At 51.5% G+C, this 140,546-nt stretch overlaps 5 protein-coding genes across 8 annotated transcripts; 3 read left to right on the top strand and 2 right to left on the bottom strand.

Annotated features, from left to right (window-relative positions):
• Positions 1-18,539: 18,539 nt before the first annotated feature.
• On the top strand, positions 18,540-44,855 carry CDHR2 (cadherin related family member 2). The gene is made up of 31 exons (XM_019943332.2): positions 18,540-18,591; positions 18,868-18,939; positions 22,394-22,533; positions 22,645-22,682; positions 24,679-24,781; positions 26,626-26,715; positions 27,341-27,466; positions 27,543-27,689; positions 27,770-27,845; positions 27,945-28,060; positions 28,182-28,415; positions 29,349-29,504; positions 29,588-29,749; positions 30,036-30,097; positions 30,600-30,843; positions 33,238-33,477; positions 35,208-35,277; positions 35,402-36,007; positions 36,842-36,913; positions 37,341-37,390; positions 38,760-38,911; positions 39,061-39,169; positions 39,261-39,349; positions 39,981-40,049; positions 40,161-40,238; positions 40,333-40,393; positions 40,483-40,607; positions 41,143-41,256; positions 41,338-41,418; positions 41,863-41,921; positions 44,584-44,855. The coding sequence occupies exons 1-31, from the start codon at positions 18,540-18,542 to the stop codon at positions 44,724-44,726; spliced, it is 3,936 nt and encodes a 1,311-aa protein (XP_019798891.2). The 3' UTR covers positions 44,727-44,855.
• Positions 44,856-44,894: 39 nt separating this feature from the next.
• Positions 44,895-65,119, bottom strand: GPRIN1 (G protein regulated inducer of neurite outgrowth 1). The gene is made up of 2 exons (XM_019943333.3): positions 64,577-65,119; positions 44,895-48,817 (listed from the first exon to the last, which is right to left on the bottom strand). Exon 2 carries the CDS (start codon positions 48,338-48,340, stop codon positions 45,845-45,847), a length of 2,496 nt encoding a protein of 831 aa, XP_019798892.2. The 5' UTR covers positions 48,341-48,817; positions 64,577-65,119; the 3' UTR covers positions 44,895-45,844.
• A 131-nt stretch (positions 65,120-65,250) lies between these two features.
• SNCB (synuclein beta) lies at positions 65,251-74,415 on the bottom strand. Its single transcript, XM_033853599.2, has 6 exons — positions 74,162-74,415; positions 73,411-73,540; positions 70,540-70,581; positions 70,211-70,329; positions 66,238-66,327; positions 65,251-65,888 (listed from the first exon to the last, which is right to left on the bottom strand). Exons 2-6 carry the CDS (start codon positions 73,529-73,531, stop codon positions 65,856-65,858), a joined length of 405 nt encoding a protein of 134 aa, XP_033709490.1. The 5' UTR covers positions 73,532-73,540; positions 74,162-74,415; the 3' UTR covers positions 65,251-65,855.
• Positions 74,416-84,570: 10,155 nt separating this feature from the next.
• EIF4E1B (eukaryotic translation initiation factor 4E family member 1B) lies at positions 84,571-88,539 on the top strand. The gene is given in 7 exon segments (XM_033855080.1): positions 84,571-84,633; positions 85,467-85,636; positions 85,934-86,035; positions 86,644-86,695; positions 87,661-87,786; positions 87,921-88,060; positions 88,425-88,539. Coding segments are annotated over 7 exon segments (768 nt in total).
• A 2,122-nt stretch (positions 88,540-90,661) lies between these two features.
• Positions 90,662-100,071, top strand: TSPAN17 (tetraspanin 17). 4 transcript variants are annotated; one of them, XM_073802821.1, is made up of 10 exons: positions 90,794-90,887; positions 92,928-93,081; positions 95,090-95,140; positions 95,231-95,377; positions 96,171-96,341; positions 98,047-98,172; positions 98,744-98,791; positions 99,268-99,384; positions 99,471-99,532; positions 100,017-100,071. In XM_073802821.1, the coding sequence occupies exons 2-10, from the start codon at positions 92,995-92,997 to the stop codon at positions 100,051-100,053; spliced, it is 846 nt and encodes a 281-aa protein (XP_073658922.1). In that variant the 5' UTR covers positions 90,794-90,887; positions 92,928-92,994; the 3' UTR covers positions 100,054-100,071. The 4 variants fall into 4 exon arrangements, with proteins under 4 accessions (XP_033709493.1, XP_073658923.1, XP_033709492.1 ...); XM_033853601.2 differs by lacking the exon at positions 92,928-93,081 and having other exon boundaries at positions 90,664-90,887; XM_033853602.2 differs by lacking the exons at positions 92,928-93,081; positions 95,231-95,377 and having other exon boundaries at positions 90,662-90,887.
• The last annotated feature ends 40,475 nt before the right edge of the window (positions 100,072-140,546 follow it).

The following is a 140,546-nucleotide window of genomic DNA, read 5'->3' on the forward strand; positions in this document are numbered from 1 at the left end:
GGTATAATTAGCCGGCAAGGACTACAACTTCCAGCGCGCCCCGCTCCGGCTGGGTCTTTCCGGGAGTTGTAGTCCCCGAAGTCCTCACCTCTCAGAGGCTGCCCTCAGGAGGCCCCCTTTTCTCAGCCCAGGACTTGGCACCTCTGCAGAGGACTGTTTTAGACCCGCTACCTCGAGGCCGATTTATTTATTTATTTATTTATTTATTTATTTTTATTTTTATTTTTTTTTGCGGTGCGTGGGCCTCTCAGTGTTGTGGCCTCTCCCGTTGTGGAGCACAGGCTCTGGACACACAGGCTCAGCAGCCATGGCTCACGGGTCCAGCCGCTCTGCGGCATGTGGGATCTTCCTGGACCAGGACACGAACCCGTGTCCCCTGCAGCGGCAGGCAGACTCTCAACCACTGTGCCACCAGGGAAGCCCTGATTTATTTTTTAAAGCTTGCATTTGTTGAGCTCTTCCCACGTGCCAAACAATATTCTAAGTGATTAAAATGAATTAACTTAGTTGGTCCATAAAATCCAGCAATCCAGTGAGGGAATATTATTATTGTCCCTGTTTTATAGATTTGAAACCGAGACATAGCCAGCTAAGGGATTTTGCTAGGAAGCAACAGGGCTCAGGATTTCTGCTCAGGCGGGACATTCAGAGCCTGTTTTCTACCCCACTCTGGTTCATCCTTTAAACAAACAAGTTTATTTGTTTTTTGGGTTTTTTTTGTTTGTGTTTGTGTTTTTTTCTTTTTAAATCAGAACTACATTAAAGCCTAAATTAGGGTATACTTTGTAACTCTACAGTAAAATAAACAAATCTTACGTGTATAGCTTAGTGCATTCTTCATAAATGTATACCTCTGTATAAGTAAAGTCCAATCAAGATCTAGAAAATTTCCATCACTCCAGAAAGTTTCCTCTCACCCCCTTCGAGTCAATTTACTCTGGTCATAACTATCGATCTGTTTCCTATCACTATAGATTTGTTTTTCATGTTTAGAACTTCATGTCAATGGAATGGCTGACTGTATAAATACTGCCTTCTTTCATTCTGCATCATGTTTTTTGAGATCCAACCTGTGGTGCGTATCAATAGTCTGTCCTTTTTTTACCCCCAGCTTTATTGAGATCTAAGTGACATATAACATTGTGTAAGTTTAAGGTGTACAATATTATTCGATACATGTATATATTGCAAAATGTTTCCCAAGATAAGGTTAGTTAACACATCCTTCACCTACACAGTTCCCATTTTGTTGTTTTGGTGAGAACATTAAAGGTCTACTCTCATAGCAACTTTCAAGTATAAGATAGATCCAGGGTTTCCCCGGTGGCAGAGAGGTTGAGAATCCACCTGACAATGCAGGGGATACGGGTTTGAGCCCTGGTCCATAAAGATCCCACATGCCGTGGAGCAACTAAGCCCACGTGCCACAACTACTGAAGCTCGTGTGCCTAGAGCTGGTGCTCCACAACAAGAGAGACCACTGCAATGAGAAGCCCGCGCACCATGGCGAAGAGTGCCCCCCGCTTGCCACAACTAGAGAAAGCCCGCGCGCAGAAACGAAGACCCAACACAGCCAAAAATAAATAAATAAAAATAAATAAATTTATTTAAGAAAAAAGATAGATACAGTACTGTTAACTATAGTCACCTTGCTGTACATTAGATCCCCAGAACTTACTCATCTTATAACTGAAAGTTTGTATCTTTTGAGCAACACCTCCCAGTTTCCCACAGCCCACAGCTCCTGGCAAACACCATTCTACAACCTGTTTCTATGTATTTGACTTTAAAAAAAAAAAAAGGTCTACACATAAGTGAGATCATCCAGTGCTTGTCTTTCTTTATCTGGCTTATTTCACTCAGCAAGGTGCCCTCCAGGACCATCCATATGGTCACAAATGGCAAGATTTCTTTATTTTTTATGGCTGAATAATATTCCATTGTATGTGTGTGTGTGTGTGTATGTGTATGTGTATATATATATATATATACATATCACAGTTTCTTTATCCATTCATCCATTGCTGGACACTTAGGTTGTTTTCAAGTCTTGGCTATTGTGAATAATACTGCAATGAGCACAGGTAAGTTTTTTGTTTTAGTTGTGTTGTGTTTGTTTTTTAACTTGCTGGCTAGTAATTCATTGTATGAATGTACAGTAGTTTTTGAAACCCAATCCTTTGAACAAATGACCCCTGAGTTCCAGCCACCTTGGTCTTTCAGTTCCCCCGAGGGCCCGGTTCTTTCCACAGTGGGGTTTGGACACACTGTTCCCTCTGTCTGGGCTTCCCTTTCCTTCCTCTTGGCCTGGACTACTCTGCTCTCATACAGAGTGTCCCTCAGTGGGGGCAGGGATGCTGGTCCCCACCCCACCAGTGCCCACCGCCAAGCACAGTGCCTGGCTAAGGTAAGCAGTAAGCCTCTGTCTGTTGAATGGACACAGAAGTGGCAGGGGACCCCAGGAGGGCCGTGTGACACCAGGTTGCATTCCTAGAGGGCTCAGAGGCCTGTTCAATCTCAGAGCTCCACGAACTGGACTGACAGAAAAAAAGCACATGTTATTTCACTTCCCCCTATTTTCCTGATGTGGAAACTAAGGCTCAGAAATGGAGAGTGGTTTGCCCTAGGGCACAGGAAGGGACAGAGCTGGAATGGGAACCCAGGTCTGCCTGGCTGCAATGCGGGCTTGGGATGGTGGTGGTGGGGAGTGATGGGAAGAGCCCGAGGGAAGGCCCTGGGAGAGTTGTTCCAGAGCAGAGTGGGGAAGTGGGGCCTGGTGCTCCCGAAAGTCCAGCCCCGTGGAAGTGGCCAGGCAGCTCTCAACTCAATAAAACAAATACAGTTGTGGCCATGGAGTGGAGGTCATGGGATGAGGTGAGCTCCCCATCACTGGAGGTGTGCAAGCCATGGCAGAACAGCCCCTTGGAAATGGTCCTTTAGAGGGACTGTGTGCCCTGGGAAGGGGCTCAGTGGTCTGGGGGGAGGTGAGGAGTTGGTCTTATGGGTCTCCAGGTTCTTTCTAAGGTGGGAGGTTATGAGTCTCTGACACCAAGGGGCTCCTCTTGGGCTGGCCCCTCAGCTGTAAGACAGAGCGATGAAAGAAACTTTTACTTTGCAAAGCTGTGTGCAACAGGGAGGGATGACTGGAAGGTTGAGGAAGGATCAGACACATGCACAGAAAAGAGCCACACTCAGCGCAGGCTCTCCAGGTCACCTCTGAAGCTGCACGCTGTGGGGGAGGGGTGGCGCCTCCATGTTGCTGATGAAGAAGTGGCAGCTGAGGTGAGTGAATTGTTGGACATCGTACAACTGGTCAGAGGGCAAGTGAGGACTTGATTTCAGCTTGATTAATTTCTGAGCACATAGTGAGTGCACACAATAGGTTGCCAGCAAAGACAAGCAATGAGAAGTTTTTCTGATCAAAACTTTTAAAAACCACACCCCTGAGATAGTGGCTATGAAGGATCCCTGATCTGTGTCTGAATTGCTACCTCAGGTGCACACCTCTTTATCACTTGCCCTGTGCTGGTGCTTTACCACGTTACCTGCTTCATCTTTTTTTTTTTTTTTTTTTTTGCGATACGCAGGCCTCTCACTGTTGTGGCCTCTCCCGTTGCGGAGCACAGGCTCCGGACGCGCAGGCTCAGCGGCCATGGCTCACGGGCCCAGCCGCTCCGCGGCATGTGGGATCCTCCCAGACCGGGGCACGAATCCATGTCCCCTGCATCAGCAGGCAGACTCTCAACTGCTGCGCCACCAGGGAAGCCCCAGCTTCATCTTTATAACAAACCTATGAGTTGGTTTCTGCTGTTGTGCCCATTTTACAGATGAGGATTTTGAGGGTCAGGGAGATGAACTCCCTTGCCCAAGTCCCCAGCTGGTAAGCAGTAAGGAGATGATTAGGACCCAGGTCATCTGAGTCCACATTCTGGCCTCTTAGCCCTACTGTGTGCCTGGCTGTCTACCAGTACCCAAAACTGACTCTGGGTCTGGATCTGTGACTCAGACCTGGATCATCACAGCCCAGAGCCCAGTGAGCTTTTCAGGCCACCTTGTGGCAGGCAGACAGGTGCCCCTTGAGATGGTTATGGCACCATCTGGCCATACCCGGCTCATCCACACACTGGCCAAAGGTCTGGGCAGGCCAGGACATGCCCTGTGGGGGTCGGAGCAGTGATCCAGAGCTGTTGGCCCCAGCGGTCAGAGCAGGGAGGGATAGCAGGGCCTTAGGTTGGGATCTGCCCTACTTGGTCCTGGGCAGAGAGACTAGGCTAGCTCCCTTGGTCTGCGGTGGGCCTGGAGCCTGGAGCTTTGGGCAGTGTTGCCTACCTCTCCGCCTACCAATTAAGCCACCAATGATCCCACCACACCACTACAAAGCTAATATTCCATGAGCCTTCACTCTGTTAGTCACTGTGCTCGGGACTTTAAGTGCATGAATTCATTTCTTCCTTACCACCACCTTCTGAGGTAGGTTTCATACATAACCCATAATTTACAGATGAGGAAATTGAGGCTTAGAGAGATTCTGTAACTTGCCTCACTACAATTGAACCCAGCCCTGACTCTGAACCTGATCTCTTGACAGCTACGTTATAATAGCCGTGTCAAGTGCCATCCAACCTCCTGCAGCATCCTTTCCTTGGAGACACACAAGAGGAAACACATCTTAGGTATTAGGAATTGCACCATAGCTCCCAGATCCTGGTTCACGATTCCTCTCTCTCTCTCCCACCCCCAGTCTCTGTTGCATGGATGCTGAACTTAATGGATCCCAGATCCTGTTTCCCTCTTTGCCTTGCCTGCTGGGAAGCTCAGAACCCAATTCATGGCCTATCTCTGACATTTATCCAGAACTTCAAGGTAAATATTTAAATATTTCATGGACTCTACTCAGGCCTAAATTTTCCTCATTTTTCTCATTTGTTTTCCTTTCATCCAGGTTTCTTCACTTTTTAAGCTTGTTGTAGCACATAATTTTTCCAATTTTTAAAAATTGTGGTAAAATATATAACATAAAGTTTACCATCTTAACCATTTTCAAATGTACAGTTCAGTGGTATTAAGTACACTCATATTGCTGTGGAAACATCTCTGCCACCTGTCTCCAGAACTTATTTCATCTTGCAAAACTGAAAGCCTGTATCCATTAAACAATTACTCCCCATTCCTCCCTCCCCCAGCCCCTGGTAACTACCATTTTCCTTTCTATCTATAATTTTGACTACTCTAAGTAGCTCCCATAAGTGGAATCAATTTTTGTCTTTTTATGACTGGCTTGTTTCACTTAGCATAACGAGGTTCATTTATAGCATTTGTAGCATGTGTCAAAATTCCCTTCCTTTTTAAGGTTGACTAATATTCCATTGTGCGTATAGACCACATTTTGCTCATCCATCTGTCAGTGGACATTTGGGTTGCTTCCACATTTTAGCTATTGTGAATAACGCTGCTATGAACACGGGTATACATGCAGCATATATATTTTGATAATCTGTTTTAAAATTGGAGGTTTAGGAAACAAACATTCTTTTAAAGTGCCTGGCATATTGTGACTACCTGATACATATCTATTGAGTGTAAGTCAGATGTGGCACCTGCCATGAGGAGAGGGCCACCCAGGATGATGGAAAGACAGTGGGCATGTGTCCTGAGCAAGCCATGGATTCAATGCCCTGGGAGCTCAAACAATTGGTGGGTGGGGTCCTTGCTATGTGCCAGTCCCCATGCCAGGAACAGTATCTCAGTGATCTGGTTTTATCCTCACAAGAATCCTGTGAAGTAAGGAATATTATTTTCTCTAAGTTATGAATGAAGATGTCCAATATCATGCTACAGGGAGAAGTGGGGACTCCAGGAGGCTTAACAGGGAGATGGCCAAGCCAAGTTCAAACTCTGGCCTCTCTTACCCTAACTCTGTGCCCCATCCTTAGCATCTGGGTGGGGCGGTATAGGGATGGGGAACTTCCTGCCTGAGGGGCATTGTAGTCAGGACAGACTAATTCAACCAGACCTAGCAAAAAAAAAGAAAGTATTGTTTCAATAATGGAAGAGTCTGGTGGTGATGGCTTCAGGCATGGCTACATCTAGGGGCTCACACAAAGTCTTCAGAAGTCCACGTGTCTCCATTTCTCAGCTCTGCTTTACTCAGTCTTGGATTATTTCTCTGTAGATCTTTCCCTCATGGTAGTAAGACAGACAGCTGTTGGAAGTCGCTTTCTCACAGCTTGGACATCCCAGCGGGGAGCAACGAGGTTCTCATTCTCAGCAGTTCCAACAAAAGTCCTTTATTTGAGTCCCACTGGTTCTAACTGACCCAGCTTTGGTCACATGCCCAAACTCAAACCAACAGCTCTGGCCAGGGGGTTGCTGTGCCGGACTGGTCAGGCCTCATCACATGCACCCCATGGGGTAAGGAGAAGGAGGGGTGAAGAAGTTTCCCAAAGGAAAACTGGGTGTTGTTACCAGGGAAGCGAGGAGAGCTGCTAGGTGGCCAGAACGGGGGGTGGGCAGGGGTAAGTGTGGAGGAGGCCCCACTGGGTGAGGAGAAATGGGGAGGGCTGAGGTGAGCGAGGAGGACTCTTTCCTCATTGCAGGGCCTTGTTGCTGCGGTCAGAGTTGGTTCCTGGCTTACGGCCACTTCCCCTCTCTGAGCCCCATGACACTTCTCTGTAGCGTAGGCATGGTTAGAATGGAACCTGCCTCTCCTGGGCAATGTCAGACATCAGAGAGACCATGATGTAAAGCACACCGTAGGTGCTCAGTAAATGCTGATTCCAACTCCACTCAGGAGGCACAAGGACATCCTCCCCTAGGACTTCCCTGGAGCTGAGAGTGTATTTGCATCTCACAATCTCTTTTGGTTGTTCGAGGCCTCACTGAGTGCCCATCCTGGGCTGGGTGTCTCCCTGGCCACCCTCACTTGCCCCTGGTGTGGGAGGACCCAGCGCCCCATGGTCCAGACACAGACAGCATGGCTCAGAGAGGGGCGGTGACTTCCCCAGGCCTCCCAGCCCCAAGAACTTGAGATCCCCTTTCTCCTGTGTCAACATGGGGATGGTTGGGCCTGAGACTGGAGGAGGAGTTGGGGGTTCGGCCTCTGCTGGGAGGCCGTGGGTTCTGGGAAGATATTTAAAGCCAGTCTGAGGGTGGATGAGCTCCTGGTGTGGGGGGGTAGATACCCTCTGAGGGCCTCAAAGGAGGGGAACAATCAAGGTTGCCTTCACTCCTCAGTGAAGACCTCGTGTTTGATTATTACGCTATTTTACTAGTTCCCTTCCCTGACCTATTGCCTTTCTCACCTTCCACACAGGTCCTCTGCCACGGAAGACTCTTGTAGCAAGGAGGGGATGGAGGGCTCACCTTCCTCGCCTGCCGCCTGCCCCAGGGCTGGGCCTGGTTCCCACATTACCTGGGCTCAGTTCTGCCAGACCCTGGCTCCTGTGACCTAGGCCCCCAGGCCTGGGAGCACAGGGACTGTCACCTTGATCCTGCCCTCCTACCCTCTCCTCATCTGTGCTCCGGGCCTCCTGAGGAGTCCTTCCCATCCCAGGAGGTGTGGTCTCTCTCAGGGTTAATGATTGCTCAGGAGAGGCGGAGGTGGTGTCAAAGTCTGCTGGCCGCACCACCGCAGGCCCCAGAAGGTGCCCACCTGTGCTGCAGGGCCCATCATCTGCCTCCGGGGCCCCTTCCGGGGCACAGGTAGGGAGGGCACAGCTCCTCTGCAGCAGGGGCGCGGGGTCTCCTGGCCAGGGGTAGGGACCGAGTGGGATGGTTGGGGCCATGGCGTGCTCTGGGGGTCTCCCCCGCAGCTGGGTGGGAGCGCTGGGAGGAGGGAGCAAGCACTGAGCAGACCTGGAGTGGGTCCCAGCCTGGCCGCAAGGCCTCAGTGTCTCTTGCAGCGTGAGGCTAGTAATACCTATTCTCAAGGTTCTGATGGCTCCCTTCCTTCTAAGGCCTTGGGCGATTTGGATCCAATGAGGTTTCTTCTCAGGACAGAGGGAGGCAGGTGCCCTAGAAAAATGAATTCACATGCCCCAGCCCCTTTCACAGGAAGCCTGAAGTGGGGAAGAGAGGGCGGCTGAGCCAGGGGCTCCAGAGCTCAAAGAGAAAGGACTGGGCTCCAACTCCAGGTGCTTGGGTTCAGATCCCAGCTCCATCCTGACTTTGGGTGGGCTCCATAACTCTTCTGGGCCTCAGTTTCCTCATCTGTAGAATGGGGACGGTAATAGTGCAGGAAAGACGCTGGAGAGCCCCAGAGCAATTTGGCCCGTGGTCGGTAATGAAGTCTGGTGCCTCCTCGGCCCAGACTAGGAAGTGTCTAGCTGGGACTCACTACAGGTGGCCCCCAGCTCTGGCACATTCCCAGGCCCCGACACATCTCTTTGCCCTGGGGTACGAGGTGGAGACTTGGCTGAGAGCTGAGCCGGGCCTGGGCCTCTTCCCTGAGGCAGGGACTGCTGGATTGGGGCACCAGGCACAAAAGCAGGGGCCTGGGGACACTGAGATCCAACTTATGGAAACAGGCTGTGACCAGTGTGTGGACTCTGGTTCTTATCCACACCATATTCTCAGGCGGGGGGGGGGGGGGGGGGGCGGGGAAACTGAGGCCAGGAGGATAAGACCTTGCCTGGGGTAAGTGAAATGCGGCAATCCAAACTCCGGATCATTTGACTCCATGTCTGTTTACCAGGGAAGCAGCCTGGGGATGGGACTGGAGGGGCCCCAGGGCCCTGGTGGCATCAAGTGGAGCCCAGATGGAGGCTGGCCCAGGCGCTCCTGGCTTGGGAGCCAGTCTGGGTCTAACACTCTGCCCCTTCCTCTGGGCCATCCCTCTCTGAGCTTCTCTGAGCCTCAGTTTCTTCACCTGGACCCCAGAATAATAATTCCCACAGCTGGGAAACAACTGTGAAAAGTAAACAAGAAGGCAAGAAAGCGGAAGTGAGAGTTTGTAGTCAGTTGGAAGTGGTGGAGTGGCTGGTGGCTGAGCCTGCCTGCAGGGGCCCCATGGGTGAGGAGGGCCACCTCCCTCTCTGACCCTCCTGGAGGCCCTGAGCAGTCCTAGGGTCCACACTCCCAGTGCCTCCGAATTCTAGAAAGTCTTGGAGCCGTGGGCTGTTGAGAGCTGTGGCTGCCGCAGGGGGTGGGCAAGCCCCTCCCAAAGGGACAGGCCCAAGGGCCTGCATGTCTCATGGGGTGCGGGCCAGAGCCACTCTAATTCACCTCTGCATCCTTTTGTTTTGTTTTGTTTTGTTTTTGTTTTGCGGTACGTGGGCCTCTCACTGTTGTGGCCTCTCCCGTTGCGGAGCACGGGCTCTGGACACGCAGGCTCAGCGGCCATGGCTCACGGGTCCAGCCGCTCCGCGGCATGTGGGATCTTTCTGGACCGGGGCACGAACCCGTGTCCCCTGCATCGGCAGGCGGACTCTCAACCACTGTGCCACCAGGGAAGCCCTCTGCATCCTTTTTGACCCTTTCCCAAGCACTTTTTGAGGGCTGGGAAAGGGGAAGTGTAGAGAGAGCTTTGGGGACGGGGCTTGGGGGAAAAGAAGCTGTAATTTCTAGAATGTAGGTAGTCTCATTTTTCAGGAGACAAACTGAGAGTCAGAGAGGAGCAAAGCAGAGCCCCAGGGCTCAGCTGTGCAGGGACTGGGGCCTGGAGAAAGCCATGCCTCCTTCACTCCCATGCCTCTGCCTAGGGCTGCCTGGCACGAAGGAGCCCTGGGGAAGGGACTGGCCTGGGCCCTGTCAGGTCCCTTCCCCAGTATAATCCATGGGCAACTCCATTCACTTCTCCTCCCCCTCTCCCTCCCCCTCCCCTCCTCTTCTCTTCTCCTTCTCCTTCTGCTTCTCCTTCTCCTTCTTCTTCTTCTTCTTCTTCTATTTAATAGTATTTTCAATGTTGTTAGTTTCAGGTGTACAGCAAAGTAATTCAGTTATACATATATTCTTTTTTCAGATTTTTTTCCCTTATAGGTTATTACAAAATATTGAGTATAGTTCCCTGTGCTATACATTAGGTCCTTGCTGGTTATCTATTTTACTCCATTCACTTCTTGTTCATTGGTGCTCGCTCTGTCCCTTGCCCCTGCTGGCGTGCCACGAGCTTAGGGGCCAGTGGAGGGGCCACCAACGCCTGAATTCGGCTCCACACCTGACCTGGCCTTGGAGGATAGAGAGAATTTGCACATATGCAGAAGACTAGGGAAGGTGTTCTGGGCAGAGGGGAGGACATATGCAAATGTCTGGAGGCAGGAAAACAGGCTGTGTACTGAGAACAGGAGCATTCAATGCCCATGGGCCACAGGAGAAGAACGGCTTGTGTGGGAAGAGACCCAGCAGCTGTGAGGTCCTAGCTTGCCAAGCAGAGGGACAGGAAGTGGCTTCCGCAGCCAGTGGGAGCCATGGCGGAGGTTTGAGCTTGGGAGTGGCCGAGCCTGGTGACGTGGGCAGGCTCACTGGTGGGGCAGGTTCAGCCTGAGCCTTCCCCAGCTCACACAGACTCTGTGCATTTTTCTCAGGTGACCGAATCCAGAGGATGCTCTGACTGTAGAACTTTGGCCTCATTATGATCAAATTAGTGTGCATTTATAAAAGTTTTTGTGACAAGGAGGAGGCAAGATTGCGTGAAACCCAGGGCTGGGGCGAGGCAGTGAGAAAGAGCGCTGGACCGTGAGGCAGCAGGTTGGCGTCCAGGCTCTGCCCTGGGCGTGGCGTGTTGAACAGGAGCCTGAGCTTCCCTGGGACTCAGCCCTCTCTTCCTTCCCCGGGGGATGGTGAGGGCTTGACGCAGGTAAAAGACTCCGTGTGCCTCACACAGAACATCAAAGGTCATCATGCTGCTCTGAGTAAGGGTCACAGGCTTCTTGAGGCCCCATGAGAATGGGAGGGGGCAGTCAGAAGAAACTTTGATGAGTGATGGGTAGAGCTGGGTGGGGGAAGGGGGCCTGGAGGCGGAGGCCTCAGGGACCCTGCAGAATGAAGCCTGTGGTTAAGGCTGTTCTGCCCCCATCTCGACCCTGGGGGCTCTGCACGGCCTGTGGGAGAGTCTGGCCAAAGGGGAAGAGAAAACCAGAAGCCTGGCAGGAGAGAGCACAGACATCCTGCTCTGAGTTCTGATCCCATTACTCATTGGGTCGCGTCCCTTCCCATCCAGGGCCACAATGTGCTGAGGAATCAGTGGTAATGGGTGCAAAGTTCCAGCCACAGCACTTGGCCATCGAGCCTGCTCCCTTCCCCTGGGGACTGGATCCCTTCCCTACTGCACTTTGACTTGGTGAGGAGCACGGCTGGCATACCTGAAGCCGCACACTTAAGTGTCCAATAGTCCTATGGCTGCTGATTCACCTCTAAAGGAGGGGAAGCGAGGGAGCAAAAGAGGTGAGGGTGTTAGGTCCAAGATCACACCCCAAGGGGGTGCCAGGGCTAGCTGCCTCCCGCCAGTGTTAAGTGTCCTGGATTTTGCTCACACAGTGGATGCCAGCAGTCTATCAGCATCACCGGAGCCCAGCTCCATCGGCATCTCCACTATCAGCCCACCACCACCATCATCATCTCCGCCCCACAACCATCAGCACCACCAGCTCCATCTGCATCCCCACCCGCATCATCACGAACATCACTGTTGTGTCCACCCCCACCTCATCCCCACTGCCATCACCACTTCCATGCCCTCTGCCATCCCTACCCCTAACCAAACTGCTCTCTCTGAACCCCAACTCCATTGCGCCAGCACCTCTCATGGCATCGCCATCCCCACAGCACAGTCGTCATCTCACTGAGGACTGTGGCTCAGCACACGTGATTCTGAGGACTGAGGGCTTTTTTTTTTTTTTTTGCGGTACGTGGGTCTTTCACTGATGTGACCTCTCCCGTTGCGGAGCACAGGCTCCGGACGTGCAGGCCTAGCGGCTACGGCTCACAAGCCCAGACGCTCCGCAGCATGCGGGATCTTCCCGGACCGGGGCACAAACCCACGTCCCCTGCATCGGTAGGTGGACTCTCAACCACTGCGCCACCAGGGAAGCCCCTGAGGGCTTATTAATTCCTCCCAGGAAGCGGGTCCATCTGCACTTCCCAACCTGGCTGAGCATAGCCCTGCTGTCCAGCATGTGGGCTGTCCTCAGCTATCATCTTTGGAGACTTTGGCAAGCCAACAGTTTTCACAGCCGCTTCCCCAGGGGCACTCGCTAGAGTCCCACTGCAGGTGATGACCCAGAAATACAGTCCTTGGTGTCATCCACACACAGCCCTGCCCTGTTCTTGACCTCTACACTCAATCTCAGGGCATGGGCAGGATCATGGGCACAGGGGAGAGACGGCAGCGGTTTCTGTGGTGACCGCACTGGGAGTAACAGTCATAAAGTGAAGATGGCCCCACAAGATGCACAAGGAAGGGATTTGCATTTGCTGAGCACCTACTGTGTGCCAGGCACCGAGCTGGCACATTCTATTCTCATTCGCCGCCTCCCCCCCTCCGCCCCCAACTTATCACTTATTGGAGGTATCATTCCTATTCTACAGATGAGGAAATAGGCTCAGGGAAGGGCAGTGAATTGCCCGGCGCAGCTCTGCAGCTTCTCATCTCTGTAAACTCAAGCAAGGCTCTTCACCTCTCTGAGCTTTAGTTTCCCCATGTGTAAAGTGGGTATAATGGCTTTTACCCTTAAGTGCTCTTGTGAGTGTTACATAGCACCCGGGCCAGGGTCTGGTACATCGTAGCTGTTCCTTACGTGGCAGCTCTTACTGTTCATCACCACAGTGTTGAATGGCTGCCACACGTTCTGTCAAGGGCTCGGCCACATTTTTCTTAAGCATTTGCTTGTGTTTCATGTTTAGGTTACTTCCATTTTCCAAGGTCAGAAATAATCTCTTGTGATGAACAACCTTCTGCAAAAAGTTTCTTTATTTTAGGTTAGTTAGATTACTGGGTCAAAGGGGGCGCATGTTTTAAAGATTTTGAGTCCACAGCTGAACTGGGTTTTTCCTCTCCTGCTGGAGTCCTGGCAGAAGGTGGGGCTGCACCCTTCCCTCTGTGCATGGGAGAGACCAGGGCCTTGAGCTTGGAGAACTGTGTTTGAATCCCACTCATTTCTAGCTGTGAGATCCTTAGCGGATCAGTTTGAGCCCCAGTTTCCCTGTCTGCAAAAGGAGATTAAATTATGTGAATTCCAAATATCCGGCCTCCAAAATATATCTCTACTCTCGCCTCTTCTCTCCAGCCCTGCTGCCACCATTTCAGCCCACTGGCACACAGCAGCTGGAAAGATCTTTAAGAAAAGTAAATGAATCCCTGTCACTCCCCTGCTTAAAACCCTGAAAGGACATTCTGTTTTTCTTAGAATAAAACTAACTATCCTCACCATGTCTTACAGGGCCCAGCATGATCTGGCCCCAGCCTACTTCTCCAGGCTCATCTCCCACCCCTCTCCCCTCTGTCCCTGTGCTCCAGCCACACAGCCCCTCTTTCAATTCCTGGTTCTTACCTGACCCGGGGCCATCTCTTGTATTGTCCGTACAACCTGGAAGGACCCTATAACAGTGCTCGCTCACAGGGCCTGCCCAGATGTCTTAATTGTAAAACCTGTGGGATTTTTATTTACTTATTTTTATTGAGGTATGGTTGCTGTACAATATTATATAAGTTTCAGGTGTACAACATAGTGATTCACAATCTTTAAAGGTTACAATCCACTTCTAGTTATTATAAAATGTTGGCTATATTCCCTGTGTTGTACAATGTATCTTTTTAGCTTATTTATTTTATACCCAGTAGTTTGTACTTCATCCCCTACCCCTGTCTTGCCCCTTTCTTCCCTGTTCCCACTGGTAACCACTAGTTTGTTCTCTATATCTGTGTCTGTTTCTTTTTTGTGATATTCACTAGTTAGTTTTATTTTTTAGATTCTACATATAAATGATATGATACAGTATGACTTATTTCACTTAGTATAATACCCTCTAGGTCCACCCATGTTGTTGCAAGTGGCAAATTTTTATTCTTTTTTTATGGCTAAGTAGTATTCTACTGTATGTATGTGTGTGTGTGGTGGACACTTAGGTTGCTTCCATATCTAGGCAATTGTAAATGATGCTGCTATGAACATTGGGGTGCATTTATGTTTTTGAATTAGTGTTCATTTTTTTCCAGATACATACATGGGAGTGAAATTGCTGGGTCATATGGTAGTTCTATTTTTAATTTTTTGAGAAACCTCCATGTTGCTTTCATAGTGGCTGTACCAATTTACATTCTCACCAACAGTGTACAAGGGTTCCCTTTTCTCCACATCCTCATCAGTATTTGTTATTTCTGTTCTTTTTGATGATAGCCGTTCTGACAGGTGTGAGGTGATATCTCATTGTGGCTTTGATTTGCATTTCTCTGATGATGCTCAACATCGAGCATCTTTTCATGTGCCTGTTGGCCATCTGTATGTCTTCTTTGGAAAAATATCTATTCACATCTTCTGCCCATTTTTTAATCAGGTTGTTTGTTTTTATTGATGTTGAGTTATATGAACTGTTTATGTATTTTGGATATTGAGCCCTTGTCAGTTTCATCATTTGCAAATATTTTCTCCTACTTGGTAGGTTGTCTTTTCATTTTGTTGATGTTTTCCTTTGCTGTACAAAAGCTTTTAAGTTTAATTAGGTCCCTTTTTTTAGTTTTTGTTTTTATTTCCTTTGATTTAGGAGGCAGATCAAAAAAATATTGCTACAATTTTTGTCAAAAAGTGTTCTGCCTGTGTTTTCTACTAGGAGGTTTATGGTTTACCTGTCTTACATTTAGGTCTTTAATCCATTTTGAGTTTATTTTTGTATATGGTATGAGAAAATTTCCTAATTTAATATTTACATATAGTTGTCCAATTTTCCCAGCACCAGTTATTGAAGAGACCATCTTTTCTCCATTGTACATTTTTGTGGGTTTTTTTTTTTTGGCCACGTTGCACAGCTTGTGGGATCTTAGTTCCTCAACGAGGGATTGAATCCAGGGCCTTGGCAGTGAAAGTGCGGAGTCCTAACCACTGGACTGCCAGGGAATTCCCCAGGATTTTAAATTTATGCAGATGACGTAGTGATGACCTGGAGAGGCTAAAGCCATTTAAGGAAGATTTTATTACTCACAGTTCCCTAGAGGAGGGGGCATGCCACTCCATGCAGGGCCACATGGGGAAGCACCAGGTTTGGTCAGGAGGCAGAAGGAGCGAGGGGAAAGCAGGGCCCAGAGTCTTTACTGCATTTTCCATGGAAAGGAAGGTGGGAAGGAAGCCGCAGGTTAAGCAGCTGAGCAGGCTTAGGATTGGATAGTTTGACTAATTTTGGCAGGTTATAGGAGTCATGCTTAGTCATCCAGTACCTGGTGCTGGGGAGATTTGAGGCAGCAGGAATATTGGTTTGGTGTGTGAGAGTTGATAAAGGTGGCAGTTGGGAATACAGGCTTTGATTTGGTTGGTTTATACATGAGAGGAGTGTTTGCAGACAAATCACTTGTTATCTCTAAGAATTAGCTAGCCCTGATAGGGACAGCCTTTCCCAGACCAGCAAAGCCCCCAAAATGTCAAATCATCATAAAATACAGAAAATAAAAACATGATGAATGCACCAGATTGAAGGGGAGCAATTCTCACATCTTGCTGAGAGGAGTTTTAAAAAGTCTGCAGCCCACTTTATCTGCCAGACTGCCTAAAGTAGTGTCCCTTTACTGTACTCTCGCAATGCCCACATTCTCTTCCTTCATAGCACTTAATGCAGTAAACAATTAGACAGTACTTTCCTTGCTTGTTTAGGGTCTGTCTTATTCACTGAGCATAAATTTGGTGAAGGCAGCACCTTGACTGTTATACCTACTGTTGTATCTCCCCAGTGCTGGGAACAAGGTCTGGCACATAGTGGATCAAGGACACCCAATAAGTATGTGTTAGGGGAATGAATGGATAAATAAGGGTACTCAGCACAGAGTAGGTGCTCAGGAAATGTCAGCAGATATTTAAAATGACCAACCCTCTTGATACCCCAGTAGATCTGGGCAAAGTTGGGCAAAGACAACTCTGAGTTAGAGGGGGAAGACTAAAGCTGGAACTTCAGGACAGGTGGAGGAAAGCCAAGCCCAGAGGATGGTGGCCAGATTGGTGCCAGTGTCCCTCTGGCTATCTAGGGGACATTGACCAAGAGGGACCTGTGAGGTGACCAAGGCTGGCCAGAGCAGAATATGGGGCTCCCAATGATGAGAGGGGCAGAAGACAGACTTTTATCTCCTCCATAATAATAGTTGCTGACATTTTTTTGCTAACATACTTTGAGCCAGGCACTGTGTAAGCCTCACACAGACCCTGTAGTGTAGGTGCTGTTATTATTCCCAATTTACAGATGGCGGAACTGAGGCCTAGAGAGGTTAAGTTACTTGCCCAAGATTACATTGGATTGACACTCAGGCTCTCTAGCCCGTATGTTTACCCCTTGCACCCTGCCCCACCTCTCAGGCTTTCCACGTCAGGCCTCTGGGGTTACAGTGATTCACTGGCACACTCATTTATTCATTTCTGAAATGCCCCCTGAGCTTGCCCTGGGCTCAGCCCTGGGCTCTGTCCTGGGGTCACAGAGATGAATCAGACCTGGACCTTGCCTTCACATCTCTCCTGGTCTGGAGGGAGAGGCTGATCTGCAAAGAGATAATGGGTCCTGAGAGCTACAGAGGTTAGGCTAGGATCTGAGCAGCATCTGGTGAGGTCTCTAGGCCAGCGCAGGAGTCAACTCCTCCTGTGGGAACACTGAAGGAGTGTCTGGACAGAAGATGACCTTGGGGCTGCTCATCAGTTAGCAAGGCAGGGAAAGGCATTCCAGAAAGAGGGAACTGCATATGCAAAATGAGGGAAAACAGAGTGGGTCTGTGGATGTGGGAGGTGTGAGGGAGGGAAGCAGGGCCGGATGGTCTGTTCGAAGCCTTTGTATGCAGTTTGGCAATGGGGAGTCACTGAAAAGTTTGGAGCAGGGGAGAAAGGTGATTAGAGGGAGTGAGGAAGGATAATTTTGGTTGAGAGGACTTGATTAGAGACGGAAGGGAAGGAGACCGTGAGGAGGGCTGAGCCGGGGAGAGAGGAAGCCTGTTGCAGGATGGAGAGAAGTGTAAGAGGTTCAGGGACGGGATTGGATGTGGGACATTCGGGAGAGGGGGAGTCAAGGGTGATGGGGGAAATGGGCGATCCCTGAGGCAGGAACACAGGAGGAGGGGTAGGTGGTGGGAGGGAGAGGAGTTGTGGTTTCTGATGTGTTTCACGGTCAAGGTTCAGCTCTGGAAGCCATTCCGCATCCCCCTCGGAGGGCCTGTCATATGGAGTCTACCGTGGGTGAGGGTCCCTCCTTCTTGGTTCTCCCGTAGCTTTGGAGCCGGGCTCCTCTGGAAAACAGTGCTTGTCTCAGCCGCACTGGGGCAGGAGTGGGAGCTGCCCAGGACCCAGTGAGGGTGCTTAGCAGCAGCTGTGTTCCTTTGTGTGCTTTATAGCTTTAATTTATCTTTGGAAAAGTTAATATATTCACTTAGCACGAAATCCAAAAGGTACAAAAGAGTACGCAATAAAAATCCTGTCTTATGGAATGATTATGTACATGCAAGCACGCAACACATTTTCTTGACAGAGAACAAGAAGCATTTGCGAAATGTATCCTGCTCTCCCTCTTGCTTTGGTAACAATTGTCTTTTGGGATGAAAGAGTCTTGGGGGTTCAGGTATCTCTCGATGACAGTGAATCAAAGTCCCTCTTTTCCCAGATGAAGGATCGCTTGCAATGTAAGATGACCAAGAAGACTGGGCAGGGCAAGGTTTTCCAAGCGTTCCTGCCCAGCTGTCAATCAGCAAGAGGAGCACAAAGCCCTTCCCAAACTGACTTGACCAGGGAACCCTTCTGTTATGGGACATCTTACAGGGCTGGGGTTCCATGGAGTACACTTTGAGAAAGGATGCAAAGGCAGCTATTAATTGTGTCAGCAAGTGGGACAAAGGACCGAGCCCCCCCACAGAGGCTCTGGATGGTCCTGGACAAGTCATAGTCCCTCTCCAGGCCCCTGATTTTGAAGGATGCTATTAGCTTGGACTCTAAACAGGCAGGTTAGTGCAGTGGTTGAGGGAATGAATTCTGGAGTTCAAAAGACCTGTTTTCAGAGCATGGGCTTGCCATTGACTCTCTGTGTGGCCTCAGGCAAGCCCCTTAGCAGCCACCTAGTTGTAAGAATAAAGAGATTATGCACGTAATATACTTGGATCCGTGCCTGCTACAGAGTGGGCACTGAACCCTGGGGTCAAGTTCAGGGTCAGTCTCAGGCTGGGGCTCTAGATCAGGCTCAGCTACCCTGCCCCTCCCTGCCATGCCTCCCAACTCTCTATCCCCTGGAACATCTGGCAAATGGGCAGACTTTTTTTTGTGTGATGGAGGTGAGTTGGCCGGGTTCAGACCCGACTGATCAGGGTCCACCAGAGGAGGGAGGCCTGGGTTCATGTGCCCCTCCCCTGATGCCTCTTCCCCCAGGTCCCTCCAGACGTGATGGTGTGGCCGTGGCTGTCCTGCTTCTTGCTTCCTGCCCTCATGGTGTCTGGTGGGTACCTCCCCTCCCCCACCAGGGCATCACTAACCTGGGGATCCTCAGCAGAACCCTCCAGAAGGGTGGGATGCTGCTTCATCAGCAAGCACCCAACTCCTATGGCCCAGCCCTGGGCTTGGCTGCTCTGGGGAGGCCTGGAGAGGAATCCAGTCCTGGGCCGGTGAGCTGGACTGAAAATTGGCCAGTGGGACTGGTGTGGGCTCCCACAGGGGCAGATGGGGGTGTCTTTATGGAGGTGTCCAGATGTTCCAACACTCTGTGTCCCTACAGTGTCAGCCAACGCGGCCCCAACATTCCTGTCCAACATGTCATTAGTGACCCTGCCCGAGGACCTACCAGTGGGTGAGTAACTGTCCCTGTGCCCAGACTGCACCAAACGCTTACCCACAAGAGGGCCCCAGGGGCTCCCCTGTGGGCTTGCTTGCCATCCCTGCAGCTCCACGGCTTGTCATGGGGCAAAGGTGGCCTGAAGGAAGTTTTTTCCAGAAGTTTGTTTTCTCCTTTGCAGCTTTTGGGTCGAGGGCCCTCACACAGCACCAAATAATCAAGACTCACCCCAAGAGAACATTCCTCGCATTTCCCATCTCTTTCAGTCTTTCTGATTTCCCAAGAGAGAAAGTATCCATTTGGTACATTATTTCTCTTCTACCTCTCTCACTTGTTCATCTCTCTTCCTCCTCTGCTATTTTTTTTTTTCAGACAGAAAGAGAGCAGGCTTTAGGCTCAGAGCCTTTCATGCACACATCTCACCAGAAATTGATACTTTTGCTGTCTTCGTTTGTAGAGTTACCTTCCCTCTATGGCGAGTGAGATGAGTTTTCTACGTCCAGTAGCCATCTAGTTTGCTTTTAAAATAAATGTATTTACATGAAACAGTAAGTCAGTTAAAAGGAGGGTCATAAAGAACGAGACGTGGATGTGGTAATGATCTTGGCAGTGTACAGGAGTGAATGATGTTCATGAAACATTGTTTTGGATGAAGCCACAGGGACTGGATGCCAAATTCCCAGAAGGCAGGATGGGGGTTGAAGAAGCTGAAATGATAGATGACTGTATTCATTGGGATACAGGGTCAGCTGCACATAACAGACCCCAAATAACAGAGCTGTCAACAAGGTCAAAGTTTCCTATTCTCTTACATAGTCATCTAGAGCAGTGAGCCCAGGGCTGTCAGAGGATCTGTTCCATCAGGCTGTTCTGTGCCCTATGCTTCTGGCATCAGGCACCCTCCTTCCATTTCCAGGTTCTGCCTCCCCTAGGGCCTGGCCCTCATCCACATGGTCCTAGATGGCTCATGTCACGCCCTATTCCAGTGAGAGCTGGGGGCAAGGAAGGGCCAAGAGGGCCCATTTCTTTCTCCTAGGGACAGGGCTCCAGGTTTTACACATGTTACTTCTGCTCATATCTCATTAGCCAGAACGTAGCCACATGCCCTAGCTGCAAAGGAACTGGAGAAATGAGGTCTTTATTTTATTTAGCCATGTGCACAGCTCAAAATCTGGGGTTCTATTAGTCTGAGAGAAAGGGGGCTGTGAATACTGGGGGACAATTTACAGTCTTTGTTGCAGTGTCAGAATTGGGTCCCCAAATATCTAAATCTACTAGATGAAGCAAGAGACTGCATCAAAGGTGAAATCCAAAGTCTGCCTTGGAATCCAGAAACCCAGGTCTAGGTACATGAAGAAAGGGTGGGCGATGGGCTTCAGAGCCACGAAAGCCACATCCATTTGCATGTGGTTGCCAGGACAGCAAAATCTACTAAGGGTTATATTAATAAAGGTTTAGATCCCAGGATGAGGGAGGTGATAGTCTCATTACATTCTGAGTTGGCACAATCCTCCCTGGAGGACTGGGCTGAGGTCAAACTATTTGATATCTGTGAATACAACAGACAAGTAGTATATACACGTTAATGATATTTTATGTATATTTTCATAGCTGTTTGGTCGTGGATAAACACACACACACCTTCAAACAAATGTCACAAACATATGTAACCCAAATGTCCTCAAGATCTCCATTCTCTTGGGTGACCCTTTAATGTCAAGTCTGATCTCAGGCAGACCAAATGAGAGTCTTTTCTTCGATAACCACAGGGCCCCCCTCTGGGCTTTCTTAATCCGAAGAGCAATTTCTTCCTTTCTGAGATGAATTGTATGGCTCTCTTTGGATGAGAAAGCATTTTCAGTCAGGTTTTTAAAAAATGTTGTTTAGACCTTTTATTTTGAGGTATAATATATATACATGGAAGCACACCGACCCCCTCTCTGCCCTTCTAGTCACTCCCTGTCCTTTCTCTCCTGCAGAAGACCTGTTTACTTCACACTCACACTGTATAATAGTTTAGTTTTGTCAGGCAGACGTTTTAAAATACGTCAAATTTGAGTTTAAAGACAGACACCTAATATATGTCTTTTATTTCTGTAGCTCTTATTGATTTATTTGTTACAGTTAATTCTTTTTCAGACAGACTTTTAAAAAAGCTTTTTCTCCCTGATCCTTCTTTCTGTGTCCATGAACACATGTTTACAGAGAAGGATTTACACATCCCCACTCACTTCCCATGGGTGTGGGTATAAGGGCCATATCAGTTTACATTTTGACATTTTTGAATCAGGATGTGTCTTATATTTGAGATAGTCAGTTAACACAGAGTGACTCCCCACCCCAGCAGTCATTAAATTGACAGTGTGTCTCACAACAGAGGAAACATACTGTAGATACTAACAGCTTTCTAGCCCGATGGTCTTCCTGGAGGAGGGGGCCTGGGTGGGAAGGGACCAAGCTTTCTAAGGAGTTTCTGGAGGAGCCAGAACTATTTGGTCAAAGAAGAGCAGACTCCAGATGTGCTGCCCAGACTGTCCCTGCAAGGCTGTCGTGGGCAAGGGTGGGGGCACGCTGGTTCTCTGAGACTCTCAGGCTGGGTGCTGGGCCCCACCACCATGTCACTGTTCTGGCACTTTTGTTTTTGTAGGCCTCTCCCTCCAGAAAAATACATTCAAAATATACTTTAATATACTGCATTGGCATAAAGACAAATATCCTGAGGGCTAGATTATAATCATTTATTCCTTTTGATTTTTTTTTTTACCGTTTGAAAAAATGAGGTATAATTGACATACAATATTATATTAGTTTCAGGTGTACAACATAATGATATATTTGTATATATTTCAAAATGATCACCACAATAAGTCTAGTTAACATATGTTACCACACATAGTTACAGATGGCTTTTTTTTTTCCCTTGGGATGAGAGCTTTTAAGACCTCATCTCTTAATAATTTTCAAATACCCAATACAGTATTGTTAACTCTAGTCACCATGCTGTACATTACATCCCCAGGACTTATTTATTTTATAACTGGATATGTGTACCTTTTGACCCTCTTCACCCATTTCTCAGTCCTCCGCACCCCACCTCTGGCAACCACCAATCTTCTCTGTATCTATGATCTTGGTTTTTTGTTTTTAGATCCCACATGTAAGTGAGATCATACAGTATTTGTTTTCCTTTGACTTATTTCTCTTAGCAGAATTCCCTCTATGTCCATCCATGTTGTCACAAATGGAAAGATTTCATTCTTTTTTCAAGGCTGAAAATATTCCATTGTACATGTATACCACATCTTCTTTACCCATTCATCCATTGATAGACATTTAGGTTGTTTCCATGTCTTGGCCCTTCTAATTTTAAAAGAAGTTTGACATTCTTGTGGGCCTCGTGGGCAGCTTGGCCAGGCCAGCATTGAACTAGGTGGCCGTGGGCCCTGTGCATTCCCTGTCCCGTCTGCAGGTACTGAGGTCTTCTGGCTGATAGCTCAGGACCAGGAAAATGACCCTCTGACCTATAGGATTAGTGGCTCCTATGCCTACTTCTTTAATGTCACCCCGAATACTGGGGAAGTGAAGCTGGCCAACCTTCTGGACTATGAGGTAAAGGGAAGCAATCTGAGAAGGCCTCGTGCGGGATTGGGGAGGTAGGGAGGGCTCTGGTGGGCACCCGAACAGGGCTTACCTTGTTTCCCTTCTCTCTGCCCACTGCAGACACTCTACTTGTTTTCCATCGACATCTCTGTGAGCGACGGTCACAATAATCCAGTGAGTCAGAAGTGGGCCCGGAAGGGAGGTCCAGGGATTAGAGAGCAGGGGACTGAGGGCCCACCGCTAACTGCCCACCGCAAATAAGCAGAGAGAGCCCCAGCTAACAAAAAATGAATTGAATGTTTATTTTTATTGAAATTATACTTCTCCATTTTTCGTCATGCAATATTAGCCAAGATTTTAGTATTTATTATAATTTATATTAATTTATACAAATATATGGTTTATCTTTTGTGTACTTTGTATATCTATTGTATATCATTAATTACATTATTATTTTTTAAAAGATTTATGTACTATTTTTTATTTACTTTTGACTGCGTTGGGTGTTAGTTGCAGCACGCAGGATCTTCACTGAGGCACGCGAGCTATTCGTTGTGGCGTGTGGGCTTCTCTCTAGTTGTGGCGCATGGGTTACAGAACACATGTGCGCTGTAGTTTGCAGCAGGTGGGCTCTAGTTGAGGCGCGAGCTCAGTAGTTGTGGCGCATGGGCTTAGTAGCCCCGTGGCATGTGGGATCTTAGTTCCCTGACCAGGGATTGAACCCACGTCCCTTGCATTGTAAGGTGGATTCTTTACCACTGGACCACCAGGGAAGTCCCAATTACATTATTAACTTGTATTAATATACTTATTAATAAAAAAACAAGTGCCAAATACCTCCCTACCCTCTCTCCACTGAGGTCATCACTTTCAACCCCTTTGGCTGATGGGTTGGTCTCAGTGTTCATGTTTCTCAATAACACACTTATGCAGCTGTGTCTTGTGTCTGTGAAAGTTGGGGGTTTTGTCTTTATAACCTATTCCCCAAACCCTATCCGTTAAAAAAATCATTTTAATGACTTGGATATTCATAAATATTTTCTCTTTGTAAACAGTTTTAAAAGTGCAGATAGAGCTCAAGTCCCCTTGGGCAACACTTCCCAGCCCACTCCCACCTGAAGTGTCTGCCATCACCGTGTTCTTTTCTATCCATCGCTAAACACTGACATGGATATATGCATCCACGGAAGAGAGATGGTAGTTTTGGGTGCGTTTTCTGAAATCCAAGTGGGATCCTACTGCATATATGGTCTTGAACTGCCTTGATGACTTGACAATCAGCTTTGGAAGACTTCCCTGGTGGTCCAGTGGTTAAGACTCTGTGTTTCCGCTACAGGGAGCCCGGGTTCGATCCCTGGTCAGGGATGTTCTGCATGCCACAGGGTGCAGCCAGAAAACAACAATCGGCTTTGGGGTCCCTTCTGTGTCTGCACATGAGTCTCCTGTTTCCTGTATGTCTATAGCCCAGTGTGGGGACTATAAGCTCCATGGTGCTCAGCTGGTCTCCTCAACACTTAGGTTGTTCACAGCTTTACGCTATGGCTAACAAAGCTAAAAGGAACATTCTTGTAATAGGACATTTTAGATTTTTTTTTAATGACCTAATGATTTCCACAACATACTCTCCAAATGGTTCAGTAAATCTGTGGAGAGAAAAACTAAATAAGGGGTAAATCTGGATGAAGAGTATCAGGAATTCTTTGTACCGTACTTGCAACTTTTCTGGCCTTTGAAATGGTATCAGATAAACACAGACGGGAGAGGGGGAAGCTGGGGCAAAGTGAGAGTAGCATCAACATATATACATTACCAAATGTGACATAGATAACTAGTGGGAAGCTGCTGCATAGCACAGGGAGATCAGCTCGGTGCGTTGCGACGACCTAGAAGGGTGGGATAGGGAGGGTGGGAGGGAGGCTCAAGAGAGAGGGGATATGGGGGTATATATATGCATATGGCTGATTCACTTTGTTGTACAACAGAAACTAACACAGCATTGTGAAGCAATTATACTTCAATAAAGATGTATTAAAAAAAGTCACCCCAGACACCACCTGATTGTTCTCCTGAGAAGCTATACCAACTTGCACTCCCGTCCTGATACTCCTGAATTTGTTTTCTCAAGCTCCCACGTTTTCTGGGCTCACCTGGGCTTTCTCACTTGCAGGTGCGGAAGGAAATGGTGGTGATCGTGGAGGACAGAAATGACAACGCACCCGTTTTCCAGAACACAGACTACTCCACCAGAATCAATGAGGTAACATCTGCCTTAACGGGGTGTGTGTGTAGGATGCAGACATCCCACAGATCTGCTCAGAGTGGGAAGGACCAGAGATAGACAGCAGGGCATCCAAGATTGGGAAGTGCACCTCCTAGAAAGGGCAGCTTGATGAACCAAATTCAGGGGGTTGCATGTAACCCCACATACCATAGTTACAGCAACATTTTGCAATCTATCAGACTGGATTGGAATTCTTTAAGTTATGATAGTCAGGGGTGGTGGGGGGAAAGGAATTGATTTTCTCATGTTTCTGAAAAATTTAACAGTATATCTGACTTCAGGCATGGCTGGATCCAGGTACTCAAGCCATGTCATCAAGAAGAGATTTCTCTCTACCTAGAAGCTCTGCTTCTCGTGTTGCCATCATCCTGGGGTGGGGCGAGCAGTTCTCCCTTATGGTGATAAAAGTGTCCCCCAGCAGCTCCAGGCTCACATCCCACCGGCTTTGCAATTGCAACACAGACTGTCTCTTTCTCAATGGTCCCAGCCAAACCCCCAGGACTGACTCTCATTGGCCCATTTTGGGTCAGGTGCCCATCAGTTGAGGAGTATGGAATGCTCCAATTGTCTAGGTCTGCATCATGTGCTTTCCCCTCTAGCAAGAGGAGCAGCCCCACTTGAACTGCATAGGCAGGGAGGAGGTTTCCCAGTGGTTCCAGGGCAGCAAACACAACACCACTCCTGAATCTTCATTACTACGTGGCTTCAAAGTCCTGACAGGTGTGGGTCCCCCTCCCCCAGGCCAGACCTGAGGCTGGTGAGGTTCAGACAGCCCTTCAACAGGCTCTGATTGAGCGCCTACTGTGTGTCTGGCACTGTCCTTGGTGCTGAGGATATCCAGTGAAGACAGACTTGGTCGCCACCCTCGCTAGCTCACATTGTAATGAAGAGCACAGACAACAAAACATTTAATCAACAAAACATTAAATAAACAGGATTATTTCAGATGGTGATGAGCTCTATGAAGAGCATAAAACATGACTGGGGAGGGGCCTGCTTTAAGTTGAGCCAGTCAGGAAAATCTTCTCTGGGTAGGTGACATCTGAGCAGAACTAAATGTTGAGGAGCCAGCATGGGCTGCTCCAGGAAAAGGATATTCCAGGCAGGGAACAGCAGCTGCAAAGGCTCTGAGGTGGGAATCAGCCTGGAGTGCTGTAGGCATAGCCAGGAAGCTCATGTGTGTGGGGGGAGGAGGCTGAGGAGAAGGTAAAGTCAGAGAAGTGGGCAGTGGCCTGAACCTGGAGGGCCATGGAGGCAGTCTGGACCGTATTCTGGGCAGAATGCGGGAACCACTTGTTGGTTTTGAGCACGAGACTGATGTGGCCTGGTTCAGGATTTTCAAAGATCTTTTTGGCCACCGTGAAGAAACAGTGAGGGTGTGGACAGGTCCTAGAGGAAAAGCCTCCCAAAAGAACCTTCCAGCTCTGCGAGGTGCTGTGTGGAACCTACCGCTGGACGCTACAGAGAACACACAGGGCTGTTTAAGCAGGGGAGTGGCACAACCTGAGTTCTGGAATGGTCACTCATGGTGGTCCTGAGGGGCGCTGCAAATCAGAAGCCAGCTCAGGTTTCAGGGAGGCTGTGTGGGGAGAGGAGAAGGGGGAACTCTGCTCCCTGCCTCTATCCAGATGCCCCGAGAAGCCCAGCCCAGGTGGGAAGGAAAGGGGGACATCTGTGGAATGCTGGGTTTCAGGTTCTGGAAGGTCCATCGCTATCCCTGTGGTACAGCTGGGGGCACTGAAACTCCAGGAGGGGGCATGATGTGCTTGGGCATGGAGGAGATGTGTTGGAGCTCAGAGGTGACAAAACCCTTGTTACAGACCCTGCCGGTTGGCTCCCTGGTGTTCTCTGTGCTGGCCAAGGACAAAGACACGGGGGCCGGAGGCGCCGTGGTGTACTCCATAGAGAAGGTAAGTGTGTGCGGGTCCACGTGGGAGTGTGGGCGCCACCTCTCCTCATGGCCGCCAGGGGGCAGCATCTCCCACACAACCTGCAGGGACCTTGCGGAGCAGGGGCTCTGCGACGGCCCAGCCCTGGTCCCCACGCCTTCCTCTGGCCCCCCTCTGGACCTCATTTGGCCCAGCCGCCTAAGGAGGGTGCCTGCTGCAGACCGGACTCTCCTTCCCACCCTCTCGCCTGGGGCACTGTCTGTGTCTGCGCGCGGTTAGCGTCACACCACCTGGTGGCTGCGGCAATCCTGGCTTCAAAGAAGAGGAAATCAAGGCTCAGAGAGGTCCAGGGTCTTGTCCAAGGTCACACAGACAGTGGCGGGTGTGACCCCAGTTTCACGAAGACACATTGGCTAGCCACGGCCCCCATCACTGAGCGCCCACTACATGCCTGGAACCTACCTTAGCTCACTTGACCCTGTTTTCGTCCCACTGAGGCGATATCTAGCCCATTTCCCAGGCTCAGAGAGGTTAAGTGACCCGGTGAGGTCGAGAGCAGAGCCAGGATTCGACCCCAGGTCTCTCAGAGCAGGTCCTGGGGGCAGGGCTGTCCGGGGGAGCCTGGCCTGACTGTGCTCTGCCTCAGGTCATCCCTAGCACGGACAGCAGTGAGTACCTCTTTGGGATCCTGCCCAACGGCTCCATCATCCTCAACGGCAGCCTCAGCTACAACAACAAAAGTGCCTTCTATCAGCTGGAGCTGAAGGCCTGTGTGAGTGCAGGCGCAGGCGGGGTCAGGGGCATCGGCACCCGAAGCCCCGGCTTCATGGAGACCCATCTCCCGGCAGGACTCGGGCGGCGAGTACAACAACAGCATCGTCGTCCAGTGCTCCTCGCCTGTCTTCGTGTCCATCTCTGTAATCGATCAGCCAGACCTGGACCCCCAGTTTGTCAGGGAGTTTTACTCGGCCTCTGTGCCTGAGGATGCACCCCAGGTGTGCCAGGGAACTGGAGGGGTCTGGGTGGAGACAAGAGGTGGGGAAAGGGTCTGGCCACTGACCATGCCTTCTTGCAGGGAACCTCGGTGCTGAAGGTGGAGGCCATGGATGGCGACAGAGGCATCAATGACCCTGTGATCTACAGCATCTCCAGTGAGAATGGGGTGTCCCCAGGCTGGGGCTGAGGCAAGGGAAGGGGTGGGGGCTCCGTCAGAGCCACTGGAAGTAGCTGCTCCTGCTGCCTTTTCCCAGACTCCACAAGGCCTGGCTGGTTTGACATTGGGCCAGACGGGGTGATCAGGGTCAACGGTTCCCTGGACAGAGAGCAGCTGCTGGAGGAGGATGAGGAGGTGCAGGTGCAGGTCATGGTGAGTGAGAGGGCCACTGCCCACTTTGTACCCTGACTTTCTAAACTCTGACCTTTGATCTCAGCTCTCTCTGAATTCTGGTTTTCTGATCTCTGCCTCTCGGCCTCTGCTCTGCTCTCAGGCCACCGAGATACACCCCAACGTCTATGGGCAGGAGGCCAAGGTGAGCATATGGGTCAAGCTGAGAGTGACAGACGTCAATGACCACAAACCTGAGTTTTACAACTGCAGCCTCCCAACCTGCACCTTCACCCCCCAAGAGGCTCAAGTCAACTTCACTGGCTACGTGGACGAGCACGCCTCCACCCGCATCCCCATCGATGACCTAACCATGGTGGTCTACGACCCAGACAAGGCAGGGGCACCCAGACCATGCGCGGCATGGGTGGAAGTGATGGTTGGGAGATCGTTGGAGGAGGGAAGTGGCGAGTGACCAGCAGAGTGCAGCACCACAGTGCTCGGTGGGGCAGTGGGCAGTGGGCAACAGTGGTGCTGACCATGAGCGGTGGTCGGAGTTGTTGGGTGACACTTGGAACTGCTGAGTGATGTTGAGCTGGCTGGTAGTCTTGTGTTCAGGGTGGTGCTACGTGGCGGGGAACAGAAAGGCAGCACTGAGAGGAGGTTGGTCCTGGATGCTGGGTAATGTTGAGTGGAATGTAAGTTTTGGCGGTGTTGAGTAGAGGGGGTAGTGATGTGTGGATGGTGAAGTTGCGGGGTGCTGGGATAGTACTGGGTATTGGGGGATGTGGGCAGTTTTGAGCACAGTGTGGTCTGGGTGGCTGTCAAGTTGGACAGTATTCCTAGGTGGAGGTTGATACTGAGTGGTGGGTGATTTGGGTAGTATTGAATGCTGAATAACCATGGATGGTGTTTGGTAGTATTTGGTGATAATGAGTTGGTACAAAATGTCGACTGGAGGGTGATATTGGGTAGTGGTGGATGGGTGGGTGTGTTGAGATGGTGGTTGGCCTTGACTGGAGAGGGGTGTGGAGTAGAGGGGGTGTGGATAATGGACCGATGTTGGACATTGATGATATTTGGTGTTGGTATGGGTGGTGGAGGGTGGTGCATGGTGGCTGGTACGGAAGACTCAAAGGGAGTGAGGGGTGTGTCTCCAGGCTCTGAAGCCCAGGCTGGGGCCTCGGGGAGGTCTTCTTCTGATGAGCCCACATTGACAGGGACTAGTGACTAGCCTATCCTCCTGGGACCTGTGGCCAGGGATTGGGAGAAAGATGCAGGTGGGTACATTGCAGGAGTGGGGTCCCTAATATACAGCCCACGTCTACAGGGCAGCAACGGCACCTTCCTGCTATCCCTCCGGGGCCCTAATGTTGAAGCCTTCAGCGTCTCCCCGGAGCGGGCGGCGGGCTCAGTGGATGTGCAGGTGCTGGTGAGAGCACCGTCGCTGGTGGACTACGAGACACAAACGGTGATGCTGGTGCAGGTGAGGGGTATTCTGGGGCACCACGGAGAGCGGGCCATGGGGTGCTCCAGTCCCAATGTCGCTGCCTCTTCCCCTGTCCTCAGGTCGTGGCCACTGACTCGGTCAGCAGAAGCTCCTCGGTAGCCTTGGTGACCATCCACCTTAGAGACATTAATGATCACAGGCCCACATTCCCCCACAACCTGTACAACCTCAGTGTCTCCGAGCACAGTGCGGTCGGCTATGTGGTCACCGACAGCATCCAAGTGAGTGATGGCGGACAGGGCTGGGCAGGGCTGGGAGAGATGTGGAGATGGGCAGGCCTGGGGCTGTGGCCCTGCTGGAGTCCCTGTATCATCTGATGTCAGCGGGGGCCAGCAGGTGTGTATGCGCGTGCGCATGTATGTGATGTCTATGTGTCAGTCTGAGTGAGTCGGGGGCTTCTCCCTCTGGGTCAGGAAGCAGGACGGCCCTGTCCTCGTCAACTGCACGGTTGACAGAGCAGGTGTGGCTTCTGCTCAGTGTCCCATTATCTATCTCTCTGCCTCACAGGCCTCCGACCCAGACACGGGCGAGGGGGGCCGCATCACCTACAGCTTGCTTCCGGGGAATGGGTAAGTTACCCGGGTGGGCAGCGGGCAGGTGGGCGAGGGGGACCCAGGCTCACCTCTCTGCCTCACAGCAGGGCTAGAGGAGTCAGATAAAATATAGGGTACCCAGTTACATTTCAACTTCAGATAAACAATGAATGGGTTTTTTTTTTTTTTTTTTTTTTTTTTTTTTTGCGGTACGCGGGCCTCTCACCATTGTGGCCTCTCCCGCTGTGGAGCACAGGCTCCGGACGCGCAGGCCCAGCGGCCATGGCCCACGGGCCCAGCCGCTCCGCGGCACGCGGGATCCTCCCAGACCGGGGCACGAACCCGCATCCCCTGCATCGGCAGGCGGACTCTCAACCACTGCGCCACCAGGGAAGCCCTGAATGGGTTTTTTTTTTAGTATAAGTAGGTTGCAAATATTCCATGGGACGTCCTAAAATATTTTTCATTGTTTATCTGAAATGCAAATTGAAGTGGGCATCCTGTATCTTTATTTGCTCCATCTGGCCACCCTGCACAGGGTGGACATCTTTGCGGTGGATCCAGCCTCGGGGACAGTGACGGTGAGAAACAGTGAGCTGCTGGATCAGGAGAAGCAGGCCGTGTACTACCTCACGCTGCTGGCCACGGACGGCGGGAACCTGTCGTCCTCCACCATGCTGCAGATCGTTGTGCTGGACATCAATGACAACAAGCCCGTGGTCAGCGGTTCCTACAACATCTTTGTCCAGGAAGAGGAGGGCAATGTCTCCGTGACCATCCAGGTGTGAGCCGGCCTGTAGCTGATGGGTGGGAGGGGCACACGGCACCAGGCCTGCCTCTGTAGTCCTGCTGGTCCTGGGTTGGAATCTGGGCTCTGCTGTGTAGTCCTTAGAAAGTCACTCAGTCTCTCTGGGCCTCCGTTTCTTCTTTGGAAAATGAAGACAATCTCAGTACTTATTCCCAGGGTCATAACGGATGTAAAGTGCTCGGCACAAGGCCTAGCACAGAACAAGCCCTCAAAAACATATTGCTCTTTTAAATTCAGGCGCCTGCCTCATTCCAAAAAGGATTTGAGGTGGCTTAGATTTAAAAGTGTGATAAAAGAAATAAGGAAAAAGAGAAAATAAGGATGGTATTTTTTTAAAGTGCACAAAGGTAGAAGCCATACAGTTGCTAAGAGCGGGCTGAATACTCAGTTCTGAGCTTCCTAATGGCCAAAGCAAAAATGGAAATGAGATCAGTGGTCAGGTTCACAGACTCTGTGAGATAAAAACGCACTACTGGCTCCAGAGGAACACTGGAAAGAAGCTTCTCCTCTGATTCTGAGGCCTTCAGAAGCTTCTCCACTGAGTCACCTGTAAGGGGATCTTGTGAGAATTGAGAAACCAGGTCCTCGGAATGAAAATCACATGGCCGTGGAGCCCTCCCGTCTTTCTGGGGCTTGTAGTTTCCAGAGTACATTCCCATCTCTGATCTTTTGACAAACTTATAAAGTAGGTGCTCTAATGCTCCCCATTTCACGGAAGGAGAAAACTGAGGCTTAAAGAGGTTAAGTGACTTTTCTGTGGTTATACAGCCAGTCAGTGGCAGTGCTGAAACCTGGGCCTTCCTTCATGCACCTCAGTGCTCCTCACCCTGGTCTGTGAGCTCTTTGGGGCAGGAGCATTTCAGATCTGCTGCCAGAACCATGGTGCCCAGTGTGAGGCCTGAGAAGTGCTTGGTGAATTAACCGGCCTGAGTTCAGAGTGCCAAGGAATGAACAGACAGAGTTTTTCATTTCATAAACACGATCCCAACAGATCTGAAACAAAAACCTGAAGGTGGCAGTGGGCAGAGAGGAAGGGAAAGAATTGGATCCAAGTGGGACTAGCCTAGCTCTGTATTCAAAGCCATGTTTGCTGAGCACCTACTATGCACCAGGCCCTTTGCTGGGCCCTGGGTCCTCCGAGATGAACTCACCATAATTCCTGCCTTCAGGGAGGGTGGCGGACCATCATCCAAGGGTGTCACTTGTGCTGTACTGAAGGTAGCACAGGGGTTGTGGAGGACCAGGGGAGGCACCAGTCTGACCTGGAGTCAAGCAGACAAGGTGTAGAGGGCATTCATGTGCATGTGCAAAGGCCTGGTGGCAGGGAAGAGCATCTTGTGCTCTCCATGCTGGATCACCCCAAAAGCACACTAAGCATGTGTTCACAACCTTGGTAGGACAGAAACACACACACACACACACACACACACACACACACACAGATTGGATGAAGAATTTCAGCTATTTAAAAAAATATAGCACTGAAGTAGTCATCATGGGAAAGTCAGAATCTTGTTGGACTTCACACTTATTTATTTATTTGGCTGTGCCGCATGGCTTGTGGGATCTCAGTTCTCCAACCAGGGGTTGAACCCGGGCTACAGCAGTGTAAGCCCAGAATCCTAACCACTAGGCCACCAGGGAATTCCCCCCCCCCACTTTTTTTTTTTTTTATTAAATTTATGGCTGCGTTGGGTCTTCACTGCTGCGTGCAGTTTTTCTGTAATTGCGTTGAGCGGGGGCTACTCTTCGCTGCGATGAGCGAGTGGCTTCTCTTGCTGAGAAGCACAGGCTCTAGGTGCGCAGGCTTCAGTAGTGTGGCTCGCAGGTTCCAGAGCACAAGCTCAGTAGTTGTGGTGCACGGGCTTAGTTGCTCCGCGGCATGTGGGATCTTCCCGGACCGGGGCTCGTACCTGTGTCCCTTGCATTGGCAGGCGGATTCTTAACCACTGCGCCACCAGGGAAGTCCACACACATACACTTATTTTTGTTTATTTTAAACTTTGACTGTCTATATTATACTGCCCCCACTCCTCCCTCCCCACTAGAATATCAGCTCCATAAGGGAACTGTCTTGATCGTGGCTCTATTCCCAGTACCTAGAACAGGGCTGAGCATGTGGTAGGTAAACATTTGTGGGATGAATGAGTGACCTCAATGTTTCAGACCTCAGAAGCTCTTGAAAGCTGTTGGTCTGGCCCTCTCAGATGCAAGACTGAGACTGGGAGATTGGGGAGCATCCCTCTGGCTTCAGGCCCAGTTACTGCCCTCATGGGCCAGCGCTGGAGGGAGAGTCCAGACTGCAGGGCAGGGGCTGGGGCCGGGGAGCACCTGATGGCTGACGTCCCGACCCTGCTTACCTGCACAGGCTCACGACGATGACCAGCCAGGCACCAACCACAGCCTTCTGCGCTTCAGCCTGCTGAGCAGCCCCTACAGCCACAACTTCTCAGTGGACCCCGACAAAGGGATCCTCAGAAACCTGGGGCCCTTGGACCGAGAGGCCATCAACCCCACCCTGGGGGGCCGCATCGTGCTGACCGTGCGCGTATCTGATTGTGGCGAGCCTGCCCTCTGGACTGACGTTAATGTCACCATCACTGTGGAGGTAAGGTCTGGCTCAGCCGGGGACAGGGTCCAGGATGAGCCCTGTACTGGGGGGCTCCTGAGCAGATGGCCAGCTCCCCATCCTCCCAACTCAAGTTACATTTCTGCCCTTTGCAGTGCGGTGGGTAAAAGAGTTCTGGAGCCAAGCTGATGGGTCAGAATCCTGGCTCATTTGTTGTGTGGTCTTAGGCAATCGCTCAACTTCCCTGTGTTCTCAAGTTCCTCATCTGTAAAATGGGGATGAAAATAATATAAAACGAGTTAAAAAATGGAAAGTGTTTCAAAGAATGCCCAGCCCAGAGAATACACTCAGTGTATACCTGGTCCTGCAAGGGAGGGATTGTTCAGCACCATTTTATTGATCAAGGGACTAAGGCACACAGAGGTTCTGTAGCCTGCCTCGGGTCACAGAATGGGATTTTGAATCCAGTCTGTCTGGTTCTAAGGCCGCCACTGGGTCACAGGCACTTTCCTCTACGATGTCCACAATGTGGTTGGTGCCCCCTCGGGTTGTGCAGTGCACAGCCTGAACCACCCCACACAGCAGCCCTGTTTCCCACTGGGTTGGGATGTGCCGCTTTCCCACAAGGATCAGAATGAGACCTCAGGGAAAATAGAGAAACAGAAGTCGGATGAGGACTTGCCAGCTGTCCTTGGGGTGGAAGTAGGCCTCAGAGAAGGAAGAAAGCAAAATTGCATTTCCTGAGCGAGAAGAGTCCTTTCACACCCAGGAGCTCTGTGAGTAGGGAGGACCACTCCACCTTGCAGATGAAGATATTGAGGCCCAGAGAGGTCAAAGTCACATGTGAGGAAGAGGTGGAGCTGGACTGAACTCAGAGCTGTGCTCTTAGCCCCTCCTGTGAGTTAGGACGACCTTGAGAGCGCAGTTGGCCATGTGCACGGAGGCAGTAATGCCATTTCTGGGAAATTGCCATCAGAAATTACATCTGGTTAAGGGGGAGAGGGCTCAGTTTTCAAAGATGTTCTCTCTACCATTATTTAGAAAAAGCTGAAAGCAAAAGCAGACACCTCTGGGCCATCCTGGGGAAGGACTGGGAAAGCCAAGGGTGCCCAGCACGCACCAGCATCAGGGGAGGAAGCACAGGCAGAGTTGGCCTGATGCTGGGACAACAGGGGCAGCACCCTGTCTGGGCGGGGTGACCAGGGCCGGAGAGGGAAGGCGAGAACAGAGCACAGCGGACGTCTCAGGACAGGACCAGGTCAAGCCCTGGCAGGTGCCCCCAGCCCAGCCCCACCTGAGCACAGAGTGAGTGTCTTGGGGTTGACTGAGGGCAAGAGGGACAGGAGAAAGGAGGGGACCAGGGAAATCTTGGGCCTTTGTGGGATCATGGTGGTATTGGGGCCAACCCAATAAATCCGAGAGATGGGGAGTCAAGCTGGGCCAGACAGGGACACAGGTGGGGACTCAGAACTATCCCTCCCAAGAGCAGGGTCTAAGACGGCTCTGAGTGGTGCACAGGGAAACAGAGTGTACACCAAACTTCAGAGTACCGCCACAGACCTCTGAGCCCCAGGGGTGGGGTCTGGGCGAGTTCTGTCTGCTTGAAGCCTGTTTCATCATCTAGGAAGCGGGCAGTGCTGTCTGAGGAGACCTGGACAGAGAGTCTGGGCCTCGGGCCAGGGGAAGTATGGGCTTCTCAGACTGGCTCTGGGGATGCTGAACCTGGGGTCTCCTGAGTTCCCTGGGCTCAGAACTGCCTCTGTCTGCAGGACATCAATGATAATCTTCCCATCTTCAACCAGTCCAGCTATTCCTTCTCAGTGAGGGAGAGGGACCCAGGTAAGTCCTCCCTCGGCCAGGCTATACAACCCCTTCGAGGGCAGGCCCCCAAGGGGAGTGAGGAGAGAGGATGCCCCCAGTGGCCAGGTCAGGGGTCCCTCCACACTCTGCCCCTCATTCACAGGAGTGCTGGTGGGCGTGGTGGAGGCCTGGGATGCAGACCAGACAGAAGCCAACAACCGCATCAGCTTCAGCCTATCAGGGGGTGGTGCCAACAACTTCTTGATCCGAGGCTTGGTGCTGGGGTCTGGGCTGGCAGAGGGCCACCTCTGGCTGCCCTTGGACGTGAGCCTGGACTATGAGACACAGGACTTCTTCAATCTGACAGTGAGTGCTGAGAGCCCAGACCCCCAGGGACATGACGCCACAGCAAAAGTCCTCGTGAATGTGGAGGACGTGAATGACGTGCCACCCACCCTGGACCCAACCTCGCTCCGGGGCATCCGTGTGGCTGAGAATGGCTCGCAGCATGGTATGGTGGCTGAGGTGGTGGCTCAGGACAGGGACACCATGTCCCAGGTGGAGGTACAGCTTGTCAACGTCATCTGTACCAAGGCCGGGGTCGACGTGGGCAGTCTGTGCCATGGCTGGTTCTCTGTGCTGGCCAACGGCTCTGTGTTCGTCCATCAGAGTGAGGTCATCGACTATGAGACCTGTGACCTGGTCACGCTGGTTGTGCGGGCCTATGACCTCACAACGGACCCCCGCTTCCAGGCCTACAGTGACAATGGTGAGGCAGCCTGGCCTGCAGGGCTCAGCAGGCTGTAACATAGGGGCTGTGGGAAAGAACTGGCGCCTGCAAGGTCTGGATTCAAATTGTGGCTCCAGCCCTTACCAGCTCCTTACCAGTTCCACTGGGAAGGTCATGACACCTCCCCAAGCTTTAGTAGCCCCATCTATCAAGTGGAGCTGGGTAGTAGGTTGGCTGTGAAGATTAAATGAGAATATATATGTAAAGCATTTCATGCAGTGTTTGGCACATAGTAAACACTTAATTAATGCTATTATGTTGTGAGGCAGCGTAAAAGAAAGAGCATACTTCAGAGCCAGATGTGCACTCAGATCCCACCTCTGACACCAAGTAGCAATAACAATCATATTAACAGCTAGCGTATATTGAATCCTTACGACAGCCAAGATCTATGCTAGGTACCTTGCAAGCATTTCTTCATTTTATTGCCACATAATCCATGTGGTAGGTGGTCCCTATCCAATTTTATAGATGAGGAAACTGAGGCAGTTCAATAATCTAGATTACACAGCTAGTAAGTGTCAGAATAATGTTATGGTCGGGTGGGACATACCTGGGTTGGGCTCAGTCTTGGCCCACTGCTCTTGCTGTGTGACTTTGGACAAGTTGCTTCTCCTCTCTGAGGTCTGGGGGGGATGCTCCCTCCTACGAAGGCCAGAGGAGACTGAGTCAGCATCCTGAGTCAGGAGCAGGGGAGGGGACTGAGCATGGGTGATGCATGGGAGGGAGGCTGCTAGGAGCAAGACTGAGGATGAGACTTTCTGGGTCAGGTCTTTGCTTAGACACCAAGACCAGCCAACATTTCCCCCCTAGGAAGCCTCCCCATCACCATCGAGGATGTGAATGACAATGCACCCTACTTTCTGCCTGAGAATAAGACTTTTGGTAAGCAGCAAGGTCCTCCCTCCCCACCCACACTGTACTCTGCCAGGACTACTTTTGGGCAACTCCCACAGATGCTCCTCAGACCCCAGGTGTGCACTTAGAAAGGGAAGAAGGCCTCCAACCCTGCCTCTCCCTCAGGGTTTCAACAGGAGGGGAGACCTGAGTTTTCACCCCAGCTCTGTCCCAACTCACATCTGACCCTGGGCCAGGCCCTCCTTCTCTGGGCTTCAGTTTCCCCATCTGCACAATGAGAGGTGGAGGACCTGCTAACTAACGGCTTAGGGGTAGTTGTAATGGGGGGTCTCTGGTGGTAGAGAGGTTAACGGCAGGTTTGGTGGGGTGAGCCCTGAGCTGGGCTTACGGTCGGCACTTGGCCAATTGGGCACTGGTCCTGACCCCACTGACCTCTTCCTGTCCACACCTGTAGTGATCATCCCAGAACTTGTGATACCCAACCAGCAGGTGGCTTCTGTCCAGGTAAGTCCTTGGCTCCAAATGTTGTCATTCACATTAGCTCCAGGAGACACAGGGCCTAGGCCTTTAGGTCCTTCAGCTGCCCCCAGAATGTTTTAACGCTAGAAAGAAAATCTATTGGCTCCGACATATGAAAAGAAAACCTCAGAATGGAAATGAACACCTGCTTAATTGATATGATTAAACTCCATTAACTGTTAAATGTAGTATTCATAAAAATTTCATGACCGTAAAAATCACTTGCAGTGGTTTTCTCATTACACCAGAATTCTGGAGTATTACAGAGAAACCATAGTAACGGTAAATTAAACAAGTTCCTCGTATTAAATAATTTTCAGAGCAAAGTTGTAAAAATACTTTCCATTTTTATGGCATTGTATGTGTTTATTAGAGGGTGGCAGCTATGCCATGCAGGGGGGGCGGGTAGTGTGGCCTCCCACACAGCCCTGGGGCCTGGGCCTGGCTGGGCCTCTTACTGAGCTGGGGAGCTGCCATACCTTTCGGGAACTCACTTTCCCTCCTGGACAAGGAGCTGTCAGTTCTTTGCAGTAACTCCTTAGGGTTAAGAGATGGGTTATATGTGGGCGTCACGCCCTGTGCTGAGGAAAGGGCACAGGTGTGGAGATGGATGGGCCTGGCCCTCCCCACTTAGAGCTGTGTGTGCCTGTGGGCAGGACAGGGTCTCTCTCAGAACCCCAGCGTTCTCCCATAAAAGGGAGATAGTGATTCTCCCTCTCTAGGTTCTTTCTAGGCTTAAACATTCAGTTTTCCAGTCTTCAGCCAATTGCATTCTAATGTCATGAGTCTGGCCATGGCTTTGAACAATTTTCTTTAAATTGACTCCTTTTTGAAACATAAACACCAGCTTTGGCCTCATCCTGAAAAGTGACGTCAGTGGACTCACAGCTCTGTGTGTTGGTTATATTCTTCTCTAAAAGGCACTAGAATGAATAAAATTGCTTGTGCCCTTTCCCCCCATCATTTTGTGGTCCACTAGGGGAATTCGTACTCATGTTAGCAAGCACTGAAACGAGGGATCTAAGGGAAGGTGACTGGCACACAGTAGGTGCCCAGGAAATCTGAGTGTCCCTGAGCTTGTGTGTGTGTGTGTGGCAGTGGTGGGGGCGGGGGAGAGCAGGGTGGGATTTCCACACGGGAGGGACTTTGGGCAATGACCTGTTGAGCTGGGGCGCCAGAAGCAGGGACTTGTTCAAACACTGTTTGTTTAAAGCATTTGGTCAGTGGCCTGGGGAAGGCTGATAGAGGTCATGGGGACCAGCCTCCCAGGCCACCCTAGCCTCAGACTCCTGCTGGGGATGGAGGGGTGCCTGGCCTGGCCTGGTCCGCAGTTGTTGTTCGCCCTTGCTCCTAGGCCAGAGACAATGACTCAGGGAACAATGGGGCCATCCTGTTCTCCATCCTCCAAGTGGATTTCATCGCTAAGGATGGGGCCGTGATCCCTTTCCAGGGCTTCTTCCATGTCTCCACTTCCTTGGAGGCCAGCGTGTTCATTGGCAACATTGAGTAACTGTGGGCAGCCCCTGGATGGGGTGGGGGGAGCCAAGCAGGGCCTCAAGGCAGTGAGTTCCTCATCCTGGGAGGTGTACCAGGAGGTTCCAAGGAGACTTCAGCTTGGGTTTCAGGACTGAGCTCTGCTCTCCTACCTTCCATAGGCTGGTGACCAACCTTGATTCCACTCTCCAAGGAACTTACCAAGTGACGGTCAAGGCCCAGGACAGGCCATCTGAGGGTCCTGCCCAGGAAGCCAAAATCACCCTAAATGTGAGTGTCGGGTTCTGCCTTCAGTTCCTAGTGCCCTCTGCCAACCCCTGGGTCCCTTGTGCCTCATCTTCCCCCTACCCTCTTTCTGTAGCTCTTCACTGTGGACCAGAGTTACCGTGTGAGGCTGCAGTTCTCCATGAGCAAGGAGGAGGTGGGCGCCAACACGGAAGAGATTAAGGCGTAGGTCTGAGGAGCTGGGAGGGGCCTGTAGGGAAAAACACGGTCTGGGAGCCTCGTCCCTGACAGAAACCTGGATGGCATATCTCTTAACCCTGTCCCTGACCCACACTTGACCTTGTCCTTGTCTTTTTTTAAAATTAATTTTTATTGGAGTATGGTTGCTTTACAATGTTGTGTTAGCCTCCACTGCACAACAAAATGAATCAGCCATACACATACAGATATCCCCTCCCTTTTGGACTTCCCTCTCATTTAGGTTACCACAGTACATTAGGTAGTGTCCTTGTCTTTGACCCTGTACCTGTACCTGTACCTGTACTTGCACTTCCTTTCTGCCTGTCCCCAGAAGCCTATGGTTGCCTGGGCAAAGACAGGCCTAAATAGGGCTGCCATGTACAGTTGCAAAGGCTGTGCATTGCACAAGGGCACTCTGCTTGCTAAACTGGAAACCCAGTCCCAGAGGAAGGGGCATCCTTGTCTAATTTGCACAGAAGTGCAACTTGCTTAGCCAATGGAGCTATCCAGAGGTGGTGCCCCTCACACAATCCCTAATTCCACTGGCACAGCCCTGGCCACAGGCCTGGGCTAAGGCCCCTACCCCAGCCCTCTGTGACACCTGCCCCCTTTGCAGGGCTCTTGTCCAGGCAACCAGGACTACTGTCTACATTGTGAACATTCAGGACGTAGAATCCATGGCTCGGTGAGTGCCCACACGACCGGTGGTTGGGGCGAAGAAGAGAGGACCAGCAGTAGGAGGGGCCTGCCTGTCTGGTGGTTCTGCGCTGCTGGCTTCACCTCTGCCCCATTCCAGGGCCCGAGCCCGTTCCTACCTCGATGCCTACTTTGTCTTCTCAAATGGGTCAGCCTTGACCCTTGATCAGCTGAGTGTGTGAGTGGGGCTGCCCTTGGGGTGGGCAGGAGGGTGAGCAGGAAGCCTGGGGGATGCCAACGTCCCTCGGGCCTGAGCGGGGCTCTGTGGCCAGGATGATTCGGAATGACCAGGACTCCCTGACCAAGCTGCTGCAGCTGGGGCTGGTGGTGCTGGTGAGTGCCGGCAGGGTGGAGGTAACAGCGGGGGTGAGGAGGGGGGTGTTGACCCTACATCCTCCCCCATCACAATCCTTCTTCTCCAGGGCTCCCAGGGGAGCCAGGAGTCAGAGTTGCCGGACACGCTCCATAACGCCATCATAGGATTGGGAGTGGCTTTGCTGCTGGTCATTGTGATCATGACCACGGTCCTCGTGTGTACCCAGAAGAGGTGCTGCTCCCATCACCCCCTGTGTCTTCAACCTCGCCTCTCCCACCACCCAAGATATCTGAGGGGTAGAAAGACCTGGGGTTTAGGTGTCAGGTACATCTGTATTCAATCCCAGGTGACCCGTTATGACCTCTTGGGTACGTTAAACTCCCCTCCCCAAGCCTCAGTTTCCTCATTTGCAGAATGGGCATGACACTAGATTCCTCAAAGCATTCAAGGGAACCATGCGCATCTCATACCGAGCAAGCTGTCTGGCACATACTATATGTTTAATAAATGCTGCTTCTTTTTACCTTTCCAATACATATGAAGCCAGTAGCCACATCTGGGTTTGATTCTAGGCTTTGCCACTGGTCAGCTGCGTGTTCTTCAGCAAATCATTTCCCTTCTCTGGTTCTTCCTTGTACCCACTGTAAAATGGAGCTAACACTCCCACCTGCCGGGGTTGTTGTGAAGTCACACTCTCAGGGCCTGCACTGGGCACACAGTGGGTGTGCAGGGAAAATAGTGATGCCCCCCCGCCATGTTCCCCCAGCTACCACCGGAAACTTCGGGCTATGAAGGCTTCCAAGGAGGCCCGGAAGACAGCGGCAGGGGTGATGCCCCCAGTCTCTGCCATCCCCGGGACTAACGTGTACAACACTGAGCGGTAAGTGGGGGTCGAAGGATGGGTAAGAGGCCCCATGGGGTGGTTGAGGCCCATGGTCGCTTGACTGGGCCTTCTTTCCAGTGCCAATCCCGTGCTGAACCTCCCCACCAAGGACCTGGGCTTCGAGTCCCAGTCTTCCTCCAGTGACTTGGACCACGTCAGGTGAGCAGTGCTGGTTGTAGTGGTAGTCATGGTGGTGGTAATGGTGATGGTGACAGTGATGGTGGTGATGGTGATGATGGTGATGGTGATGGTGCTGATGGTGATGGTGGTAGTGGTGATGGTGGTGGTGGTGATGATGGTGGTGATGGCAGTGGTGGTAATGGTGATGGTGGTGGTGGTGGTGGTAGTGGTGACAGTGATGGTGGTGGTAATGGTGATGGTGGTGATGGTGGTAGTGGTGACAGTGATGGTGGTGGTAATGGTGGTGGTGGTGATGATGGTGGTGATGGCAATGGTGGTAATGGTGGTGGTGATGGTAGTGGTGGTGAGGTGGCAGTCGAGGTAGTGATGGTGATGGTGGTGGTGATGGCAGGGGTAGCTGTTGGTCAGAGACAGGGAGGGCTGGGCCTGCCAACTCTCTGAGCTCCATTATCTCCCTTTCAGCCTCAACTCCCTGGATGACAACTCTGTGGATCTGGAAAATAGCAGGCAGGAAATCAAGGCAAGATGGGGGATGAGCTGGTGCCTGGGGCTTCTGACTTGGGGCTCTTCTCTGAAGGGGTGGGTTTCAGGACAGAGCTCGAGGGACCTCCTGCTGCCATGGGTGTGTCTGCATCTGGCCCTGGGAAACCCCACAGCTTTGGAATGGGGCCCGATCCTTGCTCCTCTACTCATTAACTGTGACCCTGGGTGGGTGAATTCTTCCCTCTGGTTCTCAGTTTTCTCATCTATAAATGGGGATCAGAACACCAAATATGCAGGACTCCTGTGAGGATGAAATAAGAGTGGGTATGAAAACGATCTGGCATAAAACGAGTGGTCAGGAATCTGGTTCCCTCCCTTTATATCCTTTATATAAAAGCTGGTGGGGCGGGGGGAGGAGATCCAGAGATGAACATAATCTAGCCAGGGAGCAAAGGTAGGCTCAGATGAACAACAATACCATCATTTATTCAATAGGTTAGTTGGTTCAGTTAGACCAAGCATTTGTGCAGCCTGGGCTGCTGACTGAAATCACGTGGGGAGCTCTTTAGACCTGAGGATGCCAGGTCACAGCTCAGAGATTCTGATCAGATAGCTGGGGTGGGCCTGGGCAGGAAGGTGCTGCTAAAGCTTCTGGGGTTCTAATGTGCAGGCAGGAGTGAGAACCACGAAAGTAGGAGAGTAGATCAGAGGGCTGAATGGGGGATGGGACGCCAGAACCAGAAGGAACTACCCTCTCCTTCCCACTCTGAAAACCACCACTGGAGTAGAAGCTCTAAGACCCACTGAGCTTTTATAGTCTGCGGTTCTGTGTGTGTGTGTGTGTGTGTGTGTGTGTGCGCGCGCACACGCGCGCATGCGTGCGTAGGGGTGGATATCCACCCACCATTCACCTTATCCACCCTACTTTGGGTCCTGCCCTCAGCCGGGCCCTGCCCTTCCAGGGGGTCCCTTGCTGTTCCTCATGAGTCAGGACTTATTTTCCCTTGAGGACCCCTTACTTGGAAAGATTTGGTCAACCAAAGCCTCTCGTGGGTGTTAAAATATCAGAATGCTGCCCAGGGACCTGGCTGTAACATGGAGGCCTCCAAATGGACCCCCAAGGATGGGGGTCATCAATGGTGGTCCAGGCTGCCAGGCAGTGCAGGAGGCCTCTGGGTGGATGGCTCATCTCTGGTTCAAGACGGTTTGGGGCAAAAACTCCAATAAACATATCTGGGGGGAACTGAGGCAGAAGGGAACAGTCTTGTGGGCTGGAGCTTGTGACCCAGCAGGTAGGCCCTGGTGGAGGCCAAAGCTGACCCCCAGAGGGGAGTGGGGTCAGAAACCCCAGCAGTGGGGCTGGACCTGTGGGCTGAGGAGGTTCAGGGAGCTCTGAGAGTCTGGAAACGGAGAGGGGGCCAGGCCGCTAAGAGTCTTCAAAGCCAAGAAAGAGCCAATCCTGCAACGGCAGGGGGTTGTTCAGTTTCTGAGAAGCTGCCCGAGGCTCCACCCCAACTCCTGCAGTGGAAGGTGGGCCTTGGGGTCTCTGGGTGGGGAACGCAGGTGGGGCTTCCTTCCACAGATCCCTTTGTGCCCTGACTCACCTAAGACTTCCGTAAATGTTTGTGTGGAAGGTCTGTGAGATCTGAGGGCCCATCCAATCCAAACTTTTCAAGCAACCAAGGCCAGGGAGGGGTGCTGAGCTGCCCAAGGTCAGAAAGCTTGCAAGGCCAGGGCAGCCCAGAACCCAGGTATCCTGTCTCCCGGGCCAGGCTGCACTTCCTGGGCTGTACTGCGCCAACTGCTCCCACTGGGGATCTGTGTGGAGGGCTCTGGGAAGCTCAGGCACAACGTTTAGTCCCTCCTGGGGCCCCTCATGTGTTCCACTGTTTACCAGGGACTGGAACAGTCCCAGTCTGGAAAAAGCCCTTAGTGTGCCCTGGGGAGGGTGGAGGTGGTGGAGGCTCTGTCCCCGTGGGTGTCTACGTGGTGGAGTAGCTGAGTCTTGGGGCCTGGCTGGTCCACAGGAGGGATTCTTGTGAAGGTGTGACACATCACATGGGGAGGGGTAAGAGGAAAGGCAGGAGACGAGAGAGTGTGTGCCATGATGGCCTGCAGGCGGGATCCTGGGTGTGACATGTCCCTCTGGGGTGGCAGAAGGACCTGCCAAACTCAACCAGGAGCAGCGCTGAGCCATGGACAGGCTTTAGAGCCAGCAAGACCAGCGGTCCAAACACCGCTCTGTCCCTTCCTGGCCAGAGAGCGCTCCGAGCCTCAATTTCCACATCTGTAAAGTGGAGGACATGATCCCTCCCTTGGGGGTCCTGTGGGTACCTCAGGTGATGGATGGTTGTGCCCAGCACGGTGCCTGCCGTGAGGTACAGGTGACAGGAACTGTGCTGGACTGACTCCTTGGCACAGGACACAGGGCCTGGCATCGTTCAGGACTGGGCAGAACACCCAAATGCCACCATGTCCATGGGTGGGCAAAGGCCAGAGTAGACCCCCTAGGCCCTCCCCTTCACCTGAGCCCATCTGTACCGCCAGTATCCATGGCCCCTTCTGGGACAGAGTCAGGAAACTGAGGCCCCAGCCAAGGAGCCATCTGGTCGTGGGCTTGGAGGGCCACCCACTCTCCTAAGGACTGGGGAGATCACCCCATCTTGGCCCTGGCCTCACACCTCCCCTCCCTCTTCCCACAGAATGAGCCCCTGCACAGTCTGATGGAGCCGGATCCAGAGCCCCTGAACAGAGTGCTGTCAGGAATGAAGGTGGGCACACGTGGACAGCAGAAGGAGGAGCTGGCCTTCACCAACACTGGCTTGAATACCACAGACGTGTGATGGGGGCCCTGCCACAGGACCCTGGCCACAGAGCCCCACATGGGCCCCCACTCTTCTGGGTCACCTTGGAAGAGCCTTGTTACCCCCAAATTATACCTACCCCTCCCTGAACATAATAAGATATCATGTTGCTCCACCCCCGTCTGCTTGTAGCCAATCACAGCTGACAAGAGTTGGGGGAGTATTTTATTACCAATGTATATATTGTGACAGTTTGTAGCCAAAAACCGCGGCTGGAGGGGTGGGACACAGGAACTGAGTTGTCACAAGGGACTTGTGGGGCTCACAGCACTGGGGGACCGAGGGCTGGAGAGGGTGGTCTTTCAGGGACTACTGTGGTTGTAGAATGAGCTCTCCATCCTGCCCCCAATACCCAAGACCAGTTGTCACCCAGGCTGTCTGTGAGCCTCTGACTCTGATCCCCGGACCTGTCTGAGCCCTCTCCCCTTTCTGTGACTCAGCTGCGCCCCCAGGGCACTCCTGCAGCTGCCTTTGGCCTGTCTGCGAATTGTGGACCAGTGTCCAGTGAGGGTGGGGATAGGGTTGCGGATTGGGCCAGGTGAGGGGGAGACAGGAACTGGGGACAACTACCAGCATGCAAGAGATGCCCAGGCCATGGGGCCAGCCCGCTGCATGGACATGCACTCGCATACACCCGGGGCCTTGCACATCGGGGGGTCTCACATGTCAATCCTCGCACACTTGGGGTTTTTGTACACAGTCTCTCCCGTTCTGGGGACCTGGCCGCCGCTGGAGACCACAGTGCACCAGTCTGGACATCTCAGGAGCCTGCCTCAGCTCTCAGGGCTGGGAGCGTGGGTGCTGAGCGGGTCCCCAGAGGTTGCCCAGTGTGACCGGGAGGGGGTGGAACTGAGGGCTGTGAGGGGACAGTGGGGTGTCAGGGCTGGGTTCGTGGGCTCATGACCACGAGGGAGCCGGGTAGAGGGCGTTCATTTGTGTGTTTAGGAGGGGAGGGGGCTGGAAAGACAAGATAAGACCCTAGAGGCTGCCCGCCCCTCGGAGGCCTGTCACGCGTCGAGGGGATCCCTTCTAGGGGTCTGGGGTCAAGAAGGGAGCCTGAGAAGGTTGGAAACCCGGGCGTACAAAAGGGGAGCAGATCACTCGGCCGTGGGTCCGGCCCGTGAGCAGCACCGCGGCCGGCGCACACTCTGCAGCAGCGCGCGGAAGAGGCCGGGTGGGCGCTTCGCTGCGCCCTCTGGGGGCGCGGTGCGCACGGAGCCCGCACGGCCCGGGCCCTGACGCGCAGCGGGCGGCGGCGCGGGCGCCCCTTGGCGGCCGTGCTCCTCGATCTGTCGCTCCAGATGCTTCTGGATGGCCATGCCCAGTACCTCCACCTCCATGGCGGCGCCGTACACCTCCCACGTCATGCCCTTTTCGTCCCAGCTCACGTCGCGCACCGGCTCAGCGGCCTCTGGGGGCGCCACGGCGGCTGCCAGTGCGGAACCCGGCCGCACCCGCACTTCGGGGAAGGCGGGCGGCGCGGCGGCCTGCGGCGTCATGGGCTCCGTGGCCACGGAGCGCGTCTCAGCGGCGCCCAGTGACACCTGTAGGCCCGCGTCCCGGCGAGAGGGCGGCCTGGGCGCGGGGCTGGGTGCGCGCGGCGCCGCCTGGAAGCTGAAGGCCGAGCCGCCCCCGCCGTCCTGCGGAGACATGGGGCTCACGGCCACCGACACACAGGCCTGCGAGCCCGCCTGCGTGCCCGCGTCCTCGCGTGGCGGCGTGGCGCTCGCCTCCCACGACGGCGCCTTGGTGAAGTTGTCGCGAGTTCGCGGCCCCGGCGACGGCGCTACGGCCTCCAGGCCCGGGTTTCTCTCGGCCCTAGTGGCCGCCGGGTCCTTCTGGCCAAGGCTGCAGGCCTCGGAGCTGGGCAGTGGCGCTGGCTCCACGCGACCCCCGCTATCCGCGGGGTAAGAAGTGGAGCCGCAGGGTTTGTCATCTGCCTGCCTGGAGGAGGAGGCCTCCGCCTTCTCCAGGGTCAGGTGGGCCTGCTTCCCCGAGGATGGGGGTTCCCCTTTTCCCTGAGGCGCAGAGTCAGTCTTCCCCAGGGCTACAGGCTCCAACTTCCCAGAGACAATAGAGGATCCAGGATCCCCCTTCTCCGAGGTCAGCGGCTTCTCCTGCAAAGATTTAGCCTCTGCTTTTCCTGATGAGGCAGTGCCCTCCTGCCCAGGGGGCCTTGTTTCTGCTTTGCCCTCAGACTTGGGTTCTGCTTTCCCTGAAGCCCCGGGATCCACCTTCGTGGAGTTCATAGGATTGCCCTTCTCTAGAGGCAGAGGATCCACCTTTCCCTCTGGGACAGCTTCTGCTTTTCCCGAGGATGCCTGGACTGTTTTTCCTAGGGTCGTGGGGGCCACCTTTCCTGCAGACTCGGAGTTCATGTCTCCAGGGGGAACAGTTTCTGCCTTTCCCTTGCACACAGGGTCCACTTTACCCAAGGTCGGGGGATCAGCCTTCCCTGAGGCCATGAGACCCACCTTTCCAGGGGCCACAGGACCTGACGTTTCTGAAGACAGTGGATCTGCTTTTCCTCCAGTCACTGTCTCAGTTTTTACAGAGGATGGGGGACCCGCTGGGCCTGAGGACACAGGGTCTATCTTTCCTGATGATTCAGGATTCACTTTTCCAGAAGATGATGTTTTTGTATTTCCCACAGAAATGGGATCCCCCTTTCTGGAGGACACTGGGTCCTCCTTTCTTGAGGATGCAGTTTCTGTCTTTCCCACAGACATCAGTTCTGCCTGTCCAGGAGAAAAGGGCTCTGGCTTTCCTGAGGACACAGGATCCACTTTTCCCAAAGGAACTGGACCCGTCTTGCCTGAAGACACAGGGTCCATGTTTTTCAAAGATGTAGGATCCATCTTTCCTGAAAACATGGTATCCACCTGTCCAGTAGACATGGTTTTTGTCATTCTCATAGACATGGATTCTTGCTTTCCTGAGGAGGCAGGATCCATCTTTCCCAGGAACTGAGGGTCCTCTTTTGTAGAGGACACGGTTTCTGCATTAACCATAGATGCAGGCTCTGTCATCCCTAAGTGAGTAGGATCCACCCTTCCAGATGACCCCAGAGCCACTGTTCCAGGGGATACAGGCTTGATTTTGCCTGATGACCCTGGAGTCAGCATACCCAAGGACCCGGGATCTGTCTTTCCTACAGATGCAGAATCCGTGTTTTCCAAGGACACGGGATCCACCTTTTCAGATAGCTCAGGATCTCTCTTTCCCAAGGATACAAGATCTGTCTTTCCTGCAGATGCAGGACCCACCTCTTCTGAGGACACTTGAAGGTCTTTTCCTGAATACCTGGGCTCCTCCTTTTTTGGGAATGCAGGATCCACTTTGCCCAAGGATACAGGATACTCCTTCCTTGCAGACATTGTATCCACCTTGCTGGAGCACTCAGGATCTACCTTTCCCAATGATCCAGGATCCTCCTTTTCTGGGGTCACAGGATGCATCCTTCCAGAAGCCACAGGCTCCGTCTTTCCTGTAAACATGGGATCTGCCTTCCTCAAGGACCCGGCATCTTCTTTTCCTATGGAAATGGAATCTGCCTGCTTTGAAGACTTGGAATCCATCTTCTGTAATAACATAGGATTTCTGTTTTCTGAGGGTGAAGGGTCAGTTTTCACTGAGGACACAGGCTCTGGCTTCCCAGAGAAGGTGGTTTCTGGTGTCCCTGAGATCAAGGCTCCATGTGTCCCTAATGTCTCCTTGGCGGCTGCCTCTTGGGGAGGGATGCAGGTCAGGGAGGGGAAGGCCAAACTCCTGCCAGGGCCCTCAGAGCACGATGCCCTTTCCCCAGCCCCAGTGGGGTTGCTGTGTCCATGCCTGGGCTTTGGGCAGGGGTGTGCCTTGGGGGCGCAGGGCTGGCCTTTTGCTGGGAGGGGCAGCAGTCCCTCATGGCCAGGCTCCCAGCCCCCAGGCTCCCATCCTGTGGGCAGCAGAGGGCTGTGGGCTGGGGTCCTGGGGGGCTGGAGTCCTTTCGAAGCAGCTGGAGCCAGGCTGGGTCTTCAGCGCTGCCCAACTGCCCTCATGACCATGCTTGGGCCCCAGGTTTCTGTCTGGTTCTGAAACACAGAGAGAGCAGACTCAGACTCAGAGGGGATCCAGTGGGGAGGAGCCTCCATCTGGCCCTCCTCCTTCTCACTCTCTTTCTAGCAGGTGGGGCTTCTCACCACGTTCTCTGCCTTTGTCTGGTCCCCTCCCGCCCATAGGGTCTGGGCTAAAAACATGAACCCAACTATGTCATTCCCCTGCTTCACTGCTCCCAGTGGCCCTCTGGATAAAGGTAAGGCTTCCTAAAATGGCATTCAAGGCCCTTCACAACTTGGCCACAGTCTAACTTTTCCACTCCATCTACCATCACCCCTCCCTTATCAGCCCACCCCATGCAACATGCTACCTAGAAGTTATGCTTTTCTCCTTTAGGCCATGGGTCACAAATTCTGATGCCATAGGAGCCAGGTAGGTAATTTAATTGAGGGAAACAGACTGGGTACAGAACAGTAGGGAGTGGTGGGGACTAAGGCAAAGTGGAGAGCACATGCCCTGTCTAAAGGGGGAGCCATACTCCATCAGCCAAGTACTGCCCTGGAGAAATGCATCTTAGTAGTATCAGTCAGAAGTGGGAAATATAGAAGTTTACTGTAAAATGTCCCAATTAATTCAAGATTAAAAAAAAAAACCAGTATGTGGCCCAAACAAAATATGTCTGCAGATCACCAGTTTATGTCTGTGTAGGCCCTGGGGAGATGGGAATGGTTTACAGTCAAGGAAAGGACACAGTCTGAAATGTGTGTTTTCAAAGGTTGCTCAGGGATGGTGTGGAGGCTGGAGGGGAGGGGCTGCCCAATCATTTATTCAATCTCTCATTCATCTAATTCTTCATTCGTTTACCCAGCCCCTTCTCTGCAACAGTCTAGATGAGAGATGGTACAGCGAAGGTTGTGGGAATGAAGAGTTGGCAGGATTGAGAGGTCTGAGGGAAACTAACAGGAACCAGCTGGCGGTAAGAGGTGATGGTGGGGGTGGCCTGCAGGATGCTGGCTAGGGTGGTGGGTGCTGGACGACAGATCCGGGAAAAGGGGGAGTTGCATTTTGGACAAGCTGAGTGTGTGGTGCCTGGGGGATATCAGGGAGAGGGTCTGGCAGGCAGCTGGATCTGCATGCAACTCTGTTTTATTATACACTCAGCGGCCAAAGCAAGCAGAGTTCCCAATTCCCCCCAGACCCATTCCTCCTGCCATCTTCTCCAAAGCCATATTGCTGGTGCTCAGGCCAATATCCCTTGACTTTTTCTCACACCCGGCATCCCATCATCAGCAAAACATAATGGATCTACCTTCAAAATATATCGAGAATTTGGCCACTACCCTGAGCCAAACCTGCACTTTCTCCCACCTGGATTATCCTTGCTTTTTCCTTCACCCCATATAGTTTTTTCTCAACACAGGAATCAGAGGGATCTTAGTAAAACTCAAGGTAGATCATGTCCCTCCTTTGCCCAGAACTATGCAATGTCTCGCCATCTCATACAATGTAGAAGTAAACTCCTTACCATAGCCCACAAGTTCCTGCATTTTCTGGCCCCGTCACCGCTCTTGGCCTTGTCTCCTACTGCTCTCCTGTGATTACCCTGCTTCAGTCACCCTGGCTGCCCCGCTGATCCTTGAACCCACTGCCTTGGGGCCTTTGCACTCGCTGTCTCCTCTGCCTGAAATGCTTTCCTTCCCAACATCTGCATCTCCCTGAAGCTTTCCCTGACCCAACCTGTGTAAAATAGCCTCCTTCACAACACTGGCTGACGCTTTCCATCCCCCTTGCCCCGATCAGTTTTTCTTCATGGTACCTGTCTCCAGCCACCATATTGCATATGTTTGTTTATTGCTCGTGATTTGTCTCTACCATCAGAATGTCGTCTCCAGAAGTGTGGGGACTTTGCTGTGTTTACTGATGTGGTCTCAGGGTTGAGAACAATGACTGGCACATAGTAAGCAAGTGGCTCCCAATAAATATTCGTTAAATGAATGACTGAATGACCTGTCTATGATGTTAGTCCAACCATGCCACTCCTTGGCTCAAAACCCTCCTTGCTTTTTCGGGGGAAGTAAATTGGTTGTAATGTTTTTGGAAGGACATTTATCAATTCATATCAGTTTACAATGCATACAGCATTTGGGCCAGCAAGCCCACCTCTGGGGTGGTCTTGAAGACAGACAAATGGTGCATTGAGAACATGGCTGGTGATGAGAAGAAAACCAGGAAGTGGGTTTGTAAAATGTGGGACAAGCACAGAGGACCTCCCCTCCCCCACAGCTGTTAGAATGTGTGGAGTGATGAGGAAAGATGCCCAAGATAAATTAAGTGAAAAAAAGCCAGAGGATAGCATGGCTAGTGGGATCCCATGCGGGTAGGCAAGGACAAGGACAAATACACATCTGTAGGTTTATTTATAAAGAGAAAATTTCTGGAAGGAAACCCATGAAACTTTTAGCAGTGATTGCCTTTGAAGCGAGACCAGGGATCTGGAGGTGGAAGGGATTTTTTTTGAATGCCCCTTTGCGACACTTGAATTTTGGTTTTGTGCACATATTTTTTTAAAAACAGGAAAAAAAAAAAACTTTTAATGACTCCCTGTTACTTATAGGGTCAAGTTCCAACTCTTCAATGTGCTTCTAAGCCCCTGTGTATTTACTCACCTGCTGGGCTTTATCTTTCATTATGCACTCCATCCCCCAAAGCATGTGTACACACACACACACACACACACACACACACACACACACACACACACACACACACACACACACACACACACGAAACCTCTTTGGGTTCAACCATGGGTTCACATTCTTTCCAATCTTGGCCTCTACACACCTTCCCGCTTGGCTTTTATTAAACCTTCAGTCCTCAGTTTAAATGCCTCCTCCTCCAGTGAGCCTTCTTTGCCTACCAGCTTCCTCAGGGTCCCTGTGGCCTCTTGTTCTGCCCCTAACCAGACTCTTGTCATTCTGCTTGTAGCCCTTTACACCTCTGGGTCCCCGCCTAGCTCTCAGGTCCCTGGATGGGGACTCAGCTGGTATTGTTCACGACTGGGTCCCCCAAGCTTTGGGCATATGAGACTTGGGGGGATAAGGGTTATCACCAAAATGGGGGCATGGGGGGAGGGGCAGTTTGCAGAGGATGGTGCGGGACTGGGTTATGGGAAGTTGAACTGGGGTACCTGGGGGACTTATAGGGGAGATAGCCAGGAGGCTGCTGGGAGACAGGTTTGAAACACAGGAGAGGTCTGCTGCAATTCTTCGGATCTGGTTTTCATCAGCATAAAAATGGCAGGTGTATGGGGAGCTTGGGCTGGAACTGGAAGGAGTCACCAAGGGCTATAGGAGGTGTGCTCTGAGTCTTCACCACCCTTCCTTTCACCCCTGGTAGCTCAGCCCTGGGGTCCTCTCACACCAGCCCCTCCAACAGGCTCCCTACCCCTGGGTGAGGCATGGGTAGTAAGTTGGGACAGCTCCCTGATTTACCAGCTCTGTGACCTCAGGCCAGTCCCATCTCCTCACTGGGGACCCTAACAAACCTACCCCCTGCTCCCACAGGGCTGCAGGGAGAATTAAAGATGAGGGGTGTGCACGTCTCTGCTACTTTAGGTCTGGGCTGTGTACATGCAAGGCCTGTTTTTATCTACTCAGCCCGTCAGAGCCCAGCTGTGGTCCCAGGAGGGGGCAGGGGAGGGAGGGCCAGCAGCACAGGCACAAACTGGCAAAACCTCACCCTTAGACATGCTTAACTCAGAGTGCTTAAAAATTTTTTTTAAGGAATTTAGTCATCAACATTTAAAAATTAGAAGGTTTCATGTAAAAATCAGATTTCTAGCTTCTCTTGGAAAACTAAAACTTGGCAATCTGAGCATGCTTCCTGCATGGCAGCAGTCAGCTGGAGCCAAGCAGTGGCTACTTCCTTAGTTGGGGGTACACTCTCCAATTAGCCACCATCTCTACCCCTCCCAGTGGTGTCCTGGACACTGAGGTTGACTGCCCGCTGCCACTGATCACTGATTTGCACCATCATTCTTCTTATAGCAGCCCTTCATGCATGCTGCCCACCTGGCCGGTAGTCACCTGAGTTTTGACCCTTGACCTAGATGCCAAGAAAGGTGGGAGGTGACCTCAAGCCCTTACTATGCTTATTATGTGCAGATCCTATACACTTTCCAGGCAGATGTTGTGTTCTTATTTTCCAGAGAAGGAAACTGAGGTTCCAAGAGGCAGGCATGGCCCAGCTGGTAACATACCCCTTCCAAAAGTCCTCCTGGAAGAGGCCGGCTTCTTAGTTCTCAGCTCACAATTCTCTGATACGGGATAAGGTCCCGGATTGGGACAGAGAGCCTGGCCAGGGAGTTAGAAAGATGTGGGGTCAAGCCCCAGCTTAGTCATTGACTTCCTACATGACTTTGGGTGAGTTTTTCCACACCCTGAACCTCCATTTCCCAATCTGTGAAATGGGGGAGAGGATGTAGCTATATTTAGTAGAGCTGGCTGAGCCCTGGGTTTAAGATCTGCCAAGATACCATTCCCAGAGGCTCTGCTGCTCACAGTTCTGCTAGACTTTTCCTGGTTCTCAAAGAAGCCTCGGTATCGGCCAGCCTCTTCTCCAAAAGGCAACTCAGGCCTGGGGCCCTACCTCCTCACCTCCCATCTCCCACTGGAACCCAGCCCCATCACTCTCCCACTGTGCGCTCAGCCCTGGACGCAGCATTCTCAGGCTCATTTTAGCACCTGGACTCCACAACAATCTCACGAGGGGGGCATTATCATCCCATTTCACAGATGACACTGAGGTCAGAGGGAGAAAAGACTTGACCAAGGGCACACAGGTGGGATGGGGGGCTCTAATTCAAAGCCTGTTTTGTCTGAATCCAAAGCCTGGTTCTTCCCACTCATATCAGCTGAGATTCTGGACACTGATGCTTGGCTCTTAAGATCCCTTTCTGCTCTTCAGGGTCATGCCAAGGGTCCTCCCAATCCCCTGGACCTAACAGGCAACAGTGTGAGGGAACGTCTAGGAAAGGAAGCAAGAGTGTCCTCCGTGCGGGAACCCGCCTTTGGGAACACCCTATGAGCAGATAAGCCTGCGCACTTCTCCCGCCCGGTTGAGGTAAAAGATTGAAATGACCCCCGGTTGTATGGGCTGGCTCACCCAGCATGCAGGAGAGCACCTAGGTGGCTTGTGGACATCTGCACCAGCTTAGGCCAGCCTGGGGAGCCAGGGCCTGGCTCCTACCTTCTGCTCAATAACTTGGTGTGCACATGTGCAGAATGCCCTGTGTCTCATGGTGGCCACTTGGACCCTGTGGGTATGCACATGTGTGGCCACATGGCCTCAGAGCCTCACTCATTGGAGGGATGGCCTGGGTATGTGCACAAGTGATTGTGCCCTGCCCCCAGGCAGAGAAGCCCCTGTGAATGCTCACTCAGGCCCAGAGACCTGACCAGCCAGTTATTTTCCCTTCAGGATTTCTTCCCTAATTGGAGCCAGGGCGCCAGGCACCTGCAAACACCTCCTCCCATGGTGATAAGACTGACAAAGGCTTGTGGTACTTCAGCAGGTGTGTGAGAAAGAGTGTGTGTGTGTGTTACAATCCTGGTGTGCTGTACTTCACTCTCTCATCCGCTTGTCTCCTACAACCCTCAGAGCAGCAAAGCTTCCTCCCTGGGGCTGGAGGGGAGATGGAGTCTAGCAAAGGGTGATAACCAGTCTTCCTTCCAGAAATGGCCTCCAGACCATCCGTCCGTCTATCCACAGGAGAGCAAGACTAGACATGCAGGAGTGGGTGTGTGTGTGTGGAGAGCAAGCTAAAAGTGTGTGACGGAGTGTGTGACACGCCTGCTCCGGGGTCCGGGGGTACATGAGGGATACCATGACGTGAATAGGCGCAAGCAGGCCAGAGCAGGATGGCTGCGAGTGCTTTGTGATCGGGGAGTATTGCTGAGTGTGCTGTGATAGGCAATGGCTGGTGTGAGTGTGTAGCTATGCCTGGGTGTGTACCAAAGGTGTACGGGGTGGGTGCACAGGTGACCATGTGTATGAGTCTGATGGAATGATCAAGGGACACAGTGGGTGTAGACCTGTGGCCTCGAGCGGTGAGTGTGTGACAGTGTGTGTGATGGAGTCCCAGCGTGTAGTCCACACTGAGCGTGCGACAGCGAATGTGCTCCATGGTGCCAATAGAACCACTCGAGCGCCGAGCTCGCTCCAGGGGGAAAATGAATCAACGCGGGCGGACCCCTCCCCGCGGTGGCGGGAAGCGTCCCCTCCCGCACCACCGCGCCAAACAAAGCGGCAGTCAGCGGCGAGGCCAGGAGCGGGGCCGGGGTCTTACAGGGTGGGCTGGCCCGCAGGGCCCCTCGGGTGCTCGGCCAGGACTGCGGACCCACCCCCGCCCCGCCCCTGAGTGGAACCTGGAAATGGACACCCGCCGCCCCGGCCGCGCGCGTATATTCACCCGGGCGCACGCCAGACACACGCTGCGCACGGTGCCCAAACCCCGCCACCCAGGAGGTTCGAGGACCCTGGACAGCGGCTCTGGGGCGGCCGCGAGCCGAAGAAGGCGGTCGACACCGCCCACCTGGAGCGGGCAGGAGGTGCAGGCGCGGCGCTTACCCGGCTGTGCCGCCGTTCCGTCTCCCCGGCGCGCTGCGCTCCGACTCCCGTCACCGCCACCGCTACCGCCACCGCCGCCGCCCAAGCTGCCTCGGCTGCCTCCGGCAGGGCTGGCGGGCGGACCCGCGGACTCCGCTACGCCGTCCTCCGCGCCGGCTACGCGCTCCAGCCCCGCGCCCCGCCCCGGGCATGCGCACTGGCCGACTCGCGGCCTCAGAACCCGGGAGGGGGCGGTGCCCGCAGGGAAGCAGGGGCCCAAAGGAGGGAGGGGCGCCCCTCGCCTGCCGCCCCTCACCACGGCCGCTGGGCTCCTGGGTTCCCCGCCCTCCTCGACCTGGTTCCCATTTCACAGACAGGAGACTAAGGGGTGGAGAGGCTGCCTATTTGCTTCGCCCCTGTTGAGGGAGGGGCGCGCTGTCAGGTCTCACTCAATCCAGCCCGGTGAACGCTGTCTGCTTGTTTCACCGAGGAGGAAATTGGGGCCCAGAGAGGGGAAGCCGCTTGTCCGCGGATACTCAGCCCCTGGAGCGGGACCCAGGTCTGCGCGATCTCCGAGCTCCCCCTGCGCGGAATTTCCCGCCTCCGCCTTGGCCGTACTTCCGGCCTTCTCCCCCTCACCTCGCCCCGCCTCCGCCCCCTTTGTCTCGCCTCCACCCACGCTCCCGGGAGTGGAGGGACCTGCGTGGTCGGGGGAGCGCCTTCGATTTCCCCGCTACCGGCCTCCCTAGCCGGGGTGCCCGCCCACCTTCTAGTCTATGCAAGCCGGGTTCTCCTCCTCCTGGGTACCCTCAAGCAAATCATTTCACCTCTCCGAGTCTCAATTTCCCGATCTGTAAGGTGGGACTAACATTAATCACCTCACAGTAAGTGGTCTCGGAAGGATGAAGGAGCCTGAAGTAGGTGTTAAGGGCCTTCCAGCTGAATCTGAATTGCCAAGGACAGGAGGACTTGCTGCCCACCCTGCCTTAACTTTTCTCAGCAGAGAAATTGTCCCCTCCCCTTTGACTTCCCAGAGAAGAAAAAATGTCTGTAATGGCCAAGAGGTGATAAAGCCCTCTCGCTTGTACTGTGAAACCACCTACTAAAAATGGTAACAACTAACGTTAATATAATGCTTATTTAGGGGCAGTGTTTTTATGGTAAAGCCCGCAAGTTAACCTAACAACTAACGTTACCTTAATTTTGTTTTCCGGTTTCATCTAATTTCAATTTCCAATCACTTATAAGCAAGTTAATATTAATGTATTATATCCCCGTTTTTCAGATAAGAAAACTGAGATACTGATGATAAATCAGTTGTGTGCGTTAGTAGTGAAGTTAACTCCTGAAACTTCAAGCTTCACCCTTACTTTCTATTCCTCTCACTTACCTGGTGAACCATAAGTCACCGTGATCGTTAGAAAAAAATTTCTTTTTTTTTTTTTTAAATCTAGATGGCAAATGAAGAAGAAAAAAAAAAAAAATCTAACGGATGACGTCTTTAGCCAGCATCCCAGGGAAGCCAATAACGGGAGCACAGAACCAATTTTCAGCACCACGGACAACACTCATGCAAGGGCGGCTTCCCCACGTCTCTGGCCCTGAAAATTGCTCATTCATTGCCACAATGGCACTTCGCTTCACAGTTTACAAACCCTTTTCTACGCTCATCGTTTCATTTTACTTTCCCTACAGTCCTTCAAGGTAAACATCATCGGCTCCATGATACAGATGAAGACATCGAGGCTTGGGCAGGTTCACAAGACATGAAAAGTAGCAAGAACGTGGCTGTGATCTAAAAAGCCCCCCACACCCCCACCCCGGGGCAGGGCAAGTGCGGATGGGAGCAGGATCAGGGCATGAGTGAGGAGGCCGTAGCAGCTGCCCAGGTGAGAGGTAATGATGCCTGAACCATTGGGATGGAGAGGAGGGGCCAGATCTGATAACTATTTAGGGGTAAAGTCAACATGTCTACATCATGGGGTGGATGTGAGTGTGAGTGGAGAGAGGATTCTGCTGCCCCTCTGAGGTTCTGCCTTGGGGAGCCAAATGGTTGGAGGACAGATACCTGATGAACCCTGGGGAAAGAAGGGACTTGTGAAACAGCCACACTGAGACATCCGAGTCCAAAACTGAGCTCTGAAGTGGCGAGGCCTGGCGACAGACCAGGGAGCTGGTGATGGAGGTCAGGAGAGGTGTGTTGGTACATGAGGGGAGAGTATAGGCCAAAATAGGGTGAGACAAGGGCCCATCCTGAGGAACATCAACATTAAGGGAAAAGGAGGCTGCAAAAGAAGAATGAGAAAAAGTGGTCTGAGAAACCAGAAGAAACCCAGGAGAGTGTGATGTCTCAGAAGCCAAGGGGAGAGAACATTCCAGAAGGAGGTCAGGGTAAACTGCATCAGGAAGGCAAGATACAGCCTGAGAGTTGTCCTCTGGACTTGAAAAAAAGATAATGGAAATTTGATGAAAGCATGGTTACTGAAGTGGTGGGGGTGGAAGCCAGACTGGGGTGGGGTGGGGCAGGGACTGATGAGTTAATGGGAGCAAGGAGGTGGAGAGGGCAAGTAGATGACTCTCAAGTTTGGGCTTGGAGGGAGAAAGGGGATCTGATAATCTCTACAGGGGCATTGGAGGCATTCAAGTCCTGATGGGAGGGGGACAGTAGAGAGGGAAAGGGAGAGGCCAAGAAAGGAGATCATAACACCTGGGCCCAGATGCTCAGTGTGGAAGGATAGGATGGGATCCAGCACCCTGGGGCAGCTCACAGACCCTGAAATGAAGATTCAGGGAATATGGTTTATTTGGGAGGTGCAGGGACACCAGCAGGGGAGTGGGAAGGTGACCCAGGAAGGGAAGGCATCCAATAAGAGGTGGTTATCAAGCCAGCTACCACAGTGGGTGAGTGAGGCTTAATCCTGCAGGAAGTCTTGGGAAAGGGGGTAAATGCACATCTCAGAATTCCCCTGGCTGAGGGCAAGGGAGCTGGTGTATTTATATCCCAGCATCTGGCAGACATTGGTGAAGAGCCAGCCCATGGGGCTGTGTGTTAATTCCCAAGCACTTCTAGCCCACAGTGCATGTGGACAAAGTGGGTTCCATAGCCCGAGGACAGCTCTTCGATAATGATGCGGGTACTGGCTGTTGGGAGTCCTACTGGTGGGCACAGAAATAGTATGGTCATCTGAGGGGATGTAGTCAGAGCTCTGGCCATGTCTGCTACATGTGCACAGTCAGGGCCTTTTTCCATCGGTGCCCTTTGCCACACTCCAACCACTCTTGTTCCACGGTGACTTGTTGATAAAAAACACGTTTAAAAATGAAAATTTTCAGACAACAAAACAAAACACCTGCCAAGGCGGAGCAGGAGCTCAAAAAGGGCACGGAGGTAGGCAGCGTGGGTTCACATTCTGACTTTGGCAGTTGCTAGCTGTGTGGCCTTGACTGAGGTCTCTCTAGGCCTCAACTTCATCATTTGTAATTCTTAGCTCTCGGAGCTCTGAGGAGGATGCAGGGAGAAAAAAATCCCCAGGGACCAAGCATAGTGTAACACTTGTGGTGGATGCCAGGGTATGGCAAGCCCAGCACTGTGTACCCTTGTCTGACCACAGGACCTCCATTTTCCTTGAGGAACCGCGTCCTCACTCCAGTCCATGTGGTGGAGTGGGATGGACCCACTGCCATTTCTAGGGATGGGCAGTGACCCAGGCCTGGCCAATCACTGTGCAGTGATTAGTTCCAGGGGTAGAAGTAGAGCAAAGGACCACAGCCAGGGCAACTGGCTCTCCCCCTTCCTTGGAGCCTTAGGGGGTGCTAAATTGGTGGTGTGTCTGCCTGGAGCTGCTGAGGGTCATCTTTGTCCCCACGTGGAGCGAGTCTGCCTGGGCCCGGACCGTGGCTCATCGGGTTCAGGCTCATACTGTGACAACCAACATGACTGCCCGCACCAGTGTGAGGGTGTGTGTGTGCATATCTCTGGTTGGTCTGCCTCCGTGAAGCCATATACACTCATACACACCAGAAGATAAACAAATGCCTGCAGCTCCTTGGCTGGCGCCCAGGCTGGGGGTGGAATAAACAATCCCAGTGACTTTCTGAAAAGCAAGCGTGTGTGGCAACAGGCACCATGGAGACAAGCAGACTGTACCAGAGCAGAGACAGCAGCCACCCCCCAGTGCCACCCCAGCCCCACCGCCACACACATGCAAATACACACGCACATCTCATGTTCATATCTACACATGGTTCCGCTTTCAAATCCAGGCACATCACCTTTGGGATCTGGCCCCCATTCCAGCTTTGCTTGAGACTAAAGGCCTTTGAGAAGGTCTGAGATTTCCAGTACAGTGGCATTCACAGTTCCTCACCCCTTGTGTGGACACTGGTCCTGGTCTAGGCCAAATTTCAGTAAATCACAGCTTCTAGAAAAGGTGTGTGTATGTGTGTGTGTGTGTGTGAGAGAGAGAGAGAGACAGAGAGGAGAGAGAGAGAGAAGGGGAGAGAGAGAGGGAGGGAGAGAAGGAGAAAGAGGTGGGAGGGTGGGCAGGATCACATGGCAGGCAATGCCATATAAACCCAACTTTCTGGAAAGTTCTCTTTGCTTCAGAGGTGCACACACAACACACATTCATCTGCTTCTTCAAGAAACACTCACCCAGACCCCTCACCCCCTGAGGCTTGTATGGACACAGCCCTGGATACACTCAGATATGTATCCATCCTCATGCATGCAGGGCATAACCCAGTATCCCCTAGATGGTGGTGGTGGTGGTGGTGGTGTACCATTTACTGACTGCCCAAGTGTTTTACAGTCATCTCTTTATATTTAACCCTTAAGAAAAACCACCTGAGATTGATATTATTATTATTCCCATTTCACAGATAAGGCAACAAAAGTTCATAGAGGTTAAGTAACTTGCCAGGGTCACACAGAAAGTGACAAAGCTGGCAGCCAAACTCCTGCCCACACTATTAGCCCCTCTTCATTTAGTCAGATATACATGCAACAGCCATGCGTGCACAGGTGTGCGTGTGTACACAAACACACACACACAAACCCTGCCTCCTCCGTCAGTGCAGGTAACTGATGTCCATGGAGTCATTTTCCTCACCCTGACCTCCTCATATGCACCACTCCCAGACCCACAACAGCACTGCCCTGATATTCATGAGAGCCCCTCGTCCAGGCACCTATGAGCACAGCCTGCTGCCCACAAAGGTCCCCTCCCCACAGCAGCTGTAGGCTCAGCTGCTGCCCAGCTGGGGGCCACCCTGGCATTTGGATGGGTGACTCAGGCTGAATCATGGCCCAGCTGCTCCTTGGCAGCCCTCTCCCCCACTCTGCCCAGAAAGCCTATTTTGAAGGCAGAGATGGGCCTTGGGTAGCGGACAGGGAGCGGGGCAGTCAGGGATGGGGACAGGGAGCATGGGCACTTGAGCAGGAGGGTCTCTGTGCCCTCCTCTACTCCTCAGTGGTCTGCAGGTGCTCTCAGGCAGCCCCCGACCACGCCCCTCATTCTGCCAGGGAAGTGGACGCTTCTGCCTGGGCACAGGTAAGGGGCTCCCTCTCTGATCCCAGGGCCCACTTTGGCTCCCCTGCCCCACCTTTTGGCCCTAATAACAACAATAATAACAATATTTACTATTCTAATTGATCACTCACATGTTACAGTATTCTACAGTTTCAAAGCACTTTCTCATCAGTATTGCATTTAATTCTCTTATTAGTCCTCGAGTGGGCTAATAGCATACTTAGGAGTGGAAATTATCATCCTTACGTTTGAGCTGAAGAAACGGAAGCTCAAAGAGATTATATGAACTCTCTAAGGTCACACAGTCGAAGTGACAGAGCCAGGAACCAAACTTAGGCTTCTTGGTCCAATCTGTGGAAGGTAAGCATTAGGGCTGGAGTTAAGCTGCAGTTGGGCACGGCAGGGCCATGGTGGGGCCACGGTTGGGGCACTGGAAGTGGCATGGGGGAGTGGCAAGGTAGGGGGCCTGCCTAGTGGCTTGGTGTGTGGCAGGATCATGACAAAATTTTTCTCTTTACCCTTCTACAACTAACAGATTATGGAATCATTTATGCTTTTAAATCTTCTTTTCCATGTTTCAGGCCAATGTCCTATGGCTAACAAGTGCAGAGCCATGGAGTTTCTACTGAGAAGTCTTGACCCAGAGGACCTTTGCTTTCCAAAGCCTTAGTTTCCTCATCTGAAAAAATGGGCCTGGGCCTCCAGTGGGGCAGGGTGTTGAGAGGCGTGAGTGCAATCATGTGCATCATGCCCTTTAGAAGCCATGAAGGACTTCACAAAAAAGGCTGTTGTTCACATTTTGTTTTATCTTTAAAAAACACCTGTGGGTACTGGGCAGAGGGCAGGTGGGCTTCTGGGAACCTGGGGGCAGTACCGAGAAGGGGAGTGGGTGACAGGTCTTCCTTCCCCCTGCCTGGGCTCGGCCTGGCCTTCCCCCACCCTCAGCCCAGAGCTGGTTTCTAGGCAACAGGATGGATGCAGGGATGGTTCGGAGGGGAGAGAGCTATAAATAGGGAAGGGAGAAAACAAAAATAAAGTTCCAGAGAAGGCTGTGGAGCCACATTACTAAGGGTGGGGTTGGGAAGACAGGGAGGGAGATGGGTGAATGGTGGGGCACAGGGACAGCCCCCATCCCTTCATCAGGAGAGAGGGCAGTTTCAGGTTACCCAGCCGGCAAAGGTCCACAGAATGCTGACATGTGTGAGGAGGGGGTCTCCGTGTGCACAGCTGAGAGGATGGGGGTGACAAGGAGGAGTCAGTTCTGGTTAGAGAACTAGGGGAAGCTCAGAAGAGGGAAGGATTTCAACAGGCAGAGTTGCAGGCAGATGTCCAGGTGAAGGAAAGAAGCAGGCTAAGGAAAGGAAGGTGTGAACCAGGTGGGGTGGGGCTGGACCCACAGATCGCAGAGGCCTGGCCAGGCGTGGCCTCGCTAACCACACACACCGTGTCCACAGAGACGCAGCAGGGCTCTTCCTGTGCTGTGATGCTCGCCCTCCCCAAATTTCCCAGGCCACTTCCTTTTCATTCAGGTTTCAGCTCTACCTCGCCTCCTTAGACGCTTGACCTGACCACGCAATTGAATGCTGGTCACCACCCTTACTGTGTCACATTCTATCACATTGCTCTGTTTCTTTGTTTGTTTTTTTTTTTTGCGGTACGCGGGCCTCTCACCGCCGTGGCCTCTCCCGTTGCGGAGCACAGGCTCTGGACGCGCAGGCTCAGCGGCCATGGCCCACGGGCCCAGCCGCTCCGCGGCACGTGGGATCCTCCAGGACCAGGGCACGAACCCGCCTCCCCCGCATCGGCAGGCGGACTCTCAACCACTGCACCACCAGGGAAGCCCTGCTCTGTTTTATGTTCTCCATAAAACCCAAAATTATCTTGATCCATATATTTGCTGATCCATGGACATGAGTTCTGCCAGGGCAGTGACCTGCAGGGCTGTTCCCTGCAGCCCCTTACTTCTAAGAACAGAGCAGGTGAGCAACACACACTGTCGAATGACTAAATGCACACAACGTGTGGGCAACCTCCATGTACACGTGTGAACAGAGATACACCTGCATCCATATGTTAGTGTGCACACTCAACACCCCCCCCCCACACACAATCTCACTTGCAGTCTCCATGAAATTGCGCAAGCATCTGTTATCTACACTCTGCTGCCTCCACATTTTCCTGTTGCTGGTGGGTTTTGTTTGTCTCTCCTCAGAGCAAGTCCCTTTTGGAAAATTCCAAAGGAACTGGGCTTCGGAGTCAGGCTCGGGTCTGGATGTGGCCTTTGCCACTTCCCAGCAATGTGACCTAGGGCAGGTAACTCTGCCTCTCTGGCCTCCATTCTCTCATCCATAAATTGGGGCTAATAAGGAATCCTTGAGGACAGTTTCAAGTGAAATGAATGGAGGCAAGTGCTGGATGCCTGGGAGATACTGGGCACTGGGGAAATGGCTCTGTCCCTGTCCTGAGGGTGGAGCCCATGAGCTGTGTGTGCTCACACAGGCACTCACAGTCAGGAATTCGGTCTGACACAGGGCTGGCATCTGCCGTTGTCACTTCTGGGCTTGTGCCTGGAATGCATTTAAAGTGACCTCTGCAGATGAGAATACTGGTCTCTGAGCAGAAAATCAAGCTCAGAAAACCAGGTGTGTGGCTTGGCACCCGGGAACGAGGAATAAACCTCTTCACAAGCCAGATGGTGAACCTGGTTTGGGCATCTAAAAATGGATATCAGGTGCTGGTAGCTGGCAAGGGGTTGGCAAACTCAAATTCCTCAGAGGTCAGGCAGTTCATGAAAATGAGTGAAGTGGATGGGAGGCACACAACAGGGAGGGAAAGGGACTGTCGCCAACTGGAATCAAATGAAAAATATTTAAACCTTGTGCTAGAAAGTTAAACATCTCTACAGGCCAAATTCAACCTAAGGGCCACGAGTTTGCAATCCCTGCAGACTGTGGGTTGTAAATAATGTCTTAATTCAGCCAAAAAGGATCTGGCCATCCTGGAACCCGCACGTTGAGCCAGAGAATTGGAGCCCACCGGTTTGTTCTCCCTACACACACGTCTGTCATAAGCCTCCTACTTCCAGAAGTAAAGGCTCGTACACTGCAGGCCAAGGTGACCCGAGTGGACCCCGGTCTCCCCCAGCGTGCAAGGCCTTCTCGAGCCAGGCACCACCCCCCGCCCCGAACAACTCAGGGAAGGAGGGGGCGCTGAACACCTGGCGGTTGACTGAATACAGTAAGCTCCTTCCAGCCCTTGGGGCTGGAGGGGCGAAGCAAGGTTTGAGTGGGAAAGGAGGTCGGACCTGGCAGAGAAGGGGCTGGGTCTTCCTCAGGCAAGAATGGGGGTTATTGCGGCAAAGCAGAGCCGGGCTTCCGCATGGGTGAGTCAAGTTAGCCCGCGGCTGCGGCAAAAGAGAGCAAGAGCACTGCATCGTCGGGGGCGGGGCCTATCACAGGTTGGGGCGGGGGAACTTCTATGCCAATCAGAGCAGTGCCTTCGCCTTGATGGAGGCGGGGCCTCTGCGCAGCAAAGCTGCATCTCCGCCCCCCTACTTCCCTGCACCGCGGCGGTGTTGGGGGCCCTCTAGTGCCAATACTCATCCGCTCAAGGCGCCTGGTCGGCTTCCCAAGATTTCTGCATACCCTTGCTCACCTCAGCCGAGGTCGCAAACTTTCGGACTCCTTTCCGGGAAGGGTGGAGCACTGGTTGCCCGAACTCTGCTTTTTTCCGTGGCAACTGCCCATTTCCCCTCCCCTGGGATGAGTTTTTCTGCGGTGAGCAGGTGTGCGCAGTGGTATGTGCGTATCAGCGTTCTCGCGGGGAAAGGTTTGAGCGAAGCAGCTTCTTCCAGTGACCGCGCTGCTGTTTTCCCAGAGCTTCATCGCGGCGCTTGTGCAACTCTGAGTGCGCGCGCTGGTCTGCACGTGTCGGCCAGCGTGCGTGCACGCTGGTCCGCGCGTGCGTGATCATCGAGGCGCCTGCGCTGCATGCGCCTTGAGCCCGCCGGCCCTGCGCCTTGGCTGCAGCGGACTTCCCTCCGCCCAGCACGCCCAGTAGGAGCTTTACTGTCCAGTAGGTGGCGCCCGAGGCCGCCTTCCCGCCTCCCAGCCCACAGCGTGGCCCAACCTGGGGGGAACCCCTCCATCCAGGTCGTCCCCCGGGGGTGCGGGGCGGGTAGGAGCTGAGGCCAGATGTGGTCAGTCTTGTACCTGGGCTGAGTGTGCCGGGCCCCAAAGAGGGGCGTGGGGCAGGCTGGGACGTGGAAGCCTGTCGGTCGTCCCCATCCGGCGCCCAGCCCAGCCCAGCCCTGCCCGTGCGGCGCCTGCTACAGACAGATTGGCTTTATTCATGGACACCCGGGGGGCGGCCGGGCCCGCCCGCCCGGGACACGCTCACACGGGGGTGGGGGACTCTCCATGCCACAATCACGACACACGACGCCCGCGCTCGGACCGGGCCGGCTGGGGGAGGGGCATGGCACAGCCTGGCTCCTGGTTTTGGTTAAAAAAAAAAGGTTCTTGGGGTCGATGTGGGAATGCGGGTGTGGGGGGGTTCTGGGGCTGCCCGGGGCCCCTCAGAGAGCCTCTGTCGGGGGTGGCGGGGAGCCGCTGCTTTCCGACTCGTTTAAAAACACATCGAACATGCTACATCCGCGCAGACACTGGATGGGATGGGATGGGGTGGGGAGGGGGCAATATAGGTGGGGCGAGGCTACCAGCCGTGGCCGCAGCCCCGGCCCTGTCCACGCCCCAGGGTTGGTCGCGGGCAGGTGAGACAGACAGACTCTAACACAGGCTCCGAGGGGGCGCCTCGGAGCGAAGGAAGATCTCGTGTTTTAAGGGGAAGGGGTAGAAGGACAACCCTGGCTCTGGGAGGCGGGGCACAGGACAGGGAAGGGATTGTGCTGCTGATGGGGGGCCGTCCTGGGCCCTTACGCCTCTGGCTCATACTCCCGATACTCCTCCTGCATCAGAGGGATGGGGGTGGAGTGGAGAAGAGCAAAAGAGGAAGGGGTTGGAGACCAAGTGGCCAGGCCCGGCCCAGAGACCCCTACCCCTCAAGGAGGAATAGTGCATGTCCCTCTCCCTGGGCAGAAGAGAAACCTGGAAGTTGGGGACATCTGGGATGTTCTGGGCAGGGGTGCCTGGCGCCCAGTGCTAGGCCCCATCTGTCCTCCCTCCCTGTTGCCACCTCTGGTGTCTGGGTTCTAGAAAAGGGGGGCTTGAAGCTCCCAGGCCTAACCTTATCCTGCCAGGAACCTCCCACCCCAGCTGGGGATGCCCAAAGCCCCACCCAGCCTTGACACCCCTCACCTGGGGCGGTTCCTCATAACTCTCCCCTTCTGGCTCCATCAGGGGCTCAATCAGCGGCTCCTCTGCAGCTTCCTGGGCCACTTCCTCTGGCTGCAGGCAGAGAAGAGACAGTGCCCATGAGGCCAGCTGGTGATGCCCCTCAAATTCCTACCTTGGGAAGCTTTTGGTTGTTGGGGGAAGGCTAGGTTTTGTTGGCAATGCAACCAGAATTTTTAATTAAATTGTTTATTTGGAGTGCCTTGGAAGTGGGATGGAGGAGTGAAATTCCTCCAATTATGGCTTGAAGCTGGGGGTGGCGAGGGGGAGAGGGCTCTCCATACCCCTCTCCCCAGCACGTGGCAGCCTCCTGTGCTCCCATCATATGGACTGGGTGGGATGGGGAGATAGATGGCACACTCAGTCACCCATTTATCCCTACCCTCTTTGTGTCAGCTCTGTGAGGAGGTGCATATCAGGTCCCCAGAGATAACCCTGGAGGGAGATGGAGGCTCAGGGACAGGGCTGAGCAGGGGCTCTGAGCCATTCCCCTGCCACTTTCCACCCATCCCTCCCCCAGGGCCCTGTGTGGCCTGGTTTCTTCAGCTGTTGCTATTTTAAGATAAGCTGGAAGCGACAGCTCATGGTGTTGCTTGGATGTGTGAGCTAAGACTCTCCCCTCCCCACTGCATCTGCTGTCCAGACCGGTGCAGACCAGCAGGCACGCAAATAGGGGGCTGCCAGACACATGGCCAGTCCCCTGTGGGCGAGCACATGTATGTGCACAAACATGGGACTGAGCTGACTGCACACGTGGGCACTCACAGTAACCTGAGGTCCGGGCACGGCTGCACAAGGCCACGTGTGGGGGTACCTGTAGGCAAGGGGCACCCCACCTCCCCCACTTCCACATGTAACCACTGTCCCTCCCTACTGGACAGAGGTGAGAATCTTGGGACCCTGGAGGGCTGGCACCTCTACACTCCAGTTGCTCCGGCTCCATCCAGGCAGCTTCAGCTCCTTCACATTACCTGTCATGGGCCCTGTGGGCACATGAGTTTACACTCCTGGCCTGGCTCATTCCCCAGTTACAGGTGGGTCCATCAAGGCCCAGGAGGGGGGAAGTGTTAGTTTGCCCAAAGTCACCCAGCTATGACCAGAACCCAGGAAAGAAACAGACTATTAAGAATCCTAGCTCTGCACATTATTGGGAAACAAATGTCCAACAACGGTAGAATGGATGTGTGCTCTGTCATCCTATCACACAGTGGTTACTTCACCTCAAGGATGGGGAGCCACAGTGCACACCACAGCATGGTTGACTCTCACACTTACTGATGAATGAAAGAAGCCAGGTACAGAAGAGCATGTGCTCTAGGATAACATTTCTGTGAAGCTGAAAAACACCCAACTTATTTGTGGTGATAGAAGTCAGGAAGCAATTAGCTGTGTGGGGGGAGACAGGGCCAGGACAAAGGTGAGGAGAGTCAGGTGCCTGGGGTACAAAGGAGACCCTGGAATAAGCATCCTCCCTTAAATTTTGTGCCCCAGATACCTCACTTCTCTCACCCTACTCTTGGCCCCGGGAGTAGGGACTGGGAGGAGGTGTAAGGGAGGCTTCCAAGGGGCTGACGTTCTGTGTCTTGATCTGGGTGCTGGTTACTTGGGGAGAGTTGAATTTGTGAAAATTTCATGGAGCTGCGTGCTTTCTGCATGAATGCTGTACTTCAATAAAAAGTTCACTTAAAAACCATCCTAGCCTGGCCATTCACTACCTCTTTGGCATTAGGTAAGTCGTTTTACCTCTGATCTCAGCTGCCTCGGGTGGGAAATGGGATGGTGTCTCTGCTTTGTATGCATATGGGGAGGCTTCTATGATAACGTATGTGAGCAGACTGGGAGGTAGAGACAGAAACTTGCGCCCCCAGCTTGCATGGGCTCTCCATGGGCCAGTGGCCCCAAAGGCCTGGCTTTGGATTGTAAGTCTATGATCTTGAGCTCCCTTGAGAGAGGAGGCTTGAAGTGTCAACAAGTGCTGGTAAGAGGAAGGCAGCCTGAGAGAAATGGTTCTGTGCAAGGCCCCCACCAAGCCTTGAGCTGAGAGCTCAGGCCCAGACCTGCCTTCTCTGCATCCCAGCTCTCAGCGCTGGGCCTGGCCCCATGTTGGCACCAAGGGACTACAGTGACATGAACCTGAGCTTATCCTCCCAACCACCTTCTCAGGGGGGCAGTCAGGATTTGTGATCTTGGGCAAGTCATTTTACCTCTCTGAGCCTCAGTTCCTTCATCTGTAAAATGGGCTAATTGTGATGCCTTCTTTACAGGGGTGTTGTGAAGATTCAATGAGTGACTCCACGTACAATATCTAGAACAGTGCCTACCCACACAAGAGATCAGTGAATGGGAGCAATCACTGGAAACATAAGGATAAGAAATGGGAAGTCACACAGCTGATAAAGTGCAGAGACAGGACTTGAACCAGAGCTTGAGTCAAGTCCCAGCTTTCAGACAGGGGAAGGAACCAACTGTGCAAAATGTCTGGAGTGGAGGGTGCCGTGGGATCTCCTCAGCATGGACACCCTCATGCTGAATGCACACTGATCTCCTGATCACGCTGAAGAAAGCCCCACCCCCACAGAGGTGGAGTCTGCACTTACACGTGGACAACACAGAGCACCCCATGGGAGGCGTGTCTCTACAGACATCATATAGACCCACAGAGTGCACTGTCCTAGCACACCTATGGCGACACAAGACCTTGGGGGTGCACACAGGCTGACCATGTGATCGTGGGGCCATCATCTCTTACTGAGCACTCACTATGCCATCCAGCGTTTTTACATCAGTAGTTCTCAAAGTGTGATCCCTGGACCTGCAGCATCAATATCACCCAGGTACTTGTTAAACATGCAAATTCTCGAGCCCCACAGACCTGCTGAATCAGAAATTCTAGGGATGGGACCAACAGTCTGTATTTTAACCTGGCCTCCTGGTGATCTAATACACACTTAAGTTTTTGAGAACCTCTGAGCTACATTATCTCTAATCTACCTAAAAGTCCTCTTGTGCTCATCTCCCGTCTTAGAGGCAAAGAATCAGGCTCAGAGACATGATGGGACCTGCTCAGGGTCACACAGGAAGTAGTGGAGTTAGGATTCAGATCCAGCTCTGTGGCGCTCCAGAGCTCACAGCTCTCACCCTACAGCGTGTCCTAATGAGGTATCTGACTTCCTGCACACGTGGGTAGCCGCCACCACTTGCCTGGGGTAACATGTCTGCACAAATGTGTGACACACAGTTCACCCCTCCCCATGGCCCACTTCTGCTCATGCCTGCCTCAGGGCCTTTGCACGTGTTCTTCCTACTGCCTGAAATATACTTTCCACATGGCTTGCCTCATCCCTTGGGTGTCAGCTCTAAGGTCACCTCCTCAGAGAAGCCTTCCCAACTTAAAGTAGCCCCCTCACCCCTTGACTGTCTATCTCCTCACCCTTGTCTTTTCTTCATAGCACATACCCCTGTCTGAAACCATCTTGCTTACTGGTTAGCTTTTTACTGTATCTTCTCCCACTAGAGTGTCAGCTCCATGAATGTAGGAACCTATTCTGTCGTAACCCCTAGAACAATCCCTCTCTAGCATGAATACTTGTTGACTGAAAAGACATGAGTGAACAATCAGTGACATATGTGGATGAGGCCAAAAGTAGTCCAGATGACTGTCACAGTCAGGATACATGTATCCAGCCAGATCTGGGTCACAGTCACGGGGAGTGCCATGCCCGTACACAGCTTCATGCAGACTCATTCTGAGCTGCGTCTAGCAGGGCCCTGCAGAACGTGAGGCAAGGTGGCTTGTGCCCCAGGCTGGCTGGGGGAGCAGGGAGCCTGGTGGCAGGTTTATGGGTGTGCCTGGCTCGTGTGTGTGTGTGTGTGTGTGTGTGTGTGTGTGTGTGTGTGTGTGTGTGTGTGTTGTGTGTGTGTTGGAAGGATAGCTCACCTTCAGATCGGTGGGAAATTCCTCCTTCTTCACCAGGCCTGTGGCTGCTGCGATATTCCCAGCCCCAGAGAACACAGCTCCTCCCAGATGAGATGCCTGCTCCTTGGTTTTCTCAGCCACTGCGTCAGGGAGGGGGTTGGGGGCCAGGGTGAAGCAGGCATAGATGCCACCCTCCTCCATAGTGTCCCAGGGCCTGCCTTCCCATGGAGCACACCCCCAGGAAACCTTAGGGGTGCCCTCTTCCACCACCCCTCCCCCGCAGTCTCTGGGGGCCAGCCAGATCCCAGGCCAGGGTGAGGACACAGGGCTGAGCAGGGCTGGGCCGGTACCTGAGGCCACTCCTTGTACAACCCCCTCTCGGGTCTTGCTTCCTATGGGGACAAAAATGAGCACACATAAGGGCTCTGAGCCAAGGGAACAGACTCCAGCAAGCACAGCGGTTACAGAGTGGGCAGAGGGACCCAGTCAGCAGTGGGCATCCTGGCCGTTCACTGCCTCCTTGGGCTCCCAAATCCCACAAGTGTCCCCCATGCCTATATCCTCAGGACTTCCAGTTCTCCCCACTCTCTGTCCCCTACCACCCCCACCTGATATGATACCCACACCTCTGGTGGATGTTGCCTGAGCGCCAGCACTGGGAAAGCACTCTACCTGCGCCGGTTCATTTAATCCTCTGCCCAGGATGGGAGCAGATGGGGGTGGAAGGGGGGTGGAACTGGGGGCGGGGAAAAAAGGCTCTGTATTTGGAAAGGTGCCCCTGGTGCCCCTGATGCATAACTGCCCACTTCCTACCCGAGGACACTCACATCCCAACATTCCTCGCTCCATTTCTTCTAAAGACCCTGTTCTAACTAGAGTGCAAATCCCTCCTTCTGGCCAAAGTTGGGAGAGTCTTAGATGCAGAATGGGTGTATAAGGGTGACGTGAAGATGGTGACTGACACCCATGGCATTGGCTGGGTCTTTCCAGGAGGGTAGCGACTGGGAAAGGCAAGACATCCTAACCTGAGGTGGTGGGGGGTGGATGCCCTCAGGGGAGTGGGCTGTCTCCCATCCTGAGGATTTGGCAACCCAGACAACAACTGACGGAGCCGGAAACGGGTGTCTGGGCCAGCTGAGGCTGGCAGGAGGAGGGTGCAAGAAGACAGGATTCTCAGGGCTAAGTCCAGTTAGACCCAGAGACGGGCAGGGGTCAGGGGTTGTGCATGCACATCCATTTATTCCTCCCACAAATGCTTGTTGGCACCTGCTCTGGTTCAGGTTCCAGGCCAATGGCTCACTGTCAGATGGAGGAAAGAGAAGAGCAGAGTTGGTGCCCTGGACCTCAAGCAGTGGGGAGAGGACTTCCAGCCTCCAGGGGGTGCGTGATGGGGGAGGGGGCACTGCCTGGGTCTTGACAAATGGGGAGCAGGTGGATATGCAGAAAGGAGGCTGAGGAGGGTGTTCCAGGCACAGGGAACCATGTGGGCAAGGCATAGAGAGGTGTGTTTTCAGGGCTTGAGCGGAGCACATCGACGGGGTCTGTGTGCTCGAAGCAATGGAAACTGAGGCAGGGCCACAAAGCACATTGAATGCTAGGCTACAGGGAGCTGAGGCTTTGATGAGTAAGAACTGGGGGTCATCAGGAGTTCCTGGTCAGGGGGAGGAGTAGGAGGTGCCCATCTAAGGGGAAAGGGAGGGGCCGAGTCTGTTAGCAAGGACACAGTGTCAGGGGTGCCAGGGGTCCACAGGAGTGAAAGGGCTGAGGGAGAAGGGAGGAGGGAAGAGGGAGGCCAGAGCTGGGGTCCAGCAGGTGTGGGCTCAAGCCTTCTCCCAGTCTCCATCACCTCTGCCCTAGCTCCAACCACCCTCATCTGGCAACTATGTTACCACCCAGCGGGCCTCCCTGCAATTTGTTCTGTCCCCAGAGGACTGAGGGACTTTCCATACTGAAGTCAGATCCTGTCGGTCCCTGGCTTACAGTCTATCATGGCAATTATAATAATGCTTTGCCCGGGCCTGCAGGGGCCACTCATGAACTGGCTCTTGCCCACCTTTCTGATCTCATTTCCTACCACTTCCTTCTGCCCTCTGCTCTCGAATCCAGTATCCTTCAGCCCATTCCAGGGCCTTTGCACCTGCTTTTCTGCACCCCCTTCCCAACCTCCTTATTCTTCGGGCTCAGCTCAGATGTTACCCTCTTTGTTTACCCTACCAAAGTGGCCCCCACCCCAGCCACTGGATGTCAAATCCCACTACTGGAATACTTGGCATCACTATCAGGAGAGCCGGCACCTACCAGCACATAGTAGGTGGTCAATAAGTATTTTTCGAATTATCACAACTCCAAGTCTGCCAAAATCCTGGGCAAGTTAACCAGCCCTCTACAGCCTGAATAGGAGATAATTCTACGGACCGCACAAGTTAAGCCCTGAATCAGCAGACAGAATTCAATCAGTTTCTTGCCTCCCTTTATGCAAATGATCCTGCAGTCTCCCTCTTTTTTCCCACTTAGGGTGAGACATTTTAACCACTTGGCCTTTCTCCTGATGACAGCTGTCAGCTGCAAGGAGGGTGCACCCAGAGGAGAGATGCCAGTGGTGGAACTGCTGGGAGGAGGGAGACCCAGAGAGCGATTCAGATGTGGAAGTAGCTGGAGAGGAGGGCTGGGAGGGAGCCCCAACAATACTGGGGGGAGCACAGCAAGGGGAGGGGGCATTTTGGAGCCCATAAAGCTTGGCTCAAACTCCAGCTTCGCGTTTTATCAGCTGTGACCTTGACCAAGATAGTTAAACCTCTGGGAAGCCCCAGTTTCCCCGGTCTGTGGATGGGCAGGGAGCATTAAATGAGGTAATAGATGTTATGGATGTATTTCACAGGGTACTTGGCAGAGAGTAAGGGCTCAGCACCAGGTAACTATTAATAATGGGAAGAATAAGGAAAAGAAGGCTGTCTCCTTTGATCCCCGCATTGGTCCCTGGACTTTCAGCTGAACCCCACCCTCACCAATCTTTCCCCCATTCCCCCTCCGGTCAGTCTCATCACTGGCCCAGGTTCCATCACTGGCTATGCCTTCAGTGACCCCTGCTGACCCGGCCCCATCTGCTGACTCATATTCTCCTGCCCAGACCCCCCACTCCCTCCTTCTAAGGACCTCGGCTCCACTCCCTGCACCAAAGGACACCAAACCCCTGCACCCCGGAAGCCCCGCCCCTCGCCCACCAACGTAGAGGACACCCTCCTTGGTCTTCTCCGCGGCCTCGGTGACCCCCTGCTTGGTTTTCTCCGCGGCGGCCACGACGCCCTCCTTGGCCATGGACAGGCCCTTCATGAACACGTCCATCCTGGCGGCCTGAGGAGGGCGAACACACGGGCACGGATGTGCTGGCCCCGCATTCTCATCCCAGCCCTTCCGGAGGGACGCTGGTGTCCCCTCCCCTCCCTCCTGAGACCGAAGGCGCCCTTCCGGGTCCGGAACCCCCTCCCGCCTTACCCCCTCCCCAGCGCTAGGCCACAGGGCCGCAGCGAGTCCTAGCGTCCTTGAAACCGGGGACGCAGGAGAGGCCACCGCCTCGGTTATCCGGGGCCCTGCAACCTGCAGCCCCGCGGAACCGGAGTGCTGGGCAAGGCGCGAAGCCCCGGGGTCTGTCTGTACACACACGACAGAGTCACACGGCCATGCACACAAACATACTGCATGGACACGCTCACGTGCACACACAGGACATGCAGGCGTTCAAAAGCGCACGGACACTCTGACACACAGGGGGCACACGGCCGCGGACGCACGTCCACACGGCCACCCAGGCAGTTGCAGACACCGAGCAACAGAGACACATATCCCGGGGCGCACACTGACACGCACCCACCGGCGTCCTCTTTCCATTCTCCAGCCCCTTCCCCATCCCATCCAGTTCCCTCTCCATTCCCAGCCCTTCCCTCAGCCCGGGTGCCCGGAGCGCGGCCGCCTCACCTGGATGCGGGTTCCGGTCTGGGGATGGAGCTGCGGTTGCGGCTGCGGCTGCAGCAGCGGCAGGCGGATGCAGGGGCTCGGCTAGGATGGGCTGGGGTGGGCTCGGGGCCGATGCGGGATCGGGCCGTGGCCAGGCGCTCAGTTTGGTCTGCAGCAGGCGGGGCGTGAGCCCTGAGCCGGGGCGCAGTAGTGCCCTGGCCTTGGGTGCGTCGCCAGCCACCGCTCGCTCCTAGCGCCCTGCTCGCTCGCGCGCTTCTGCTCTGGCTGGGGCGCTGCGGCAGCTCTGAGCAGCGCCCCCACTGGCGGCCGCGCCACCCCTCGGCCTGACTGACAGGGGGCGGGGAGGGTGACATCTCCGCGGAGCCCGCTAGCCTCACGGGGCGGGCCCGGGACACGCCGCTGGGGAACCCGGAGCGTCGTCAGACTCAAGTCCTGCTCCCAAGAGTCTAGTCTGGTGAGGGAGAAAATGCGGCGTGCTGAGTAGGGACGTGCAGTTGGTTTTAGAGTTCAGACCTGTTTGGATCTCAGCTGTGGTTTTATTAACTGTGGGACCTTGGGCTACTCAGCTGTCCTTTCTGAATGTCAATTTCCTCTTCTGTAAAATACGGATGGTTCATTCAATGAACGATTATTGAGCGCTTAGGTGCCAGGCAGGTTTGAGGCTGGAGACAGTGGAAAAGGAAAACAAGGTCCCTTGCTCTTTGAAGTTTACAGTGGTGAGTTTCTGCGTGTGCAGAGATGGGTCACAGGACAGAAAATAAACGTCAACACTTAAACCAAACAAGGTTATTTCAGCTTCTGAGAAGTGTCATGAAGATGATGAAATGGAGATGAACCAGAGTTACTAGAGGAGGGGCACTTGAGACCAACTGGTCAGGGGAGGCCTTTGTGAGAAGGTGAATGGGAGCAGAGACCCCAGAGAGGCGCCAAGGCCAGGATGCTTGAGAGCAAGATCCATAGAGAGGGAACTGCAAGTGCAAAGGCCCTGAGGCAGGACTGTGCTTGGGAACAGATAAAAGACTGAAGAACCAGGAGGGAGGGAGAAGGAGGTGGACATGATCCTTTTTAGTGTGGTTATGGTCTGGATTGTCAAAATGGCCATAGAGTGCCAGGCACACATAGGTCCTTAGTTGGTATATGACAGAATTATGCCCAAAAAGCTGTGGTATCCCAGAGGAAGGGGACTCTGACAGCTCAAGGGAGTCAGGGAAGGCTGTACAGAGGAGGTGACATCAGAGCTGGGCCTTGTTTGATTTCATCTGGCAGACAAGGGAGGAAGGGAATATTAGGCTGTGGACATAGCATGGGCAAAGGCACTGTGGTTGGAAGTGCAGGGTGTGTGAGAGGGCAATCAGGAACCAGACTACGCAGGGCCTGGAAAAAAAAATGTTCCCAGATTGCCGGTAGAGCTGCAAATTGTCACATGCTTTTTGGAAGGTGATTTGGAAACATTTACCAAAGACATAAATGCATGCTCCTTTGGAGCCAACAGTTCCTCTTCCAGGAATTCATCCCTTGGATCTCTACTCATACAAGCACACAAAGACATTTGTGCAAGGATGTTCACTGCAGCCTGGTTTATTGTAGCAAAAAACTGAAAATAATCTAAATGTCCCTCTGTAGAGGACTGGCTAGTTAATTGTGATTCATCCACTCAGTGTGACTCTGTACTGCCATTAGAAAGGATGGGCTAGACCCATGTGTACTGATATAGGAGTGTGACAAGACATGGTGTGAGGTGAGAGAAGCAAGGTGCCAAACTGTAATGTGTGGAGCTAGGCAATTAAAAAAAATTATTTTATTGAAGTATAGTTGATTTACAATGTGTTAATTTCCATTGCACAGCAAAGTGATTCAGTTATACATATATATATATATATACACATTCTTCTTCATATTCTTTTTCATTATGGTTTATCACAGGATATTGAATATAGTTCCCTGTGCTATACAGTAGGACCTTGTTGTTTATCCATTCTATATATAATAGTTTGCATCTGCTAACCCCAAACTCCCAATCCATCCCTCCCTCACCCCCTGCCCCCTTGGCAACCACAAGTCTGTTCTCTATGTCTGTGAGTCTGTTTCTTTTTCATAGATAAGTTCATTTGTGTTATATTTTAGATTCTACACGTGAGTGATATCATATGGTATTTGTCTTTCTCTTTCTGACTTTACTTCGTATGATAATCTCCTGGTCCATCCATGTTGCTGCAAACAGCACTATTTCATTCTTTTTTATGGCTGAGTAATATTCCACTGTATACATGTACTACATCTTCTTTGTCCATTCATCTGTCAATGGACATTTAGGTTGTTTCCATGTCTTGGATATTGTAAATAGTGCTGCTATGAACATTGGGGTGCATGTATCTTTTCGAATTATAGTTTTCTCCCACTATATGCCTAGGAATGGAATTGCTGGATCATATGGCAACTCTATTTTTAGTTTTTTGAGGAAGATCCATACTGTTTTCCAGAGTGGCTGCACCAGTTTACATTCCCACTGACAGTGTAGGAGGGTTCCCTTTTCTTGTGGAGCTAGTCAATTTTGATACAAGGAAAATACATACATTCACACAGTTATATATAGACACCTTATATATAAATATAGACATCTGGATATACAAAGAACACACCTGCAAGGACTTCCAAAACACTGTTAACAGTAGTTGCCCCTGGCAAATGGAATTGAGAGAACTCAGGGAGAGAAGCTTGTACATTTCATTACCTTCCTTCTTGTGCTGTTTGATTACTTTTCCTTGAATAGTATTTTACTTGTGTAATTTTAAAAGCTGGCATGGGGAACAGCATGGCCTCTCATCACTGAAACTGTCTCCTTCTTATGTCTGGGGGATCCCGCACCTTATGAGGCAGAGCCCATCTCCCCACTCCAGGAGGTGACGATGCTTTCCCAGCTTTCCTTGCTGCCAGGACATGTGACCTCAGCCCCAGACTTGGAACCTGAACCTAGTGCCAGGAAGAAGCAGGGAAGGAGGAGAGTGCTCTGGTGAAGACAGGTGGTGGTGATGGTGGTGGCAGTTCCTGCCAGGGACCAGGGGCAGCACTGCTTTTGGAAGCATCAGTCACCAATAGGGCAAGCTGTACTGTCTGTACTCAGCTGTAGCATCTGGGGAGTCTTCCTGGGACTGCTTGACAATGTGATTTGGCCATCATTCCAGGCTGCATGGTCTCCAAGTGGACTCTGGCTTTCCAGGAGAGTTTCTGAGCTTCCCACTAATGGATAATAAACTCCTTATCTGTTTAAATAAGCCAGAAGTGATGTTTATGACTCTTGACTAAGATCCCCTGAATGTCAGATGAGGAAGGACCAAACAGTAGGGAGGAGAGAGGAAGAAGAGAGAAAGAAGACCATACGAAGGGTGTCTGTACTCCCTATCTCAGGAATTGGGAAGTCACTGAAGGATTTTAAGTACAAAAGAGACCTAAATGAGACTTGCATTTTATGGGGCCCAAATGGAGGTGGGTTGGAGGGGGACACTGCTAGAATCAGCAAGAGCAGTGAGGAGGCTGGGTCAGAATCCACTGGAGGAATGATGAAGCCTGAACCAGGGAAGCCTCGGTGAGGCTGGAACAGGACTGGAGGGGAGACATGAGCATCACTGAGGACATAACTTATTAGATGTTGGGGAGGAGGGAGTGAGATGAGTTCAGGAAGATTGCCAGGTTTCTGGCTTGGACAATGGGGTGAGTGATGCTGCTGCAAAATGAAATAGACATTGAGGGGGTGGGGCAGCTTTGGGGGGTGATGGTGAGTTTGTCTGGGGCACACCGAATGTGCAGGACGAGGAGTCCAGCTGAGGGTTGGACATCTGAGCCCAGAGCTCAGGAAGTCACTCCAGGCTGGCTTCAGGTATTGATTTGGGCCATGGTATAGTGGGAAATCTTTAATACATGGCTTTCCAAGCAGGGAAGCCCCTTGATTTGTAGAGTTTGCCCATACCCGTGGTGTAAATTCTCCTGCTGTGGTTGATTTCAAGATGTCACTGTGATGTCTCTGAGCATTTCCACCATTCAGATAAAATAGATAAAAAATAATCTTAAAAGCATAGATAATAGTAAAATAACTAGGAAGTTATGTTTTGAGTGTTTATTATCTTTGTTTTGAACATATTTATATAATCATAAATTTATATAACTTAATTTTTAATAATGGCCTTAACACCTGGCTCACAAAATTCCTGAAACTTTGTTCTCAGGAGCTGGTCTAAGCCAGCCCAGTACACCATTGGATTTGTAGTCATCTGCATAGAGGTGGTGGCTGGAGGATGCAATTGCCCAGGAGAACAGGTAGAGTGAAAAGAATGGAGGGGCCAGAACGGAATCCTGATTTACTGCAAACTTCCTGAGTTCCAGAGCCCAGGGAAAGCCTGAGAAGGAGCAGCACAGAGAGGAGGAGAAACTGGAGAGAGCGGTGACAGGGAAGCCAAGGGATTAGAGGACAAAATGTTACAGGGAAGCCAAAGCAATGAGCAGTAAAGAGTCCTCGAATGGTCAGCAAGCAGTCTGTGGGGGAGTTTAACAGAAGCAATAGGAGGTGCTGGGAGTCCACGAGGGAAGAGGTACCTAGGGAAAGCCTCCAGAAGAAAGTGACATTCAAGCTGGGTTTTGAAAGATGAGAAAGACCTTACAAGTGGTGGTGAGCTTTCCCAGCAGATGATCCAGCAGGTGGAAAAGTCCAGAGTGTAGAGGGAACAGAAAACAGGTTGAAATCTGAATCAGGTGGGAAGTTCATTTGGCTGCTAATCAGAAGCTTAGGCAAAGCAGGTGTTTATTCTTTCACTTAAAGAAGTCGTACTACTGCAGTAGGCAGTCCATAGTTGGTGTGATGACTTCACAGTCCTCAGGGACCCAGAATCCTACCTTCCTGTTCTACCATTCTTAGTACCTGGATTCCACCTTCAAGGCCCCTTCAACGCCCAGGGTGGCTGCTTCAGTTCCAGCCATCATGTCTATGTAGAAAGCAGGAGGAAGGGAAGTAGGCTAAAAAGAGTACCTGCCAGTTTTCTGTCTCTTTCTTGAGTTTTCCCAGAAGCCAACAATTTCTGTCTACTTCTCATTGGCTACACCTAGCTGCAGGGAGGCTGGAAAACTCTGGTCATCTTGCTGGGCTTATGACTTCCTAGAATCAAAGTATGAGAAGGGGAGAATGGTCACTGGTGAGCCACTAGCAGCTCTGTCCCCCCTCCCAAAGTTTTGCCCCCAACTTATTATTTTTAAAAACTTCAAACATAGAGAAAAGTTGCAAACATAATACAATGAGCAAAACCTTCAGAGAAGTTGCAATATTAGCACAATGAATACCCAAATATCCTCACCTACATTTGCCACATCTTTGTTTCTCTCTCTGCATATGTGCTGTCTCCAGAAGAAGGTGGCATGGTTACTGGGCCACTACTTTCTAGCACAATGGATTCTTTACCCCATGTCACAAGGCCAGCCCCCCTTTAGAGCATAGGATGGCAGAGCACAGGCCCCTGCGTCTCCTTCTGGCCAGGCCCTAAACCTGTGAGTTCTCGGGGCCCTCTCTTTGTTTCTGTTCTCTCTCCCCACTGGAAAATGGGCCGCTCCACTCCTCTCTTTTCTCTCCCCTTCTTAAGAGTGTACCAAGGAGCACAGCTATTGAAGCTTCTGGAGAGGAAAGGCTGGGAGAGTGTGAAGAAGGGTTTGGGAGAAAATCCCAGCTGGAGCAGCAGGTGCTCTCTTAAGAGAATCCTAGGGATCCTAGCTTTGCCTGGGTTCTGCAAAAATCCAGAAGTGTCTTTGTAACTCTGAGCGTGGTGCCTGACAGTGTGATTGAACATTTACCAACATTATTGCTGTCCGGGCCTCAGGATGGGGAGGAAGACAGGCAGGCGGGATTAGGGTGCTAAGAACAGAGCGGGGGTGGGTGGGTGATACTGAGTGAACACCTGTGTGCCAGGCACTACATCATTAAGCCCTAAAATCAATCCCTTAAAGCAGGCACTTTCATTCCCACTTTACTGATGAAAGAACTGACACCCAGAGAGGGAAAGTCATGTAACTGGTCATTGGCCTCTATTCTTTTCAGTCGGTTTTTCCTGAGTGCCTACTCTGTTCCAGGTACTGTTCTAGGTACTGGAGATTCAGCAGAAAACAAGATGCATGAAGTCCTTGCTCTTCTAGAACTTACTATTCTAGAAGGAGGCAGCAGACAATTAACAAATGAACTAGTGACCAAATAAAATGCCTTAGATTGTGTCCCTTTTGTCAAAATCAGTGACATTCACCTCGCTGAATCTAATGGTCAATTCTCCCACGTGACTCTGATTTCTGGGTACTTGCTCTGAGCCAGGCCCTGCTCCAGGAACTGGAGAACAGAGTCGTGAGTAAAAGAGGCCCTGGGGACCTTATATTCTAGTACCAGAAAGCAGATGATGAGTAAAATAAATAAGTAAAATATAGGGTGTGTCAGGAGGTGATAAGTGCTTGGAGGGAAAGCGAAGAAGAGAAAGAGCATGGGGGTGCTGGGGTGAGGCTGAGGGTTTGACCAGTTAAATGCAGTGGGCAGGGAAGGCGTGGCTTGAGGTAGGAATTGAGGGAGTGGCCAGAGTAAAGTCCTAAGGCAGGCGTGGGCCTGGCACGTTTGAAGACCTGCAAGGTGGCCAGTGTGGTGGAGTGAGTGAGGGGTGGAGAGTAGCGGGGAGGGAAGGTTGAGAGCTGGTGGGACCTTACAGACCCTTGTAGTGTGAGCTCAGGAGTGATGTGATCTAACTTTCCTTTTTAAAGATTGCTGTGTAGGGAGTAGATTGTTCTTGGGCCAGGGTGGAAGCTGGGACCGGTTTGGATGCCATCACCATAGTACAGGGAAGGTGACAGTCCACTTGGGCTAGGGTGGTGGCAATGGAGATGGAGAGAAGCAGCTGGATCCTGGATGTTTTGAAGGTAGAGCTGAAAATGGGTTACAAGAGAGGAGTCAGGACCAGTCCAGAATTTTTGTCTGAGCAGGTGGAAGGATGGAGAAGATTGTGGGAGGAGCAGGTCTGGGGACAGGGGAAAGTCAGGAATTCAGCTTTGGATGCAATAAGCCTGAGCCAGATGCACATTAGATGCCCAGGTGGAGCTGTGAGCAGGCAGCTGGATGTGCTCTTTGGGATTTCAGATTGGGGCCACAGGTGTACCATACTCGTCACATTCAATGCCCGAGACTGGGTGAGACCGTGAAACAGCAAGTGTTGACAGATCAACACTCTGTCAACACTTAGTCCTGGGGCCTTCCAAAGCAAAGAGGAGGAACCATCAGCTTTGTTCACATCTTTAGCCCCCATCGCCTAAAACAGTGCCTGGCACAAAGTAACTGCTAGGTCAGTATTTTTTGAATGAATGAATGAATGAGTGGTGCTAAGTGCTAAGAAGGAAATAAAATGGATGCTGAGTTAAAGAGTATATGGGGGACTTCCCTGGTGGCGCAGTGGTTAAGAATCCACCTGCCAGTGCAGCGGACATGGGTTCGATCCCTGGTCCAGAAGATCCCACATGCCATGGAGCAACTAAGCCCATGCGCCACAACTACTAAGCCTGCGCTCTACAGCCTGTGAGTCACAACTACTGAAGCCCGCGTGCCCTAAAGCCCGTGCGCAACTACTGAGCCCATGTGCCGCAACTACTGAAGCTCGCGCGCCTAGAACCCACGCTCCGCAACAAGAGAAGCCACCACAATGAGAAGCCTGTGCGCCACAACAAAGAGTAGTCCCCGCTCGCCACAACTAGAGAAAGCCTGCACACAGCAATGAAGACTCAATGCAGCCAAAAAAATAAAATAAAATAAAGTACATGGGGGAGAGTGGTCTACTTTAGATAGAGTGGTCAGGGAAGATTTCTTTGAGAAGGTGGAATGAGTCAAGCCCTGAAGGACAGGGAGAAGTCAGTCATATAAAGAGTTGGGGAGAGATGTCAAGGGCAACGTCCCTGAGGCAGGAACTAGACTGGCCTCTTGGAGGATCAGCCCTGTAAGCCTGGATCGTGCAGGAACTTGCAGTCCCAGAACCTAGACTTTGGATCTCATCCTGGGTATCCTGGAGAGGTTTAAAGAGAGGAGTTAAGTGATCAGACTGATTGTTTAAATAATCCCTCTGAGCCACGTGGAGGATGTTTTGTAGGGAGGCAGGAGTGGAAGCAAGGAGAGTGTTAGGAGAGAAAAGGCAGTGGCCCAGGCCAGAGATGGCGATGCTTGCTGAGGTGAGGGAGGGAGAGTAATGGGCAGATTCGAGATATTTTAGGAACAGAATGGCAGGATTGGGATTCAAGAGCCTCTACTTGTTCAACCCCACTGTGAAAATGTCCTCCACAGACAGACTTGGGAGGGCCTAGGGTAGGGACCAGAACCCCATAGGGCTGGGGGGGGGTTCCTCCTGGGGTCTCTTCATAGTCACCCAACCCCAGACTCCAGGGGCTGCCCCACGCTGGAAGACGTGGAAGATGGTGGGAAGGGCTGCTGTGGCTGCTAGGATCATCCCATGCCAGGCTCTGGGCCAGGACTCTAAGGCAGCTAAAACCATGTCTGGCACTTGGAGAGGGTCCTTTCCCCCTTTTTCTCCATCAGATCTGGATTTGTGATCTCTCCCCAAGCCTGGCCCTCCTCCAATGCTTCTCCTGTCCAAAATTCTTCAACATTCCTCCCATTGAGAGGTGGGATTATGTCCCTGTTGTTGAATGTGGGCCCTGGGACTCAAAAAGAGTACACTGGACATAAAGCTGTGCCAGGTTTCAGGCTGAGGCCTTAAGAAACTGGCAGCTTCTGCCTCTCATCTCTTGGGACATTGGTTATGGGAACCCAACCACAATGCTGTGAGGAAGCCAAGTGGTCACATGGAGAGGCTGCATAGAACTGTCCCAGCTGACACCCCAGTTGAGGTTCCATCTGTCAGCCAGCAAAGACCGCCCCACTGTGAGTGAGAAGATAGTCCCAGCCCCAGCCTGTAAGCCACTCCAATCGATAGGGCTTTGGAGTAGAGATGGGCCATCCCTATCGAGTGCTACCCAAATTGCAGTTCTGTGAGCAAAATAAATGATTATTGTAGTTTTAGGCCACTCTGTTTGGGGTGGTTTGTTATGCAGCAACAGGGAGCTGGGACTTCATGCCCACCTCTCCAGAGCCTATCCACAACCAAGCACTACTGAGTCTTCCTTCTAAATACATGTTCTCTTCATCTTCCCTGCCACCCCATTTGTGACCTGGACAGCTACGTCAGCATCCAAGTAGATCTCCTCCCACTCGCTCTTAATTGCACAGGGCCTGTTTCCTGCACAGCAGCCAGAGAACTTGCTAGAAAGCCCATCTGATTACCTCCGCAGCCCCTCTGTACCCACTTGAAGCACCCAATGGCTCTCCACTCTCCTAAGATCAAGACTCACCCCCCTTGCCCCCTTTAGGCCTCAGCGACAGTGGTGGTCTTTCTTCTCTTCCTCCAGTACCTCACGGGCCCTTTGCCCCAGAGCCTCTGCTCGTGCTGCTTCCACTCCCCGAGATGCCCTCCTCCACCTACCTAGTTAATGCTTGCTCAAATGTCACCTCTTCTGTGAACTGCCTCTGAGTCGGTGGTTCTTGAAACGGGGTCTCTGACCAGCATCATCAGGGAACTTGTTAGAAATGCCAATTCTCAGGCCCAAGCCCTGTGCTAAGCCATCAGAAATTGGGAGGCAGGGCCCAGTGGTCCGTGTTTAACAAGCCCTGCAGGTGATTCTGATCCATGCTCTTGAGAAGTGCTGCTCTAAAGCCCTCAGCGCAGGTCATGGATTTTGTCTTCTCCCATCTGTGAATTCCTCTCCTTCAGAGGTCTGCATTTATGATGACACAGGTCTTTGTGAGATTACCTGATGCCTGGCTCCCCTGATAGACCAGAGCACAGGGGACACTCATCTTCTGCTCCTCACTGCCTCCTAGGCCTAGGCCTGGCGCACCCTGGAGCTTAGGGATGTGGGTTGAACAGATATTAACTGTCGGCCTCCAGGTGGTCATGGGCTTCTCTGGCTGTGGGGTAGGGGAAGGGACTGGTCCCTTACAGAGCTGGGACCCTCAAAGTGGACAAGGGGAGGGTGAAAAACCTTAAGAAGTTTGGGGAGCGTTCAGCCCCTGCAGAAAAGGCTGCTGTTCAGAAGGCAGGGAAAGAGTCTCCCCAGCCACAGCTTTCCCTCCCTCCCTCACCTCCCCAGTCCCTCCTCCACCCTGGGGTAGCCCTCAGCTGACTGCTATTGACCACTGAGCCAGGCCTTGTTTTGTGGGCTTTAAGTGTTTTATATCATTTAATACCTAAGCTTCTGCGTTGTGTATCATTAACATTCCCATTTTATAGAGAGGGAAACTGAGACTCAGTGAGGTTCAGGTACTTGGCTGAGGTCAGGGCAGGGAGGACTTGAACCCAGGCTGTATGACAGGTGCACTGGCCCTCGCCATCCATGCCCAGGTGGAGAACACTCAGATGGCCCAGGAGGTAGGAAGCAGGAGTGCAGTGGGCCGGCAGGCCTGTGTGAAACCTTACTTGCTCTTCCCTAAGGCAGCGTCCGCTGTAGCAGATTGGGAGAAGGAGGCCTCAGTGTTGCCAGACCTCTCTAAAATTTCAAGAGCAACCAAAAATGTGGATTTTTTATATCCTCCTTGTTTCTAAATAATCACATTAGAAAGAAAACCCTTAGGTGCTTCCAGAGACCAGATAAATGCCTGTGTCAGATGACATTGATGGCGAAATCGAGGGGGTGAATGACAGCAGAGCCAAAAAGGAGACACCACAATGTGTGTATAAGATCTCGGACCTGGCCCCGCCCTGCCCCCCTCCCCCATTTCAGAGTCACAGCTTCTGCCATGTCTGGGACGGTCCGCTTTAAATTCAGTGTCCACCCTTGGCGGAATGCGGTTTCACTAAGGGCAGACCCCTAATACTGACACTTACCATTGTATCTCAGCCCCCAAATGGCCAGCACCATGTGGGCGGAGGCTAGGTCTGCCTGGTCACAGCTGTATTCCCAGCCCCCGGGCTGCAGTGCTCACTAAATGCTTGCTGATGGAAGTAATAGTGTAAGCCCTTCCCGCTCTGAACACCCCACTCCCCCACCCCTACGCTGGCTCCTCCCAGTCCCCTGTCCTGGGTGAGCGGGGCGGGGCGATGGTGGGTTAAAGGCCGGCAGCTGGGGACCCCCTCGGATGCTGGGTGCCCGTGGAGTCCAGGCTGTAGCATGGCTACCGCGCACTCTGTAAGTCCACCTGCCCGCCCCCTTGGGCAGCGAAGGCTGGGGCTCACCGCCCACCTTGACTTCTTTCTTTGGTCAGGCCAAAGAGGCTGAGGGTGGAATCCAAAAGTGGAAGAAAGAGAAGGAGGAGAAAGAGAAAGAGGAAGAGGAGGCAGCAGCGGGGGTGTGGGTGGGTGAGGAGGCTCTGAGGAAGGCCCAGGCCGAGGGCCCCGTGGAGAGCAAGCTGGAGTTGTACCCACTGCTGAACAGGTAGGCCCTACTCTTGGCCTTGGAATCACTTCCTCATCTGGGAACGGCCAGAGCTGGCCTAAGACTTGGGCTCTGGTGGCCCTTCCAGCCTTGACCCAGCTGAGATTCTGGGTTAAAGGCCCTCACTTATCCCCTGGCCCTTCAGGATAACTGGCTCCAGTCACCTTGGGCGGCCTGTGCCCCAAATCCTATCTCCCTGTTTGCCCTTGGAGGGACAGGGCTTCCCTGCCAACCTAGCTGCTGCTGGGGGCGGGCAGGTGGGTGCACTCTGCTTCCTCCTGGCCCGCCCTCCTCCAGGTGGGCTCTGTGGTTCTTCAAGAATGACTGCAGCAGGGCCTGGCAGGACAACCTGCATCTGGTCATCAAGTTTGACACCGTGGAGGACTTCTGGGCATGAGTGTCTGTCCCTCATGGAGGAGGCTGGGGCCATGGGGTTCTGAGCTGGGGATCCTTCGCAGACCCCACCCCTCCAGGGAGCTGCTTTCTACACAGCTTTCCCAGTCTTCCCTGGGGCCTTGCAGCATCTGCTGAGGACTGGGGCTTGGTGGGTTCTGCAAGGAGGTGGCGGGGGGATTGGGCTGGGGCACATCCCCCCCGAAGCCTCCTTGGGACCCAGGGAGAGAGCCTGGGAAGTGGGAGAAACAAGGAGTTGACCCTGACTCTGCTGCTCCATGCTTTGTGACCCTGGGCAAGTTCCTGCCCCTCTCTGAGCTTGTCTCAGCCACAAACTGAGTTTTAAGGCTGTCTCAGAGTCTGTGGTGATCCAGTGAGGAGATCTGAAAGGTGCTTCACAAACCCTAGAGGTGGGTGAGAAGGTAGAATTCGAAGGTCTGGGCAAGTGGGGATGGAATTCCTGGCAGGGGGCACCGGTATGAGCAAAGGCTTGGAGGCTGGAAGGTGGGTGGAAAGCAGTGGGGTCTGGTAAGAGATTGAGGGGGTCTGAGGCCAGTTGGAACCAGGCTCTAAAAAGCCTGGACTTTCAGCCTGGGGTGGGGGCCTCTCTCCAGGATGTACAATAACATCCAGCTGGCCAGTAAGCTCTCTTCTGGCTGTGACTACGCCTGTTCAAGGTAAGCCCTGCTTCCCCACCCCCACCCTGTCCCCAGGGCACAGGGGGGCTGATTCTTCCCAGCTTCCTCCCTCACAGGCGTTTGGGGGTGGGGTGCCGAGGACAGCCTCCCTCAGAGTCAAGTATAATTTCAGATCAGAGGACCGCTCGGCAGAAGCATGGACAGAGTGTCAGACCTGAGCTGTACCTTGAAGGACAGGGGAGGGGGATGAAGGGGGAACAAGGAAGGAGTCTAGGTTTCTGGCCTGGCTCCTTAACTAGGGAGGTGCATCAGAATTGCCTCAGGACACTCATCAATGTCCAGGCCTGTCCCTGGAGGTGCTGTGCAGTGGGGCCCTGACATCAGCATTTAAAGATTTTCCTTAGGTGATTTGTTTCCAGCAGCTGAGCCTGGAATGTCTGCCTTTGGCCACACTGGGGTTGCCCCAGATGCTTTCTTTTTTTCTTTTTTTTCTTTTGCGGTACGCGGGCCTCTCACCGTTGTGGTCTCTCCCGTTGCGGAGCACAGGCTCCGGACGCGCAGGCTCAGCAGCCATGGCTCACGGGCCCAGCTGCTCCGTGGCATGTGGGATCTTCCCAGACCAGGGCACGAACCCGTGTCCCCTGCATCGGCAGGCGGACTCTCAACCACTGTGCCACCAGGGAAGCCCCTCCCCAGATGCTTTCTTAATCACCTCCATTTGAACTCTCATATCAAGGAACTTGGTTCAGTACGGGAGATAAACACACACCCACGCAAGGCTATGTGAGGTGACAGATGTTGAGGCTTAGGGGCCCATGGGAACTCACAGGAGGGTCTGGGGGGCTGAATGGCTGGTAGAACCTGCTTGTACAGGAGGGATGAAGGCAGAAAGGTCCTGGCCTGTGGAGGCCTACTGAGGGGCTAGAGCAGGACCTGGGGAGGTGGCCAGGCCCTCACTTTCCTCTGAACAAAGGGAGGTGGTTGATCTGCAAGCCTGCCTCCCAGGATGGCATTGAGCCCATGTGGGAAGACAGCAGGAATAGGCGGGGTGGTCGCTGGCTGGTCAGCCTCTCCAAGCAGCAGCGCCACAGTGAGCTGGACCACCTATGGCTGGAGACGGTGAGTGGGGGACTGGGCGGGGAGGCTTCCCAAGGGAAGGGGCTGGGCTGGTGTATAGCGGTGGTCTCAGGGTGGTGGGGGCAGACTCTGTGTCCACCAGGAAGCCTCATCCTCCTCCTTTTTTTTGGCTCCAGCTGCTGTGTTTGATCGGGGAGAGCTTTGAGGAACACAGCCGGGAGGTGTGTGGGGCCGTCATCAACATCCGAACCAAGGGGGACAAGATTGCTGTATGGACGAGGGAGACAGAGAACCAGGAGGGCGTGCTGCGCATTGGGTGAGGGGTATCTCTGGCACAGGGTGGGGGCTGGGTCTCTTCTAGGAGAGAAGGGGAAAGTGGTGGAAGGGGCGTGGTTTGGCCTGCAAGGGAGACCTCTGGAACTCTGCATGCTGTCTCTCCCTTCTTTCTTCACCACTTGTGTAAAGGGTGTGGCATCTCAATTTCAAACTGTTTCTTAACAGACCTCTTCTCCTTTGCACTAGGCACATTTTGGGTTTCCACATGGGTAAGACAAATACAACAGGAGTTACTGTGGTTGGAACCAGGGTAGGAGCTCTGAGCAAAGGACCCAGGGTCCCACGTTATCTGCAGGACCCGCTGCTGACTGCCTGTCTCCTTTCCTCTCCCACTTACCTCCCAGGCGTGTCTACAAAGAGCGCCTGGGACTCTCCACAAAGACCATCATTGGGTACCAGGCCCACGCAGACACGGCCGCCAAGAGCAACTCCCTAGCCAAGAACAAATTTGTGGTGTGAGGGGACCCTGGCACCACTGCCCATTTGGCTGCCCCTGAGCCTCCCACTGCTGTGTGTGTGTGTGTGTGTGTGTGTGTGTGTGTGTAAAAGGGGCTGGGCTGGGGGCAGATGGCATGGTTCTCACCTATTCTGGAGTGAATACGAACACTCTTTAATGTGAATTGGGGCCCAGGACAAGGGGCAGTTCTGGTGGGGGACCCAATGTGAGGGACCAGGGCAACGGAAAGGTGGAGGAAAGCCTGGGCTTGTTTCACCCTGGGGCTTGGGTTGGGTAGAGTGGGGTGAGGTGAGTTATTGGTGGGAGGAGGGCTCAACTGCAGGTGGAAAGATAACAGGAGAGAATCCTAGGATCCAGGACTTACTCCGTGCTCCCCACCTCGGGAAAAGAGGCTAGGTGGCCTGAGGGCCAGACTCTTCCATTTTGGGGGAGGGGGCTCAAGGCCGCTGACCCAGAGCTGGAGCTCAGGGACAGGAGTGGGGGGCTCTCTCAATTGATCACTCTGCTTTAAAAACTTTTATGGATTGCCTCTCATCAGATTTGTAGCCTTGGAGCCTACCCTGTATCCCACACCTCCCCTCAGCCAGCTGTGCGTGGGTCCCTAGAGGGGTGGGAGCGGGGGCGGGGGCGACTGATGAGGCCCTGGCCCAGGAGAGGTGGTCAGGCCTTACTATGGTTCTGCTAGACGATGATTAACTGGAAGGTGATGAAGCTTAAGCCCCTTTCTGTTTCCTAAATAAATACTTTTAAACAAAACCAGAATTATTTTTAAAGAGGACTCTAAAATTGAGTAAAATTCAGGCCCCCCAAACCTTGATCTGCTCTAGTCCTGCCTTGAGAGGGCTCATGTGAGACGCCCCAGGTACCAAGGAGCCTGATCAGGGTGGAAGCTGGTAGGGGGAGAGGGGTTAGATGGTGGGCGGGGGGCTTTAACGGCCAAAGGGGCTTGAGCCAGGGGATGCAGTATATGCCCCTGGCAAAACTGAAGGGGCAGGGAGCAGCAGGAGTGGCCCTCACAAGACCCAGGTGTCATCCACTCTGAGTTTGAACGAGTAGAGGTAGAACTGAATTTCTGGGGCTTCCCTGGTGGCACAGTGGTTAAGAATCTGCCTGCCAATGCAGGGGACATGGGTTCGAGCCCTGGTCTGGGAAGATCCCACATGCACGCAGAGCAGCTAAGCCCGCGAGCTACAACTACTGAGCCTGCACTCTAGAGCTGGTGAGCCACAACTACTGAAGCCCGCTCCGCATCAAGAAAAGCCAGCCCATGAGAAGCCCACGCACGGCAACTAGAGAAAGCCCGCGCGCAGCAACGAAGACCCAACGCAGCCATAAAAAAATTAAAAAAAAAAGAATTTCCATCCAGTGAGGAGCGCTTTTTTAAAAAATTTATTTTTATTGGAGTATAGTTGCTTTACAATGTTGTGTTAGTTTCTACTGTACAGCAAAGTGAATCAGCTATAGGTATACAAATATCCCTCTTTTTTGTATTTCCTTCCCATTTAGGTCACCACAGAGCATTGAGTAGAGTTCCCTGAGCTATACAGTAGGTTCTCATTAGTTATCTATTTTATACATAGTATCAAGTGTTTATATGTCAATCCCAGTCTCCCAATTCATCCCAGCACCCAAAAAGCGCTTCTGATTGGACTCCACTGTAATAAAACGTCCTGCACGTGTGCTAAACACCATCCATATAACCATCCTCCTCTCGCTCACCAGCTCAGTAGTTACTCCTCTCTAGGGATGGGAACAGACGGCAAGGTCGGGGATTGGGGTGGCGCTGGTCCTGAGCTTTGCGGTGTGGGGGGAACTAGGGGTCTTTCGTGTCTGCGACTTGCGGCGCCCTCAGCATCTCAGGTTGGTCTGAAGGACGCTGCAGCGGCCAGCGCATAGGGAGGAGTCAGGCCTAGAGGCTAGCCTCCGAGAGGGCTGAGTCGGGCTGTGGGGAGGGGCCTGTATGGGGGTGGGGTCCGGAGGGGACAGTCGGGAGACTGGGCTCCAAAGGGGAGTAAGGCTGGGGGCGGAGCCTATGGAGGGGGCGGAGTCATGCCTAGAGGTGGGGCTCTGAGGGGGACCAAGCAGGGGGCGGTCCGGGAGCCGAGGGCGGTCCCTGCGGGGCGGACCCTGGGGGTCGGGCGGGGCCCGACGGGCGCTCTGGGTGGCCGCAGCCATGAAGCCGCAGCCGCCGGGCTAGGCCCCGGGCGGCTCCAGCCCCGGGCGGCCCGCGGAGGGCTGGGCCCAGCCCCCGGCTCCGCTCACCATGACCGGCAAGCACCAGCACTTCCAGGAACCCGAGGTCGGCTGCTGCGGGAAATACTTCCTGTTTGGCTTCAACATCGTCTTCTGGGTGAGAGCGGGGTGGGTTCTGGGCCCTGTGCTGGGGATGGCGGGAGAAGGAGGCTCAGTCCCCTACTAGGGGGAGACACTCTCTGCCACAAGGGCTTGGGACCGTCCCCCCACTCCTTCCTCCCATTCGCACCTCCACGCCCACCCCCAGGACCACCCAGGGGAACTACGAAGAGGCCCGGATTGCAGGGGACGGGTCCCAGCCACTGCGGTAGTGGCGGGGGGGGGGGGGGGGGGGACAGTCTTCCGGGGTCTTCCCGAGGCCTGGCGGAGAAATGGGAGGTGTTTCCGTGAAGACCCCATGGGCACGCTTAGTGCGGGCGCCCCCTCTCCCTCCCAGCCCCTTTGCTACCCGGGGGTGTCAGGGATACGCGGAGCCCCACCCCTGGTTTTACCCGTAGGGATGAGAGCCTCCTCGAAGGACGGGATCCCGTCTCCTGCCCCTTTACCTCTCCAGTACCTGGGCCTGCTGCCTCGCCTTAAGCTCCTACAAAGGGGGAGGGTAGGTCAAAGGTCGAAGCCCCACCCCCACCCCAAAGAGGCTTGCGGGCAGGGAGGGCCAATCGCCCTAGTTCTCGGCCGGGGACAGGGGATGTTTCCTGATGAGAGGCCAGGAGAGCTGGCCCTGGGGAACAGAATTCAACATCCACAAATGACCAAACCGAGACTCCAGGGCAGGGCTGCCCCTGCCTGGAGAAGGGAGCTGCTGGTGCCCCTCCCAGGGTGGCATCTGTAGCCCTGGGCCCTGCCAAGTCATCTTTCCCTTCTCCCTCTTCATCCCATATCTCCAAGGCTACTTGCTGCCTCTGCAGTCTCTGCTTCTGACGTCTTGGGTCAGAATGCCAGACCCATTCAGTTTTGTTTATCAGGACTCAGTGGCACTGCCCTTTACCCACATGCTGCTCATGCAATGTGGGTGTCCTTTGGCCCCAGCAGTGCCCAGCCTCGAGGGTGTGAGCCATGTGCAGAGAGCACTAGTCAGGGAAGTCTGAGGCTCTGGGTGAAGCAGGCCTAGCTGTGAGACAGTGGGCAAGTCACTTCTCTCTGGGCCTTAGCTTCCCTGGCAGCGAGTGGGTGATAATGAAGCCTGCCCCTCAGGACTGTTAGGCAGATTAAATGAATTATAACTTACTGTATTCTTGCAGCTACTTTATTATCTACATTTTACAGGTGAAGGAACAGGCACAGAGAAGTTAAATCTTTTAACCCAGAGTCACACAGCCAGTAAGTGCAGAGCCAAGGTGACAGCTCAGTGGGCAGTAGATGGAGGTGAGGCAGAGCATTAAGCAGAGGGAACCCCCCCAGATGTCAAGGGGCGAGAGGCATGAGAGACCCAGGCTTGTTCCAGGGTCCTCCAGGATGGGGAGCCCGAGTGTGAAAGGCCCCAGGTCTGGGGCAGAGAGTTTGAGTTTTATGTTGAGGGCAGAGGGTAGCACTCAAGGCTTCAGTGCTGGGTGATGGGTATGTTCTAGCTTCTGTTTTGGAGGCAGATCTGCCTGGCTGACATGGGGAGGGTGAGTGAGGGGCAGGGTTTGGAGGTAGGGAGACCAGGGAGGAGGGCTGGGGCAAAGTTGGGGTGGTGGCAGGTGGGAAAGGTGAGGAAGGCTCCAGGGTAAGTTATGAGGCTGAACTGACAGGACTGGGCCACTTGGGGGTTTGGTTTTGGGTCAAGGTGGCCTGAAGGAGGTACCTGTGAAACAGGCCCAGAGATTTTTTTATTTTAATGGAAAGCAGACCCTTATGTTACCCTGCTCAGAACCTTCCAGTTTTTTCTCACTAGAATACAGTCCAGACTCCTCCCCGTGGCCCACAGCACCCTGTGGTGTCTGGCCTTGCTGCCCTTCAGTTTGTCCCTTGCACTGCCAAACATGATCTTACCTCTGGGCCTTTGCCAGTACTTCCGCCTAGAATTCTCTTCTCTTCAGTGCACCTTTTCATCATTCAAACCTCAGCTAAAATGTCACCATGCTCCCTAACTGAAACATGCCCCCACTACCCTATTAACTCCCCATTTCATCACCCTGTTTGATTTTCTTTAAAGGCTCTGTTGGTATCTGAAATTACCTTGTTTGCTCACTGTGGATTTCCCCCACTGGAGTGTAAACTCCATGAGGGCTGAGAGCTCATGTGTCCTATTCCCTGATGTATTTCTGGTGCATGGAATGGATCCTGGGACATGGAGGCGTTTGCAGCAGGCAGGTGGACTAAGGGCTCTAGAGCCGGGGAGAGGTTTGGGTGGAGATCAGGAGATGCCAGTGTCACGATGGGGTGAAAGATGAGTGTGAGAAAAAGAAGACTAGAAGGCTGAGGTTGGAACCTGGTGGGGGAGGGGGGTAGCCATGTGCATGGCGCAGGTGAAGCAGAGCACTGTAGGAGGGAGGCTGAGAAAGGGCAGGAGGAGGAACGGCGTTGCGTTAACCATGGAGAGGTTTGGGAAAGAGAAAATAGTGATCATTCACCTAAAGGCCACGGCGGGTCAAGTGGGATGAGGCAGGAGAAGTGATGTTTGGTTTCACATCCCAGATCCAGTGTGGGGGAGGGAAGGAAAAATATTTCTAGAAAAAGAGTACAGCAGTGGGAGGAGCCTGGGGTTGGAGAGGGGAAGGTGCTAAAGGTGGCAGGTCAGGGGTGGAGCTGACTGAGGCTCTGTGCTGAGGGGAAGGAGCCTGTAGAGAAAGCAGGTGGGAGAGGGAGGTCTGAAGAGGTGGGGTGGCAGCCTTGGGCTTGGGCCAGAGGGGCACTCTCCCTCTGAGACTAGATGTCCTGCCCAGGTTCAGGCAGCTGCCCTCGATATCCAGGGCTCTTCCTAGTACGGAAATGAGGTGGGATGGTGGGTGGTGTTTAGAAGGCCTAGGCTGGTGCCACTCTGCTGATACGGGGCTGAATTGGGATTCCCTGTCATTTAGGGGTCTTTGGCTGTGAACTACAAACGTACTCTGCCAGACAGAGGTTGAAAGGGTGGGACGGGAGTGAGGTGGAAGTCACAGAGTTGCAGGGCAGCAGGAGGACCAGACTTGGGAGGGGGCAGAGAGGATGCCAGGAGCCTGGAACCCTAACATAGGCCTGGGGTGAGAACAGAGGCTCAGGAAACAGCTGCTGCCACTTGGTGGGACTGTTTTGGCCATCCTCTGCTCCAATTCTGAGTTCCAAGAAGGGGCCCGCCTTTGTCCGTCTTAGGGCTGGGGACGGTTCAGTCTTCCAAGCTGTGTCCTGTGGGAAGAAACACTGAGATGCATTCTTGGGAAGATTGAAAGGACCCTGAATGTAAATTGATATAGCCACTATGGAGAACAGTATGGAGGTTCCTTAAAAAATTAAAAATAGAACTACCATATGACCCAGCAATTCCACTACTGGGCATATACCCTGAGAAAACCATAATTCAAAAAGAGTCATGTACCAAAATGTTCATTGCAGCTCTATTTACAATAGCCAGGACATGGAAGCAACCTAAGTGTCCATCAACAGATGAATGGATAAAGAAGATATGGCACATATATACAACGGAATATTACTCAGCCATAAAGAGGAACAAAACTGAGTTATTTGTAGTGAGGTGGATGGACCTAGAGACTGTCATACAGAGTGAAGTAAATCAAAAAGCAAAAAACAAATACCATATGCTAACACCTATATATGGAATCTAAAAAAAAGAAAAGAAAAAAAATGGTCAGAAGAACCTAGGGGCAAGACGGGAATAAAGATGCAGACCTACTAGAGAATGGACTTGAGGATACGGGGACGGGGAAGGGTAAGCTGGGACAAAGTGAGAGAGTGGCATGGACAAATATACACTACCAAACGTAAAATAGATAGCTAGTGGGAAGCAGCCGCATAGCAGAGGGAGATCAGCTCGGTGCTTTGTGACCACCTAGAGGGGTGGGATACAGGGGGTGGGATACAGATGGTGGGAGGGAGACACAAGAGGGAAGAGATATGGGGACATATGTCTATGTATACCTGATTCACTTTGTTATAAAGCAGAAACTAACACACCATTGTAAAGCAATTATACTCCAATAAAGATGTTAAAAATAAAAAAAGAAGAAAGGACCCTGGATCCCATTTACAGCCCTTTCCCCTCTTTCTCTCTTTCTCCCTGGCTTCCTGAAGACCCTGAGCAGTAGTGGGGAGGGGGCTCTGCTGGGGGTGGGGAAGGATGCTGGTGCCCCAGCCCTCAGCTCTTTGCTGCTGCTTCTGCAGGTGCTGGGAGCCCTGTTCCTGGCCATTGGTCTCTGGGCCTGGGGTGAGAAGGTAAGGCGGTGGGGTAGGGTGTGGGGCTGCTCTGGGTCAAGATGGTGGGAGGGCCAGCTCCCCCCATTTGCCTCTGCTCGCCCTTCACAGGGTGTTCTCTCCAACATCTCGGCGCTGACAGATCTGGGAGGCCTTGACCCTGTGTGGCTCTTTGTAGTGGTAGGAGGCATCATGTCGGTGCTGGGCTTTGCCGGCTGCATTGGGGCCCTCCGGGAGAACACCTTCCTGCTCAAGTTTGTGAGTGCCCTCCCACTGGGGACCCCAACCTCCTCCCACCCACTTCTTGCATAGTTCATGCTTAATAATGGTAGTTTTATTATTATGTTATTGTAACAATAATCACTAGATTTGTATTCTCCACGTTTATAGTATCCTTTCTGTTGTACGGGGCCGAAACCTAGTGGCCTAAGCTAAAAGGGCCACTAAGAAAGCCCAAGGGCGTGTTAACTGCCAGCGCATTTGGATCCAGCAGCCACCACAGTGTCACTTGTCCTAGTCGCTCTGTTTCTCAGCTCTGTCCCTCTGGGTTGGCTCCAGTCCTCTTGGGGTGGAAAGATGTCCAGGAATGGGTGGGTGCTGGCTTCAAGCTGCCCTCCCAGGAACTCCTGATGGAGGCTGAGTGAGGCTCTCCCTTCCCAACCATTCTGCCCAAGTACTTCAACTGCATCTCCTTAGTCCTGATTGGCTGCCTCTGGACCAATCCCTGTGGTCCCAGGGGAGGTAATGCTCTGATTGGTGGGATCTTGACGCATGCCCAGTCCTCTGTGTGGGAGTGGGAATGGGAAAAGAGGTGGAGGTGGCTCCTGCGTAGCAGCAGAAACTGAATGTGTGTGTGGAGAGTGGTTTCTCAAAGACAACAGGGTAGGTAAGAACAGCACTATCTTTTTTCATCATAAAACAATACTAACATGATAGAAGGTGGGGACTCTGGGCTGTCTTGGGTCAGGGTGCAGGAGGTTGGAGCCCCACCCAGTGGCAACCCCAGACCCTGTATCTCTGACCCCCACTGTCTGTGTGCCCCCAACCCCAGTTCTCCGTGTTCCTTGGCCTCATTTTCTTCCTGGAGTTGGCAACAGGGATCCTGGCCTTCGTCTTCAAGGACTGGATTCGAGACCAGCTCAACCTCTTCATCAACAACAATGTCAAGGCCTATCGGGACGACATTGACCTCCAGAACCTCATTGACTTTGCTCAGGAATACGTAAGTCCAGCATCCAGCTCTGACCACATGCAGGAGGCACGTGCTGGACAGATGAATGAGGGAGCAAGCTCCCTATGTGCTGGGTCTGTTCCCTCGCCCACCAGGCCAGGCAGGCCCCAAGGAAGCGAGCCAGGAGGGCCCCTGTCTGAGAGGAAGCCAGCCCCTCGTGATCTCCATGTGCCTAGCCCTGCATGGTCACAGCATTGGGGAACAGAGGCCAGAGGATCCAAACTGGCAGCTCGTAGGCCAGGCTTACAGAACACTTAAAGGAGGAAACGTGGCATAAAAATATAGATTTCTTCTTCTACTAAACTGGGCCCACAGTCTGGGCTGGCGCTACATTGCCACTGCCCCCTTTGCTGGTAGAGGGACTGTTTGCCCCGTCCCCGCCACTCTATTTTATTATACCTGTCGGCCCTCTTCCCTCATTTATATTATTCGTTTGGCCTCTGAACATATTCGAGTTTGAGACCTGCCCCCCAGAAGCTCTGCCCTCAAGCTTGCAAACCTAACCCCTGTGAAGAAGCAGTCAGTGAACAGTTCACAAAATCCTAGACACCTCCCGCCTGCACATTCTCACCCACTCACACGCGTAGTCACACACACTCAGAGTCATACTCCTTTGGTGCCATCCACCCCAAGAACTGCTCTGGGATCCAGAGTGAACCAGAGCCGGTGCCTGCTTTGAGGAGCTCTCAACCCAGGGCAGAAGTAAACAGAGAGGCAGGTGGTTAGGATGTGATTTATTTGTTCATTCAACACAGAATTGTTATGGACCTATTCTGTGCCAGGCTCTGGGCTAGGGGCTGGGGATTCAGAGGTGAAAAAAGCTGGGACCTGTGTTTGTGGGGATGGTAGTCTGGGGGAAGAGACAGATGATAAAAGAGCAAAACAAACAAACATGTGTGTGTGTGTGTGTGTGTGTGTGTGTGTAGAATTATAAACTGTGGTAAGGGCTGAAATGGGGAAGCCCGGAGAAGGCGAAGGCTTCTTGGGGGCAGCCTTGGGAGAGGAGAAGGCCTCTCAAGACCAGCCTTGAGCTGGTCCCTTGAGGGCCAGCTTTTTAGCAGCCTGTGCCATGTCAGTGAGTTAAGGCTGTGTGCTCCTGTCTCCCCACTAGATCATGAGCTCCCTGCTTCATTGCAGCCCCACGATGTGCTGGGTAGGGGTAATGGTGATACAGGTGCTGACAGCAGCATCTGTAAAGTGGAATGGGATCATTGTGAGGGTGGCAGGATTGCCCTCCTGTCCTGGCAGAGAGGAAGAGAGAAGGTCTTCTGTAAAAATCGCTGGGGCAAGTGTGGGGAGACGGGTCACAGATGTGGGGTTCAGTGGTGCCTTTCCCCACAGGGTTTGTTGAAACTCGAACCCCTCAAGGTGGCCTGGAGGAAGCCACAGTCCTTGGGCCACCATCCCTGCCCCCTCCCTTCCTTTTCTCATCCTCTCTTAGACTAGGGGACAAGCTCAGGAGCCCCTTCCTACTCCACCCAGCCCCCACCAACCCAGGCAGGAGCCTCAAGCTGCTCTGGTGGCCCTGGGCCCAGGCCTGGCCTGTCTGTGGCGGAGCTACCCGCCTGCCTGGCTGCCTCTAGGCCCCCTCCCGGCCAGCCCAGCCCTGTCTTCCTGCAGCCTGGGCCTGTCCCCAAACAGGATGGGGCTCCTGGACTGGGCCTGGCTCACCTGGGGTTCTTCTCCCACCCGCTAGTGGTCTTGCTGCGGAGCCCGAGGGCCCAACGACTGGAACCTCAATATCTACTTCAACTGCACTGACGTGAACCCGAGCCGGGAGCGCTGCGGGGTGCCCTTCTCCTGCTGCGTCAGGGACCCTGTGGTGAGTGGGGCCTGGTGAGGAGGGGTGGGCCTCGCAGTTCGCAGGCGCAGTCTGGGAAGAGCCCATCCCCGGGCTGGCTCGACTCCACCCTGCTCTGGGGGCTGTGGATGTGGATGTTGGGGGAGGTCAGCTTACATAGGAGTAGCCCTGTGGGCTGGGGAGTTTGTGTCCATGGGCAGTGCTGAGCCCTGTTGGATAGGGACTGCTCCTCTTGGGCCACCATGCTGGGGTGGCAGGGTTGGGGGTTCTGACCCTTTCATGGCTTTCTTTAGAGCAGAAGCTTCTCTCGGTGACACCCCTCCAGTCACAGTGCACAGGGACAACGAGGGCCAGGTTTCTTCCCATTCTTATAAAACTCGAGCAGTCAGGGTTCCTAAAACTGAAGCAGTTCAAGCTGGTGTTGTGGCCATGCGCCCTGGCATCAGGGAAAGAGGTGCACGGGTCCCAGCCAGCCTAGCTTAAGGAGCGGTGGACGCAGCGGAATCCACGGTTCCATCTGCTTCCCCTGAGACCCCATGGATGCCCCCCCCCCCCCCCCCACTGAGTTGCTCACTGGCCTGTTTCTTCTCAGGAAGATGTCCTCAACACTCAGTGTGGCTACGATGTTCGGCTCAAACTGGTGAGAGGGGAGGGGACAGGGCTGGGGGCAGCTGGGGGCACTGGGATCGGAAGGGGGGGGTCCCCTCTAGGCTCTAAAAGGCCTCAGGGAATCAGGGGAGGGGATGCTGAGTCCTAGGAGGCACGCGGGGCTTGGTACAGCCAAACACAAGGCAGTGGACTCCACTAGAGGGAGAAAACAGTAAGACATGGATAAAGAAATACGAACAATAATGTGACAATTTCAGCTAAGCACTTGGAAGAAAATAAAATCAGAGAAGTGATGGGATTGGGGCAGGGCAGTCAGGGAAGGCCTCTCCGAGGAGAAGGCATCTGTGCTGAGACCCCGATGAGGAGAAGGCCCTGTGGTTGAGCTCCAGGCTGCAGGCACTAAGGTGTAAGGTCCTCGGCGGAGCTGAGCTTGGCAAGCTGGACTGAGATGGGGCCTGCAGTGGTGGTGGGTGGGCTGAGCCGAGCCTGGTGCCCATCTGTCCCCAGGAGCTGGAGCAGCAGGGCTTCATCCACACCAAAGGCTGCGTGGGCCAGTTTGAAAAGTGGCTGCAGGACAACCTGATCATCGTGGCTGGGATCTTTGTGGGCATCGCCCTCCTCCAGGTACCACTGTGGCCCTGCATGCCCTCACTCTGCCCTGGACAACCTGCCCTGCCAGTGGCCTCTCCCTCACCTGCTCTCCGTTACAGATCTTTGGTATCTGCCTGGCCCAGAACCTCGTGAGTGACATCAAGGCAGTGAAGGCCAACTGGTGAGGCTGCCTCGCTGGCCATGGCCACTCGCCTGGCTGACCCAGGGCCCCCCCCCCCCCCCCGCAACTCTCCCCATGATGGGCAAGGCTGCAGGAGGTGTTTCTGCTTGGACCTGAACCCCACATGGGGCTTGCGTGCCTCTGGGCTGTGCACCCATGGAGAGAGCTGCATGGCTCTGCCCGGGCTGCCTGTCCTGTAGCTGTGTGCACGGAGGGTGGGTGTGGCCAGTGGGTGTGCACAGGGAGCCGCCATCTCAGCTGTTTTTGGGTGGTTGGCTCTCCAGGGGACTAGGAAGGGCACAGCTAAGGGGGCAGGCCAGGTGGGGTGGGCTTGGGGCCTGCTGTTGCGTGGGACACAGCCTCATGTATCTCAGAGCTCTCTCCACTAGCTGTGACCTTGACCCTGCCAGGAGCCCACTTCAGCCTCAATGTCTCAGACTCTAAAATGGGTCCAAGAATTTTCTCTCCCTTGCTTGCCTCTCAGGATCAAACATGATGATGGCTACAGACTACTCAAATAAACAAAACCTTGAAAACCACTGGCTTCCGCCCGGCATCTTGAAGGTTCTGTCAGCTGCAGGTTCTCAGCAGAGCTCTCCATCTTGGGCCCCAGCCTGGAGCCATCCGCCAATGTGTTTTCTTGGCCTGGGTAGTATATACATTTGAGACAACCTGTAAAACTTGGTGTATTTCACATAAAAGTCCAGGTCCCCAGCTTCTTGTGAAGATTGGCCATCTGGCCACAGCAGCTCTTGGGACATCGTCTCCTGGGTCATGTGCTTCCTGTTCTCTGAGGGACCCACCTGGCCTGTGCTGCTCACCCTGTAGGTTGGGGTTGGCCTCCCCACTGCTGTAGGGTTTTTCCCTGCAACCACTGCGAGGCTGCCGTGGGCTAAGCCTGGGGCGAGGCACCAGGATGTGAAGAATGGGGAGGCTGGACCCTGCCGTGAAGAGGCCACACAGCCTAGGAGGAGTCCAGCCACACTGGAGACTGAGATGGGTGCCCAGGAGAGTGGCTGAGGGGTGGAATGGAGATCAGGAATGTTTGGGGAAGGAAGTAGTTGGAAGTTGAAAACTTGGCACACATGGGGTTGGGGGGAGCCTGCTTTGGGACCCATGGTGGTTGACAGGGGCTCACTTGGAATCAAATCAAAACTCTTCATGGAGGCCTGCAGAGCTGCCTCATGGCCACCAGAGGGCACACCAGCAAGCTTTGCCTGGGTCTGGCTGCTTCGTCCACAACCTCACTCTGGTACAGCCAAGTGCCTGGTGTGTCCACCCAGCTTACCAGTACTTTGGGTTCAGGGAATTTGAGAACTTTGAAAGGAGCAACTGGCTCAGACTTGTGAAGTCTGCTGCTCTCAGCTCTGCCTCTTAGCTGCATGAAGGGGTGTGTGTAGAGTGACTGCCGCACCCATCCCTAGGGTGCCCTTTGTGGATAAAAGGGGGGATTTGGGCTGGTTCACAGATCTCTTACTCAGATGCTCTTAAGGTTGTATAAATGAATGAAGTAGGCCTTTGACTTGTGAGGTCTTTGCAGTGCAACTGACTTTCCTACTGTTCCTGAAGACTACACAGAGAGACATTGCTTTATAATGAAAAATATTTGGACCATCAAGTTGACAATAGCAGCTGACCTTGAGGTACAATAGAGTGGTGGGGACTGGCAAAGCACAGGTCCCCATCTGAAGTTGGTGGTTGTCATTTAGTTGTGGCTAATTGCTATAAAGTGGGAATGCAGGTCTAATGTCAGAAATCTGGAGAAGCCAGAGATCCAGGCTTTTATGTGAAATATTCCTATTTTTAAGGTGTTGACAACTAATGAAAAAAAAAATGCTGCAAGCCCAACAAAAGAGGAGGGAGCCAGCTTTGGCCCCTGTGTCACTACGGTTCCCTCTGGGATAATCACCCATTGGGGTCCTGGCTGCTGTGCCATTCAGGGGTGCTGGGAGCTGCTGCCAGGAGGGGAGGGTGTGGGGTATGCAACCAGCATTGTAGCTCCCAGACACAGGCTGGACAGTGTCCTGGGGTCCCTGACAGGTACCAGTGGAGTACAATAAACGCAGCTCACAATATTGTGCACGTCTTGCAATTTTTAATTTCACAAGCTTTTACTTTTCATTTTCCCCCTCAAACCTCACAACCCCCTTGTGAGGTGGAGACTCTTTTCCTGATGAAGAAACTGGGCTCAGAGAGGGGAGCGAGTTGCCCACCACACAGCTGGAGGAGGCACCCAGATCTGAGCCTTCTCGCCGGAGTTCTGCACCAGACCCGTCCTGCCTTTCTGATGCATTTGGGTGACACCTGCACACTTGAAGTGTGAACCAGTAAGGGACAGCAAGGGATCGTTCCCCAAGCATGAGTTGAGCTTCCACACAGGTGCCGGGGATGTAGAGGAGAGAGAAGGGCAAAGTCCCAGCCCTCGTGCTGCATTCTCGTGGGGGAGACACAAGTAGGCAAATAAGCATTTTTGTTAGTAATATAATCTATGAAGAAAATAAGAGTGATGAGCTAGACAGTGATGGCTGGAATGCCTGTGAGAAGGGACCCCTTGCTGGGGTGGTGGAAGAAGTCCCATATCTGGGAAGCTCCAGGGGAACAGTGTTTCAGGTTTTGGTACCAGCTGCCCTAGAGGCCCTGAAGCTGGGTAGGCTTGGCATAGGGGAGGCTGGGGTGCTGGAGAGGTGCGAGTGAGTGAGGGGCAGAGGGCACGGACAGAGGGAAGTGGTGGAACCAGGATATATTTGGAAATAGGACTGATGAGATGCATGGGAATGACTGGAAGGAGTGGTCGTGAGCTTGGCTGCGGACCCAGAGTTCTCCCAAGCTCAGTTCTGCTACAGGACATCCATCCATCCATCCACTCAGGTAGGCCCTGGCTGGAGGCTGGGGTTGCTGAGGCAGCTCAGACTTGCCCTTTCCCTCCCAGAGCCCATGGTTTCCTGGTAGAGGTAGTGGTGCAATGTGTATGTGGTGACGAGCACATGATGATCACTGCACGTGGCGTTTCATGCTGGTGAGAGACAAATCTTCTGTCCCCAAAGTAGAACTTGGAGCAGTTACTTTCCTTGGACTGAGGAGCCCTTACCCAGATGGAACCTCTCCGGATGTGTAGAAAACACAAGGAAGCTTATAAGCTACCTACTGCCCTTCACACTAGGATCCCTGGGACATGGGGACCAAGGTCACCCTCCCACCCACCGTCAGGGACACTGGAGGTGACAGGGGTGGGCATTGTCTTGCAGCCTGGGAGACCCTCAGGAGCCACGGGCCTACCTAGTCTAACCGGAGGAGAGGCTGCCAGCAGCTCCCCTATCATCTTGGCAGGAGGGCATCTTCTGATATCAAGCTACCTTGTGCGTGGGGGGAGGGCGGGGGAAGAACTGGAAGGGACAGATTGAGCCGGACCATTGAGCCCTTGGATCTCTGGAGGAGGAGGTCAGATGGGCTATGGAGTCCGGGGCCAGGGTTCACTTCCAGAGGGTGGCTGGCGCATGCCTTGGAAAGAGACACTCCCGGCGGCCACCAGAGGGCACCAAAGCGCAGCCCACGCAGGCAGCAGAGTCAGCTGTGGGCAGAGAGGGGCTGTGGGTCGTTGGAGGGAGGTCCGCGTGGCTAAGCAAAGACATGCCACCTTCCAGAGACCTGGGGGCCCACCCTGTTGGAACCAAATCCAGACCTTGCCACCCTCTGCTTTATTCTCCGAGGACTTAGAGCAAATGACACTGCCTGCCCCACAGATGCCTCTCCCAGTGCAGTGCTCAGGGAGACCTGAGCCCACCTTCCCATCCCTGAAGGCGGTGATGTCTGCCAGACAGAGCTGGGAAGGGGGTCACTTTCTCTAGGAGGTTGAAGCGACATGCTCCAACGCATACACCTCCATTCACTCATTCAGCCAGATTTACTGAGCACCTAACTGTGTGCCAGACGCTGTGGTGGGCACTCGGGATACATAAGGGAACAAAACGAGACCCCCATCCTTGTGGTGCTTACAGTCCAGATCAGGGTTGGCAACCTTTGTCTGCAAAGGGCCAAATAAATATTTTAGGCTTTCAGGTCATACAACCACTCAACTCTGCCTTTATAGCAGAAAGCATCTCTTGACAAGACGAACGAATGGGCTTGGCCATGTTCAAATAACATTATCTGGACACTGAAATTTGAATTTCATATAATTTCCATGTGTCACAAAATACTATCCCTCTTTTGATTTTCAACAATTAAAAAACATAAAACCATTCTTTTATATATAGCTCTGGAGCTGTGTAAAAACAGGCAGTGGGCCAGATTGGCCTCACACACAAGCTGGTATAGCCGTCCCCCACTGCCCCCTCCCCCCAGGAAGGGAGAAGACCAGGCACAGCGAGCCTCACTGCTGTGGAAATATGAGTGAGCAAGGGGCCTTGGGAGTGTAGGGGCTAGGTCAGGCCTCGGCACTAAAGAGGGTGGTCAGAGGGAGCCTTGATGAGACAGCAAGATAGAGCAATGACTTTTTATATTAACTTTAAATCATTTTGGTAGCACAGGTAAAAATAGGAACCCAGTCTACTTAAAAAATGGATGACTCTGAGGTCCCCTTACTGCCCTATTCTATTCCCCTCTCCTCTCCCTGTGATGTTGAAGCTGTGAGCTATAGATCCCTCTGGACCACTTACATTTTAAAAATTTCCTCCTCATATTATGCACTCAGAGACAGTGTTCAGCATCGTGTGTATGTGTGTTAAGTGGCGGGATACTGTCCGCATCTTGCTGGGCTAGCTTTCCCCCCACCGCTCCCCCCCCACACACCAGTGATGTGTTTTGAAGACAGAGTCACATTTGTGCATGTAAAGCTGCTTCATTTCTCCACTTCGGGGGTGTTCCCTGTGGGGATAAGCCATGTTTTGCCTCTCCATCCCCTTCCTTGACTGTCCATGGATAGTGGACAGTCAAGCTCTTCCCACTTTGGGGCTCTTTCCGCCACAAGGCTCTGGTGAGAGACACAGCCGGGCCTCCTCTCCTGGGGTTCCAGCTGGAGCAGCCACTGTTCACTGCACAGGACGAGGGCTACAAGGGAGGGTGGCTCGAAGTCGGGGCTGATGGCAGAGGTGGGCCCAGCAGGTCCCTTCCTGTGCCTAGGGGCATCATTTCTGCTCCTCAGCCCAGGCACCGGCCTGGTAGGCTGCATTACCACAGATCTGGGACCTGGAACTCAGCCCATCAGAACTGTGAAAGCCACACAATTAGTCCCTTGGCACTGTGAAGGCTGTTGCCACGGTAATGCCTCCCTGGTCCCTCGTGCAGCCATGCAGATAGATGGGGACATCAGCCTCCTGCATACAGAGGGGCCTGCGCTGTGGCCTGAGAGAGGGTCCTGCCCTTGATCGAGGCTGTTATCTTAGGCTCCTGGAGGCCTGGATGCACCTGGACACCTGGGTCCTGCTTCCAGGAATGATCCTCTAGGAAGTAGCTTTCGAGGTCTGCCTCCCACTAAGGCCAAATGCTCCCCAGGCTGCTCCAGCATGCCCCATCCCTAATCTGTGGGCAACTCCTGGGAATCATGCCTTGTGGGGGAGTCCCAGCAGAGGGACCACGTGGAATTCCAGCAAGCTCACCCATCAGCCAACATTTGCCAGGTACCTTTGTGTGCCAGGCTGGGAATTCTGCAGTGGCTCCAACACAGTGTCTGCCCTCAGGGGGCTCATGGTCTGGTGGGAGATGCAGACAGGTGAATCACCAGTCTTCATGAGTGATTTATTTGTTTGAATAGATGGTGCAGGCATGTGGTTAAAAACTGCAAACTGCGTGGAAGTCTCTGTGCAAATCTTCCTCTCGCCCCTGTCTCCCGGTCTCCTGCCCCTCCCCGGAGGCAGCCACTGTTGTCAGCCCTGTCCACTTCCCTGGAGATGGTCTATGCATTCAAAAGCAGATCTCCTCAAGAAACAAAGCCAGCCAGAACCCAATCCACATCCTGCACCACTGGCGGCCTCTGTCTGCATTTTTCACTGACCAGCATTTCTGGGAGATAATTACATATCAATATGTACAGATCCACCCAATGCTTTTCAACAACAGCAAACCCATAATAATAGCAAGAACTTATACTTACTCTGTGCTGGACGCTCCTCTAAGCACTTTATTTGTATTAACTGATTGACTCCCCGCAATAGCTTGGAGATGGGTGCTCTGCTTATCTCACTCCATGGGCAGGAGGTTGGGGATGCCCATTGTGTGACGTGGCCTGAGTGACTCTCACCACCCTCCTGATGGACAATGTGGAGGACATTTCCAGGCAGTGAGCACTCTGGTACTTTTATCTTTGGGCACTTGTATCTCAGACGATGAATGCTTGGAAATGAATGGCTAGGTCAAAGGGCAGGTACATTTTGAATTTACATAGCTATTGTCAAATTACCCTCTGAAGAGGTCACACTCGGTTACTAAGGTGGCACCTGCCCCTCCTGCTCTGGCAGCGAGGGCTAGCACTGCCTTTATCCACCTTTTCTATCTTTGCCAATCTGATAGAAGAAAACCATCTCTTCTCATGGTTTTCCTTTGCATTGCTCTTATGAGAGAGGTTGAGTGTCTTTTCAAACAGATCAGTACAATCTGGTAGAGTCAGAATTACACAGAGCGAGGTCCAAAGGGGCTAGAAGCCAAGAGGCTGGAGTGGTTTTTCTGTCAGGGGTAAGGGTAGAGGTGGTCCAGGAGCGTTGCTGGTGATGACATCTGAACTGGCCCTTGGGATATGGGGTAGACACAGGGAGGGCATTCTTGGTAGAGGGGAGGGTCCGAGCAAAGGCTCAGAGGGCTGGGCAGCAGGGACACCTGAACAGGCCAAGTCTGAGAATGCACCTCTTCTCATCAGTGTCACCCCTACTCCCTGAGTCCCGAATCCCCAGCCAGACTGTTTCTTCTGCTCCCACACACAGCTTGAGCTAAACCATGGTTCCTGGGGTCTCTGCCCCAAGGGAGCATCTTCCAGGGACCCTAGAGGGGACCTGCCCCACCAAGCACTTAGTAAGTAGCCTCCCCTGCCCCTCCCACCCATGCCCACCACCAGCTGGGTGTGCGTACATCCTCATTAGCACGGTTCAGTGGCCAGTACTGGTAATTGATCTCCCTCCAGCCCAGTATGGACAGTAGCTAATGGGAATGATTGGGGAGGGAGTTGCCGCTGAGGGACGCTTACTCGGAGGCCCGCACATGGTGGAGAGGCAGGCAGGAGATGGAGATGCAAGGCCTTCAAGTCAGCTGGGAAGTCTGCAGCTGCCTCTGCCCACCCCTCCAGGCTGCCATCCGACCCTCAACCTGACCCTGGGGCAGGATTAGCACACAGGTGGGCAGAGGGGCTCTGGAATTCAGCTGCCTGCTGGGGTGGAGGCAGGGGCCAGTCTTGGAGGTGGGATTGGAGTTCTGGGAGGGCATCCTAGGAAAGCTATGAGTGCTGGGGCCCAAGGTAAGGCAGGGTCCCCAGTTAGTCGTGTGTGGAGGAGGGACCAAGACACTCCAAAACCGAATTGGCCAGCCATAGATTCCATCGTACAGTCAGTCAACAAATATTTATTAAGTGGTTACGGCGTGCCAGGCACTGGGTAGCTGCAAAGTGACCAGAACAGTCAGGATCTTCTTCATGGGCGGGGAGATGGACAGTAACTAGGAAAATACTTCATGTGGTAATAAATGGTGATAACTGCTCAGAAGAAAATAAACAGGGTTACATGACAGGGATGCAGGATGGAGTGCTACTTTAGGAAGAGGGCTGGGGAGGCAACGTGTGAACTGAAACCTGAATGGTGACAAAGAAAAGCACTCCAGGGCTTCCCTGGTGGTGCAGTGGTTAAGAATCCGCCTGCCAGTGCAGGGGACACGGGTTCGAGCCCTGGTCTGGGAAGATCCCACATTCCACAGAGCAACTAAGCCCATGCGCCACAACTACTGAGCCTGTGCTTTAGAGCCCGCGAACCACAACTACTGAAGCCCACACGCCTACAGCCCGTGCTCCGCGACAAGAAAAGCCACCACAATGAGAAGCCCGTGCACCTCAACCAAGAGTAGCCCCCACTCGCTGCAACTAGAGAAAGCCCGAGCACAGCAATGAAGACCCAACGCAGCCAAAAATAAAATAAATTTATAAAATATAAGTAAAATAAAATAAAGTGAGGTGCATTTAAACAAAAAAAATCAAAAGAAAGAAAAGAAAAGCACTCTAGGCAAAGGGAACAGGCAGTGCAAAGGTTCTGAGGCAGAAATGAACTTTGGGTGTTTGAGAAAGAAGATGGAACCAGTGTGACTGGAGCAAGTCCAGTGAGGAGGAGATGAGCTGAGAAATCGGTGGCAATAAAGTAAGGACGATCATGGTCAAGGCCAGAAGCCCAGTTGCCAGGTGTGTGGGGTCATGGTGAATGGGTCCCCTTTCCTGGTGGTGTTGGCCACATGCAAAGACAGAGAGAAAGGTCTGCCCTGGGGTCAGCATGGCCAAGGAAGTCGGGTTGGGAAGACCCCTGTCACTCTCTGGTCATGTGCCTGCAGACTGGGGAGGGGCAGACTTTCAGTGGTGTCAGGGCCAGCCTCAGCCTGACTTAGAGGAGGCACAGAAGCCTCGCTGGCCATTCTGGGACAAGGTATACCGTCTCTGCTGCGTGTACGGCACAATGACATTCTGCATCATCTAACTTCTGGCTGACTTGAGCTACAACTCAGGTAACCCTTCCAGCAACTAACAAATATATTAATGAGTGTAAATGTTAAAGGATAAAGCTTAATAAACTCCCAGAAGCAGGTTGGAGTCAGCCTGGCAGGCAAGCAGGAGCACTCTAGAATTCTTACAGAGTTTTAGACATAAAACCCATGTATGTTTTTTATAGGCAATGTAAGCAGTTTCCATGGGTTAATCTTGACTGTTCTCTTGATTTTTGCCATGAGTGCCGACTTCACTGTAGAATGCCCAAGTTACTGTTCCTGTGGGGTTGAGGCATGTCCTGGATCCACAGTGGGCAGGTGTTTGCAAACCAGGAGAGGGGATTTCACATGAAAGAACCACTCAGACTAGTACTCATTCTCTAAAGGCATGTTCACACGCCCATATCCTTGCTGAGATTGTCCCCGCAGCCTACAATGCCATTCCCCTCATTGAGGCTGGTCAGTTTCTCACATCCTTGAAGGAACTACTCAAATGCTCCTTTAGCCCCTGCCTCCCCTCTCCTAGAGCTTAGTGTAGTATAGCTTTTGGATTACAGAAAATATGATCTAGAAAAAGCATTTGATAAATTTTAAATCAATTTATGCTTATTTTTAAAATCACAATTTCTTAGCAACTAGAAATAAAAGAGTTTCTTTAACCTGATAAAAGGCATCTACCAGACATATAAGACAACTGTTATACTTAATGATGAAACATTAGTAGCAGGAATTGGACAAGGATGCCTAGTATTGGCATTGTAGTGGAGTCCTAGCCAATGCAATAACACAAGAAAATAAATAAATATAAAGAATAGAAAGCAAGAAGGACTTCCCTGGTGGTCCAGTGGTTAAGACTTCGCCTTCCAATGCAGGGGGTATGGGTTCAATCCCCAGTCGGGAAGCTAAGATCCCACATGCCTTGGGGCCAAAAAACCAAAACATAAAACAGAAGCAATACTGTAACAAATTCAATGAAGACTTTAAAAATGGTCCACATCAAAAATCTTAAAAAAAAAAAAAGAATAGAAAGGAAGAGACAGGGCAGGGACCATCTCTTTCATCTTGCTTCCAATTAAGCAGATACTTAATAAATGTTTGTTAAATTGAAGAAAAATTCAGTGTGTTCTCAAAGAAGTTTCTTGAAGGAGGCAGGAGCAGAACTGATCCTCTAATAGCAAGAGTCAGAGAAAATTCACTGGTGCTCATGAAGTTCCATCATCATGGTGCTGCCAGAAAGATAGAAGTATGATGTTTCCCTGAGACCAGAACTGAGTGAGAGAGCTCTTGGGATGCCAGGAAAAGACTTAGTTATGTCCAGGAAAAGTAGCTCTGGCTTAAGGCAAATTGGGTGTTGGGTACCTACTGTCTCTGCCTGGTCCCTGTCTCTTCCCCCATCTTCTGGAAATAGCACCTGAGTTATCTTTTGGGGAGAAATCTCCCCCACCCTCAGTCCGTGTTCTTCAAGGGGAGTAGGAACAGAACCCAGGCCTGACCAGTCAGCATGTTCCATCCCTTTGGCTGTGGAGGGTTGGCAAAGGACATCTGTTCCTGAATGTTTGCTGATAACAGAGATACTCCCTCTCCTTGGTGTTCTGGGTCTACTGGTGACCACCTTCCTGCCCATGGTCCCAGAGTGAAGCTGACACAGAGAGAGTCAAGAGAGGGAGATCAGTCTTGGCCTGGTGACCATACTTGATCCCTAGATCTAGTCATGTCTGATGGCAGAGCTTTCCTGCTCTTTCCAATGACACGAACAAATAGCACCCCGACTTTTTTTTTCAATTTTTAAAACAGTTTTATTGAGGTAATGTTGACTTCAATAAAGTACATATTTAAAGTGTGCAATCTGACCAATTTTAACATGTATACACCCACGAAATCATCATCATAATCAATAAATGAACACCCCAAATCATCATCCCCAAAGTTTTCTCAGGATTATTTGGAATTCTTTTCTCCTGTCCTTCTCTTCACCCACAAGAAATCACTGATCTACTTTTCCTCATTATAGATTAGTTTACATTTTCTAGAACTTCATATAAATAGAATCATACAGTATGTCTGGCTTCTTTCATGCAGCATAATTATTTTGAGATTTATTCATGTTGTTACATGTATCAATAGTTTATTCCATTTTATTGCTAAGTAATATTTCATAGTGCGGATATACTATTCACCTGTTGTTTCCAGTTTTTGGCTACTTCAAATAAAGCTGCTATGAGGGACTTCCCTGGTGGCGCAGTGGTTGAGAGTCCGCCTGCCGATGCAGGGGACATGGGTTCGTGCCCCGGTCTGGGAAGATCCCACATGCGACGGAGCATCTGGGCCCGTGGGCCATGGCGGCTGAGCCTGCGCGTCCGGAGCCTGTGCTCCGCAACGGGAGAGGCCACAACAGTGAGATGCCCGCGTACCGCCAAAAAAAAAAAAAAAAGCTGCTATGAAAATTTGTGTATAAGTCTTTTTTTTAATTGAAGTATAGTTGATTTACAATGTTTCAGGTGTACAGCAAAGTGATTCAGTTATATATATATATATATATATATATATATATATATATATATACACACACACACATATATATGTGTATATATAGATACATATAGTCTTTTCCAGATTCTTGTCCTATAGGTTATTACAAGATATTGAATATAGTTCCCTGTGCTGTCCTTGTTTTTTTTATCTATTTTATATATATTAGTGTGTACCTGTTAATCCCTCTCCTCCCTTTCCCCTTTGGTAACCATAAGTTTGTTTTCTATGTCCTCCCCTGCCCCACTGCTCTGCTTTTTGTCTAAGCTGATTTGAGTTGGGTTTCTGTCACCAGCAACCAAAAGAGTTCTGACTGACACAATGGGAATGAGAATGTCTGGGTGGGAGAAGCTGAAGGTCTGCATCATACATGCTGTCTCACAGGGGTGAGGTTTGGTGGGGGGCAGTGCAAACAGCTTCCAAATGGAGCCCAAGTCAGCATCCCTGCCTCTTCCTTTATTCTGTGCTGACCCTTCCAAGGGGACTGGCCCCAAGATCCCAAGAAGAATGGAAGAATGATCAGATATCATTTTTGGTAAGTCGTTTTTATAAACTCAACTTCATTGAAGTAAAACTTACAAACAATAAAATGCACTCATTTTAAGTGTATATTTCAATGAGTTTTACAAATGCATTGCCCTGTGTAACCCCCATAACAATTAAAATACAGAACATTGTCATCACCCAGAAGGTGCCCCATGGTCCTTCCTGGCCAGTCTCTGCTCTTCCCCCAACCAGACAACTACTGACCTACTTTCTGTCACTGAAGGTTAGATTTTTTTCATATACAGTCAGTCCTCAGTATTTGCAGATTCCATATTTGAGAACTCACCTACTTGCTAAAATTTATTTGTAACCCCCAAATCAACTCTCGTGGTGCTTTCGTGGTCATTTGTAGGCACACGCAGAGGGGAGAAAAATTTAATTCATATGACGCCATTCCCAGCTGAGACTGAAGAAAGCAAGGCTCTGCTTTTTGCTTCAGTTCCCACTGTAAACAAGCGTTCTCTTTGCAGGTTATTTAGTGCTGCGATTTTTGCATTTGTTTTTGTTTGTTTGTTTTTGGTGGTGGTTTTGCTGTTTAAAATGGCCCCAAATGTAGTGCTGAAGTGCTGTCCAGTGTTCCTCAGTGTGAGAAGGCTGTGATGTGCCTGATGGAAAAAATACATGTGTTAGATAAGCTTCGTAGAGACGTGAGTTACAGTGCCTCTGGCCGTGAGTTCAATGTTAATGATTCAACTATATGTATTAAATAAAGTGTCTTTAAACAGAAACACACACACAACAAAGTTATGTATTGATTGGCTGACGCACATGTGACCAGAGGCTTGCAGGAACCTAACCCTGTGCGTAGTCTCCCAGGAGCGATGGTTCAGACTCACAAATTCAGTGTTTGCAGTGACTTTATAGAAGAATGAACCTCTGTGTTTGAGATCACACAGAGGCAGCCTTTTGAATCTGGCTCTGCCACTCAGCATAATGCTCTGGAGATGCATCCACTTCGTTGTGCATATCCATAGTTGTCCCTTTACTGCTGTGTAGTATTCCATCATGTGGACACACAGTTTCTTTATTCATTCACCAGTTGATGGAGCATCTGGATCGTGTCCAGATTTTGGCAATTATGAATAAAGCTGCTATGAACTGTATGAACGTACAACTCTTTGCGTGGACATATGTTTTTATTTCTATTCCAAGTATTTTCACATGAGCAAATCAATGTCATAGTTGCCTAATCCTTACAATAACCCTGACAAGCAGCCTCATTTTAGACACAGGAGGATAGGAGCTTAGAGCTTGGTGGCCTGCCACAGGTCACACAGCTCACAGCTCCTGCCCCCAGCCAGGCTGCCTCTTCCCTGGTGGAGACCTGAGGGTCCCTACTCAGTGTTGGCCCCATGCTGGGGTTGGAGGGATCTTGGCTCTGTCACTGTCTCTCCATGGGCCTTGGGCTCCCCAGCTACAAAATGTGCAGTTTCAGTCCCCTCCAAGGAGCCCTCGCTCTCCAAGTCTGTGATCTTTACCCTGTGGGGAATCTGAACAACTGGGCCGGGCCCAAAGCAGCCCTTGGGAGGCCAAGCCAGGCAGGAACCAGAAATTCAGAGTCTGGGTGGCTTGGCTTATTCGCTTACGGTACTTGAGCTGCCCGAGTCCACGCCTCTTGCTAGAAGTAACAGTTCCAGTTTTTTCTCTTGGGGATTCTCCTCCTCCATCACATGCAGCCTAGTGGGGACTGTCCTTCAAGGCCTTACCCTGGCCAAAGGAGGATTACCTGCCCATCTCTGTGCCAGGGCTTTGAGTCCCGAGCAGAGGGAGGCCTGACACAGGGACGGATAAGTGGCCTGAGCAGTCTCTGAGCTGCTGTTGATTCAGTAAGCTGCCTGACAACTTCCCAGGGCAACCCGGGAACTTTCTGTTGCCTGTAATCAGGCATGATTGCTATTCCCCTCCCTCATGAACCTGCAGCCTTAGTGCGGGCTTGGCTCTCAGGAGACGCTTCCTCTGGATTTCCCTTGGCTTGAGGAAACCCAGGAGAGGGCGTCACGTATTTGGGAGCGAATGGCAGAGGAGGGGTCCCAGGCTTGGGGAGAACTCCCAGACTTGGGTCCTGACTTGTCACTCTCCCTCTGGGGCTCATCATCCTTATCTCTAAAAAGGGCACCCCTACCCCTGTTTCATTCATTGTCAGCAACCCACTTCCTACGTGCAGGCGCTGTCCCTGGTGCTGGAGAGGTAGGGTGAGGAGATGACTCAGACAGGCCCCTGCCCTAAGAGGGGACAGACAATGAGATGTCACAGTTGGGAGAGATGATGGAGCAAGTCCCAGTGCCTTGGAAGTCAGCTTGGGGCTTTGTCCAGACCTTGGTCAGTCTTTGGACCAGAAACTGACCTTGGCTACCTTGAGCAAGGGGATTTGGAAGGAAAGGACAGAAATCAGGGCAGCACAGCGGATCTAAGCAGTGAGACCTTCAGGTAGTCTCTTCAGGGGGTGGCCATCAGAATGAAAAATTCTGCTGAAGAGTCAAAATCACAGACAGGGGTCTGCCTAGCCTCACGGGCCTGTGTCAGTACCCACCAGGGTCTCTTGATTGACAGCCGCCAGGACTCCCTGTGGTGGAGAAGGGCTGAGTCCTCAGGAGCTGCTCCCTGCAAAGTGGGGGAGACACAGGGAAGGCAAAAGCCACCAGTGTCCCCTGGTTGTCAGGCAAGGGCTCATAAGAGGCACCGAAAGTGCCGGGGGAGCTGAACTGTAAGCACATAAGGGTTTGGTATGTCAGGGCTCAGAAGGGGAGGTGGCCTCACCTGCCCCCACCTACGGAGTGACCGCCCTTGGGCAGGGCTTCCCGTCTGAACCTGGGAGGGCTCCATGCGTGTTTGGTAAATGCAGGTGGAACGAATGAAACTCTGCGCACGTGCCTAGGTCGAGAGGGTGCTGCAAAGCCAGACCCACGTGGCCCCTGCCTCCCAGGATTGAGTCCAGCAGTGGAGACAGATGTGCCCTGGACTAGAGATAGAACAAGACATGGTCACTGAGGCGTGTGGCGAGTGCCAAGGGAGTGTCCGGCATGGGTGCTCAGCCTAGACAGGAGGTCAGGGGCTCTCAGAGGAGGTCTGCGTGGGAAAGCTGAGAGGGTGGTTGGAAGACTGTGGCAGAGAGGGAGCGCATTCCTGGGGGACCCTAGTGTTTTGTTCTGGGGCCTGGCTCTGCCCTGTGGGCCTTAGAGGGAGTGGGGGGTATGGGCAGACAGGTGCAAAACTGTCCAGTGGGTGAGCTGGGTGGGCGGGGCAGGGGAAGGAGGTTGGGGGTGGGAGCATGGGAAGCCTTGGACTGGGGGAGAGGCGCGAGGAGACGGGGGCTGCAGTTCCCTGCCGGCTGCAGAGGACACCCCAAGGTTACCTTGGCCTGTGGCTCCGCGGCTCGAGCCACTGCCAGCGGTGACAACGGCGAACCAGCAGCCTCTCCGAGTTTTATTATCATTCAAATGAGGACGTGGATAGGTATTTCATTTGATTGGTAGAATAATAGGAGCCATTTATCTACCTCCTCTCAACCTTTCATATCTGTTTCACTATTTTATGGGATCGCATACATCATAGTAAAGGCAAAAATGTATTTTTTTCCCCCTGACTTGGGTCTGGTGGGGGGGGGCAGCAGGGATGGGAAGGCGGCTCTCAGAGTGGCTGGCAGGAACTCAAAGAAATGAAATCGAAAAAGACTATTACCGGTGACAGACAGTTACATCGGAAAGGGAATAAGAAACTCCCCAGTGCGGGCGTGGATGAGGAGTTTTAAATGGAAGATGTAACAGCCTCCAGCTCCGGGTCCAGCTAGAGGGTGGGACTGCAGGAAAGCCTTAGGGATGGGGGCAGGCAGGGAGCCAGGAGCGAGGCTGGCACAGGGGGCATGTGGCCCAGCTCTTGGAATTCTTTGTCTCTCTTCAGCTATGATAAATTACACATGTCATACAAGGATCAATTCTCCTTTTGAAAAAATTAGAACATTCCAGGTAAAATCCACTGTGACCACCAGTCCCAACCCCACCCCTTCCTCCCCTTCCCCAGAGGCAACTACTAAGGATTTTTTTCCTCTTGAGTTTACAAATATACAAAGATACCTTAAAAGAGGTAGTACTCTTTTGTGGATTTGTTTTCTTTTCTTAAGTGGTATCGTACTGCATCATGCAGCTTCTTGTGTTTTACACTCAATATGTTTTCAAGCTCCGTGTGAGTAGACCCATGTGGGTCTCGATCCTTCCTGGAATTGCCAGGTCGTTCTCCCTTCCATGACTAGCCTGTCTTTTAGCCACCCAGCGACCCCTTGAGGAACACTTGGGTGGCTCCCAGCTTTTCACAATTACTAACCACGTTGCAAGGCTCCTGGCACCTGGGCCAGTTTCTTGAGGGCAGGTGAGCAGTGAGCTCACTGGTGGAGAGAGGCATGCTTTTTCAGGTGGAGGACGTCGGATGGATCACTGCCCAAAGTGTCCCCACTGTGGGGCTCCAGCCGACTGCCCCCAACAGCCCCCACCTCCTGGGTGACGGCGAGTGAAAGTGCACGGAGGGTCATGTCTTGGCTAGAGGTGGGCGACAGAGCAGGGAGCATCAAAGACCTGGATGGACTGGGCATCAGGGTGGAAGGGAGGAAGCTGACCCCAGAGCTCCAGGCGTGACCCCACAACGTAGGGGCTGGATTCCAGGCAGGCACGCAAAAGGCCATCAGGGTTGATGCTGGACATGATGGTGGGGCCACAGGCAAGTGCTGGAGGGTGGGTAAGGGCGGAAATCAGAGGGCACTGGGTGGCTGGCAGGGTAGCTGGCCAGCAGGGCCAAGGAGAACAGCTAAGGCGAAGCCAGAGTCTGTGGACAGTACCAAAACACAAGGCAGGGGGTGGGCAGCACAGGCATAGAGGGGTGCTCCAGGGACCCTGGCTCCCTGTGGGCAGCACAGAGACACGAGGGTCCACGGAAATGTAGGAGACCTTAGCTCAGGCCCATGGATGTGGGCTGAGGCTCCCTGCTTGGGCCCCGTCCATAGGACAGCATTTGGGGCCCCGCCCTCAGGGATGTGGGAGGGGCAGTTAGGGGAATGGGGGCAGCAGCCTGGTGAGAACTAGGCTCTCTATCCTGGGAGAAAGACTCAGGTTCCAGAACTCTATGGAGTCCAGTTGCAAAGATTACAAGGGAGAGTTGCTCTAAAAAAAAAAAAAAAAAGACACAGCTTTTTGAGGTATAATTCACATACCTCATACTTCACCCATTTAAAGTATACTATTCTGTGGTTTTTAGTATATTCACAGATACATGCAACTATCGTCACAATCAACTGAGAACATTTTCATCATCTCCAAAAGAAGCCTTTTAGCTATCATCCCCATGTCCCCCCAGCCCTAAGCAACGAGTAATCTACTTACCATCTCTGTAGATCCTCCCGTTCTGGACATTTCGTATGAATGGAATCACACACTATGCGGCCTTTTATGTCTGGCTTAATTCATTTAGCATAATGGTTCATTCATGCTGTGACATGTGTCAGAACATTCTTTTTATGGCTGAATAATATTTCATCGTATAGAATGACCACATTTGGTTTATCCATTAGTCAGTTGATGGACATTTAATCGTTTCATCCCATGTTTTTTTGGATTATTATGAATAATGCTATAAACAGTTGTGTACATGTTTCAGCATGGACACATGTTTTCATTTCTCTTGGGTACACTCCTAGGCGTGGAATTGCTGGGTCATGAGGTCATTCTGTGTATAGGAGCTGCTAGACAGTTTTCCAAAGAGGCTGCACCACTTTACATTGCCACCCGCAGTGGGTGAGGGTTCCGATTTCTCCACATTTCTTGCCAACGCTTGTTATTGTCTAATTTTTGGATTCTATCCATCCTAGTGGGAGGAATTGCCTTTTGAGGCAACTTCAGAAGCTGGTGGCACGAGCTTGGTGCACCTCTGGGCTCCAGGACCCTCCAGAGATTCCCCAGCTCTCTCCTGGGTTGGCTTCACCTCAAGCAGACCCTGGCAGCATAAGACAGGTTCAAGCCACTTCCTGAGCTGACCTTGGAGCCTCCTTCCCTCAAAGGCTCCAGAAAGGCTCTATAAGTCAAGGTTCTCCAGAGAACAGAACAAATAGGATGTATATAAATAGATATAATTTGCATATTTATTATAAGGAAATGGCTCATGTGATTATGGAGGCTGACATGTCCCAAGATCTGCAGGGTGAGTTGCCAAGCTGGAGACCGAGGTGGAGTTCCACTAGTCTGAAGGCTGGCAAGCTCAAGACCCAGGAGGGGCTGATGTTTCAATTCAAGTCTGCAGGAAGGAAAAGGCTGGTGTCCCAATGCAAAAGCAGTCAGACAGGAGGAATTCTCTCTTCCTCGGAGGAGAGACAGCCTTTTTGTTTTTTCAGGCCATCAACTGATTCGACAAGGCTCACCCACACTGGGGAGTGCAATCTGCTTTACTCGTCTACTAATTCAAAAGTGAATCTCAATCGTAGGGAAGATGGTGGAAGAGTAAGATGCGGAGATCACCTTCCTCCCCACAGACACACCAGAAATACATCTACACGTGAAACAACTCCTACAGGACACCTACTGAACGCTGGCAGAAGACCTCAGACCTCCCAAAAGGCAAGAAAGTCCCCATGTACCTGGGTAGGGCAAAAGAAAAAAGAATAAACAGAGACAAAAGGATAGGGACGGGACCTGGACCAGTGGGAGGGATCTGTGAAGGAGGAAAGGTTTCCACACACTAGGAAGCCCCTTCGCGGGCTGAGACTGCGGGTGGCGGAGGGGGAACGCTTCGGAGCTGCTGAGGAGAGCACAGCAACAGGGGTGCGGAGGGCAAAGCGGAGAGATTCCCGCACAGAGGATCAGTGCCGACCGGCACTCACCAGCCCGAGAGGCTTGTCTGCTCACCCGCCGGGGCGGGCAGGGCAGGGAGCTGAGGCTCGGGCTTCGGTCGGAGCGCAGGGAGAGGACTGGGGTTGGCGGCGTGAACACAGCCAGCAGGGGGTTAGTGCACCACGGCTAGCCGGGAGCGAGTCTGGGGAAAAGTCTGGACCTGCCGAAGAGGCAAGAGACTTTTTCTTCCCTCTTTGTTTCCTAGTGCATGAGGAGAGGGGATTAAGAGTGCTGCTTAAAGGAGCTCCAGAGACGGGCGTGAGCCGCCGCTAAAAGCGCGGACCCCAGAGACGGGCATGAGACGCTAAGGCTGCTGCTGCCACCAAGAAGCCTGTTTGTGAGCACAGGTCACTATCCACACCTCCCTTCCGGAGAGCCTGTGCAGCCCACCACTGCCGGGTTCCCGGGATCCAGGGACAACTTCCACGGGAGAACGCACGGTGCGCCTCAGGCTGGTGCAACGTCACGCCGGCCTCTGCTGCCGCAGGCTCGCCCCCCACTCTGTACCACTCCTTCCCCCCGGCCTGAGTGAGCCAGAGCCCCCGAAGCATCTGCTCCTTTAACCCCTTCCTGTCTGAGCGAAGAACAGACGCCCTCCTGCGACCTACACGCAGAGGCAGGGCCAAATCCAAAGCTGAGCCCCGGGAGCTGTGCGAACAAAGAAGAGAAAGGGAAATCTCTCCCAGCAGCCCCAGAAGCAGCGATTTAAAGCGCCACAATCAACTTGACGTACCCTGCATCTGTGGAATACATGAATAGACAACGAATCATCCCAAATCAAGGAGGTGGACTTTGAGAGCAAGATTTATGATTTTTTTCTCCTTTTCCTCTTTCTGTGAGTGTGTATGTGTATGCTTCTGTGTGATATTTTGTCTGTATAGCTTTGCTTCCACCATTTGTCCTAGGGTTCTATCCGTCCGTTTTTTGGTTTTGTTTTGTTTTTCTTTAAAAAAATTTTGTTTTCTTAATAATTATTTTTTATTTTTATTTTTTAATGCGGTACGCAGGCCTCTCACTGTTGGTGGCCTCTCCCGTTGCGGAGCACAGGCTCCGGATGCGCAGGCTCAGCGGCCATGGCTCACAGGCCCAGCCGCTCCGCGGCATGGGGGATCTTCCTGGATCAGGGCACGAACCCGTGTCCCCTGCATCGGCGGGTAGACTCTCAACCACTGCGCCACCAGGGAAGCCCTATTTTTTATTTTAATAACCTTATTTTATTTTATCTTACTTTATTTTATTTTACTTTATCTTCTTTCTTTCCTTCCTTCCCTCCTTCCTTCCTCCCTCCCTCCCTCATATCTTTCTTTCTTTCTTTCTTTCTTTCTTTCTTTCTTTCTTTCTCTCTCTCTCTCTTTCTTTCTTCTTTCTTTCTTTCTTTCTTTCTTTCTTTCTTTCTTTCTTTCTTTCTTTCTTTCTTTCATTTCTTACTATTTTTTCTCCCTTTTATTCTGAGCCATGTGGATGAAAGGCTCTTGGTGCTACAGCCAGGAGTCAGTGCTGTGCCTCTGAGGTGGGAGAGCCAACTTCAGGACACTGGTCCACAAGAGACCTCCCAGCTCCATATAATATCAAATGGCAAAAATCTCCCAGATATCTCCATCTCAACACCAGCACCCAGTTTCACTCAGTGACCAGCAAGCTACAGTGCTGGACACCCTATGCCAAACAACTAGCAAGACAGGAACAGAACCCCACCCATTAGCAGAGAGGCTGCCTAAAATCATAATAAGTCCACAGACACCCCAAAACACACTACCAGATGTGGACCTGCCCACCAGAAAGAAAAGATCCAGCCTCATCCACCAGAACACAGGCACTACTCCCCTCCACCAGGAAGCCTACACAACCCACTGAACCAATTTTAGCCACTGGGGACAGACACCAAAAACAACGGGAATTACGAACCTGCAGCCTGCAAAAAGGAGACCCCAAACACAGTAAGATAAGCAAAATGCGAAGACAGAAAAACACACAGCAGATGAAGGAGCAAGATAAAAACCCACTAGACCTAACAAATGAAGAGGAAATAGGCAGTCTACCTGAAAAAGAATTCAGAATAATGATAGTAAAGATGATCCAAAATCTTGGAAATAGAATAGACAAAATGCAAGAAACATTTAACAAGGACCTAGAAGAACTAAAGATGAAACAAGTAATGATGACCAACACAATAAATGAAATGAAAAATACTCTAGATGGGATCAATAGCAGAATAACTGAGGCAGAAGAATGGATAAGTGACCTGGAAGATAAAATAATGGAAATAACTACTGCAGAGCAGAAAAAAGAAAAAAGAATGAAAAGAACTGAGGACAGTCTCAGAGACCTCTGGGACAACATTAAACGCACCAACATTCGAATTATAGGGGTTCCAGAAGAAGAAGAGAAAAAGAAAGGGACTGAGAAAATATTTCAAGAGATTATAGTTGAAAACTTCCCTAATATGGGAAAGGAAATAGTTAATCAAGTCCAGGAAGCACCGGGAGTCTCATACAGGATAAATCCAAGGAGAAATATGCCAAGACACATATTAATCAAACTGTCAAAAATTAAATACAAAGAAAACATGTTAAAAGCAGCAAGGGAAAAACAACAAATAACACACAAGGGAATCCCCATAAGGTTAACAGCTGATCTTTCAGCAGAAACTCTGCAAGCCAGAAGGGACTGGCAGGACATATTTAAAGTGATGAAGGAGAAAAACCTGCAACCAAGATTACTCTACCCAGCAAGGATCTCATTCATATTTGATGGAGAAATTAAAACCTTTACAGACAAGAAAATGCTGAGAGAGTTCAACACCACCAAACCAGCTTTACAACAAATCCTAAAGGAACTTCTCTAGGCAAGAAACACAAGAGAAGGAAAAGACCTACAATAATGAACTCAAAACAATTAAGAAAATGGGAATAGGAACATACATATCAATAATTACCTTAAATGTAAATGGACTAAATGCTCCCACCAAAAGACACAGATTGGCTGAATGGATACAAAAACAAGACCCATATATTGGCTGTCTACAAGAGACCCACTTCAGACCTAGAGACACATACAGACTGAAAGTAACGGGATGGAAAAAGATATTCCATGCAAATGGAAAACAAAAGAAAGCTGGAGTAGCAATTCTCATATCAGACAAAATAGACTTTAAAATAAAGACTATTAGAAGAGACAAAGAAGGACATTACATAATGATCAAGGGATCAATCCAAGAAGAAGATATAACAATTGTAAATATTTATGCACCCAACATAGGAGCACCTCAATACATAAGGCAAATACTAACAGCCATAAAAGGGGAAATTGACAGTAACACATTCATAGTAGGGAACTTCAACACTGCACTTTCACCAATGGACAGATCATCCAAAATGAAAATAAATAAGGAAACACAAGCTTTAAATGATACATTAAACAAGATGGACTTAATTGATATTTATAGGACATTCCATCCAAAAACAACAGAATACACATTTTTCTCAAGTGCTCATGGAACATTCTCCAGGATAGATCATATATTGGGTCACAAATCAAGCCTTGGTAAATTTAAGAAAATTGAAATTGTATCAAGTATCTCTTCCAACCACAACGCTACGAGACTAGATATCAATTACAGGAAAAGATCTGTAAAAAGTACAAACACATGGAGGCTAAACAACACACTACTTAATAACGAAGTGATCACTGAGGAAATCAAAGAGGAAATTAAAAAAATACCTAGAAACAAATGACAATGGAGACACGATGACCCAAAACCTATGGGATGCAGAAAAAGCAGTTCTAAGAGGGAAGTTTATAGCAATACAATCCTACCTTAAGAAAGAGGAAACATCTCGAATAAACAACCTAACCCTGCACCTAAAGCAATTAGAGAAAGAACAAAAAAAAAACCCTAAAGTTAGCAGAAGGAAAGAAATCATAAAAATCAGATCAGAAATAAATGAAAAAGAAATGAAGGAAACAATAGCAAAGATCAATAAAACTAAAAGCTGGTTCTTTGAGAAGATCAACAAAATTGATAAACCATTAGCCAGACTCATCAAGAAAAAAAGGGAGAAGACTCAAATCAATAGAATTAGAAGTGAAAAGGAGAAGTAACAACTGACACTGCAGAAATACAAAAGATCATGAGAGATTACTACAAGCAACTCTATGCCAATAAAATGGACAACCTGGAAGAAATGGCCAAATTCTTAGAAATGCGCAACCTGTCAAGACTTAATCAGGAAGAAATAGAAAATATGAACAGACCAATCACAAGCACTGAAATGGAAACTGTGATTAAAAATCTTCCAACAAACAAAAGCCCAGGACCAGATGGCTTCACAGGCGAATTCTGTCAAACATTTAGAGAAGAGCTAACACCTATCCTTCTCAAACTCTTCCAAAATATATCAGAGGGAGGAACACTCCCAAACTCATTCTACAAGGCCACAAACACCTTGATACCAAAACCAGACAAGGATGTCACAAGGAAAGCAAACTACAGGCCAATATCACTGATGAACATAGATGAAAAAATCCTCAACAAAATACTAGCAAACAGAATCCAACAGCACATTAAAAGCATCATACACCATGATGAAGTGGGGTTTATTCCAGGAATGCAATGATTCTTCAATATACGCAAATCAATCAATGTGATAAACCATATTAACAAATTGAAGGAGAAAAACCATATGATCATCTCAATAGATGCAGAGAAAGCTTTCGACAAAATTCAACACCCATTTTTGATAAAAACCCTGCAGAAAGTAGGCATAGAGGGAACTTTCCTCAACATAATAAAGACCATATATGACAAATCCACAGCCAACGTCGTCCTCAATGGTGAAAAACTGAAAGCATTTCCACTAAGATCAGAAACAAGACAAGGTTGCCCACTCTCACCACTCTTATTCAACATAGTTTTGGAAGTTTTAGCCACAGCAATAAGAGAAGAAAAGGAAATAAAAGGAATCCAAATTGGAAAAGAAGAAGTAAAGCTGTCACTGTTTGCAGATGACATGATACTATACATAGAGAATCCTAAAGATGCTACCAGAAAACTACTAGAGCTAATCAATGAATTTGGTAAACTAGCAGGATACAAAATTAATGCACAGAAATCTCTGGCATTCCAATACACTAATGATGAAAAATCTGAAAGTGAAATCAAGAAAACACTCCCATTTACCATTGCAACAAAAAGAATAAAATATCTAAGAATAAACCTACCTAAGGAGACAAAAGACCTGTATGCAGAAAATTATAAGACACTGATGAAAGAAATTAAAGATGATACAAATAGATGGAGAGATATACCATGTTCTTGGATTGGAAGAATCAACATTGTGAAAATGACTCTACTACCCAAAGCAATCTACAGATTCAATGCAATCCCTATCAAACTACCACTGGCATTTTTCACAGAACTAGAACAAAAATTTTCACAATTTGTATGGAAACACAAAAGACCCCGAATAGCCAAAGCAATCTTGAGAACGAAAAACGGAGCTGGAGGAATCAGGCTCCCTGACTTCAGACTATACTACAAAACTACAGTAATCAAGACAGTATGGTACTGGCACAAAAACAGAAAGATAGATCAATGGAACAGGATAGAAAGCCGAGAGATAACCCTACACACATATGGTCACCTTATCTTTGATAAAGGAGGCAGGGATGTACAGTGGAGAAAGGACAGCCTCTTCAATAAGTGGTGCTGGGAAAACTGGACAGCTACATGTAAAAGTATGAGATTAGATCACTCCCTAACACCATACACAAAAATAAGCTCAAAATGAATTAAAGACCTAAATGTAAGGCCAGAAACTATCAAACTCTTAGAGGAAAACATAGGCAGAACACTCTATGACATAAATCACAGCAAGATCCTTTTTGACCCACCTCCTAGAGAAATGGAAATAAAAACAAAATAAACAAATGAGACCTAATGAAACTTCAAAGCTTTTGCACATCAAAGGAAACCATAAACAAGACCAAAAGACAACACTCAGAATGGGAGAAAATATTTGCAAATGAAGCAACTGACAAAGGATTAATCTCCAAAATTTATAAGCAGCTCATGCAGCTCAATAACAAAAAAACAAACAACCCAATCCAAAAATGGGCAGAAAACCTAAATACACATTTCTCCAAAGAAGATATACAGACTGCCAACAAACACATGAAAGAATGCTCAACATCATTAATCATTAGAGAAATGCAAATCAAAACTACAATGAGATATCATCTCACACCAGTCAGAATGGCCATCATCAAAAAATCTAGAAACAATAAATGCTGGAGAGGGTGTGGAGAAAAGGGAACACTCTTGCACTGCTGGTGGGAATGTGAATTGGTACAGCCACTATGCAGAACAGTATGGACGTTCCTTAAAAAACTACAGATAGAACTACCATACGACCCAGCAATCCCACTACTGGGCATATATCCTGAGAAAACCATAATTCAAAAAGAGTCATGTACGAAAATGTTCATTGCAGCTCTATTTACAATAGTCTGGAGATGGAAACAACCTAAGTGTCCATCATCGGATGAATGGATAAAGAAGATGTGGCACACATATACAATGGAATATTACTCAGCCATAAAAAGAAATGAAATTGAGCTATTTGTAATGAGGTGGATAGACCTAGAGTCTGTCATACAGAGTGAAGTAAGTCAGAAAGAGAGAGACAAGTACTGTATGTTAACACATATATATGGAATTTAAGAAAAAAAATGTTATGAAGAACCTAGGGGTAAGACAGGAATAAAGACACAGACCTACTAGAGAATGGACTTGAGGATATGGGGAGGGGGAAGGGTAAGCTGTGACAAAGCGAGAGAGAGGAATGGATATATATAGACTACCGGGCTTCCCTGGTGGCGCAGTTGTTGAGAGTCCGCCTGCCGACGCAGGGGACGCGGGTTTGTGCCCCGGTCCGGGAAGATCCCACATGCTGCGGAGCGGCTGGGCCCGTGAGCCATGGCCGCTGAGCCTGCGCGTCCGGAGCCTGTGCTCCGCAACGGGAGAGGCCACAACAGTGAGAGGCCCGCGTACCGCAAAAAAAAAAAAAAAAAAAAAAAAAAAAGTATATAGACTACCAAATGTAAAATAGATAGCTAGTGGGAAGCAGCCGCATAGCACAGGGAGATCAGCTCAGTGCTTTGTGACCACCTAGAGGGGTGGGATAGGGAGGGTGGGAGGGAGGGAGACGCAAGAGGGAAGTGATATGGGAACATATGTATATGTATAATGGATTCACTTTGTTATAAAGCAGAAACTAACACACAATTGTAAAGCAATTATACTCCAATAAAGATGTTAAAAAAAAAAAAAAAGTGAATCTCATCCAGAGACACCCTCACAGAAACACTCAGAATAATGTTTGACTGAATATCTTGGTCCCATGGCCCAGCCAAGTTGACATAAAATTAACTTTCACAGAGGCTCTCAATGGCCAGCTCAGCCATCTCTTGACTTTCAGTTGTGAGTCAGCATATTTCCTCTTGTGACTGATAGTCACAGTGGGGCTTTGGCCACTTGGAACCACAAGACACCTGACTGAGGTCATCAGTACTCTCAAAAGGTTCAGAGTCCAGGAGACTGCTGGGGCCAGGTGATATTCCCTGATGTGAGTAAGCAGATGAGCCTGCTGTCTGGAGTCTGCAGTTGTTCCTCTGAGTTGGGAGCCCCTACGAGGGGCTCCTGTTTCCATTAATTAAACCTAGACCACTGCTTCTTCGGATTCCCTCTCTCCCTGGGGGTCTCTCCCTCTGATTCCTGCCACCCACCCCTCAGGGATCAGTGGCAAGTGCTGCCCCTTTTTATGTCCTGGCTCCCGTGTGAATAACCTTTTCCCTGGGTCCCCTGTGCACAGTTTTGTTACTGCTGGGACTTAACAAAGGTATAAACACAGAGAAGCCAAGAAGCCCGGGTCCAGCCCAACAAGATGGGCTCCTCCAGCTCCGATATCAGCCCCTGGGCCTTGGTCACCAGCTGTGGCTGGTGCTCTCAAGTTCCTGGTCCGCTTGGCCTCTAGGTGGCGGGCAGGGCAGCTTTTCCGGCCTCTGCCAGGAGCTCCCCACTGGGCGTCTGGCTGCCTTGATAGGCCTGCCCCACAGGGAGGGACCCACCTCTATAGCTGCCCCCACCCCCATGTGTGGCTCTCAGCACACAGTGTCACTAGAGATGGCCTTGTCTCTCCCAGGGTTGTGGCTTCACCCCAGCCAGCCTGAGGTGGGTGACACTGTGACACCTTCCCCAGCGAGGGCCAGCGAGGGCCAGCGAGGGCCAGCGAGGCCTGCAATGCCCTCTTTACTGTATCACACTCCCACCACCCACAGCAGCCAGACCCGACCTGCAGGATGCAGGCTATGCGGAGGAGCAGAGAGAATCAAAAGTAGCTAAATCTTAGCTTTTGAGCTCCCAAAGGCCCAGGTCCCATCATAAACAGTAAACTTGGAACAATGCCTGCCCAGCGCATTTTTGGTCACCACAGATACGTGAGGTTAAAAATTCTGTCTGGCTGGGAAAGAGAGAGAGTGTAAGGAATGAAATGAGTGAGCTGGGCCCTGCTGGGGTTGTTCTAGGTCTGGAGGAGGGAGGGGAGGGAATCCCTGAAGCAGGGCAGCTAGGAAGGATTATACCCCCAGCAGAGCTGAAGATCTGATTGCAGGGGGCACCTGGCTGAGCGAGGCCCCCAGGTCCCCTGTGCCCTGTCTTGGCCCTTGCAGGCAGGGACCAGATGAGGACACAGACACCTCATCGGCTGCCAGCACTGAAGGGAGATGACAGCCAAGAACCAGATGTGCCCGTGTATGTCTTGGGGGTGTCAGCAGGGCAGACACCAACCTATGACCCATCTGCCAACTACCTACCCACGTTGTGATACCACCCACATTCACTGGAATCCGGGGACCAGGAGACAGGGAGGGGGAACTCCGAATCAACTGAGTATAAACACCAGTCGCTGAACTGACCAACACTTATTTTCTTCTGCTGGGCAGGAAATGGGGGTTTGCAATAAAGAAGAATACAGATAATAGGAATGTAAGGTTGTGGTTTGGGCACACTTGGGTTAGTGGCCTGAATAGTCACACCCACAACCCACGGCTTAACTCAGGACTGGGGCCACAACAGGAGCTGGTGCTGAGGAAGAAGGAAGAAGGCAGACAGGGGAGCTGGGCGAGCTGCTGGTCAGAGGAGAGGACAGGCCTGGAGGGGGCTGCCACGACAGAGGGAAGCATCTTGTGTAGGCACGGGGCGGGCTATGGAGGGATAGGGGCAGGGGCAGGGGGGTGGGTCAGCAGGCTTGGGAGCACAAGTCAGCTCCAGGGTCCTAAGCTCTCTGAGCCTCCAGGTCCTCACTCAAAACAGGGCAGCCTGCCAATCCCGCCTGACCCACATCTTTCCCCTGCGCGACTCTCATCTGGGAAAACCTCATCTCCCAGTAGTTCCGGCAGGGCTGACCCTGGCCTCTAGTTTCAGGCATGGGTATGTGATCTGGGCCTGGCCGGCAAGACTATATTCTGGCACCTTTGTTGGAACTATTGCTAAAGAGAAGCTAGCTCTCCTGGGGTGATGAGCATGAGTATGCAGCTTGGAGCTGCTGCGGGGCCTCCATGAAGAGGTAGGTTTGTCCGAGAATGACTTCAACTCAGAGGAAAGCAGACCTGAAAGGTGAAAGAAATGAAGTCCGTCTCAGTCAGCTCAGTTGCTATAACAAAATGCCATAGACTGTGGCTTGAACAACAGACATTTATTTCTCATAGCGCTGGAGGCTGAGAATCCACCATCAAGGTGCTGACAAAGTAGAGAGAGAGAGAGGGACAACCAGCACTCTTGTGCTTCTTCTTATAAGGATAATAATCCTGTGGGATCAGGACCCCATCTTTATGACCTCACTTAACCTTGATTACCTCCATAAAGCCCCTATCTTCAAATACAGTCACATTAGGGTTTGCAGCTTCAACATGTGAATCTTGTGGCGGGGGGACACAAACGTTCAGTCCATAACAAAGTCCTAAAAGCATGGTTTGCACCCCTAGGTCCAGCTATGACTGAAGTGAGATCTTCCCAAGGACTTTCCAGCTACATAAGCCGTTCCATTCTAGACCAATGTGGTCTGGGTTTCCTCAACTTTCAGGTGAGAGTCCTGTGACAATTGTCATAGATATTACACGTGTCTGTGCTTAGCACACAACATATGTGGAAGAAGTATTCATTTGGTCCCTGGGGAAAAGGCTCAAGTGTTTAACGTGGGGAGGGGGAAGCAGTCAGGAGAGAAAGGGGGGAAGACAAGGAAAGGCAAATCATGGGAGGGAAGGAAGGATTCAGAATGGCAAAGGACACAGGAAATGTTATTTGGAGGGAAAGTGAGAAGAGAGAAAACAAACCAAGACTTGTTGTTGGAAATGTTTGGTTCCCAGCAAATTAAGTTCCTGTTTGCTGTGTGGTGTTGAGTGATAAGAGTCTTTGTGGAAGCAGGCACGTGGAGTGGGCTAGGGGTTGTGGGGGCCCATGAGGCCACGAGGCTGGCGTGGATGTGGAGTCAGGTGGCGTCCGAGGGGGTCACAGTGGGGCGGTGCGGGGCACGGCAGATTGTCCCCTGTCACCGAGATATCCTTTAAAAGTAGTAAATCAGATCAGGTCTCTTCCCTGCTTTACCTCCTCTGGCCCCTGACTTCCCATCATATAGAATGAAGGGCAGACACCCTCTACCCCATGCCTTCCTGGGCCCATCGCTGCGCACACCATGCTGCAGCCCCCTGGCCCCACCCGCCGTGCTCCCGTGAGCCATTCCACCTCTGGCCCCTTGCACCTGCCGTCCCTTCCCCTGGAAAGCCTTCTCCACCGACCTTCGCCTTCAGCTCCTTCTCCGCATTTGAGACTCAACCCAGTGTCCCCTCCTGAGAGAGGTCCCCCTGGATGTCCTCCACAGCAGCCCTGAGGCTCCATCACAGGGTTCTGTGCTATTGTTCTCTCAAGCACTCACCAGCATCACATCACTTCCACTTTTGTATCGCCCGTCTCCTCCTCCAACATCAGTGCTGGGACCTCGCCTCAGCTGTGCTCGCTGCTGCATCCCCTGTCCCAGGATGGAAACCGCCACAGCGCAGACACTCAGTAGAGGGCCTGCCCGGACCCCAAATGCCTCTTGAGAACTCTGAGCTGAGCATCAGGCAGAGTCTCCAGGTTAGAAACCCAGGTGTGTAAAAATAGTCTCAGGTTTTTAAAAACTGAGCTTAACCTTTTTTTTTTTTCCATTTTTATTTTATATTGGAGCATAGTTGATTAACAATATTGTGTTAGTTTCAGGTATACAGCAAAGTGATTCAGTTATACATATACATGTATCTATTCTTTTTCAGATTCTTTTCCCATTTAGGTTATTACAGAATGTTGAGCAGAGTTCCCTGTGCTATACAGTAGGTTCTTGTTGTTTTAGCTATTTTAAATATAGTAGTGTGTTCATGTAAAACTTAATCTTATCTTAACCTCCACTACAGTAAACTCAGGATAAATGTAGTCATTTCAAGGTGTTCTTGGTCAATTCTCGGTCTCCTAGGTCACTTGCAAGTTCCCGCTTCTCACTAGGGTTGGAGTCGAACTTAAGGTGGGAGCAGGGCCCACGAAGGGTGGAGACCTTGAATGGGAGCCGAGCTCACCACATCCATGTTGTGTCCACATTCCCAGAGCTCTCCGCTCCTCCACCCTGGCTGCCCGTGTGGTCCCCAGTCCGGCCAGGTCCTGGGTCCATCCCCTGCCACATGTCCCTTCCCGGCTACTGAGGTCCCCCCATCATGTTTCAGGGCCACCCTGGTGAATTTCTCATTCCAAGAGAAACATTCTTCCTCCAGGGGCACATGGGGACCCTCTGTTCTGCTCCAAGCCTGTCTATACCGACCCCTCCAAAAGGAGTTTCTTGTCTTGCTGGCTGGGGGCCGAGTGGGTTGGTGGAGGTCTCTGTGGGCCTCCATGCTCCCCAGGCCTCACCTCAGAAGTGAAGCACGGTCCCGCTGCCATGGGATCCCCCAACTCCACACAGGCCCAGGTTAGCTTTCCCCACCCCTCCCATCTCACTCCAGGGCTCTCCCCAGCCTGGGGTCTTTCTAACCACCACACACATCTCTGTGTCTGCTGCTTGTGGCATGCGTGTTAGCCTTGGGCCTGCCAGGGCTCCCTGGGGTCCTCAGAGTAAGGAAATGCAGAGAGGAAGGGAGGGCAAGGGTGCCAGGAACAAGGCTCCCCTTCCCCTACCCCCGGCCCGGGCTGGGCAGGACCTTCACTCCAACTGGTCAGGATAGACTCCCAGGGGGGAGGCATCTGAGGGGTCCTGGGTGCCAAGCCTGAGTGAGCCAGGCTCGTGCTGAGGGGTGAGGGGCATGACAGTGGGCTTCATCTTGCTTTAAGTAGCCACAGGACCAAATTGGATTCCTGGTTTCGACAAGATCAAGGCTGCGATGCAGCTCTGCTCCAGGCCTAAGCTCCGAGGACAGGGCAGCAAGGAGACCCATCCCCGGCGCCCCTGCAGCCCCCGGTGGAGGGCCGGAGCCCACCTGTCCGCCCCTTTTCACTTCTGATTCCTCTTCAGATATTCCATCTCAGCCTCAGCCTCCAGTCTCCACCTCCCACACTGCATTGCTTAATTCCCCTCTCTCTTCTGCAATTTATTATTTAAGTCCCCAGAGCGACTGGGGTGAAGTGCCGCTTCCTGGGAGACGCTACGTTGGAGAAAAGAGACCCGCCTTGGTAGGAGGGGGCCAGCTCAGGGCCAGGGACCAGGGTGGGGATGTCCCAGGGAGATGGCTGAGCCCAGGGGCGTGAGCTCGGTTCCAGGGCAGACTCTCTGGTCAAGCATCACCCACCCAGGGCGGCCTTTGAAGGAGGACATTCTACCTCCGCCGCCCTCACTCCACCCGCCAGGCCCTGCCAAGTCAGGCTCAGAGAGGGTTGGAGCTGCAGAGACCCAGCTGCCAAGCAGCCACCGGGCAAGCAGGCCAGTTTTGTGTGGCTCCCAGGGAGGATGGATTTAAAGAAAACCAAGCAGCTTTTAAAAAACAGGAGATTTCATATACATACCTGGATTTAGCTTCTCCTGCAAAACGGGTCAACACTGAGCTGCTTTCCGCAAGGCCAAGTCAGGCTGCAGTGGAGTTTGGAAAGGGCCTGCATGGGCCTTAACCACAGCCCTGCCTCTGCTCCCCTAGGGGTCTGCCCCACCCCAGGGGACGTCTGGGTTTAGAGACCCCTGCTCAGAGCCAGCTCCCTCCCTCCCCCTCCTCTGTACTGTGTGTTTCTGGAGGGCAAGGACTCTCTATTCTCCCTGTATCTCTGTATATTACTCACTGTAATACCCAGCCCAGTGGCTGGCGTATAGAGAAGCTGAATAAACACATTTTTAATGAGCAGCTGAATGAATGAGTGAACAAGTGGGAGAGCCCTGCCCAGGGTTAGGAGCTTGAATGCCATTTGAAAAGCTGAGTCTGAACTGCAGGCGAAGGAAGCAGGGGGACAGAGGCTGGGGGCATCCAGAGGAGTCCAGGGCTCTTGGGATGGAGTGGGGATGAGGGCAGGGAGGTCTCCCAGGGGTGGCTGCAAGGCCAAGCTGAGGAGTTGAGATTTATTGTTCAATTCCCCGAGCTTAAAAAGAACACAGTCTGGGGACCACTCCAGACCCACTGAATCAGACTCTTCAACGTGGGAGGCAATCTCTGTTTTTAAAAATGTTCTCCCCAGCTGGGGGACATGGAGCCTCAACAGGTGTGGGAACTTGTCCGTGTGGCCGGGAGGTGGTCTTCTGTGCCACAGGTCTGCTGCTGTGTCCAATTCCCTTCCCGCCCCACCTGGGGCTGTGTGTCTCTCTAAAGCCACCTGTCACACTTCCGAGTGGTGGTATGGCCCTGTGTCCATTATAGTCACTCACCACATTTTCAGCAAGTTTTAGAAGGAAGTATTAAATGACTGTGTTTGTTTTGTCCAGCAAAATCCATTTATAAAGTGCAGCACTTGTTTAAGAAAAAACAACAGCTATTGACAAAATATAAAAAAATAAATTAAAACAGCAGCTCCTTAAAAGGACCCTGTCCGATAATTTGATTTTTTCCCCCTTCTTCCCTCAAAGGCCAGAACGACACAATCAATCTTGCAATTCCATAGGCTGCCTCATTACAGCTTTTTCTTAAGTGGAGGAAAAAAACATGGAAAGAAAAAGAGGTACCATCTGCAGCCCCATCACCTCTCATCTCATGATGGGTCCCTCTCAGTCCCCCTGTTTCCCCACCCCAGCCTTCTTGTCCTTCTGGCAGCCTGGACCTGGCCCCCCGCCCTGCCCCAGCTGTACCCTCCAGATGGGACCAGCGTGCCCGGTCAGCTCAGGGCTTCTCCTGCCAATCCCTACAACCCTCAGGCCCTGTGGGGACCCTGTCCTGTCCCCCAGCCCACGAGTGTGTTCTCCAACAGATTTCTCATCCTGACGTCCCATCCATATCACTGATGTTTTTTATGAGAAAAGCACAGAGCAGGACACATGTGTGCTGAGAGGAGACACACTTTGCACACACAAGTGAACCCACGCTGCAGGCAGCACCTTGCTTCCAGAGAACATATGCAGGACCTCAGATGGAGGGGCTCCCACACTCCCCTCACCTCAAGACCCCCTTCCCCGAATGCTGCCCCCCATTGTGGCTGTCATCCTTTCACTGGGGGCCTGCCCCACCGTTGGTGACACCACCTCCACCCTGACGACAGGTACGATTCAAACCAGCTTTAAAGTCCACCTGTATCCTGGGCCAAATCACTGCACCTCTATAAGTTTCTCCACCCAGAGAGTGAGGTCAGTAACACACAGAGATTGTTGTGAGGACTGAAGGAGCAGCCACATGTAGTAATAACAATAATACTTTATAACTGAGCACTAGCTCAGTGCCTAAGCCTGACTAATCCTTTTCTGACATTATTGGATGAAATCGTCAGTTCATATGATTATTAGGCTTATTTCACAGCTGAGAAAACTGAGGTATAGAGAGGTTAGGTTACTTGCCTATGGTCTTATAAGTAGTAAAAGGGAAGAGGATTTTTGGTGGGGAGAGCTTTCCAGAAGCCACCCTCCTTGCTTGTTAGTCCCCGTTCCTCTCTGGAAGTGTCCCCAGTGAGCATGGTCTTCATGGGAGGGCGGAGATAGCACCTGCCTCCCACCATGGGAGCCTGGGGGCAGTGTGTCCCATGCTGTGGGGCTAGGAATGAACTCAGCTGTGAACCTCAAGCCAGCCTGCAGTCGCTGGTGCTCCTTGACTTCGTCCCCCTCAGCTCCTGTGGATTCTGGGAGCCCCAGATATACCTTCCCTTTTGCTTAATATAGGCAGAGTTCGTCTCTGTAACTTGCAACCCCAGGTGGTAACGATAACACCAAGAGTTGCCATCAATGCCTTGAGCACTTACTGTGTGCTGGGTCCCAAGATAAAGAGCTTTACAGACATTATTGCGTCGTCCTCACCACAATCCTATAATTGTCCCTGTTTTACAGGCAAGGAACCTGAGGATCATATACATTTGGATTCTTGCCCAGCATCACACAGCTAGAAAGAGGGACAGCTAGGTTCAAACCCTGAGCTGCCTGAGCATAAGGGCATAAAGCTGCGAGCCTAAAGCTCTGTCGTGTGCTCACGAAATGATGACTTTAGCACCGTACCACCTCTGTATGCTTGCATGCAGTGTCCTTTAAAATATGACTGGGAGTTTCCAATTCCAGGTAAGATGAGGTAAACACACTCGTCCTGTCTCTCCCACTGAGTGTAGCTTAAAACCTGGACAGAATGCATGGATTTGAAGTCTCTTCTGCCTACAAGCAAATAAGTGGTAATAATAACATCAAGAGTAGCTATCACTTCTTGAGCACTTACTATGTGCTGGGTCCCAAGATAAAGGGCTTTACAGATATTATGGTGTCTCAGATATCAAAGTAACATCAAATCGGTGGTAAGTTTACTATTTCCCCACCCCCCTGCCCCACCCAGTATCTCCTGGGCTGAATTCAATGCAGCCCGAAACCTTGAAGTGGGTATTGGAACCTACAAAGAGAGCTCCAGGAAAAGCCCTCTGATTCTGGCTTGAGGACCAAGAAAGGTGAGAGAATGCAGAAGCCTTCTGTTTTTCTTTTCTTTTTTCTTTACCCCCTTTTTTTCCATTGTCTTGCACCCCAGCATCCAATAAATCATGTGATGGCAGCTGCAGCAGTAGCAGTGTGGGCTGGTGGCAACCTAGAACTCCAGTGAGAGGAGCCATGGTCCATGATGGTGGGCAAGCCCCTTGGGCTCCACAATAGCAGTTAAGGAAGTACATGGTAGGGGAAGTAAATAGAGACTCAGCCTCTGGTCTGGGGACCAGCAAAGGGCAACCTCAGTGAACTGGAAAGTCCAGGGGAGATCACAGAAAGGGAGGAGTTGGGAAAAGCAGCCCCTTGAAGTTGTTTATGAAATCCTGGGCTTGTCCCCAAACTGTGCATGGCCTGACCCTAAACAGCCTGCAGGGACCAGAGAACTGAACATCTGAGGATAGACCACTGCCCAAATCCCAGATTGGCCATGGGGAGGTGCACATACGGGACAGATCCAAATAGCACTGCAAAAGCTTTGAAAATTGCACTGACACTGGAACCATGACCCACAGGAGGCTTGTGGGAACCTGTGATCTAAACCCAAATAGGTCAATTGCCTGCTAAAGGAAAAATATAAAACACTCTGTGGGACTTCCTTGGTGGCGCAGTGGTTAAGAATCTGCCTGCCAATGCAGGAGACACAGGTTCAATCCCTGGTCCAGGAGGATCCCACATGCCAGGGAGCAACTAAGCCTGTGTGCCACAACTACTGAGCCTGCGTGCCACGACTACTGAAGCCCATGCGCCTCGAACCTGTGCTCTGCAACAAGAGAAACCACCGCAATGAGAAGACCACACACTGCACCGAAGAATAGCCCCTGCTCACCGCAACTAGAGAAAGCCCACACGCAGCAACGAAGACCCAATGCAGCCCAAAACAAAAAACTACTCTGCATGGGAAGAGCCAGGAAAATCTCAACTTATTTGGGAAAAGACAATCAACAGATGCCAATGCGGAGATGACTCTCCTGAGATATCAAAGATTTTACAGCAGCTGTTATAAAAATAGCCCAATATATAAGGGCAAACACTCTTGAAGTGAATGGAAAGAGAAAAAGTCTCAGCCTAGGAATAGAAGATGTCAAGAAGAACCAAATGGAAATTTAGAAGTGAAAAATACAATAACTGAGATTTTAAAAACTCGCTGCATGGGCTCAATAGTATAATGGAGATGATAGAGGAAACAGTGAACTTGAAGATAGAATAATAGAAGTTATCTAATCTTAATAACACAGAGAAAAAAAGATTGGATTAAAGTGAACGGAGCTTCAGAGATCTAACATTGATATCACTGGAGTCTTGGAAGGAGAAGAGAAAGAGGGAGGTCCAGAAAAAAAATTGAAGAAATAATGATGGAAATTTTCCAAATTTGGTGAAAAATATAAACACACAGATTTAAGAAGTTCCGTGAATCCAAAACGGAATAAATATGAAGAAATCTATGCCCAGACACATCATAATTAAACTTTTGAAAACTAAAGACAAAAGAAAAAATCTTGAAAGCAACCAGAGAAAATGACATATTACCTATAGGGGAACAGTGATTCAAATGACTGTAGATTTCACATTGGAAACCACAAAGGCCAGCAGGAAGTGGAACAACATTTTTTAAAATTCTCAAAGAAAAAAACTCCCAGCTCAGAATTCTTCACAGGAAATATATTTCAGGAAATAAGGTAAAATAAAGACATTTTCAGATGGCGGAAGGCTAAGAAAATTTGTTGCCAGAAGACCTGGACTAAGAGATTGCTAAAGGAAGTTCTTCAACAGAAGGAAGATAACATCAGAAAGAAACTTGAAATAGGAGTAAGAAAGAGCAGCAGAAATGGTAAATATTTGGAAATATATTATAGACTATATTTCTCCTGTTGATTCTCCTGTTGAGCTCTTTAAAATATGTCTGATGATTGAAAACAAAAATATAACATTACCTGATGGGATTTCAATGAATGTAGATGTTATATAGAAGAGAAATATAACATAAAAGGAGGACGGCAAAGTGACCTATATAGTGGTAAGGTTTCTTCATTCCACATGAAGTGGTAAAATATTAATTCTAAGTGGACGGAAAAGTTAAGCATGGCTATTCCTAAAGCAACCACTTAAAATTTTTTTAACTTAAATCTTTCTCTTTATCCAAAATTTAATTCTAAATAGATTATAGATACAACTTTTGGAAGATAACAAAAGGGACAAATCTTCATGACCTGGGAGTAGGTAGAGTTATAACATTAAAAGCACAATTCATAAAAGGATAAATTGAGCATCATCAAAAGCAAACCTTCTGCTATGAGAAGGGCACCTTTAAGAGAAAGAAAAGACAAGCTACAAACTTGGAGAGAATATTTACAAACCACATGTCCAGCAAAAGATTTGCATCCCAAGTATATGAAGAACTCTCAAAACTCAACAAAAAGCAAACAAACAACCCAAATAAAAGCTGGGCAAAAGATTTCAACAGAAACGTCATCCAAGAGGATGTAAGGATGGCCAATAAGCATGCAAAAAGATGTTCAACAAGATTAGGGCAAAGTTACAATTACACACTTTTATGAATGGACAAAGCAAAAAACATACTGAGAAAACCAAGTGCTGGTGAGGATGCAGAGCAACTGGAACCCTCATAGACTGCCGGTGGGAATGCAAAATGGTCAGTCCCTCTGGAAACCAGTTTGGCAGTTTCTTATAAAGTTAAACATATACTTACCATATGACCCAGCAATCCCACTCCTGGGTATTTATTTACCCTAGAGAAATGAAAATTTATGTTCATGTGAAAACAGGAACAAAAATGTTCATAGCAGCTCTATTGGTGATTGCCTAAGTGGTAAACAATCCAAGCGTCCTCCAATAGGTGAATGGAGAAACTGTAGTACATCCATTCAATGGAATAATACTCTGCAATAAGAAAGAATTAATTATTGATTCATGCGACGACTTGAATGAATTTCAGAGGCATTATGACGAGTGAAAGAAGCCAGTCTCAAAGGTTACATATTGTGTGATTCCATTTATGTGACCTTCTCAAAAAAACAAAGCTATAGTGATGGAGAATACGTCAGTGATGGCTGGGGGGTAGGGGTGTGGAACGTGTGTGATGATAAAGGGAGACTGTGCTTCATGGGGGTGATGGAACTCTTCTGTATCCTGATTGTGGTGGTTACATGAATCTATAAATGTGTTAAAATTCATAGACCACACACACACACACACACACACACACACAAAGACAATTTTACTGAATTGTTTAAAACAGAATAAAATGAAAATGCTGGGAGGGAAAAAATTCCTGAGGAGTGTGACCCTGCTGGGTCTCCAGTAAGTAGTGGGTGTACAAAGCTGAATCAGGTTAGGTTTACATTTTTAAGGCTCTTAGAAGCAAAGCCAGTAACAATGTGACAGAAGATTTCAACTTAATTGTCACCTTCTCAGAGAGGCCTTCCCTGACCCTCCCCCACTAATACAAACAAAGTAATACCCCTGTATTAGTTCACCACTGCTGCTGTAACAAATGACCACGAATTTAGAGGTTTAAAACAACATACTTTTGTTATTCTACTGTTCCAGAGGTCAGAAGTCCAAACTGGGTCTTTCGGGGCTAAAACCAAGGTGTCAGCAGGACTGCATTCCTTCTGGAAGCTGTAGGGGAGAATCTGTTTCCTTGCCTTTTCCACCTTCTAGAGGCTACCCTCCTTCCACCATCCTCTCAGCCCCTTCTCCAACTTCAAAGTCAGCAAAGTTGGGTTGAGTCACTCTCACACTGCCGTCTCTCTGGTTCTCTCTCTTCTGCTTTCCTCTTCCATTTCCAAGGGCCCTTGTTATCAGGTCCACTGGATAATCTGGGATATAAGCATACCTCGTTTTTTTTTTTTTTTTGGCATCGCAGATATTGTAATCTTACAAATCAAAGATTTGTGGCAACCCAGGACTGAGCAAGTCTATCGGCACCATTGTTCCAACAGCATTTGCTCACTTCATATCTCTGCATCACATTTTGGTAATTCTCAAAATATTTCAAACTTTTTCATTATTATTATTTTTGTTATGGTGATCTGTGATTGGTGATCTTTGATTGTAATAATTTTGGGGCACCACGAACCATGCCCCATATAAGACAGCGAAAGTCATTGTTGAAATGACAAAAAAGCATTTAGAATACTACACAAACTTAATTGATAAAGCAGTGGCAGGGTTTGAGAAAATTGACTCCAATTTTGAAGGAAGTTCTACCATGGGTAAAACGCCATCAAACAGTATTGTATGCTACAGAGAAATTGTTCGTGAAAAAAGTCAATCGATATCACAAACTTTATTGTTGTCTTATTTTAAGAAGTTGCCACAGCCATCCCAACCTTCAGTAGCCACCACCCTGATCAGTCAGTAGCCATCAACATCAAGGCAAGAGCCCCCACCAACAGAGAGATCACGACTCACTGAAAGGTCAGATAATGTTTAGTATTTTTTAGCAATATAGTATTTTTAAATTAAGATATGTACTTTTTGTTAGACATAATGCCATTGCACACTTAATGAACTACAGTATAGTGTAAACATAACTTTTATATGCACTGGGAAACCAAAAAATTCATGGGACTCACTTTATTGCAGTGTTGGCTTTATTGTGGTGGTTTGGAATTGAACCTGCACTATCTCTAAGGTACACCTGTAATCTCCCAACTCAAGGTCAGCTGACTAGTGACCTACGATGACACTAACTACCTGGAATTAGACCAAACTTCACAAGTTAAGGCCACAGTCCTCCACAGACACCAGCCGCAAGTTCAGGAGTCCCCAGGCTGCCCTCAATTCTGACCAGCTGGCTACCAATTCAGGGGTTCTCACTACCCCCTTAGTTTCTATAATTTGCTGGAGTGGCTCAGAGAACTCACGAAAGCATGATATTTATGATTATAAAAGGATACAATTCAGAACCAGTCAAGGGGAGAGGTACAGAGGATGAGGTCTAGGGGCCCCAAACATGAAACTTCTGTGTCCTCTCCCCATGTTGTCAGGAGTGCCTTACCCTCCTACACATCAACGTGCAACAGCACAGAGTATTGCCAACCACGAAGCTCACTGGACCTTCAGTGTGCAGAGTTTTTGTTGAGGTTTCATTGTGTAGGCATGACTGACCAATGTGACTGAATCATTGGTCAAGGGGCTGAACTCGATGTCCAGCTCCCTTCTCCTCATCAGGCTGATATCACGTGGCTCAAAGTTCCAATTTTTCTAATCACATGGCTAGTCTTTCTGGCACGATCGGCCTCCATCCTGCCACCTCATTAGTATAAACTATCAGGTGTGGTCCAAGGGGCCACCATGAATAACAAATACAGTCCTATCACTCCAGAAATTCCAAAGATATAGAGGTTACCTCCCAGGAACCAGGGACAGAGGCCAGCCAAGTCTTTATTATACACAACCTTAATTCCATCTGCAACCTTAATTCCATCTGCAACCTTCCCTGGTGGCGCAGAATCTGCCTGCCAATGCAAGGGACACGGGTTCGAGACCTGGTCTGGGAAGATCCCACATGCCGTGGAGCAACTGGACCCGTGAGCCACAGCTACTGAGCCTGCGCATCTGGAACCTGTGCTCCACAACAAGAGAGGCCGCGATAGTGAGAGGCCTGCGCACCACAATGAAGAGTGGCCCCCGCTTGCTGCAACTTGAGAAAGCCCTCTCACAGAAACGAAGGCCCAGCACAGCCAAAAATAAATAAATAAATTTAAAAAAAGAAAAAGGAAAACATACTCGACTAGATCAGAATTTTGCCTTCTCCTCTCCTTCCTGCTTTGAATGTCAAATTACGTCAGCAGCCAGTCTACGACCATGAGGAGCAAGCTAAGAGTAATGGCCTAAGAAAAACTGGGCAGAACGATGGAGAGTTCCTCAGCTTATGAGGTCATCACTGAGCAATTGGACCAGTGTCAGCAGTCACCCACTTCTGCATATTAGTTGGATGTTCTGTTACTTTTAGTCAAACATAGTCCTAATTCATACACTCTCTAAGCCTCCATTTCCTCTACTATTAACTAGAGGGAATAATATTTGTCAATATTCATTACACTTGTGTCATGTACTAGGAATTCCTCCAGGTGCTGGTGGCAAAGCACTGAACAAGAGATAAGGTTCCTATTCTTTCTGCATTTACATTTTGGTGGGCAAGACAGATAATGAACCCATAAATAGGCAAGAATATATGTGAGAGTGAGAAGTGCTATGAGGAAAAGAAAATGAGGTAATGTGTCAGAGAGAGACTGG

Source organism: Tursiops truncatus, chromosome 3, assembly GCF_011762595.2.
Source record: "Tursiops truncatus isolate mTurTru1 chromosome 3, mTurTru1.mat.Y, whole genome shotgun sequence".
In the NCBI taxonomy this organism is placed as follows: domain Eukaryota; kingdom Metazoa; phylum Chordata; class Mammalia; order Artiodactyla; family Delphinidae; genus Tursiops; species Tursiops truncatus.

What these genes read in the sequence shown, in the direction of transcription:
- CDHR2 (XM_019943332.2), top strand. Translation starts at nt 18,540, where the DNA reads ATGGTGTGGCCGTGGCTGTCCTGCTTCTTGCTTCCTGCCCTCATGGTG. An exon ending in ATGTCACCATCACTGTGGAG is followed by an intron (nt 33,478 to 35,207) that starts GTAAGGTCTGGC and finishes CTCTGTCTGCAG; the next exon opens with GACATCAATGATAATCTTCC. An exon ending in GCCTGAGAATAAGACTTTTG is followed by an intron (nt 36,914 to 37,340) that starts GTAAGCAGCAAG and finishes CCACACCTGTAG; the next exon opens with TGATCATCCCAGAACTTGTG.
- GPRIN1 (XM_019943333.3), bottom strand. Translation starts at nt 48,340, where the DNA reads ATGTTATTACAGAAGATGGATTCCAAGTCTTCAAAGCAGGCAGATTCC.
- SNCB (XM_033853599.2), bottom strand. Translation starts at nt 73,531, where the DNA reads ATGGACGTGTTCATGAAGGGCCTGTCCATGGCCAAGGAGGGCGTCGTG. An exon ending in TGTACAAGGAGTGGCCTCAG is followed by an intron (nt 70,330 to 70,539) that starts GTACCGGCCCAG and finishes TCCCTGACGCAG; the next exon opens with TGGCTGAGAAAACCAAGGAG. An exon ending in AATTTCCCACCGATCTGAAG is followed by an intron (nt 66,328 to 70,210) that starts GTGAGCTATCCT and finishes CTCTGCCTGCAG; the next exon opens with CCAGAGGAAGTGGCCCAGGA.
- TSPAN17 (XM_033853601.2), top strand. Translation starts at nt 90,801, where the DNA reads ATGACCGGCAAGCACCAGCACTTCCAGGAACCCGAGGTCGGCTGCTGC. An exon ending in GCTTCAACATCGTCTTCTGG is followed by an intron (nt 90,888 to 95,089) that starts GTGAGAGCGGGG and finishes CTGCTTCTGCAG; the next exon opens with GTGCTGGGAGCCCTGTTCCT. An exon ending in TGGGCATCGCCCTCCTCCAG is followed by an intron (nt 99,385 to 99,470) that starts GTACCACTGTGG and finishes TCTCCGTTACAG; the next exon opens with ATCTTTGGTATCTGCCTGGC.